Raw genomic sequence first — 130,201 nt, forward strand, 5'->3', positions numbered from 1 at the left:
GCAGACCCTTAGCGCCCCAGCAGCGTCTCCTTTTCCGACCTCAGTTTCAGCACCCGTAAATTGGAGCCGCCGAGTCCTGCCCTGCTCTCCTCCAGGAAAAATAGAACGGAGGGAAGGCGCAGTACTGTTAGTGGAGCGGTGGTTCTGGAGAAGGCAGGACCCAAGAGGGTGTCTGTCCCAATACGCCTGCTGGCCAGAGGCCCGCCCCCTACTCCGGTCCCGAGTCCTCGCTTCTCGGGTCCCGGGTCCCGACCTCCTCGCCCCCTCGCCCCCTGGTCCCCCGGCCCCCACGGCCCTCCAGCTCCCCGCGCGGGGCTGAAGACCGCAGCCTGGAGGGGGGCGCTGTGTCCGCCCGGCGGCGCCTGGCCCCGCCCTGCCCCGCAGCCCCGCCCCCCGCCCGCCCCCCGCCCGTCCCCCGCCCGCCCCCTCCGCGGCCCGCCTCGCCTTTGATGCGCCGCGCCCGGCCAATGGGCGCGCGGGGAGGTGCGGGCCGCGGCGGCGGGCTGGGGGCTCGGCGCGCCCGGGCGTCAGTCGGGCCGCGGCGACGGCGGCAAGAGCGCGTCCCGGCGCCGCCTCGGGCTCCGCTCGGCTCGGGGTTTCTCCAGGAGGAGGAGAGCGAGGCGAGGCGCGGCGAGCCGCCGGCCCCGCGGACCGGGCGCATGGCTTAGGGACGCCCCCGCCCGCCGCGCCCCCAGCATGGGGAAACTTCACTCCAAGCCGGGTCAGTGTCCCCGCCCGCGCGCCGGCCCCCTGGCCCCGGCCGTCCTCGCCCCCGCGATTGCTAACTCTCTGCCTCTCCTTTCTTTCCGGCTCCCGCCGCCGCCGCCGCCGCGCGCGATGTGCCTGCAGCCGCCGTGTGCAAGCGCAGGGAGAGCCCGGAAGGTAGGGGCGCGCGGGGCACCGACCGGGGGGGATGGACGGGGAAGCACCGCGGACCGCGGCGGAATGGCCTAGCTCGCGGGATCTTATTACCAGGGCCACCCCCACCCCTTACTCCGGCCACCAGTTCCACAGACCCGCTCCGGGAGCAGCCTTCTTGCCCCCCCCCCCCCCTTTTCTGTTCCATCCACCCGCTCCTCTCCGTCCTGTGCTCTCTCTTCTGACCCCCAAGCCCTCCTCTCGCCGTCCGCGCCCTCCGCGCTCCCTGCGCCCCCTCTTCAGACTCCTAAGCCCCTTCCCCCAAGATTCTGCCCCCTCTCTTTCCGGCCCTCAGCCCCTTCCCCCGAGATCTGGGCTCTTGCGCGCGCTGCTTCCCTCTCCTCACCCTCCGTTTCCCTCTTCCCCTCATCCCGTGCTTATTGCACCCATCTTCTGATCCTCACCCCTCTCCTCCGCAGTCGCGGCCTCCGGCGCTCGCTCTTCTGATCCTCAGACCCTTCCTCCGGGGTGCTGCTCCCCCTTCGCGCACCCCGTTAGGTCCCTGCTCCTGGGGCTTCGCTGGACCCCTTTCTCCTGATTACCTGCGTCCGTTTCTCGGATTGTGTCCCGCCTCTCAACTCCCTCCTGGCCCCCGCTGCCTCTGCCGCGCCCACTCGCCCTGCTCTCTCGGGTAACTTTTCGCCCAGGGGCCAGACTCAGGGGGCTTCGTGTCTTCCCCGCCCCAGGTGACAGCTTCGCCGTGAGCGCCGCCTGGGCTCGGAAGGGCATCGAGGAGTGGATCGGGAGGCAGCGCTGCCCCGGCGGCAGTTCTGGGCCCAGACAGCTGCGGGCGGCCGGCACCGTTGGCAGAGGAACCCGGGTACGATCCCCTCCTACCCTCCTTTCAACCTCAGAGACGGGCCTCCTTACCCACCCACCCCAACTTTTAGCACCCTCTTGACACAGCTTAAGTCCAGAAGCCCCTTCTCAGCTGCCCCTGCCCCCCTAACATGACCCTGTACCCCCCTGTCTTGGGGAACCTTAGAGGTGGCACAGGTGACGCAGTCTCCTGCCCAGCTGGGGAAAGAGGGCTGTTTGGGGGGAAGGTCCTAGGTGACGAGGTGGTACAGGTCCAGTCTGTGGGGAATCTTGTCTGCGCTGGAGGGACTTGGGGGCCTGCTCTGACTTCTTACCTTGTTTCTGCGCCAGCATTCAAAGGTGGATCTGGAGGGGGGTGGCTAATAAGACAGGGAAGGCATGAAGGAGGGGTGTCTGGGTGGAGGGCAGGACTGTGGTGGCCTCCAAATGTGTTCCAAGTGTCTGTGGCGTTCATCAGTACCATCTGCCCAGGAACCCCAGTAGAAAGGGCTGTGATCTGGGTAGCAGAGTTTGGGGGGCACTGAGACCTGGTAGGTAGGTTTGGGGGGCACTGAGACCCCATCATTTGGCCCACAGGGAGAGAGAGGGTCTCATTCCACTGCAGCCCGGGCCTTGCCCCAGTAGGTCCCCGAGGCTGGAGTTGTTCCTGGGGGAGCAGTAGACGTGACAGGGGAGCGAGTGAGTCAGGCCCCAGCTCCTGGCCTGGGACTGGTGTTCACAGATGTCCTGTGAGCTCTGGAACTCTGCACGGGGCTTTCAGATGGTCTGCGTGGAACTCGAGCAAGCCAAGGATCAAAGGATCAATCAACTTTTTGATGTGACATTTAATTTTTTTTTTTTTTTTTTAACTTAGAGGGGGAACAGACTGAGTCTCAGGTCTGGTTAGTTCTTTGGTCTCGTCCATGGGCTAGGGAGGGGCCTGGGGAGTCTTTGGAGGTGTGTGTGTGTGTGTGTGTTTCCGGGCGGTGGCACCTGGGCTCTTTGCAGCAGCCCCGTCGCAGGGGGCCGGTGTTGGGAGGTGAGCCTGTGGATAAAGTCGACTCTTGTGCATGTATGAAGTAACCTCTGGGTCTGGGAGAAGCCCCCGCCTCCTCCTCTGGTGGCTCGCTTTAGCTGGGGGCTTTCTCTTCACCATTTTTCTTCATCTGTTGGCTGGGCTGGAATTGGAGCTGCTCTCCCCTAGGAAAGGTCAAAACTTGGTGGGTGGGGGGCACTGCGGTTGGGGCCCTTGAGAAACAGAGCCACAAACTTCCCTTTCTTCCCCCAGCGTTTATAGTTTTTGATCTACTTACTTATTTAAAGCCCAGTGAAAATGATCCGATTTAGCCCTATGAACAAATGCATTTGTAGCTCAAGACAGAGGCCAACTGAGTGGATTTCCATTAATCAAGTTTTGGGTTTTTTCAGCCTGTTTATTTTTACAAAGTATTCCTGCAGAATGACATTTATTTGCAGTCCCCCCCCCCCCCCAACCTTTTTTTTTTTCCTTTCCTCAACTGCCAGGCAGCTTGCTCCATGCTTTAGGGGAAACTTGAAATACAGCGAGGGCTTACTTCAATTGACTTTTATCTTCAAAGCCATAACAAATGTTACCCGCATGTTTTTGGTGGGTCTCCTTGGCATCCAGTCCTGGAGGATGGGAGGGAGGAGGAAGGAAGGAGAGGAAAACAAAAGTCTGTCGTTTTTAATTAAATAGTAGTGTTCCCAGCAAGAGGAATGTGAGCCAGTAAAAGTTGCCATTGGGGAAATGAGGGAGGGTGGGGAGGGGGCCCCAGCTTAAGTCTGTGGCTTTGGTGAAGTCACGGAATTTTGTTGCCTGGTTTCTTCCCCCAGCTGAGGACAGCGTGGGGGTGGTGCTTGCCCCCTCCCTTCCTCGCCCCCCTCTCTCGGAGAAACACTGAGGGGTCATTAATGTTTGTTCAAAGCACTTTTGAAGATGTGAGACACAGAGCCATCAGCGTGACATATGTTAGTGGTGGCGGAGGGTGGGCCCCGCCATCCAGGATATTAAGGGGAGGAAGCCTCTGCTTCTTTGGGAGTTATGCTTGGTGACTAGGGTCCAGACACCTGCGTTCCTACCAGTCCCTGGCCCAGCCACCGCATCTGCAGAGCGGGGGCTGGGGAGCCCACCCTGGGAGAGGTCAGGGTAAGCCCAAACGTGTAGGCCTGCATGGTGGGGGCCTGTGCAATGATTTCAGGTGGTGCCTCGAGGAATGTTTGTTATCTTAATAGTGAAGCGCTGCTTTTCCCAGGAAAGGTAGTAACTAGGACATCAAACCCCCGATTTCACGGATATTATCGCTTAGGATGAAGCTAAATTGAAAGAGAGCGGTGAAAGTTGATTCCGGGAAAAATATTAAGTACAAGTGGTCAAAGTCGTGACTGTGGAAACAGGATGCTCAGAGTTTGGGAAACACCGAGAAATGGTAAGTAAGACAGCAGTGAGCAACCTTCTGTCCAGTTTAACTCCCATGATTCCCAGTGGCACAGAAAGGGTTCTTCCATTAGCTCAGCGGGAGGTAGGGTGTGGGCTCCAGAGTCTCCTGGATTCCAGGGGCTGTCAGAGGTCCCCCCACCAGCTCCAGGCCCGGCTTGGTGGTGGCCTCTGTCTTCACTCCTTCACGTGGCCTTTCACCAGAGTGGCTGGAAACATATTAGTGGTTCATCCAAGTAGCATTATTATTATTGCGATGAGAACTATTTATTAAGTGCCACGTGTATGTCAAGTACTTTGCTTACATTATCTTACTCCTCCTTATAACCCTATAAAGTTGCCAGCCAGCTTGTGTGAACTCTTTCTGGAGCACTGTCTAGACCACAGAGGCCACGTGTGGTAAAGCCCTGTGCTGGACCATGTGCCCCGAGGGCGCCACACTTCATGTGCAGAGAGATGGCATGCTGACCCGCTGCTGAGTACTTTGGGAAGAGGCAGGCTGTGGGGCAGGCGGAAGGGGCCCCTGCTTGCCGTCTTCCTCCCTGACCGGGTCTGAGTAGCTTAGTAAATGTTCAGGGTGGGTCCCGGTTGCATGCAAGGTCCTGGGATGTGAGAGGATGACCTTGCTGGCACCAACCTAAGCCTGACCTTCCGAATACAAAAATAAATGAGGTCAGGCTCTGCCACCAGAGCTGGTCACCTTGTATAAGCCATTTTACCTAAGCTCATCTGCAAAATGGGTATAATAACATTCCCATCCCTGGCAGGGTTATGGCAGATGACTCCTCAAAGAGCTCAAAAGGGAGAGAAGGTACCGGGAGGTTTGCTGAGGCACCGGTGGGGGTGGGAACGGGAGCCCAGATTACAAATCCAGAGGTTTCCCACCTCCCCTGCCCGGCCATACCGTATAGAAGCACTTGGAGGGACACAGGCTAGGGCCGGGGCTTCCGCTCTTTCCGGGGGGACATGACAAACTTCAAGGAAACTGGAGCTCAGAGGAGAAAAGCGATGAGAAATGGGAGGTGTCCACGGTACCAGCGAAGAACAACAAAGCGAACAGTTTATATGCCAGACAACAATGTGCTAACCAATTAGAAATTTACATAAGCATAACCTCAAAGAGATAAAGAAGGATAGTGAAACATGAAGCTACAACAGGCAGTTACGAAAGAGAACCAATTGGAACTACTGGGTCTGGAAAATGTAATATAATATCATGAGCGAAGTAAAAAAGCTCGGTAGGTGGATGGAACAGCTTAATGGACCCAGAGAGCCTGATAGGAAAACACCTGGAAAAGCAGAATCTGCTCCCGCGGCGTGTACATGCGAGAGCATACGTGAGCGTGGATGACCAGATTTAAGGCGGTCCCCTCCCCACCTGCCCCCACCTGCCCCCCATTTGGCCCTTTTGTTCTTTTATGGCAAAACTGCCTGAAGAAACCGGCTGAGAGCCGTGGTGCCGGTCGGCCTGCCTCTGGATTGAAGGTGGCTGCCAGGAGGGCTGGTAATTTGAGTAGGGGGCACCTAACGCATTTTGATATTGGGGGACGATTGGGAGGGTGCAGGCCAGGCTGGAGCCCGCGGGGACGTGTGCGGATGGGTGATGGGGTTGGAGGCTGGCTCCTGGCCCAGCTGCTGCCCGAGTTGCCGGATTCCAGGGGAATTACCCTTGAATGATACCAGTTGGCACAATTAAAAGGCCCCATGTCTTCACCATATGGAAAGCGTTAGGCCTCCTTACGTGGTTTCAAAGCTATGTGCCGGGAGGTACACTTGACATTTGAGGTAAAGCATAAATTAAATATTTGGTGTTTCAGAATTAAAAGATGATTTGCTTTGAGGCTGGTGGAGGCCTCTGGGCCTCCACTTGCTGGCATCTTTGGGTTCTCCATGGAGGGTCTCCTCTGTCCGTGGCACCTGGGACTTCAGAGCCCCACCTGGCAGCTTTCTTTACCCCTGGGGAGCAGGGAGGAGAGACTGGGGAAGTCTGAACTGGGCAGGGTGCTGGGGGGGGCTTCTGGTTTCCAGTAGGGCTTGGGTCCCCCAGGGTGGTGCCGGGGGTGGGCGAGGGCATCATACTCTGAAGGCTTAAACGAATCTCTGTGATGTGGTCTCTGGGAGACTTCGAGGAGCGTCTCATCCTGCCTTCAAAACTCTTCTTCTTTGAGAAGAAAGTTCCCCTGGGCCAGGCCGGTGCGTGTTCTGTTTCCTTGAATTCAGGAAGAGCCCCTCCTTCAGGACGTCAGCTATTAATTATGATTAATAATGAATTGTTATTATTAACTCCCTAGCTGTACCAGGCATCGAGGACATAGTGGCACAGAAAAGAGATGTGGCACCTGTCCTCCTGTGGCTTCTAGTCTAAGAGAGGAGACAAAAAGAATCCACACATAAACAGCCAAATTAACAGGCAGCAGGCCTTGGGAGAAGCTGTGTGAGTGACATTCGAGCAGAGACCGGAAAGGCCGTGAGGAAGAGGGTGTGAGAGCGGCAGATTGGTTTTCGCGCAAGGAGTAGCAGACCGAGGCCCCGGGCTTGCTATTGTCCCTGAGAACTGGGTGGTGTTTGGGTTGGGATGGTGGACCCCAAGGGGCTCGCAGCCTGTGGGGACTACAGATCTCTCCCGGTGCTCAGTCTTTCTGAAGAGCCCTGTGTGTGAGTGGCTCTTGGCATGTTTGAGCCACCTGCCCCCCTGGACAGGTATGTGGGGTGGAACCGGGTGGGTAGTCAGTGTGCCCCCTGCCAGCCATTAGCTTGCCCCTTAGATGTGATTAATGTGGATCGTCATGGACGTGGGGACTTGGGGGCTTTACTCCAGCTGTTTGGATGGATTCATTGCCCCTGCTACCCTGAGGGGAGAGGAGGGGCGCCTGTAGGGCCAGAAGCCCAGTTGTGGGGGGATAGAGGGGACCTGAGGGGTGGGATTGGATTGGCTGCTCAAGGCAGAGAGAGGCACCCCACGGGCTAGGGGACAAGAGCCAGGGACAAGCCAATCCCAGAGAATGGTTGTGAGCCTGTGCCTGAGGGTAGAGGCTCCCTTGCCTTGGTTTACCAGATGTGTCTGAGGAAAGGGAGTGCCAAGGAACCCTGTGGTCAAGGGGCCAGTGCCCTGGCTAAGAAGAGATCTGCTACCTCTGGTGAGCCAGGCACCACCCCCCCCCCCCCCCACAAGTACTAGCTTGGGGGGTGCTTATAGTCTCACTTGCTGGCTGTGAGTTCCCAGTGTGCTTCGATTTAGAAACTTTTGGAATTTTTAGGTCGCTTGTTGGATTCCAAAGCAGGCGCTTCCGGCTGCCTCCCTGACTTCCCTTTTCTTTTTCACTCACACATGTTCTTTTTGTGGCTCTTGTCTCTGACAGACATTCTTTCTCTTCCTCTCGCTCTCTCTCTCCCCCTCCCCTCCCCACTCCTCCGCCCTCTCCTCCTCTCCCCCTCTCCCCGAGGTAGGAAAAAATTCAGACTCTCACAAACAAAATATCTGCCATTCCATCTGAGGGAGAACTGAGGCAGGAGCCCAGAATATCCTGGAAGAAACGCCAGAGAGAGCTGAAGGCCTCAGTTGTTTAATCTGGAATCTTTGATGTCACCGGGCTCCGTTTATCCTGGGAGGCTGCCTGCCTCTTTAGGGCTGGCTTCAGACTCTCCGCATGAAGAATGGCCGAGAGCCTTCAGGGGCTGGAGGAAAAGCCTGATCACTCCCCAAAGGGCAGGCCTGATGATGCTGCCCCCTCCTGCCAAGCCCAGGTGGGGTGGAGAACCTTTTCCAAACAAGCACTTCCAGAGACATAAGTAATTCTTTGATAACTTCGCGGGGAAGCAGAGGGGGCCCTTTATCCATGTGGGCAGCAGTCACAGGGCTTTGCGAGGAAAAGCTCAGGTCCCTCCTTGGGTCATCCCTGGCCCCAGAAAGGCGGCTCTGCCTACCCGGGCGTGCCCCGGGTGTGAGTTTGTTTAGAGGGCTCCAAGGAATTGGTCTGGGCTTCACTTTCCATATGTGTGGAGCCACGTGGGTGGCGCCCTGTGTGCGTGGCCTCGTGTGTGGCTGCTGCCTTTCAGGGGACCCAGGGGTCCTGGGGGGTGGTGGGAGGGGGCTTCGCAGTGGTGTGGCCTCCCCTCCCTCCTTCAGGCCTCAGGTTTTCCAGCTGAGAAGTAGGATAAAATTATTTGTTATTATTTAGCAACTATGAATGCATTTTATTCAAGTCGGTCCTGCATCTATGCCTTAGATGTTGAGTACCTATTTTAGGCCAGGTATACATTTGCTCTGCCAGGAGAGCTGGTGCTTGGTTCACGGACTGTATATACTCTAGTAGGAAAAGGAAAATAGTTTTAAAAACAAATGACACAATTGAAGTTGTGATACGTACCTCACAGGAGGAGCACTGGGTGCTTTGAGAACATGGATTCGGGATCAGAGTGAATCTGGGTGGCCGTTCATTCGCTAGGTGTTCGAGTGTGCTTACGATGTCGTGGAAACTAGGAAGCATAAGGCACGGTTCCCGCCTCACCTAACCTCGAGTTTAACGGAACCAAACGTTCATCTTTGCCTCCCGTCCGTTTTTCTTATCTTATTGCATTGGTTAGAATCCCCTTTACTCTTTAATAACTGTTTGCTGCGTATCGAGTTCAGAAAGCTTTCTTTAACTCCTGGCTCGCTAATATTTTTGAAACCGGGAATAATGATTGAACTTTGTCAAGTGCTCTTGGGGCGTTCTCATCCTTTGCTAATGTGATAGATGATTCAGATGCGTGATTTACATCACTAGACTTCCTCGTGTTCAACTTCCTTTGCATTCCTAAACTCCATCTTTCTTCGTCATGAGACATTATTGTTTTAAAATGTTGCTGCATTGCACCTGCTGATATTTTCCTCTGGATTTTGCATCGGTACCCACGTAAGATGGGTTCATAGTTTGGGAAGGTGGATACTGCACAATGGAGACAATGTTAGCGGAGTGTTGGAGGACACTCTGGGGGCTCTGAGAGTCCGGAGCAGGGAGCGCCAACTGGCCTTGGGTAAGAGGTGGCCTTGGAGGAGCTGTGATTTAGGCCCAGAGGTGAATCGAGGAAGGGGTGGTGGAGAGCAAGGCAAGGGGAAGGGCCATGTAATAGTTTAAGAATGTCTGCTAGATGGGCCAGCAGCGAGCGAGAAAGCCTTGGAGTCTAGAGGGCAGTTCATTTGAGATGCTGGTCGCGGTTCATTTGGCTGAGGAGGGATCACCTTCTGGGCCCGGGGGCCTTCTCAACCACGTTATGGACCTCAGTCCTTGTCTAGAGGGGAGGCAAGTGGCGGGCCCTAAGTGAGGGGCCAGCGGGACAGAAGTGGGGGAGTGCTCATGCAGGGGAAGAAGGAATGTGGAGACCGGTTCTCGGTTGTAAAAATACCGTGGAGGATAAAGAGGAGTCAAGTGACTGTATCTTCTGGGCTCAGTGAGAGATTCTGGAATGTCTGCATTGGTTCAGGCATGACACTTGGTTCTCAGAGGATATCCAGGGGGCCCTTGAGGAGGCCACCAGCAGCTGGAGGACCAGGAGTAGGAGAGCAGGACGCTTCAGCAAACTGGTCAAAGGGGGTCGGCTTCCTGGGGGCACAGAGCAGCGTCAAGGAGGGCAGGGAATGGACGGGGGTGGGGATAGCAATAGACCAATCAACTCCAGGCCTCAGTTCCCTCATCTGTAAAGTGGATGGTAAAAGTACCTGCTCCACAGGGTGCTTTTGTGGGGACTCAAACTGCAAAATGGTTCTAACTGCCTGGCACGTAAGTAAGTGCTCAGTACAAGTTATAAGGCCGTCAAGAGGCACCGGGCTTTGGAGATTTGGGGAGGACTTTTTGAAGGAGGTGGCATGTGAGGAGGGCTCTGAAGGATTTCAGAGGGCAGGGGTCAGAGTTCAAAAGGGAAGAGAAGTCATATTAATGAGCGCAGCAGGCTGGGTGGAGACCAGCGGGAGGGGTGGGGGCTGGTGGCCCCTGGGGGCACCCGTCCTGTCTCAAGGGGGCAGCACCCCTCAGCTCCAGCCTGCTGACCAAGGTGTGGGAATGTGGCCCTGGCCCTGCCTTCTGATCATGAAGAGAATCCAGCCATCTGGGCTTTTTTTTTTAAAGTTTATTTATCTATTTTGAGAGAGAGAGAGAGAGAGAGAGAGAGAGAGAGAGAGAGGGAGAGCTAGCGTAAGCAGGGGAGAGGCAGAGAGAGAGGGAGGGAGAGAATCCCAAACAGGCGCTGCGCTGTCAGCACGGAGCCTGATGTGGGGCTCAGACTCAGGAACCGTGAGATCGCGACCTGAGCTGAAGTCAAGAGTCGGGTGCTTAACCGACCGAGCCACCCAGGTGCCTTCCAGCTGTCTGGCTTTTTATGTGAAATCATTCTGATTTAAAGAGATGATCATCAACCGAATACTGTTTTTAGAAAATAGTTTCTTTGGGCGGGCCCGGGCAGCTAGACTTGGCCTGTTGCGCCCTGGCCTGTGAGATGAGACGTCCGTGGGGTACAAGTGTGTTCCTGGTGATAGTGTATACGCACAGGTCTTAGGCTTTTGCATGTGTTGTTCCCCCATATGGTACAGGAGAGAGGTGGGCTCAGCAAGTAGAAGTCTTGGGTCCAGCCATGCAAAGCTGGATTCGGGCTGCGTCTGAGCAGAGAGTGTAGCCCAAGCGAAGGCTGGGTGCTGGGGAGTCGGGGACAGTATGTTTCAGTTTGGCCGAACGCTCTGGGAGGAGCAGGAGGGGGTGAGCACAGAGAGATGTGGTTTGGGCCGCTTGGTGGACAGCTCTAGTCCATATTTCAAGCTTGCTTTGGTTCTCCTGACCTCCGTTAGACCCGCCGTCCGGTTCGGGCCCCTTTGTGCTGAGGCCCGGCATGTGCGCAGAATAGGTGTCGGAGGTGTGACTTTCGGAATCAGACTCTCTGGGTCCGAGTCCTAGCTGCGTGTCTCCCTAGCCGGGTGGCTCGTCTCTGGTCCTCAGTTTTTACATCCGTGGGATGGGGAGAGTCCTGGCTCCTAGCTCATGGAGTTGTTCTAAGAGCGAGATGAGTTAGTTCCTCTTGGCAAATCAGGGAGAGGAAAGCAGGTGTCTCTTCTCTTACAGCTTTCCGGTGTCGCTTGCTGTTGATCGCCCGCATGTGTGCTGCACGTGATGTGGAAAAGAGCAGGCCGTGGTGGGCCAATAAGGAGCGGGGGAGGGGTATAGCGTGAGAGGGAGAGAGAGAGAGACTCCCAAGCAGGCTCTGCACTGTCAGCACGGAGCCCAGTGTGGGGCTCGAACTCACAAACCGTGAGATCGTGACCTGAGCCGAAACCAAGAGTCGGACGCTTAACCGACTGAGCCACCCAGGCGCCCTGATTTTATTTTTTTGTTGATCTCGCCTTTCTGGCTGGATGGGAGGTAGGGGGGAAGCCTCTGGAGCTGATTGGCTGGCCTGCTGTGTGCTGCCCGGGGCCCCTGGCCTTGAGTACTGCTCTGGGGCCCTGGAGAGGCTGGGGTAGAGCATAAAGGGCCCCTGTTACCTTCAGGCCACAGGTAAGGGCTGGGGAAGACCGGAGCCTCCCAAGTGGACTCAGGCCCAAGGATGTTTTTCTAATTCCAGAAGGCCACGCATGCTGGCAGGCCCCTCACACAGAGGCTTTGGCTTCCAGCAGCAACCCTGAGTGGGTCTGGGGGTGCTGCTGAGGGATGCCACGGCCAGTCTACACCTGGCTTCTCGAGGGAGCCCGGTTACAGGGCAGTTTTTGACCTAAACTCTGTTATTTTACCCTTCTCCCCCCCCCCCCCCCCCCCCCCCCCAGTGATCTAGAGCGACTTCAAAAGCAAAAATAGGATGTAAGAAAACTACAGACCAGGAATGACGTTGCCTTTTCAGTGGGCACTGGGGACTCCCTTCTTGTTCCTTTGCCCTGGAAATTCCAAAGAGCCTGGTGCCTCGGTTGGTCTTGGCACGTGCCTTCGTTTTCAGTGTTCTGTGGCTGTAGCCTCAATGGGGCTACTAAGTGCTCAGTATATTCTGCACCCCATGCTGAACCATCTGCTGTAGGTCAGGCCCTGAGCCAGGCGCTGTTCTTACCACTCAGTTCTCACAGCGCCATTGTAAGGCAGGTACTGGGATCGTCCCCATTTTACTGCTGGAAAAACTGAGGCTCGAAAGGAGTCTCCCTCCTTGCCCAAAGTCACTCGATGTGGAAGTGGAATCTTGCTCCAGCAAGATTCAAATTCAGGTTAATCTGGTTTTAGAACTGCCTTAAATCATTATAGAGGAGATTTTTTTTTTCCCCCTTAAGCTATATGTGATAATCCCCTTTGTGGCTCATGAAATCAATTTAGTGACCAGCATTAAAAAAAAAAAAAAAGAATAAAAACAAGAGAGAACAATGACCAAAGTGAGAGGGAATACTGCTTTGTGTAACTTTGTGTTTAGTTTGTAGGCGTGGATATTCATGTCTATTGATAATAGATGGATAGCTAGGTCAGTCTAGGTCTGTGTATATCTACATACACATCTATACTCAAATCCATACATAGGGAGGCCCATTCTAAAATGTAATTCTTACTGTAGGTTGAGGTGTTAGAAGACACTGATGTTTGGTTGCTGGTACAGATTCTGAGCCTGGATACCCTAGGTCAGCTTCTTACTAGCTGTGTGACCTTGGGCAAGTTCCCTAACCTCTCTGCACCAAAGTTTTCTGTCTCAGCTTCAGGGTCTTTCGGTTTGCTGACTTTCTGGTCACAACAGATTCTCCCAGGATTGCCAGGGGTGCTCTCTTGCCCACCTACTCCCTTTGCTTAGGGCATGAAGAGAACGAGGCGTCCTTTGCGGGCCCCCACGTCCTCCTCCTGAGAAACCAACCTCTGAGCAGCAGCTGCATCCTGCAAGAACACGTGGCTGAATCTTTAGGGTCTGGACAGAGTACTATGTTGTACGATTTGCTTAACATTATGCACTTTGGGATGGACCAGGCAGGGGCAGCTTGTCTGTGGCTCCACGTGGCATAGTTGGGGTGGCTCAAGCAGCAAGGGGCCAAGAATTCCACTTGGGTCATATGTCCGGGGCCTTAGCTCCCTTCCACGTGGCCTCACCACGTGGTTAGCTTGGGCTCCCTCAGAGTATGGCGGTCCCAGGGTAATCTGCCTCCCTACATGGTGGCGGCCTTCCCGGGAGTGCAGAAGTGGGGACTGCCAGGCCTTCTGAAGGTTTGGGCCCGGAACTGGTGACCCCACGTTCTCCTTGTTAAAGCAGGTCACGGGTTTAGCCCAGGTTTAGGGGAAGGGGCAAAAATACTGGGAGGTGGGATTTCTTGGGGGCCACGAAGGTAGTCTTGCAGAGAGGATGTGTCTTCTGGAGAGAAACTGCCCAGTGGCTGAGGAGGAAAAAGGACTTCAAGGTGTCCATTGGACTTAGGAACCTGCTGCTCACAGCCGGGTGTGGCGGGAGTTTGTCTTGGCAGAATGACAGCAGAGGCAGGACAGGCCTGGGTCATGAGGGGACTGGGGAAGCCTTGCACGTGAGCCGAGCACATACTCGTGAGAACATCCTGGGCTGCGTTATTTGCAAGAGTGAAAAATGTGTAATGACTCAGATATCCATCACCAGGAGACAGGCTAACAACAGACAATGGGGTAGCTGGGTCACGGATTTCTCTGCAACTGGTAAAACCAGGGTGAGTTAGGGTGGGCAGTGGGCTGACGGGAAGGAGGCCCTGAAAGGCTCCTGAATGAGCAAAGCAAGAGCAAAACGTAAGTATAACGGGGTCCCGTTTTTGCAGGATGCAAAAATCTATTCAGGCCGGTGTCTGTCTGTTTACAGGTGCACAGAGAAGGATCTGGAAGGATACAGTGCCAAAGGCTGCTTCCCTAAGGATTGGGGTGGTGGGGGGTGGTGAGGAGAGAAGGAATTTCACTTTTCACGTTATACGTTTCTACATTGTTTGATTTTTTTTTTTTTTTTTTGGTCCAATGAGCATGGGCTACTTTTGTATTTTTCAAAAAGCCAATACATTTTAGAAGAGAATGAGAGATGAGAAACGGATCACATGTGCGGGAACTCTGTGGAGAAGCTTCGCTGGAGAGGGTGGAGAGGGAAGATGGTGGGGGGAGGGGGGATGTGGGGTTGGGAAGGGCGCAGGGCACAGTCGAGGACCATCTGCATCAGAACCTCCCGCGTGCGGTCTGAGATGCGGAGAACTTGGGTCTCCCTCCCCCTGGAGGCTCTCTGAATCCAAGCCTCTCTGTATTGGCCGACACCTGTCCTGGCTGGACCCTGTAGGAAGGGCAGCTGGGGAAGGGCTGAAGGGGGAGGGCTGAGGCGGGGAGGGCACTGCCCATCTCGAGGGCTGGAGGGGTGGAGAAGGGGGCACAGTCCCTGACTCCTGACGAGCTCAGTCAATGGTTCTGTTTCTCTCTGTGCATTTCCCCACGGCTGTGGCTCTGTAAACCTATATGTGGGCTTAGCGCTTTACTGGCAGTTATGATACCTGGCCTTTCTTTCAAGACCTGCCAGGACCCTCGATTTATAACTGGAAGGAAGGAGATGTTAAAAGGACCTCAAGACTAATGCCGTCCGGTAGAACTTTCTGTGATGATGGTGATACTCTGTGTCTGCAGAGGAATCATTAGCCACCTGTGGCCGTTGAGCACTGGGGATGTGGCTTCTGTGGCTAAGGAACGGAATTTTAACTATATCGTATTGGAATTAATTTAAATGTAAATGTAAATAGCCACATAAGGCTAGCAGCTTCCTCATGGACAGCGCAGCTCTGGACCAATGGAGAAAATCCTGTGCTCCAGCACATCAGGCCGACCCCATCCTAAGGGGGGAGGGTCAAAGGGGTTATTCGCAGCAGGTGGTGGTGGAAAGAGAGCTCTGCCCCCAGAAAGTGCTGCTCTGCTGAAACCCTTCTTGGGGTCTTTCCAGACCCTGCCCCTTGGAGGCATGGCTTCCCTCAGCCTCGGAGGGCCACTGCTTGGCCACTGCTGCGTGGGGGATGGGAGAGATCGTGGGGTCCTTCCAGGTGGGTGGGTTGGAGCATCTTCTCCTGGTGTCACAGATCAGGCCTTCCTGGCCTTCTTAATCCGCAAGGGCCTTCTTTTTTTTTTTTTTTTTTTTTAAATTTTTTTTCAACGTTTTTTATTTATTTTTGGCACAGAGACAGAGCATGAACGGGGGAGGGGCAGAGAGAGAGGGAGACACAGAATCGGAAACAGGCTCCAGGCTCTGAGCCATCAGCCCAGAGCCTGACGCGGGGCTCGAACTCACGGACCGCGAGATCGTGACCTGGCTGAAGTCGGACGCTTAGCCGACTGCGCCACCCAGGCGCCCCCGCAAGGGCCTTCTTGACCTCTTGCTTCCAGGGCTCTTAGGCGAGGACTTGCCTGCTTGGCTCTGGTGTGCAGAGCTGGGAGGAAAAACCCACTCCTGGGGCAGGTGCCAAGAGGGGCCATCTTTTCTCCAGGAGGAAGGGCCAGAGCCTTATGGTCTGCAAAGCCTTCCTTGCAGTCATTTGTCAGGTATTTAATGTTTCCAGAACGGAGGAAACTGAAGCCAGACTGCAGAGTCCACGGGGCAGGTTTTGCGTGGCCCGGCACCGTGTCTCAGGGCCTTTTGCTCCAGAAGCGTCTGCCAGGTGGATGAGGCTCAGACGGGCTCGCGGCTTGGTCAGGGGGTGCACGGCCCCAGAGGGGCAGGAGTTCGGGTCCGGTCCGCACCTCCTCGCACAGAGCCGTGCTGCTCTGAACCCTTGAAGGGAGCCTCTGCTCACGTCTCCCCTGCCCCTCAGAGAGGGTCCTCATCTTTTTCCTTTTCGTAAATGAAGCAGTGTAAAACGAGAAGAAAAGAAAAGAAAGAAAGAAAAAGAAATTCAAAGTAGTAAAGTTATGTAATAAAAAGGAAGCCTCCTTGCCATCTCCACCACTGTCCTACCAGTGCCCTCTTTCCAGGCATCTGGTTCCGGTTCCTCGAGGAGCTTCTCGCCTCATTCTGTGCGGATGCGCCCTTTTCCCTTGCAGATAGCACCAGCCCTCTTGGCCAACAGGACTGGGAAGCACTGGTGTTTGCAGGTTGATTGGAAAATGGAGTTGAGGTGGGAAATCATGAAAAAGTGATAGAGAAGACTTTGTTTTAACTTCAGTTGCCTGTCGGTAATCTTGCTTTGTTAACAGTGTATCTTGGAAATCAGTCCTTATCAGTACATTTAATCTTACTGCTCCTCATGGCTCTCAAGCCTTCCGTTCTAAGGATGGACCATAATTTGTTGCACTGATTCTCTATCGTTGGGCAGCTAGGTTGCTTATGGGCTTTGTGCATTTCTGCGGCTTTGCTTCTGTACACACACCTCTGCCTCGACATACACACCCCTATGTGATTTCCAGGTATGACTCTACCATTTTTCTGGCAAAGCCAGAGTTTCTCCCCTGGGCTAATATTTTCAAAATTCAGGGGGGACAGCAGCTTCAGGGGTGGGGGCGGGGGGTTGTTGTGGTTAAGTCAGTATAACCTTTCTTGGGGTGGCTTAGTCAGGATCCCTTGGGTTTTAAACCCACTCCACTGTTTCACATAGAGGCGTGTTATTGGCCTGTGTTAACTCCAACTCCAACTCCAGAGAGCTCCAACTCTGTCCCAGGTCTGTGGTCTGTGCCTTGCTCTGCTTTTCTTGGGCTCGGCTTTGTTCTCAGGCAGACTGTCCCCAGGTGGTGGCAGTTTGGCACCCAGTGGTCCGGGCTGCTGTTCCAGGCTGGAAGAGAATGTTTCAGCTAAAGCCCAAGCTGGGCTCCCATTGTTTTGACTTGGCTCACAAGCCTACCACAGAACCATGCCTCTGCCTCTGATGGTCCTGGGTCACGTGGTCATCCTGGAGTGGGGGCTGGGATCAGCCCCAAACCTCAAGGGCGGGGAGGGGGGGGGGGTGGTACGGTGGGCGGTTCCCTAAAGAAACGCCTCACTGGTGCACCTGTGAGGAAAAAGCACACCGGATGGGCGAAACCAACAACATCTGTGCACCGCCTGGTCCCGGGAGTAAAACTCACTGATTGCTGCTCCTGTCAGCAGCTGGCGGGCGTGGGTGGGGACAGAGCAGACGACGATTAGCTGCCTATCTGGGGAGAGCTGCTCCTGGGCCCTGGTAGTTTGCCACCTCCTCCATGCAGCCCACACGGGCCTTTCTTTCAAACCCCTAGCTTCTCTTTTGAGAGACCCTTTTGAGAGTCTGCAAAATCTGATGGTGTCATTCGCTTCACAGAAATGCTCTTTTACACCTTTAATTCCAATTTCAGGGCACCCGTAACCTCCCAGTTAAGAATCTCTGCCTAAGTTTGTATGGCTTTTTTGTTTTTAACCTCATTATTTATGTATTTTTTTTCTTACGTGGGTCTTCTCCTAATTCCAGGGACCACAGAGCTTTGGATCTGGGTTTTGGATCTGGGTTCATAGGCAGCTGTGTGACCGTATTGACGTTGGGTCTTAATTTTCTCACCTGTAAAATGAGAGGGGGATAAAAGTACCCACCTCTTGGAGTCGTTTTGAGGATGAAATGAAATAATGCACGTAGCAACTTAAGGCTTGGCTTGCAGTAAGCCCTCCGTAACCATGCTCTCCAACCCAGTAAGGCCGCCAGGGCTGCTGGTAGGTTCTGGAAGATTCCCGGGAAGCCCCACTCCGTCTCTCGGGGGTCCAGCACAAGAGCTGGAAGGGGCTTGGTTGCTGTTTGGCGGATGAAGAGGTTCAGAGAGAACATCTCTGCTGAGGAGTCGCTGGGGGCCGATCACCTCTGTTTCCGTTTGGGAAAACTAAGGCCTAGGAGGCCTCCGTGGCTCATCCAGGTGTCTTGCGGCTGGTTTGGGTTCGCTGTGAGTGCCGTTACATTCTAATCTCAGGACACCCTCGCTTATTTTAAAAACTGTGTCTCCTGCCCGCCAAGGTCAGGCCGCAGGTGACGGCTTAGCTGTGCATTAGGGGACTTGAAGGAGCTCTCTGATCTCAGCAGCGCCCCGGTCCGTGGCTCCACCGCCTGCCTGGCTGAACACCAGGTCTGGGCTGGCGGGTATTGTTCTGCAGAAATGCGAACTGGTGCTTTGCTTTGAGAGTATTAAGACACAAAGTCCCTGTGGTTAACAGCAAATTAATCACAGTATTAAGGAGGGAAGGTCTGGGTAGACATGACTTCACGAGCCTGTCGTAAAGTCTGCCGCTGCCATGTTTCACTCTCCAAGACTTTTGACTTTCAGAAAAGGAACCGCAGATAGAGTTACCAAGTTTTACAGAAATATTTTTACTGGGCAGAAGATTGCTTTATGGTGAGAGCTGGTTATTTCAGGAGACAAGCAAAGAGCCCTTTATTCTCACGTTCCGTGGGAGGAAAATATTATGCTAGGAAGCCCGCTTCTTGGATGGGCCCTTGGAGAGGCTGGGCCGCATTTCTGGAATCGGGAGTGGGTGACACCAGATGGGGGTCCGGGGCGGGGAGGGGTGCTGCTGGGCAAGCACCCACCTTCTCTCACCCCTCCCCGGGCGTTTGGGGGCTTTGTTACGCAGATGGAAGGAAGCCTAAGGTCACAGAGCAGGGAAGGGATGTGGCAGAGGTGGGCTTTGGCCTGGGGGCGCGAGGCAGAGAGGGGAAGAAGGCAGGGTGGCACGCCAGTGTGTGAGACCCCCGGCTGGTGAGAACGCATGCCCGGGTCAGAGCTGTCTGCCATTTACCAGGTGTGTGACTCTGGGTCCACAGCGATCGGAGTGTCCTTTTTCCAGGCGCAACGTGGGGCCTCCCCAGTTATCCGGCACTCGGGCCCGGGAGGATAAAGCGAGAGGACCCACGTCCGGCATTTACTCGTTTACTCAATCCGTAGCATCCGCAGTGATTACTGGAGGCAGGCAGACTGGCCTTCCTTCCGCCCACATTCCAGAACCATCTCATCCTGCCACTTCTTTGGCTGGTGCTGTCCAGTGCAGCGGGCGTGTTTCCTGAGTCTCGAAGACTTCTGGTCTGATAACGCCCGCAGTGAGGCATCTGAAATCTGGGCCACCCCAGCCGGTTGGAGACTTACGGGCCTCATTCCTGGAGCTGGTCAGGATTTCAGTTCACGGAAGGGACTGTTCTCTCCCAGAAATCAGGGGAAAAGATACTGGCTTGGTTGGACCCGAGGAGGATGGGTTCGACCTTCGTGGACTAAGACTTGGTTCTCCCCTTCCCCCCTTGGTATAGAAGAAGAATGCCTGCCAGAAGTTGTGTTTGTGCCTGGAGCTGCCATGTGCCTGATAAGGAGACAGCATCCTTGCCCCCTTCTTGCTTCTGACCAAAATCCCTTTTAAGTTGGGCGGTTGGAGACGGTTGATTTATTTCGTTCTCTTCCTCACCTCCCTTTCAGTATTTAGAATGTGAGGGAGAGTTTATCTTGTTCTCCAGGAGATGTATCGCTTCAGCTTTGGAATGGCATCCAAGTTTACAGAATGGAGTCTGGTGCCCAGTGCCTTCTGGTAAATATTTTGGGAAGCTGGATTCCGCTGGCATTATGGCCCGTGGGTTGGGCAGCGGGTGCTTTTCCACGGCCGGATGATTGGACCCGGACCCTTTTCATACAATGCCCCGCGCACGGGCTACGTGCTGAGGCATCTGTGCGCCCAGAATCCCTGCCTCTCAAGGGAAACAATATTGCTTTAGCAGGGTGATTAGAACTCTGTCCACCATGGTAACCGCAAGCTCCACACAGTTATTGAGAATGTGAGATATGGCTGGGCTGGATCGCGAATGCTTAGCAGATTTCAAAGGCTTAGTATGATAACAAAGGATGTAGAATTTGTCAGCAATTTTTACATTGATTACATATAATGATAATACTTTGAAATGACAGTATTTTAGCTACATTGACGAAATTTCATTATTTAAAAAAAATATTTTTTAATGTGTATTTATTTTTGAGAGAGAGAGAGAGACAGAGCATGAGTGGGGGAAGGGCAGAGAGACAGGGAGACACAGAATCCAAAGCAGGCTCCAGACTCTGAGATGTCAGCACAGAGCCCAATGCAGGACTCGAACCCATGAACCGCGAGATCATGACCTGAGCCGAAGTTGGACACCCAACCAACTGAGCCACCCAGGCGCCCTGATGAAATTTCATCATTAAAATTAATTTCATCGGTTTCTTTTTCTTTAATGTGGCTACTAGAAAAATTTAAAACTATATATATGTGTGTGTGTGTATATATATATATATATATATATATATATATATATATATATATATGGCTTGCGTTTGATTCCTATCAAGCAGCATTGGTCTAGATTCTAGACCATTCTTGATGATACTGCCTCCAAGTAGGCAAAACTTGGTTCTTGGGGCGGGGGCAAAAACTTGATACTCTTTATAGGTATGAAGCACAAATATACATATAGATCTACATAAATAGTTACACAGTGTATTTGTGGTATTAAAATTTCAAGTGATTAGGAAAAAAAGTCTTAAGTAGGCTCTGTATGGGGCAGGGGGCAGATAATGAAGCCTGAGAAACCTTGCTACAGGGACAGCCAGACCTGAGTCACATGCTGGCTCTGCCCCTTATTAGCTGTGTGACCTTGGGTGAGTTCCTTAACCTCTCTGTGCCTCTGTTTCCTCATCTGTAAAATGGGAGGAGAGATGGTACTTACCCCACAGAGCTGTTGTGTAGATTAAATGTGAAGCCCTTTGCTCAGTACCCAATAAATAGGGAAGTTATTGTTAATTCTTACTCATATGTGATAAGCGAGACTTCTGGAGGCAGAACCGAGGGCAGGGGCCTGGGGCGTGGCGGGATTTCTCCTTCTAGAACTTACGGAGTGACCATAATGTCTGTTCTCCTGTTTTCCCATCTGGAAATGTGTTGCTGGGCAGACCTTAACATATGCACAGCACTTTGCACTGAGCGCAGCATGTGGCTTGGGGGGTATTTGAGCGCTGGTCACTCCCACCCCCAGCCATACCAACACCGTGCCGGGCACTGGGGGGTTCACACTGGGGGCTGTTCATCAGTGACCTTTGCCGGGCTTGTGGCAGAGGCTCATGGCCGCCTCTCCTGGGCAGGTGGGTGTCCAGCTGTCAGGGCCGGGCCAGGGCGGTGCTGGACATCTCCTCCCTGGGGCCACCTGCAAAGGGAGAGCCGGGAGGAAGGTGGAGGGGTAAGAGGGGCTGACCACTGACACTGACAATTGGATTAAAATTCCCTTTCAAGGCCTCGCAAGTTGTTAGTGACATGGACCCTGGCCTGGGGACCGCTGCCCTTCCATAGTAAAACCAAATTCCGTCTTCTGAAATCACAGAAGAGAGACACAGATGCCAAGGCTCTGCCTTCTGTGCGAGGAGGTGGTGAGAGGGGCCGGTCAGCAGCACGGTGGGGGTGGGGGAGACCTGTTGGCCGCTCCCCCTGCTAGATGCCCCGGGCTTCCCGCACATGATGGCCTTGGGGGGGCGAGTGGGGGCCTTGGGAGTTTCAGGTGGTCTGGGGATCTTGGGTACCCACTGCTTGACCCCCACCCCCCCCCCCCAGATGCCACTCACACACCGAACATAACCTGTCCAAACTGGCTCCCTTCATCTTCCTGGGAAACCCACCACCGGCCCTCCATTCACCTGCTGCTCCATTTGGAAGCTGGAGGTCATTCCCAACTCTTCCTCTCAGCTCCACACTGCATAGCTGACAGATGGTCACTTTTGTCAATTCTGTGACTTAAATGCATCTCAGATTTGCTGCTCGCCACTATCCCGGTCTGGTCGAGGCCGCCCTCGTATCTTCGTATCTCACCTGGAAAGTTCCAACAGCCCGTGATGTTACCTTCTGTATTTCATCCAGGACACATTGGGATTTTACAGAATCATGCCCCTCCTTAAATCCCCACCACGCCTGCCTGAAGCCTTTAGAAAAATGTCACATCCTTCCCATAGTGGACAAGACTAAGTACCATTTGCCCCTTTCCCCCTTCTTGCCTCCTACTGCCTTCCCCTCGCTCCCTCGGTCTCAGCCACTCTGGTCCTTTTGGAACACACCCATCACACTCTGACCTCAGGGCCTTTGCCCATGCTGGCCCCTCTACTTGAGATGTTCTTCCCGATACAGTTTGCCTGGGTCTTCCTTCCTTACCATTTAGGACTCAACTTTCACATCACTGCCGCAGAGCAGCCTCCCCTGAGGCCCCACTCGAAATGAGTTTCCTTCCTCACTGCCGCTCCTTCTCATGACACCCAGCTCCTTCCACGTCTTCGGGTGCTTATCACCATTGGTCATTAGCGATTTATTCACGTGATGATTGAGTTTCTGCTCACCTCCCGCAGGAACATCAGCTGTGTGGTGTCCAGGGCAGTTACTCTCAACCCCTGTAGCTCTAGGCCCAGCACAGCGCCTGACACATCGTAGGCACCCATTAATACATGCAGAATGGAATTGCTTTGCTGTGTACTTTGGACACAGTCCTTCCCTGCTGGGCTTTAACTACCCCATCTGTAAGTAGTGGAGAGGGGTAGCTGGGCTCAGTCACTTCTAACTTGTTTCCATCTTGGATATTTTTTGGAATTAACTGGTGCTTCTTCTTTGACCCCATGTGTTACTTTGGGCTGGCTGGAAGGCTGGCTGTTACAGGTCATGTGCCCCACCCCCTTCCTTTGTGCTGTAGCCAGGCTGGGGCTCAGGGGACCTACCGCGGCACCCCGGGAAAAAGAGACATCCTCTGTGCCAACTAGTGCATCCATAAAAATGGGCGCTCACTACCACCATCATGCTGCTGCTTCACAGCTTAGAGGCAGCGTGGCGTTGGGGCTTGAGCGAACCCTGAGTCGGGCAGAAGCCGATCCAGAGCCAGTCTCTGGCCCGCCCAGCGAACACTGAGGCTAGAAGGGGTGCCGATGGGCTGTGCGGAAGAGGGTACAAAGAATGGGCTCTGGGGTTCAGAGGAATTTGAATCCTGGGTCTGCTTCCTACCAGTTATGTGGCCTGAGGCAGCTTTCCTGATCCTTCCGGGGCCTCAGTCTCCCTGTCTGTAAAATGGGACTACCAGTTGTGTCTGCTTACCAGGGTGTATGAGTTCAGTGAAGATCTTGCACGTGAAATCACAGTTGAGGGACACAGATGTGTCTGTGCCTGGCATAGGCAAGGTGCTCAGTAAAAGCTCCTTTTGTTATGACTAATAAATATTCCCTTAAAGATCGCTTTTTGCGAGGGAGAAGGAAACAGCAGAAGGAAACGTCTTTCTAGAAATTTCTTTCACCCATGGAAAGGTCTTTGGTATTTTCGTCCTAGCTGGAAAACCCTCACCCCTACACACTCAGCATCACCCTGTCCCCGTCCCTCCACGGTCCCCCTGCACCCGGTCTGGTCACCAGGTGACTCATTAGTTACTCCAGCTGGAGGGTTGCTATGGAGACTTCCTTATGCCGAAATTGCCCTGTGGCTGGGTGGACATCCGGTGATCCTGGCCTAGGGCGGAAGGGTGATGGCCAAGGGGACAAGGGGAGGCCCGGTTTGGAGACTCTGGGCATCATCCTTGCCGTGCAGCTCGAAGGCGGATGCTGTTGGGGGAAGGGCCAGCGGGTGCTTTCTGGGGTCAGATCGGCGTTCTGCCTGCTCTCTGCCCTATGGGAGCTCATCTTGGCTCAGGTCTAGGAGAGGGTCCTGTCCTGACGGCCTTTTGGAATCCGAGACCCCTTGCAGATGTGCAGTTTCCTGGGGGGGTGGGGGGGGATTAACACCCTCTCTGAACGTAGCCTCTGAGCCCTCTGGGGTTTTTCTGGCAGCTGGCCCTGTGTGCATCAGACTAACTTGGGGAAATTCAACAAGTAAATAACTTCTGGGTTCAACCCCTGGCAAGTCTTACTCAGTAGGCGTTTGAGGACCCCTGTGGAAACAGGTCAGGCGCTGATCAGCCACAGGGTCTGAAAGGGGGAGGGGCAGCGGCCCAAGGAATATCAGGGTGTTGTTGGCACAGCTGGGGGTGGGGTGCCTGGCCGCACGAGCGACAGCTGTTGACTATATATGTCTGGGGTGCAGCCCAGGAGTCTCTTTTTAAAACACACACACACGTGTGCGTATGTATGATACGGGCATATCGGTACATAACGGATGTCTAAATTTTGCTTGACGTAGGCACTCTCACTTTCATGTTCTAGATGGTAAAACTGAGGTTCGGAGTGACAGGGGGCCTTCTTCCAGGTCAGTATCGAAAATGAAGCTCGGTATCGGATGCAAACTCTGGGCTGTGTGCCCCATCACTGCCTCTCTTAGGACTCAGTGTTCCTGCCTGTCAAATGGAAACACTCCACTTGCCTTGACCACCTCCTGGTGGTAGACAGCACTTGGAGAGCGGGACCGGCCATGGGGAACCGGGTGTGTATGAGTCACCCCTCCTGACTGAGGGGGAGCTCCTTGGAGTCAGGGCTTGGGGCTGAGGTGGCCTGGGAGGGCCTGTTTGGTTTCGTTGACATTTCCGAGAGATGCTGGGCCTCACTGGTGCCCTGGCTGAGCAGACACAGCCGTCTCCCCCCAGGGACTAAATTTAGGATTCCTCGGCTCTTGGCTGGGCCTCCTCTTGTTTTTGGAAAGTCTCCATTTTGTTCCTCCTGCTGCCTGCGGGCGGCCGAAGCCCAGCCACGGCCAAATGACTGTCCTGCCTGCTCTCCACTCACTCTCTGGCCTCAATTGATCTTGTCGGAGTTAATTAGCGGCTGGCCTTACAGGCCTGGCCTCCAGCGGGCAGGAGGGGCTGTGCTAAGGGTGTGCCAGGAGCCAGGGGGTCCCCTCCCCACACCCCTACTCACCGCCGCCTCAGGCAGAGGCCCTCTGAGGGAGGCTCTGGGCTTTTCTTTGGCACTTGGTGAGCAGATGCCTCCCTCTCCCTTTTCTTCTGAGCCCTGTAAAAATAACAAGTTAAAAGACCCTCAAGTTTGAGCAGTAAAAGCAAATACATGAAACCAAGCTGTTTCCATGTGGGGGCCACGGACTGTGAACACCCAAGTTTGAAACTTCCTCTCTTCGGAATTTATGGAAGCCTTGGAAACTTTTCCTTTTCCCTTTAAACATCAGAATTGGCTCAGGGCATTCTTTAAAAGCATAACCCTGGTGCCGCTCGCAGCTTGATTTAATACAGCTTGAATACAATAGTAACTTCTGAACCCGGCTCTCTTCAGAGAGCAGGAAAGGTGTTTCATGACACCAGTAAGTAGGCTTTTTTTTTTTTTTCTCCTTTAGCCAAGAAGTATATTCTAAGATTTATTAGATTCTCCACTGCCCTCCCCCTAGTAACCCAGATTTTTGCTAGAAGTAAAGGAACCTTGCTCAGAACAAGTTCTTTAACTAGGGGCTAGAAGATGTGCGACCAGTCCTCTGGGGGAAACGTTGGCACTGAAACATTCAGCAGTGCCCAGAGGCCGGCTGTTTTTATAGGCAGGCGGTTCACAGGTATTTGCTTCACAGACCAGAACCGCTCAGGGCCCCAGCTTTAAGAGCATCAGCAGGAGGGTAATTGTATTTCGGGGAGAAGGGGTGAAGTGTGGGGGTGGGTGGGATGTTGGTGAGGAAAGTCAGCTCTCCTGCAAAGGGAATCCGCTCTGGGTTTCTGGGGACGGATGGGTTTGCCGGCCTGCATTTCTGGGAGGGGGCATTTGACAAGCCAGCGGTGTCGTGACAGTGTTCCCCGAGAAAAGAAGTCAGATTCCGGATCTGCCTCTGCCTCAGTGGTATGGGTCTCACGTCTGAGGGCTCCTTCCCGAGGGCTGCGGGGTCCGAGTTTGGCTTTTAGGGAGCCCCGGGGCTCTGGTGTTGGGAAGGGGGTTGTGTCCTTTCTCGTCTTCCATCTGGACTTAGCAGAAGCTCGGCTGGAGCCCCGCACACATGTTTTTTTTGGCTCTCATAGCATAAAACAATTATTTTAATTAGTTGCCAAAATCTAAATATCAGGACATCTCACTTAAAAGTCCAGATATGAGAGGACTGAATTTTGGTGTGGTCACCACGTGTTACACCAGTTAGAGCGGGGCATCTAGTGGGGGCAGAGGCGTTTGGCAAGGTCTGCGGACATTCTCGGTTGTCAGACGGGGGGTGGGGGCGGGGGGCATCTGGTGAGTAGAGGCCAGGGGTGATGGTAAGTATCGAACGGTGCACGGGAGAGCCGCACGACAAAATTATCTGGCCCCCGCAGCACCAAGGCTGACAAACCCTGCTATGGGGCAGCATCTGCAAAGCCCGCCAACTCCACTCCTGGCTTCTAGAAGGTTCTGAGTTCCTGAGATTGGTTGCTGGCTTCACAGCTTATTCCCATCTTTTGATCTTTTGTTCAGAGCTGGGACTGGATGCTGGTGTGCCCTCGCTCCTCCCGGGGCCCTGCCTGGGTCCCCAGACAGATGGGTGCTTGGCGTGTGGAATGACCACTAGGCAAGCCTCAGAACAAAATGTACAGGAGTAGCTACCCCTGAAGGTGTTCGGCCCCTCCTTCCCCCCTTCTTCCCCAGGCAGCAAAGATGCAGACCCCTCAGTGGTAGCGATTCCTGGTTCCAATGCCAGTAACTAGTGATTAATCTGCTCATCGATCCACAGCTAAATTCCTGCCATCAAGCGGTGGTCTGGAGCGGAAGCGGTGCCTGTCCATCCGTCATCATGCTTCTGGGTGTCTTTTGTGGACAGGGCTGGATTGGAGAGCTCAGTTTGAGACGCTGGAAGTCGGCCTGAGAGAGGCTGCTGGTTGGCGTGTGATTCCCTGCAATTCGTGTAAAGGGGTCCCCAGAGGGGCACCCTGAGCTGTGGGAGGGACAGCGTCAGCACCCGCTTCAGGAAGACCCCAGTGTAGTGGGAGGTGCAGAAAGGGATTCGTGGGAAAAGGTGTAAACTATTCCAGAGCAGGAGGAGGTGGTGGAAAAAACAGGAGCTTAAATCAAAACCCAGTCCGCCTCTCCCTGCTGTGTGACCCTGGACCAGTCACTGAATCTCTTCATCCTGTGGCCCTCGCTTGTCAGTGGACATAGGGAATGCCTTTCTGGCAGGTTGTTGACTAGGCAGAATACACTTGGTAGGTAACTTTTTTTTTTTTCAAAATAAGTTCTCATAAGTCATTGAAAAAAATTTTTTAAACGTTTATTTATTTTTGAGAGTGAGAGAGACAGAGCCTGAGTGGGGGAGGGGCAGAGAGAGAGACACACACAGAATCCGAAGCAGGCTCCAGACTCCGAGCTGTCAGCACAAAGCCCGAAGTGGGGCTTGAACTCACAGACCGCGAGATCATGACCTGAGCTGAAGTCGGATGCTCAACTGACTGAGCCACCCAGGCACCCCAAGTCACTCTTGATCAAGGTGGTAGGCATAACTGAGCACCCAACGGTCTCAAAGTTCACCTCTATCTGGGGGCATTCAGGTGGGCTGCATGTAGGAGGTGGTAGCTGATATGACTTAACAAGGCGAATTTTTCCTACTTTGGTCGTCGCCTTGAGGTGCTCACTCTGGTGAGGACCTGTTTTCTTGACCCATGGCATTTTTTTTTTTTCCTTTCCCGTTTTAGATGGGGTGATCCTAGTTGTTGTAGCAAATAGACTCTGATGTTGGGGTGGCTCATTGTGCTAGGATTTTATTTATCGTGCATGTGCCAGGTATCTTGTTTGGAAGGTGACTCTTGCCTGGGCAGTGATTTAGTGGCCCAGGCTCTTTCCATCTCATAGCTCAGGCTCTCCAAATCCTTTGCTTCTAGCTGGCAAAATTCTGGCATGAATTCTTTCATTCATGAAAGAATGAAACAAAAACTACCCACTCCTTAAGATCCCTGACTGTGAGATGGCCCGTGGCATGAAATCACATGGCCCTGCCCCAATACAGTGGGTGCTGGGAAATACAGTTCTGTCCGGCCAGCCACCTCCCAGTGACAAGCGCACACCGTGGAAGGGGAACACGACACTTTGGGGGCAGGTGTCTATCTCTCCAGCCCCGCTCGCACCCTTGTATCCTTTGCAGGGTCTCTCGGTGCCTGGGCCTCCTTTTCTGCGGATTTCCTCAGCTGGCCACGTCTAGCTCCATGTTCTGGGAGCTTCTGCCCCTGTGTCCACGTGGAGTGGCATGTCCCCTGGAGGGCTGCTGGTGCGTTGCTAGGAGGGTCACGCCCAGGTTCCGATTGGATGGCCACCCTGCATGCACTTCTTGCACTGCTGTGGCTGTTGGTCGGATTCTGAGAACCATTCCTCACGGTTCTGAGGATGCCCAGGAGGCCTTCTGCAGGCCTGTGGTCCTGGGCAGCCGGGGATCCAGTTGGGGTACAGGACTAGGCTGTGACTGGGTCATGGCTTTCATGATGCCTCGTCTTATCAAGTGTCTCTGGGGATGCATGTGTTGCTAGGTCACCCTGGAGACGTTAAAGTCTGTCCATGGGCCTCATCTGTGAGAATGAAATCAACACGTACTCAAATAAAACCCTGGCTGCCCATGACACGGGCCACTCCGAGGGTCTACTGAGTCCCTCACTGTGTAGTCTAACCTGCTACACACACGTGCCTTCAATCTGTCCCATGGGCCACTCCTTTGTTGGTTTCTCCAAGTTGGTTTTCTGTTTTTATTTTTGGCTTGAGAACATAGCGTATTTTTAAAAACAGACCTGAGTGTTATGGCACCACGATGGGTCTCTCTTTCCTTCTTTCTTCCTTTCTTTTCTTCCTTTCTTTCTTTCTTTCTTTCTTTCTTTCTTTCTTTCTTTCACAGAGACAGAGAGAGAGCACACACACATGCAGGTGAGGGGAGGAGAGAGAGAGAGAGAGAGAGAGAGAGAGAGAGAGAGAGAGAGAGAGAGAAAGAGAAGGAGTATCTCAAGCAGGCTCCACACTCATGGAGCCTGACATGGGGCTTGATCCCACAACCCTGGGATCATGACCTGAGCTGAAATCAAGGGTCGGACACTCAACTGACTGAGCCACCCAGGCACCCCCAGGTCTCTTGGTGGCCTTGGCCTCTCATTGTGTGCCAGCTCACAGCTCACCCCTTCCTGTGTGTAACCAGGGCGAGCCCACGCAGAGGACGGGGCCTGTTGCCTGGGGTGGAGCCTTCGCAAAGGCAAAGCCTGCAATGTCGGGAGGCCCTCGGTACGTCTGATGTAAGCACAGGTCCACACAGGAAGCATAGTACCCGTGCTGGGTGAATGTAAGACACAGCACCCGAGATAGCAAGAGTGCTCTCATCCCACAGTTCTGCCTGCCGACACCCGTTTGGTTAATGTTTGACTCCCTTCCTTTTGGCAGAGATTGCAACTGGGTGGCCTGAATCTCGTCCCTGGGAATATTTTACTTGACCGGCTCAATTAGAAAAAAAATGGATCAATGGCTTACAAATGGAGGTTTTCATTTACAAGCCCTGATTTCTGACTTCTTGAAAGTTGGAAAAGCCGGTCATACAAGCATCAGCTTCTTAACCTGGCACCGTTGAGCTAGAGCTGAGTGTGCCTGTGCCTTTGGACACGGTGTACGCCTCCCAGAGCCCGGTGGCACCCGCCAACCCTGTTTCTCTCTCTGTGGCCCCTCATCATTGCTCTTGCCCGTGTTTTCTTATACACATAGGTTTCTCTTTAATCAGTTTTTCTAGTGCTTGCAAAGAAAAAAATTTGCTATCAACGATGGAGGGGGGAAGATGAACCAAGATGGTTCTCAGAAAAATGACAACGTATTGCTTCCTGGTGATGAAAGGTTCTGTATGTTTCCCATGTGAGTATTAAACGTGGCCCACTTCATTCATTTAAATAACCTAGCCCCAGGACTGCTTCCAATAGGACAGTGTTTCCTCACTGCAGTATCCCGCTGGGAATTCTGTGGGGGTAAAAGATGCTATGCTCAAATAGGTTTGGGAAACAGTAGATCTAATAACCAATTAATAAGTTTCTTTGCTGCGGGAATTCTCAGTGCCTTTATTGTGCCGACGTACATGACGGACCTCAAAATGGGGTTTTAATATAACCTGGTGTCCTTTCAGGTTGGTGGCCCGCTTCCCCATCTCCTCTGGCCAGGAGCCCTTTGGGAAGCAGAGCGGTCGGGTTTGAGTGCTCTCACACTGTTAAGTGAGGTCTCTTACGTTCACCCAGCCTTGTGTACTGCATATCCCCCGCATGTACCTGCTCTTACGCTGGACGCACGGAGGGCCTCCCAAGGATACAAACTTTGCTTTTGGTCTTCTGCCAACTCCCTACCGAGATTTTGAGTCCTCCTTGCTGTGTGGGGCCCCTGCCACTTGCTTAGAGGCAACTTGGAGTGAAGAGCTGTCTGAATGGCTACTGCCCACTCCCTGTGGTCAGTTTGTAGCTCTGGGTCTTTTGTGGGCTTCCACAGAGCTGGTGGTTGTTTTCTGCTCCAGGATGACGTCGGGCTATTTTGCAACAGCTCTTAGTCACCGTGAGTCCACGAGGGCTCAACGAGTGGGATCTGGGGAGGGTGGAGTCGGGTGTGGGGAGATCACCCGGTTGATCTCGCTGAGCCGCGTGTGCCGTAAGGTGTATTTCTTGCCCGATGACGCATTCGTCTCTTTGCCCGGCCATAGTAAGGCAGCTCCGGGACCAGATGCCAGCCTTGATCTGTGGAGCTCCCTGGGCTGTTTGTGGGAAGGCCAGAGTGTGTTGCCTGCCCAAGGATGTCTCAACTAATTACTCCATTAGAGCCGATGGGCCTCAGATCATGAATTTGGAGCTGTCTGCTAATTATGCCTTGAATGTGATTTTAGTTAAACGGTTAAGGGCTCCCCCCGGGCTGCCCTCCCTACAGCAGTCCCTCAGGCCTCTGCCTAGAGCCCTTGCCAAGATGCAATTCTTTTTTGTCCTGGGAGAGAACCTCCCCACCCAGGGCCCAAGGGAGACTGGCTCTTGCAGGGGCTCAATTCCAGACCGAGGTCTTTGCAAACAGTATGGTGGCCTCACACCTCCCGGACATCCCTGAGTATGTGCAGGAAACAGGAACAGTGGCCCTCACTAGTCATGTCACACGTTCAGTCTGGAAGGGGCCTCTGGGCCTCCTGGTGACCCAGCAGGGATTCTGCGGTCCCAAGGCCGCTGCTTTCACCTTGCTGTTTATCCCAGAGCCACGTCTGGGGCACAACTTTTGGGGTTTCCAGCCCAGACGTGCCCTCAATGACCGCACTGGCAGCTCCGTGGAAGCTCCGGCCTCTGGCAGCCACACGAGACATTCGGGGCCAATGAGCAGAGCTGCCCGGCTGAGCCCAGTCAATCCACAGCATCGTGAGACATTAGACGGCTGTGGTTTTACGCCACCAAGTTAGGGGGTGGTTTGCTCCACGACAGCAGAAAATCAAAACGGACGGGTAGCTTCGTGTCGGCTTGCGTGGAAGAAAGATGATGTGTCTCCTGGTGGGAGAGAGAAGGGCAGGACAGTAAGTGGTTTCGCTTGGGGGACACAGCGCACAGGTATGGCGCAGTGACCAGGGTCACGATGGCAGACGTGGCTCGATCCCTTCACGGGTCTTGTCAAGAGTTGTAGGATTCAAAGCCGCCTCTAAATACAGAAACCCTGTGAGAATCTCTCATTTAAAGGAAACCCCTTGATTTAATGCGTTTCTCACTCAAAATAGTATCACTGTTCACCCTGTGCCTCTCCTGAGGTTTATTTCCTATGTCAAAAGAGAATGGGCAGGGGAGCCTGGGTGGCTCAGTCGGTTAAGCGTCTTGATTTCCGACTCAGGTCGTGAGCTCATGGTTCGTGGGATCGAGCCCTGCATCAGGTTTTGAGCTGGTGGTGCGGAACCTGCTTGGGGTTCTCTTTCTCCTCTCTCTCTCTCTGCCCCTCCCCTGCTCGTGCTCTCTCTCTTTTTCTCTCTCTCTCAAAATAAATAAACATTAAGAAAAAGAGAGAGATCGGGCAGTGAGATAGTGTATATATATATGTCTGTGTGTGTGTGTGTTAATGTATAACTATGTGCTATGTATAAGTATATACGTAAGCATGTATATGAATAACTGTATGTATATGGTTAGCTCTTGCCGTGTAACAAACCACCCTAAGACTTAGTGACTTAACCGTGACTTACTCCTCACGCAAGTATGCTTTGGTTGTAACAGTTTCATTGGTCTGGGCCAGGCTGGGCTGAGCTGGGTCGGGCTTGCTCACGCTTCTGAGGACAGTTGGCAGGTCAGCTGGCAGCTGCCTGGTCTGGAAAAGCACGGACTGGGACAAGGTGACTCTCCTTCCCGAGCATTTCGCATTCCTCCAGCAAGTGAGCCCGGGGACATCGCGTCGTAGGGACAGAGGTCTAAGGCAGGAAGTGGAGTTCCCAAGTGCCTTATCAAGTCTCTGCTTGCGTCACGTTGGCTGCAGTCCCATTGGCCAGAGCAAGTCACACGGCTAAGCCCCGATTCGGGGTGGGAGGACACCACCGAAGGGTTGTGGGTTGAAGGGAAGGGTGGACAAATCGGGACCGTTAGTACATCGGCTCGATGCAACTGGGCTGAGGGACCTTTTTTCCTGCCCACAGGTCCCAGAGCTGCTACTCTCCAAATAGGTGATTTAGTCATTACTCAGCCTGTGTCTTGGTTTTCTCCTCTGTAGAATGGGCATAATAATAGAAGGAATGTTGCGAGGGTTTAAAAAGAAGATACATGTAAAGCGTGTGCCACAATGTCTGGCACAGGGTAAAAGCCAGCAATGATTATAATTATCTGCCAACTTATAAGTGACCCTGTGTCACAGGCACATGGCAATTGGTAGCTACTGGGGCTGATTGGTTTGTCTTCTTTGGCCTCTGAGGATAAACTAGGGGTCGGTTCTATCTAGAATGGCGCCTGCTGAGCCCATCTTTCCCTAACTATGGGCAGGAGGGCCTTGTGACACCCCAGAGCCTCTCCTGTAGCACCTGTGTCCCCGAAGGCTCCAGGCTGTCGTCTGTAGATGGTAGCAAGTCCCAGACATCAGGAACAAGGATGCCCAGGCTGACTGCACAGAGCCTCCTGATGAAGTGATCTGCTGGGGGGGCCCAGGCTGTGGCATTTTCCCCAGCCGCCCCCCCCCCCCCCCCCATAAGAATCGAGGAGGCTCCCAGATTCAGGATATGCTGCTCTCCTTTGTTTCTTTTTCCTCAAAACTTGGCCTGTCCTGGCATTTCGTTCCAGGGGAAACCTGTCATTAGATTCTGATTTTGACCACGCAGTGCCTGCCACCACTCAGGCACCAAGGGGACCAAGAGGGGTGGCCACAGCCCCTCACTGTACCACACATGTGGCTGGCACAGGGCCTGGGGACACTGGCAATTCCAGTTCGGTCCACTCAGGGGCTGGACGGGGCCTTGGTGGGAGTGTAGGAGAAAGTGTCCCAGCAGCTGGGCTCTGTCAGCCTCGTGGAGACGTGGTCCCCGCCGGCCAAGGAATGCTGGGTCTGAGTCGGGGATGAGGCTGCCTTGGAAGCACATCCCAGGCCCTGGAAGAATCCGAGCACCCTGGGCAGCAGGCCCGACTGGGGACTTGGGGCCGGAATGCCAGGAACCGAAAGCTGGCCTGACTTCTGAGGCTTGTGGAGCTGGCTCTCCAGAGGCCTAGCTGCCTCCAAGATCCAGCCACCAAGCTTCTGCCCAGGCGGTGCCTTCCACTCCTCCCCAGCGCTGCCCTCTTCGGCCTTGCTCCGTGCCTCAGCAACCCCCCCCCCCCCCCCCCCCCGCCAGGGCTGCACAGTGTGGCCCGTGCTGATTTTCTTCTCTTCTCTCCAGCTAGAATCTGGTTAAAGTAATAAAAATGATAGCAGCAGGATCACCAGTGATAACAACTACCATTTCTCGAGAGACTTCCGTCTGCCATGGACATGCCAGGGGCGCTACGGTCGTTATTTCATTGAGTCTTTGTGCTACTTAATGAACGTAGCCGGTAAAGCTGGCCCTTCTTTGGAGTTACAAGGACGTTTCTGTCCGCTTCTTGTGTTTATTCATCGGATGTGCTCGCTGTGTGCCTGGTGCAGTTCTAGGTATGTGTCCGGAGTTAGGTGCTGTTCCTCTCTGCATGTTCCAGACAAGGATCCGAGGCACGGAGTGGTCAGTTCATGGGTGGACCTGGGATTTCAGCTCCAGCGGGCAGGCTCTGACCCTCGGCCGTGCTGTGTGCCTCAGAAAAGATTTCCATGGCCTGACATTTTCAGAGACAGGTCCCCATCAGAGTTTTCCATTTTCACTCCGTTCCGTGACAAGCTGGGTACAGATTGCAGTTAGTTGAAGACGCTTGTGAGTAGAGTCTGGTTAGCCAAGGCGTTGGGCCATGGGCGAACAAATAAGGATCTTCTTCAAGGGTTTTTTCCTGTTTGCCAAAGCTCGGGTCACGGAGCCACCGAGGTATCTCCTTGCTTCAGAGGGAGTGAGGGGTGTCTGCCCGCCTCCCCACCCATCCCCAGCCAGGGGTCAGTTAGTTCTGCTTAGTCTCTGAGGACCACCCATGCCACACGTCAGATCCAGGATGGAGATCTTTGGGCCGGAGGGTTGAAAATAGGCCGTATCCTCTGTTCAGACTCTTAAAGCCAGAGACTTCTCAGTCTCCCAGGGGCCACTGTTATCTACACCCAGCCCTTGGTGGGAAAGGGGGACATTCTGGTCTGCCTAGAACCCTGGCATTAAAGAGGAAAGTCCCACCTGTCAAGCCTGACTCCTTCATAAAGTAGGAATCCTCTCCAGTACATCCCGTACAGAAGGCCACCCAGCCTCCGCTTGACTACCTCCTGTGACAGGGAGCTCATTATCCTGAGTCGCCTCTTCCTTTGTTGGAAGGCTTCAGCTCCCGGAAGGATAGAGACTCTCGGCCCTCCCGGCTGTGAGTCCTGCTGTGCCTTCAGGAGACACCCAGAATTGGCTTTCTTCATCTGCTGAAGGGTGGGAAGGCAGGAAGCTGGCCTCTCCCACCATCTCTCACAGGTCGTCTAGAGCCCTCAGCTGCTCCTTGAGTTCTTAACCTCTCCCATTGTGTTAACAGTTTTACTGCTCTGAAGCTGTGTGCCCTGGAGTAAGTTACTTAGCATCTCTGAGTCTGAGTCTACGTCTCACAGTCTGCGAGATTTTATCTTCATATAAAATAGTCAGAGTCCTTACCTTAGACTTCTTGGCTGTGGTAAATGAGTTTATGCATATAAAGTACTTCATACAGGGCTTGCTGAGTAAATAAATATCGGCTCTAATTATGCAGTCATCTTTCTGGTCGTCCCCAGACCAAGCCTTCCCAAACTTGAATGCGTATATGAATTACGTGGGTTTCATGTAAGCGTGCAGATTCTGATTTAGTAGGTCAGGCGAGGCCCGAGACTCTGCCTGACAACTTCCCAGACTGTGTGGAGACTGCTGGCCCTCAGCCCACTCTTTGAATAGCAAGGCTAGTGTAGTCACGTCTTCTTTATGAATGCAACTTCGTTTTCCAGGTAGGAAAACTAGATACCCTGTTCCAGTGATGCCGGAATCATCACCTCCCGTGATATAGATGCAATACTTGTAGTAATGCAACCTAACGTTGTATTACTTAGAGGGGGGGAGAGTACCATGTTGGATAACAAGGTAACCTTTGTCCTCTGGCTTCCAGTCTGAACCAGTGATTTATGGAAAAATTGTCCTGTGGTTTGCATTTATCCTTCATGGATCTGAAGGAACCTGAGGATCTTTGAGGGACGTGCCCCGCCTCTGGAATTCTCTCTGCTCCTGAACCTGGGACGTATCGTCTGACTAGCCAAAGCTAGTCAGTGAAGGGAGTTTCTCAGGGTCCCGTAGAGCAGAGCTCCTCATGACAGGGGTGGCCGGCTCAGGCGGGTCATGAGTGAAGCATCCTGGTGTGGGTGACGGGTCGGTGCCCTGCTGCTAATGGGATTCCAGAACGTCCTGGTAACTTCCGCACACGGAGAGGACCACCTACACCTCTTTGTAGTTTCACTGCTCAGTTCATTCAACTTCCATAATAGAGAAACCGATTTTTCTTAAAGCTTTAAATGCTGATTTCAAGTTGAATTCCCATAAACAAGTGGGACAGAGAATACAACTTTAGAATGGCAGGCCAGATCCCCTAACAGCAGATACATTGGTTATCAACTTATCAGTGCACATACCATTCAACTCCTTCCAAAGCTGTGGTGGTACTGTAACTTTAACCTGTGTTTCTTGGTACCTTATCTGACTCTTCTGGACTGTGATCTGCTCTGGGCCGAAAGGAAGTGGCAGTCCAGCCTGGTGGTTAGATCCCGCACAGCCTGGGGCACCAGGTGGCTTGGGTTTGAATCCCAGCGCTGCCATTTCTTAGCCACTTGGTCACATTTCTTAACTGCTTTGTGCCTCAGTTTCCTCATCTGTAGAACGGGGACAATACCAACGTCTGCCTCGTAGTTGTTGTCACCATGAAAGGAGCTCATAAACGCAAAGTGCTTCGGATGGTGTCTGGCCCATGGTGCCGCACAATGTTTGGTGTTCTCCTGTTACGTTGTGATCTCATTGTGGTGAAATCTAGCATTTCCCAGAACCTGACATCACAGGATCTTGATTGTTGACTAGCTTATTCCTGGTGAGTCTTGGGTCTGGCGGCTTTTGCCAAGATGATTCAAAGTCAAGCTCTTGTTCTTCCAGCTAAGCTGCCTTCCCCCCTCCCCCCACTACTTAGAAAAGTACTTACTGTAGAAAATTTCCATCGTATACAAAAGTATAGAGAATATGGAAATGAATTCCCTTGAAACAATTAGCCAGATAGAACAACTAATCAACTTTCTTGACTTTTTTTTTATTAGAGAAAGAGAGAGAGAGAGAGAGAGAGAGCACAAGTGGGGGAGAGGGGCAGAGACGGAAAGAGGGGGGCGAATCTCTGTTCAGCATGGAGCTCGACGCGGGTCTTGATCCTGCAACCCTGAGGTCATTGCCTGAGCCCAAATCAAGAGTTGGATGCTCAACCAACTGAACCACGCAGGCACCCCTCTTGACATCTTTTTTAAGTGTTAAACTTCACTTGTGGCATCATAGAGCTTTTTAAGCCTATGTCGTCCTCTTAGGTTTTCTTACTTATTTAAACTTAAAATTTTTTTTTTTATTTTTATTTTATTGTGGTAAGAACAGTTAATATAAGGTATACCTTCTTAACAAATTAAAAAAAATTTTTTAAACGTTTATTTAGTTTAGAGAGAGAGAGAGACAGAGCATAAGTGGTAGGGGCAGAGAGAGAGAGAGACACAGGATCCGAAGCAGGCTCCAGCTCTGAGCTGTCAGCACAGAGCCCGACATGGGGCTCGAACCCACGAATCGTGAGATCATGACCTGAGCCGAAGTCAGACGCTTACCTGACTGAGCCACCCAGGCACCGTCCCTCCCCGCCCCCTGCCTTAACAAAATTTCAAGCATACAATACAATATTGTTGACTATCGATCCAATGTTGTACAACAGATCTGTAGGCTAATTCACTGACTTAACTGACACTTTATGCCAGTTGAATGGCAGCTTCCTATAACTTTTTCCCCCAGTCCCTGGCAACCACCATTCTGCTCTTCGAGTCCATGAATTTGCCCATTTTAGATACCTCACTTAAGGGGAATCATGCAGTATTTGTCCTTCTGTAACTGGCTTATTTCATATAGCATCATGTCCTCGAGATTCATCCATGTTGCTGGATATTGCAGAATTTCCTTCCTTTTTAAGGCTGAATAATATTCTATTGTATGTGTATACTATGTTTTCTTTATCCATTCATTTCTTGATGGAAATTTAGGTTGTTTCTATATGTTGGCTATTGTGCATAGTGTTGCAGTGAAAATGGGAGTGCTAATATATCTTCAGTATCCTCATATATTTAAAATGCTCAAAGAAGATGGGGTGCCTGGGTGGCTCGGTTAGTTGAGCGTTGGACTCTTCAGGTCATGATCCCGGGTCATGGGATCTAGCCCCACGTTGGGCTCTGCGCTGAGCATAGAGCCTGCTTAAGATTCTCTCTCTCTCTTCTTCTGCCCCTTTCCCCTACTCACACATGCTCTCTCTCTCTAAAAAAAGAAGAAAAAAAATAAAATAAAGTGCTCAGAAAAGAAAACTGCCAACCAAGATTACTATACCCAGCAAAATTGTCCTTTAGAAATGAAAGAGAGATAAAGTCTTTCCCAAACAAACAATAGCTGGGATCGGGGGGACACCAGACCGCCTTATAGGAACGCGAAGAGGAGTTCTTCAAGTTGCATTCAATAGCAATGCAATAGCATAAGAAAGTATAAAACTCCTTAGTAAAAATGTACAAATACAGAATACTGTAATGGCAGTGGGTAAATCATTTTGAATTCTATGAAAGTTATAACACAAAAATATGAAAAATAGCTATAAAAATGTGTTAATAGATAGACAATGGATGTAAATAGGTGTAATTTGTGTAAATAGATGTAAATTGTGACAACAGTCACCTAAAGTTTGGCTGGGAGGGAGAAGTAGGTGTTGAATTTCTTCATGAAATTGAACTCAAGCTGTTAGCAGCTCAAACTACACTGTTAGGACTATGAGATACTTTATGTAAGCCCCATGGCAATCACAGAGAAAATTTTAAAATGGCACAAAAGAGAAACAGAAAGAAATCAAAGCACGTCAGTCCAAAAAAAATCACAAAACACAGAGGAAGACAGCAAGAGGGGGAAAGATGGACAGAAGAACTATAAGAATTAACAGACGACAATGAAAAAAATGGCACTAGCGAATCCTTCCCTGTCAAGAATTAAAGGCAAATGGATTAAATTCCCCAATCAAAAGACCCAGAGTGGCTAAATGGATTTAAGAAAATAACCGGATTATGTGCTGCCTACAAGAAACTCAGGGGGTTTTGTTTTTGTTTGGGTTTGTGTTTCTGAGGTCCAGCATGCTCCGTATGGAAGTCCCGTGTGGCCAGCACTCCCAGCTCATTCCACTGGCCCAGTGGAATATCCGCCTTTGGCATGAGAGGTCCGGTGTGGCCTCGGAAGAGGCCCAGTCCTTTCCAGGACTCTTGGGCTCAACTTCGTCTCCCATATCAATCCTTCTGTGCTTATTTTTATTTATTAAGCAAACATTTATGTGGGGCTTCTGATAAGCCAGGCACTAAGTGCTTTGCAAATATTGCTTTAATCATCACAGCAACTCCAGGAGGTTGATAATATCATTTCCCTGCAATACAAAGGAGGAAACTGAGGCACAGAGGAGTTAACAGCTGGAAGGTGACAGAACCAGGTGGTCTGGGGCAGAAGCTGGGCCCCACCCCACTCAGCGATGCTTCAGGCTCCTTGTGGTACAGTTATGAGCTCACGGCCATTAGGACTCAACCTGTTGTAAAATTAGCCTGCTATTCATTATTTTTGGAGATGCACGTTGTCAAGCTGAGGCTGCTGGGGTCCTTCCTGGGGTGTTTCATGCAGGTATGTGTCTGCTGTTTCTCAGTCTTCGAGCCACGCCTCACTTTTTGTCTGGGGTCACCGCAGCACTCCTGGAGCAGGGTGTTGGGGCTGAGAGACTGACCTGTGAGACTGATCCAGAATCTGATTGAGGGACATGTTCAAATCTCATAAATCTTTCCTTTGCTCCTGAGACAGACAGTCCTGAGAGACTGACCTGACTGGTGGCTTTGCGAGTGGTGACAGTCCTATGAAGTGGCCTAAAAAGAGCAGAGGAAGGATGGAGGTCCGGGCCTCGCTGAATTGACCCTACCATGAGGCCATGGAATCATGTCCTGCTGTAGCAGGAAAGCCCTTGGAGACATCCTCTTGACTCCTCTCTTTATACAAATGAGGAAACTGAGGCAGAATATGACGTTCCCAGGCCAGCGGTTTTTTTTCCTGCCATAACCGTTTGTGTCCCGGTGAGCAGGACTGGGAAAGTAGGGCAAAACAACAGGGATCTGAGTTGGTTGGAAAGAGGGAGCCATTGAAGGCTGCAGAGCAGGGGAGGGATCCCGTGGAAATAAAGAAGTAGTGTGCCATCCGGATTAGGGTGTGAGCCAAGGAGCTAGTCGGCAAAACATTTTCCAGGTAGCTGACCTCAGCCTAGGAGCCTGGCCGAACCAAGAAATGAGGCGGGCGAGGCCGCCCTGGGGTAGGCCGGGAGAGCTGTGTGGGCGGGGGCCCGGCAACCCAAGGGGACGCTGTCTGCTCATGAGTAGAACAACCCGGGCTGTGTGTGGGATGTCATGGCCTCAGTTTCGGGTTGGAGAGGCCCTTTGCACCTGCCCAATTTGCATTCTGGGCAGCGACTTGGCCGCCGCCGAGGACAGCTGGCTGAGGCTGCAGGGAGACGCCGGGCCTGTGTTTTGAGCAGGAGCCAGGGCTGGATTCTGGAACAGGCAGCCGGCCCAGGTCCAGTCCACACTGGCCCCTGATCAATGAAAACTGTCGTAGGGCCAGCACATTGCCGCCGTCACCGCCTGCGGGCCGCTGGGCTGGGCGGGGCCTCCCAGGGCTGCGGTCCCCAGAGCGTTCGGCTCTGAGAACATTATCAGTGTGTCCTGGCCTGCCAGGGGGCGGGTCCCACCCCTGCCCCATGCCCTCCCCGCTCCGTGATTCATAGCCCCGTTCATCCCTGCTTGCCATCTCACCCACGACGGTCCCGTCGACACACGGAAGAAACATGAGACCTGCAGACAGGAGGCAAAAGGAGAGTTAGCTGTTTACTTTTTTGGCTTATGTTTTACGCCTTCCAGGCACTGTGCCAGGTCAGTAGGGCCTTCAGTAGTGAAGAAATGTGGGGTCCCTGTCCTCCATGCGCTTGTCTAGCCATGTGGGGAGACTGGCGATCCACAAGTAGTCGTACAGAGCGCCGAGGGCTGCAATGAGGGCATCCCAGGTGGTGGGGGGGGACACAGAGTGGGGGGCCATGCCGAGTCTGGGGGGTCCTGGGCTGGCTTCTCCAGGAGGGAACCTTAAAGCTGAGCTGGAAGAGAAGGACCGAGGTGGCAGCTAGGAGGAGAGAATAGTGGGAGTGGCCTGGGCAGAGGGCAGTGATGGGGAGACAGGGTGGAAGGCATTGACCACGGGGGTGGGTGCTGGTGGGCAAGGTCAGTTGTAGGTAGGGCTACTGCCGGCCCATTTACCCATGACACACCTAGTCACTCCTGTTGTCCTGGCCTGGTTATTAATAGCTCCCCCATTCACTCTCAAAAGTGACCTGGTTTGGGCAGAAAATTGTGTGGCTATGGACACAGATACAGTTACTAGTATCCTCGTTTTACAGATGAGGAAACTGAGGGTCCCAGAGGCTCGAGGAAGTAGGGCAAGGCCCTGGAATGGGACAGAGCTGGGATGGGATCAGGGCCTGTCTGACTTGAAAGCCCAGGCTTTCCCATAATCCCATGCCACCTGCCACAGTGAAGTGTAAAGTTAGAGACACAAGCAACTGAAATATTTGCTGAGCGTGACTCCACACAGCATCGTGCCAGGGTTGGTGGATGGCGTCAGAGGAGGCCGGATTGAGCAGCACTCATTCAGGGGCCTGTGACGGAAAACAAGCTCAAACTGGTCTAAGTAAAAAGGGGTGATTTAGTGGTTCATGCAATTGAAAAGTCGAGGGAGAGGACTAGCTTCAGGCATAGTTTGATCCAGGCACTCAGTGTTGTCAGGACCCATTTTCCATTATTTCACCTCCTGGTTCTGTTTTCTTTTGTGTTGGCTTTTTTCTTAGACAGAAGCTCTCTGTAAAGAGGTAAAATGTTTTCTTCAGGGTCAGATTCCCACCCTCACATCTCATTAATGTCAGCAGAAAAAGAGAAGCTGTCAAAGAGAAGCATCTCTTTGACCCAAGCTCAGGTCATGTGTCTGGCCTTGACCAATCGCTGTGACCAGGGATGTGCAGAGTTCTCACTGATCGGGCCTGGAACATGTGCCCACCCTTCTGGTTAGGGGGACAAATCAACCCTGTCCATACCTCATGAGCGAAAGTGGTGGAGGGCTAGGATTTCTAGGTAACATATAGAACAGCTAGTTTTATGAATTTCAGATAAACACCATTTTTTTCCATAAGTATATCCCAAATGCTGCATGAGTGCATCTGAGATTCAGATTTGAGTGTCCCGTGTTTTTATTTGTGAAGTCTGGCAAGTCTGTGGAGGGGTGGCTCTCCAGGGAAAATCAAGGTGTTACCAGAAGAAGGAGAAATGGATGTTGGGGGGATGGGGCGGGGAGTTGTTTGTCCAAATCACAGGTGCTCACTACGGAGACAAAGAGAGGGATAAAAAGCTTTCCTTCAGCCTTGGATTTCTCCTGAAGGTACATCTGTGAATCCAGCCCCAAGAGCTATGGACGTTCAGTGAGAGAAGTCCCTGGAGGATGAAGTGCTCAGGAAGGGCTCCCTGTACTTGAGTTAGGCCCCAGAGATGGAGAGAGGCGTATATTGAAATGGGGGTGGGGTGAGTGGTGGGTGGGAGAAAATGTCTGTTTCTGTCTGCCAGTGAGACCTGAGTCCCAGCATGGGATGCCTGGCTCCTCATGTTGCTGGACTGGCTGTGGGGTGATCCCTTTGTCTGAGACTAACCAACCTGCTGGTCGGCCTGTCTGCTCCCTGTGAATTCACCAAACGTGTCCAGATTCCTGCAATCAACTGGTAGTTCAGTGAAGAGCCATCAGGTACCACAGAAGCAGAGCCTGAGACAAGGATCATGTGCAAGTGATTCATGAAGGATGTTCTCCCAGGGCAGATCAGGAAGGAAGGGGAGAAAGCACGGCAAAGGGAAGGCAAGCTATGTGCAATTTCAGGAAAAATCTTGGTCTGAGCCTTAACCTGCAAGGAGCTCTGGAAGGTAACTTCTGGCTCAGAGTTGGCCTGCACTGGAGGTGAGGAAGCAGGGCTCAGGGCCACCTGGCGGCAGGCGGGATTGCGGCGGGGGGAGGGGGTCAGTTCTCTGAAGTCCTCTGAAGACGCCTCTCAGGTGTGGGCCGCTGGTGGGGAAAGCTTCCTGAAGGTGGGTGTGGGTAGCATGCGGAAATGGCAAGGGATCGAAATAGGGGCCATAGTCAAAGTGTCTCGAGAAGTTGGAGAAACCTGTGCACTGCGAGCACTTCAAGGGGCTCCCGATGCGAATCGGCTGCGATGTTTGAGAAATCCCGCAGTGAGGAACCTGGGATCCTCCCTAAACTGCACGAGCCATAGAACCCTGCCTGTGGAGACACTGGTCTGAGTCTGCACTTGCTGACCCGGGGCACCCGCTCCCTGCCTTCTGGCGGAGTGGAGGGGCTCTGCTTTTTATTTCTGGCCCCTGTGGGGGCGACTGACTTTTGTTGGCTCTTGCGGCCCACTTTGAGTGTTCTGGATCCTGATTGTGGCTGTGCCACGCTTTGCGACTGGGGGCAAGCGCTATCTCCTTTTGAGGCCTGAGTTTCCCCATGTGTCCTCCGAGAGGTTCTTAACCTGAAACATTCGCAGAAAGGTTCAGCGTGCAGTTTTGTTTGTGTGGCATTTTCCTGGGGGGCCAGTCTTCAGGGGGTCTGGACCTTCCCTCAGGTCAGAACCCCTGCACGAGGGCTCGGGTGTGGCCCGGATGCCTGCGGTCTGAGGGGCTGCCTGTACACGTCTTCAGGCCACTCTTCCTCTGCGTCCAGGAACACGCCAGATGTCGTGTGTCAGGAGCCCTGGCCTTCCTCTCTGGGGTCTAGGTTCCTCCCGACTGTACTGCGTGTTCCTGCCTCCCCTTTCACAGCCTAAAAGCCTTCTCGTCTATAAGGGGGTGAGCGCTCCTTCTTTGACCTCTTAGGGTACAGGGTGAGTCAGACGACCCGGGGACTGCAGTGGGACAAGGTGCGATGGACACAGTCACTGCTGTGAATGCCCTCTTGTCCCCAGGTCGAAGTGCGTCCTTAGAACTTGGATGCCAGCCAAGGCTTAGCACCTCCTAGGCTTCCCTGGGCTTCCGGCGGGACCACTGTGGCGGCAGGGGTCCCTGGTATGACCCGTAGGAGCAGACAGCCACCTTTCGGATTCCTACAACCCCTCCCCACCTTAAAAAAAAAAAAAAGATTTGGCTTGCCTGAGAATGGAAATAGTAGAATTTGATGTGCAGCCATCGGGGTCGGGAGAGAGAGAGCTGCCCTCCCCCGCTCCCAGCGACAGCCCAGTTTTATATGCTCAGCTGGCCTCTTGCCATTTCTGGAATCAAAGCCTGTCTGCATTACATGACCACAAAGAAGGGTCTGGCCAGCGCCCCCGGCTTCCTACGCACCCACAGCCAAGAGCATTGGGAAACAGTCGGGTTCCCGGAGGGTTCTCTTCGTGGGCTGTGCACGTGGTGGGGCCGTGGGAGGGGGCCGTGGGATCTGGGGTGCAGAGAAGCCTGGTACTCCTCCTTCCCTCCCAGATGGGATCTGGAAACCACCCATTTCACTGGAAAGTTTCAGACCACACCACCTGGCGGCAGACTTCTGTTTGCGAATCCTTCTTGAACCGCCGTGGGCCCCCAGTTCCGTTTGCTTGCGTGTGTCTTCTTCAAAACGCTTCCCGTCATTTCTGATTGTAGAAGTAGTCGTGCACGTTCACAGCAAGCAATTGGACAATGTTGCATCCGGCGCCCAGGCCCAACCTCTGGGACCATTTGCTGCCGCTCTTTCCAAATGCGCCTGTGTGACCGCTGTGCGTGGAAAACGCATGCGGATAATGTTCGTGGATGCGATCGTATTCTCTCCGCTCTGTGGCGACTGTTTGCCTCTCTCAGGAAAATGTGGGGAATGTTTTTCTGGGTCCCTAAACTTAGAACCGCATTTAGTTGTTTGACACGTATTCGTGGAGCGCCTCCTCTGTCGGGCAGTACTTGGTATGCCAGATGGTGATAAGTGCCCCAGAGGAAACTAAGGCAGAGAAGGGGTGAGGGAAGGCGGCAGGGGGTGGGGTGGGGGCTGCCATCTAAATAGAGGGGTTTGGGAGACCTCACCCAGGTGATGAGGTGAGCCAAAACCTGAAGGAGGGGAGGAGGAGAGGATATGTGGGAATAGAGTTTCAGGCGGTGGGAACGGCATGTACAAAGGTCCTGAGGTGGGAGTGTGCCCGACAGGTCTACAGCAAGGAGGTAAGGGTGGCTGGGGCAGAATGCATGAAAGGGAGTAACAGCAGGTCAGGTAGATGATGGGGTAGACAGGCTGGGTGAGGCTTTGTAGGGCATTAGGAGGACTTTGGAGAATGGAGGGGGAAGGGCAGAGACTAAGAAATGGTGGCCATCGTCCCAGTGAGAGAGGATGACCTCTCTCCCTGGCTTGGCGTGCACCTTAGGTGTGGAGGAGGTGAGGGCGCGTTGGGTTCGAGGTACGTTTTGCAGGCAGAGCCGGCAGGATGTTGTAGGGACTTGGCGGAAGGGTTGAAAGGGCAGCGGCAGGCTGACCCCTGCGCTGCTGGCCTGAGGAACAGGAAGGAGGGTGATGCCCTGGTTGGGTGCAGGGAGGAAATCAGGGAGGCCGGCGGGAGTCAGTTTGGATGCGTGAAGTCGGAGATGCCTGTGGAACAGCTTGGTGAGTGTGGCGTGGGCGGTGAAGCCACATCGTTCCCTTTAGCGCAACAGCTTTAGAAAGCTCAGTGTCTTTTGAGTATAAGACTATTGCGCGTTCTTGGTTAAAAAAGAGAGAAAGAGGAGGGGAGGGGACGGGAGCGGGGGAGAGACAGGACAAACCCAGAGAGTCCAGAAAGCTGGGCAACTGAAGGGGACGGCTCCCCGGCTGCCCATGCCTGCTCCCCAAGGGTAGCCACTGTTTACCTATGCAAAGCATAGCATGTCCTTCCAGAAGTGTTCTGGAGAATATGCCTCTTTCGTTTCGGAGCACAACAGGATTGGCCCCTCGGCGGTCCTCACCTGCTCTCCCACCGGCCGGCGCCTGGGACCCTGGGAGCCTGGGTTCCCGAGCAGTGCCGCTAACCCTTCCTTTCTTCCATGACCACCTTCTTATGGGACATTCAAGGCACGTCTGTGTCATAGGCCCATTTTATAGGTACGGACTTGGAGACTGACAGGCACAGATCTGGTGGCACATGAACAGTTAAGATTCCAAATGAACTGAGTCCTCGGGGAGACCAGACGTGCGACCCTTGATTCTGCCCAAGAGCGACATGGGGGGGCGGTTGGGGGTCAGCAGTCATGCTGGTTGGGGCCCCGGGGACAGGACTTCACGAGCGGGCAGTCAGCAGTTGAGGGTAGAGGGCTCCCCAGGCTGCAGAAACAGCCCAGACAGGGGTCGGGAGACCCCAAGGTGGGGTCCAGCCTGTGAGGGGCCTGGGGAGAGGCCCTGGGAGCAGGGCTGTGGCAGGAGAGGGAGGCCTGGCAGGGGCAGACATCGGAGGGGCAGAACGACAGCTTCTGCAAGAGCTTTAGGGCAGACGGGGTGGCCTGAGTGTGTCCATGCGTGTGCACGTGTCCAAGAGAGGAGAAACGAGAAGCCAAAGCCCCTCACTCCTGAGGCTGAGAGAAACACGCTTCCCCAGGTCCCCAGGCCACACAGGGCTCCTGGCCGGGCCAACCTCTGCCCCGGGCGGGGTGCACATCCTTTCCCGCAACAAGGTGACCCCCCGTCTATGGGGGCGCCGCTCTCCGGGCGACAGATGACAGTGCTGTCAGTCACCAGCAGCCTGGCTCGCGGCCACCCTGCTCAGCAGGGTGCACCCGCTGGCCCCTGGCAGCAGACCCGGGCCCTGTCCCAGGGCCAGGAGCCGCTGGCAGAGAGTGCCCCAGCTGCTCAGCGATCCGAGGCGCCCCACAGCCCCCTCGGCCTCTCCTGTTATCAGCGCTCGGCTGCGTGGTGTGGCAGGCCGGCCGTGTGGCAGGCCAGTGGCGGGCAGCTCCGTGGCGTAGCAGGGTCAGCAGCGTGGCTGGCCGTGGGCCGGGCGGGGGGCGGAGGGAGGCAGAGACTGAGAAGCGCTGAGTGTCAGCCGCCAGCTGGAGCTGGAGGCCCGTGGGTGGCTGAGGTGCTCCCGGGTCCGGCTTTGATCAGCTGTGGGGCCTCCCTGAAGGCGGCGGGGGGTAGACAAGAGGATGGGAGGGTGGGGAGTGAAGGACAGGGGCCCCTGAGAGCAGAGAGGGAACAGCTGCGTGATGGCACGCTGGCCACCCGGTGGGTGTGCCGGGCCCTTCACACACGCAGTCTCCTCTCCCCTTCTAAGTGGTCCTGCTGGGCGGCTGCTGTCACTTCCCTGTTGAGATGGAGAAACCGAGGCACTGACGGGGAAATCGTTTGTATGAGGTCACACGGTATAAAGCAGAGGGGCCAGGGCTCAAGTCGGACCCTCCTGTGAGTCACTTGACTTCTCCAACCTCCTGGCCGCAGGGGGTAACAATGGCACCCGGCTCTCAGGGCTGTTGGGAGCGGTTAGCGAGGCCCCTGATGTGCTGGCAGAGCAGACCTCTTGGCACACGTCAGGCGCTTGCGAAAGAAATGCTGGTAATTATTATCATTGAGTCCTTTATGTTCCTGACCTCAGTTACTCCCACGCCCTGACAAGCCCATCGGATCCTGGTTTCCACTGTAGAAACTCCTTTGAACTGCCATCTAGTAGGAAAATTCCCGTCACACCAACAGCAGACCCTTGAGGCCCCACGTCCCGCCCAGCCCCGGACAGTCTGCCTCGCGTTGGGTCACCTCCTCCTGAGAGCTCTGAAGTCCCAAAGACTGGAGAGCAAGGCAGGTCCTGGGTAATGCCAAGCTCTGCTGTCTTCTCTTGGCATCAGTTATTTTAATCTGTGCCTAGGATTCATGGTCCCCGGACACCCGCTCTAGAGGAGGGCCTGTCCCGGGCGGGAGGAGCGGCCGCTGGGCCGTGAGAGCATTCCTGCTTCTGTCCTCGTCTGGTGCTTGTCTTATGTGGTGTCTCTTCCCCCCCTCCCCCACCCCCTCCCACCTGTCCAGGGAACCAGCCTGATCACTGGGGGTGGGGGAGGGGGCAGAGGACTTCAGCTCTGGGCTCTTGAAACCTTGTAGTTCCCCAGGTGTGATCTGCGTTCTGCTGGGGGGATGGGGCTTGAGACAGGTCGGCAGACGGCTTGTATTTTCATGGTTCTGCATTTGTTTCACGTGGATTCTATTTTTGACGACCCCTACCATAACTCGGAGATCACACCCACGATTTCACGGATCTTATTGGTAAGACTAGGTTTTAAAGAGAGAGAGAGAGAGAGAGGGCCAATTTAAAGGAAAACATGAAGTACTCTTGGTCGCCCAGGTGGGACCCAGTTCCGGGGGCATTTGGGATGACGGCAGGTGGAGGCTGGCAGCTTGCTGGGGTGACAGCCCAGGAAGTGGACCTTGCTGGCCCGTTGCCGCCTATGGCCAGCTGTGTCTCCAGGACACGGGACTGGGCAAAGCCATCTTCGGAGGTTATTTGCACCCTGTAGCGTCTAGGGCCTGAGGCTCGGAGGAAGTAGGGATGTGGTGGCCCCAGGGCCAGGCCCCGGGTTGGAAGTCCTTCCTGCTCGGCTCTGCCATCCCAGCCCCTGCCCACCACCGTCCACCTTCCTGATAAGTGTTCCCTCAAGTCCAGAAAGCCGGCTCAGGCTGGAGTCCCTGGGATGTGGGGGGCAGAGGCTGGGATGTGCCAATGGGAACAGAGGGATTATATCTTGAGCAGATAAAAACAGTCGGGGAGAAATCCAAGGAATTTTAATTACCGCTGCACATCTTCGGAGTCTTGAAGGCCTGGTCCTTGTAGGCCAGACATGCAGGCCAGCTCTGGGAATTGAGGCAGGCCACTTCTGCTCAGCCTCCCCGCCCTTCTCCAGCTGGGGGTACGCGTGGAGGTGCCCCCCTGCTTAGCAGGTGGCGGCAGCTTCCTCCCTCTGGCCTCCGAGCTTGGCCGGGATCTTGGGCTCTGATTTTAGGGGGGCTGTAATGTGGTTCTGAAGGCTCCGGGGGTCAGAGCTTTCAATGGCAAAGCAGCAGAAGCCCACCGTGAATTGCCGTAAGCGACAAGGGCAGCTCAGTGGCTTCTGTAACTGTCCCCTCCCCCAGGAAGCACAGGCGAGGGTGTATCTGGCCCCAAGGTTCATCCCACAGATACTTGCTGTTTACTATATATCAGGCACTGTTCTAGACCCAGTTGCCTGCGCTTGGGGAGCTGACTTCTAGAAACGACTTGGCCTAGGGCCTTGGACCAAGTGCCCTCCCCTGGGCACTGGTCTCTCTCTCTGTCCCTTTGTGAGTTCGCTTCTGGGGTACGCTGTCGCAAGCAGCTGGAGATGAGATTATACACAGCCTTGGCACCAGAGAAGACTTCTTTCCTGCCAGCCGCTGTGAGAAGCATCCCCAGGGGGAGGGCTCTGAGTTCGCTTAGCTGGGGGACAGGTGCTGGGCAGGCGGAGCCTGGAGCCCCCAGTGGGGGCTACATGGCCATGGGAGGCTGCATTGTCCTCAGGGGAATGTCGGAGGGCTCTGCCCCACATGTCATTTGTTTGAGAAGAGGTGCTGTGTCTTTCTGGAAGGAGGAATAAGTCTGTTTCCCTCCCATCCTCGGGGAGGAGGGAACCCCCAGTCCCTCCTGGCCTGTCACTGGAGCCGGGCCCCAGGAACCTTCCCACCCCCGGCCCTTCACCAGTGGTTACCTTTCAGCCCTGGGTTGCACGTTGCGTAGGTTGGGGTGGAGTGGGGAATTCCCCCAAGTTTTGACCTGCCATTCTGGTGGGTAGAGTGACTCTCAGGGACAGAAGTAACAAAGGTCCACAGGTTAAAGTGCACGTTGGAGATGGGGACATTGAGGCCCCGAAAGTGGATGGCCATGACTTTCCTTCCACTCCTGATTCCTGCTGGGTAGGGGGACTGGAGCCCCAGAAGATCTCTTCTCAAGGGGACCATGAGCATCATCCGGCACCCCCCACCCCTACCCCATTCTAGAGACAAGGGGCCCGGGGCCGGGAGGGTTCTAACCCCAGCTCTGCCACTTTCTCTCCTTAAGTGACCTTGGACCAGTCCCTTAATTTCCTGGCTGAGCCCCAAGTCCTTCTTGTAAAGTGGGTTATTGTGTGGGGTTTTATTAAATTAGATTTTAGTGGTGCAAGTGATACCTGAATATACTCATCTCAAAAATTAGACTGCTTCTGAGAAAGTTGAAGTTTCTCACTCTCCATCTCTCTTGTCCCTCCCTCCTGGGGGTAACCATGGGGATACGTGGACGTTTGGTCTGGTATTTTCTTAGATGTACAGGTGCGTTATACCCTTAACACTACTGAACTTAAACGTGCCTCCTTGCTGCTCTCATGAGAATGTCATCCGGGGGTGGACCCTGGGGCGTTGAACCACTGGACGTTAGGTTTTTGCAGGAATAAAATGTAAGGATGTTCCAAGCACGTGGCAAAAGAAGGGCACTACAGAAGGAGAAGAAAAGCTCATGTGTAGCGTATCCCGCTATGTGTATTTTGTCTCCCTTTTCTCGTTGACTTTCTTTACATCTAAATCCCCATTTTACAGAAGAGCAAAGTGGGAGCCGGAGTGGTTAAGCAAGGCGTCTGCGGCCACTCAGCTGCTGAGGGTGGGCCGGCAGGGGCCCGGGCTCCCAGGTTCGGCCGGGTTCCGGGGACAGAGCATCCCTGCCCTGGACGGCCTGCCTGCCCGCGGCGGCGCCGGTTCCCCAGGCACGCCTGGCCGGCCTGCGTCTGTACGGTGTGCTGGGAAGAGGCAGCTTGCCAGAAATTTCCTGGGGCAGCTCCAGGGCGGACTTTGGATCTAAGGGTTACTGGGTGGCTGGGTCGTGCCCCCCACCCTTCTCTTCCCCTGGCACGTCCCAACCCTGTGCATTCTTGGAATCTATAAGTTGTGCCGTGTTCTGTGGGCACCAGGAGTTTTCTTTGAAACCCGTGGCACCAACATCTGTTAGCTCTTAGAGAACAGAAAGATTGGCAAAGGACTGCCGGGGCAGGCGGTGGGGGAAGATATTAAGCTCAGGAGTATGAGTCTCAAAGACAAAGAGGAAAAACCCTAACCGAACTCCAGCCCGCTCCCAAGCCCTGCTTTGATGTGGTTTCCCGTCCCCGGAGGCCTTATAAGGCCTCATGCCTGCGATTCTGGACTCTGGGTTGGTGTTGGCTGCACTTAGCGCCCGGAGGAGCTGGCCTCTCTTCCTGGGGCCCGGCGTGGGGCAGAGGAACAGCGGTGCTGGGACGTGGGAGGGGGAGGGGGCTCTGGGTCCTGTGGCCTGAAAGGCCACCAAGCCTGACCGCTGAGCAGGGGGCAGCCTGGCATCAGGCTAGGTGCGACAGGAGGCCTGGGGGTCCAGAGAGGCCTTTGATCAGAACTTAGAGCCTCGTCTGAGGCCGACTGTCCTGAGGGTCAGAGGAGAAAGGGCCTGGGACCAGGGGCCAGAATGATGGCTGAGTAGACAAAGCAGCAGTGAAGGGAAATCACTGCATCCCAAGCCCCATACTGGGGCTTCTTACGGGGGGGCAGTGAAGGGTGTGGGCTCTGGAGCCAGGCAGCCTGCCTTCCATCCCGGCTCTGACACTGACTAGCTGTGTGACCTTAGGCAAGTCACTTAACCTCTCTGTGCCTCAGTTTTCTCACCTGCGAAGTGGGGACAATAATGGTATTAGCTCAAAGGATTGCCCTGAGGATTAAATGCGAAGCGTTAAAAACATTATGCAGGGTAGGAGGGTGTTTCCCAGTGTCTTTGAGGGCACGTTGGGTCTGGTGAGACTTTGAGCTTCTCTGAGCAAAGTTCTGGTAGCCATTTGACATCAGAGTAGAAGAAGAAGTAGGAAACAGTAACTACCTGTCTCATGAGCCTCAATCGTATCCGGTGTAACGTGAAACACTTTACCTGCACGTGAAACACTTTACCTGCCGTGGCTTACTTAACCCTCACAACCCGCCCTGAGGCATCATGAGGCTATCATCCCTGTGTACACGTGGGGAGGCCGAGAAAGTTCCCTCACCCAAATGATGCATCTTGTGTGAAGCAGAGCTGGGATTTGAACCAGGGTCTGACCCATTCCAGTACTGTGCCTTGCACCTGCTGCACTGGGGCTCCCAGCGGGGCTCGCGGCCGTCGAGGGGTCTGAGCGCCTTCCTGAAGGGTGGTCCTGAGGGCCTGGCCCCAAACCTCGCAGGCGGGCCTCCCGACCAGGGCCCTGCCAAGTCCCAGACCTGGCGGGGAGGAGCCGTGGGCCCTTCTAGTCGCGCAGGACAAACAGGAGTACTTGTTCACCACCCACGGAGCCACTAGCCAGCCTGTTTTTCTTACACTTCTTTAAGTGTGATCCGTGGTCCCTGGCAAGTGCCCAGACTCTTGGCTGCCTCCGTCCCCGTGCCCACAGGAGCCCTGATTCCACTGCATAAGCCCAAGCCAGGCATGGCTCCAATCTTAGCTGATGATCCAGAGCCACTCGCCTGGCCCCTTGGGGCCTCCTCACTTAAATCCAGGGCTGTTGGGAACCCCATTCTCTGGAGGTTCTTGTGAGGAGTCTGTCAGTCAGTGCCTCATACACCAGGAGCACTTGGTAAATGATGCAAGTGGCTGTCGTTACCATTATGTCCTGTCTCCTATGTCCCTGGAGGGTTGAGGGTGCTTTCTTCGTAGAAAAAATAATAATAACAGTTTTAACTCTGAGTTTACAAATTGCAGATCATTTTTATGAGTGTTTATTCCTTGAGAGATAGAAAGCGCGGAGCCGTGGCAAAGATCGAGGGAGATGATACACTCATAAGGTGCCTCGCACGGTGCCTGGCACTTAGGAGACGTGCGAGAAGGTCAGCTGTCCTATCGTTGCTGTGGTTCGTCACTGTGCCCATTTTACAGAGAAACAGACTGAGGTCCCAAGAAGGCAGTGGCTGGCCAACGCCAGCCCGGTCCAAGGGCGAGGGAGGCAAGGGAGCCAGGACGTGATCCTGTGTCTGGCTCCACACTGCATTGCCTCTAGCTTAGCGATTCAAAGCTTGAAGACCACAGACACTGCACGGCACTGGCCCCGGGCCGCCTGGCTCAGCGGATGAAATGAACGTTTGCCAGTGTCGAGCTTCTGTAACTGCACAGTATGTCAGTGGACCGTGGCGCAGAGGAGCTCTCACAGGGTTATACAGAGCAGGGTAAGGTTTAGCAGGAAGAGGCCGACCCCGGAGCTTGCCAGAAGCCTGCTTTAATATGCAGAGATGTGTCTTTACTGTGTCAGAGAGCTTCGTCCTCACAGCAGACAGTTCTCAGAGTGCGTGATACACACTGTGAGGCATCGTTATCGGGGTTCCAGACGGCTGCTTTGTTGGGAGTGACGTTGGGAGTCCTTAAACTCCTCCAAGTCTGCCAATAAGAAGACACGTGCGCTCAAAAGTATGGGTCTGGCAGGCCCTGTCTGCCTTGCCTGCAGCGGTCAGGGTGGCGGGGCAAGGTCAGCACTGAGCCCCCCGCTTTCCAGAAGAGCCGAGCGTGACGCGGGCTGTTGACTCCCTTGAAGACCGTCAGCTGCTCCTGTGAGGAAGTGCTCCTTTATGGGGAGATGGCATCCGTCTTCCTCTGGCATGAAAGATGGGCTCTAATTGGCTGCCGGAGCGTCCCAGCCGTCTAATGATGCCACCTGAGTGCGTCCCTTCCCTGTCACCAGCTCCCTGCTTCCCTGTCAACTCCAGCGCCGTTAACACAAACAGCCAGTTTACAAGCCCGGGAAGTGTTCGGTGATTATGATAATTGGCGGAGGAGGAGGGAGAAGCCATCCTCTCTCCAGGAATCAAGCAGCCTGGTTTTGAAGTCAGTGGGACCCCGGGAGTCTGAGTGGCCACATTTTCACAACCCGTAGGAAAGAGTGTGTGACGCCCCCGAACGATCTGAAGGGAGAGAGAGAGGAGAACACCGGCCCTGATCCATAAAATGTCAGCTGTTGATCCTTTAAAAAAAAAAAAAAAGAAAAGAAAAGAGAAGAAGAGGCTTAGCTCCAGCTGTGTCCAGTTGATAAGATCAGATATACAAAGCATTATTTTTGTTTGGCTAATCAAAGCAAGCCCTGGTTTTTCTGTTAAGGATCTGAGGTGCAGGATTTTTTTTTTCCTTCTAATTTTTCAACGAGAAGGGTACGTTCTCTTTTTCTTTCTCTTTGCCCGCCCCCCATTTTTTTTTTTTTCAAAAAGAGAAGTTGGTGACAGCTGCTGAGTTTGGGCTTTTTTATTGCTTGTCATTTTGTGGTTCGAGAAATGCTGCCGTAGCATTGTTGTGGCATCTAAAGAGATAAGGCGGTATAACTTCTCAAACCTTGTCTCTCCCCCAGAAGAGGAGCATTTCCCAAAGTGGGTTCCTCGGAACACGAATCCCATGTGATGCTTGTGTAAAACAAAACTCCACGGTCTAAATAGGAGGAAAATTGGGGAACGTAGCCTCAGTTACTACTTGGATACTCACAGTGTCCATTACCGTCGTAAATTCTTCAGTACGGGATCTTGCATAACTTTAGAACAATCTTTTTAGATCACAGAACTCTTACGGGCAGAATACCAAAAAATGCAGAAGACAGTCTGGCAAATGCCGGCCCTGCTTCTTCCGTATCTAGAGTCGTCCTGCAGGGGTGGGGTGAGATAGGTCGTACCTTTGTCGACATCCCAGAAATTTCCCAGCCTGTGGACCAACCAAAGTCCCCTGGCCAACTTGACCACATCTGAATGACAGCCTGAGCAGGCTGGTTGGGACCAACTCTGCCATATGGGATAAGCCGCCAGGCATCCTCAAGGATGCCACCAGGCAAGGCATGTGCCAGGATCAGGCTGGTTTCTGGCAGGTGTGTGCACGGGGGAGATGTGGCAGGCCTGTCTGAAGATCAGCCCGAGCCAAAGCATGAAGGTTTCTGAATGTGATGCTGAAGAGTTGGGGTTTATGTTAAGGGTAGTAGAGACCTCCCCTTGGGCACTCCAGGCCCTCTTTGTAAACCCATGGAGACGGCCTGCCCGGGACCCTCTGCTGGAGAAGGGTTCAAACTGAGATCCCTTCTCGGGGCCCACAGGGTCTGCTTGCTGGAGTCGAGTTGACTCCAAGGTGTAGATGAGAGACATTTTCTCATCTTGTCTCTGTCTTTTTCCGGGGTGGAGGGTGGAACTTCCTTTCTGAGGGAGAAGTGTGGTCGGGTATAGTATTTTATAGTGAGCTGAGAAAAAGTTACTTCCTGAAAAGCATGGTGATAATTCACTTTTCAAGTGTGATAGGATCCACCTCAGTTGACCTAAATTCCCATTGGAAGAATTAGAGCAGGATCCCCGCTTCCTTGTGACCAGCTGGGCACACCTTCATGACGTCCCAACACCAGGCTCCTACCTGACTCTGTCCAATTCTTGCTTAATGTCCCTGCTTTGTCTTCCTCTAGGAGCTCGTGGGTGAAATTTTCAGAGAAACGCTCAGTGAGGAGGAAGAGGAAGGCTTTCGGCTAGAAGGTACTGGAATCCATTGCTCTCTTCTTCCCAGGGTGCAGTGAGATGGGGAAGGGGCCGTCTAGTCTGCCGTGTGCCCTGTGTGCCCTCTGGAAAATCTGCAGACCAGGCGGAGGACTGGACCCTGTCAGTGGGTGAGAGGCAAGAAGGGAATATCGCCCTTCACAGGTCCAAGCCCAGAGTGGAGCCAGGCTCCCGAGGCTCACATCCTGGCTCTGCTCTGTATTGGCTGTGGAGCCTTGGACAGGTTGTTGGAGCTCAGCTTTCCCATTGGGGGGTGATCACAGTAGCGGCTCATTGGCCCCTCAAACTGTGTTCGGCACGTAGCTGATCTATTTCCCCATTTGTCATTCACGTCGCTCAGCTGGAGCACATACCAATGGCGCCCCACTGGCCGCTCTCCGCTCACTCCTATCTTTGTTCAAGGGGAAGCACCTGTGGGGGAAAGGAGGCGGACACTGGAGCACCGACTTGACTTTGGGCAAGGCACGCCACCTTTCTGAGCCTTAGTTTCCACACTCACAGAACAGGAATGAGAGCCTTCTCCCTGCTGGACTCCCTGAGTTGATGCAAAGCATAGGTGGCATTGATTGGAAAGCATTTGCGAAGCGGGATAGCATTTCCGTTTTACGCTCAGAATCCGAGAAGAGAATCACTGCACTGGGGAAGCCTTAGGATGGTAGGGGCCTCGCTGTTGAGGTGAGGACAGGCAACTTGTAGGAGAGCTGAGGGTCTTAGGGGGATCTAGACCTTGGGCCCCTGTAGAGCCTTGAGAGGAGAGCAGACAGTGCCAAGGGTTTCTCAAGGGGAGCCTGGGCCAGGCCTGAGGACTGTGGCCACATCCAGCTTGACAGCTGTCATAAGCATAGGGTCCCCCTGCTCAGCCCCAGGCCTGCTGCATCCAATCTGCACTGTAAGAGACTCCCCAGGTGACTTGTGCACTTTGAGAAGCACTGTTTTAAGAGATCCACCCAGTTGCCCAGGAGCCGGAGGCAGGCTGGGACCCAGGTATCTATCAGACTCAAATATGAGCAGGTCCTGAACCAAGGGTGGGGAGTCCCATGGATGGAAGGCTTTGTGAAGGCTTGGAGGTGTTTCCCTTGAGCGTGCTTGCTTGCAGATCTGGTGGCTGCACGCAGGGGCTCTACAGCTCTCATCCTGTCATGCCCTGGCTCCCCTCAAGCCTCAGCTGTCATCTTTGGTTCCATGGAGAGAGATGTCAGGAGTTGGTGCCGAGAGATCTGGGGAGTCAGATAAGGGTGTGCAGGGTGTAAGCCCTTAGGGATTGAGCTGATCCCGGACATTGATTACAGGGGCATCAGCCCTCATTCCTGTTAGGTATTCATTTGCTCATTCGCACCATAACTCATTAGCAAGTTCATTCTCTTGTTCATCTATCCCTCCACCTGTTCCATCCATCGCCCATTCACTACCCATCCAACCACCACTCATCTGTCTGTCCCTTCGTTCCCCTGTCACTCACCCACCCACTGGTCACGCCCCATCCATCCATCCATCCATCCATCCATCCATCCATCCATTGCCTTTTCATTCTCCTCTCTACTCTCCTGTCACCCGCCCACCAGCCAGCCAGCTCAGCCACCCATAATCCATCCTCCACCCGTGGATGGATTCAATCATCCCTTCATCCACGGAACCATCATCCTCCAATCATCATCTATCTGTCTTTCTATCCATCATTTGTTGAGCCTCTAGTTACTGCTCAAAACAAGGCAGTTCTCTGTCCATTGAGGCTCAGTTTGAAACCATGTAACTGATTTCAAGTGAAGTGTCTTTGCCTTCAATCAGACATGAAATGGCCCGCCCATGGAATCCACTTCCCCCTGATGTCTGCATTCAGAGCATGCGTGCTGTTATAATGAAGTAGAAGGAACGTTGGCCCTGGCTCCCCTCCCAGCTCTGGTAGTGACCTGCTGTGGATCGTGGCCAGGTCCCTCCGCTCTGGGCCCCCCTTGCCCTGTGTAACATGATGAGTGGGGCTGTGGAACCGGACTCTGTGGGTGCACGGAGGCTGTGGGCTCCTTGCAGGGAGAACGAACCCCTGAGACACGGGGAGGGCGACACTTACAAACACTGGTTGATGGATGGGGGATGAATATGAGGTGCCTGGGGGTCCCAGCTCCCGTTGGGGGAAAGGGTGTGAGGTTGGCATCATTCAGTCTGACCCCATGCCCCCCCCCCCCCCCCCCGCCCCCTGCCCCAGCTGCATTCCTGGCCTTGAAGGGCAGCCTGGGCACCTTGCTCATTACTGATGATGTCTAGGCACATTGGTGCCACCACTGATGAGGGAGGGGGCTCAGGCCACTCTCCTGCCTCAGTTTCCCAACTAAGGGTCGGACTAAGTTGTCGGCGGTCAAGCTTTTCGGCCTCTTTCTTCAAACCAAAGCTGACGCGGAAGCAGAAAATACAAAACACATCAGGTTGCAGAAGGATGCAGCATGTCACAGTATGTTTTGTGTGAAAAAGGGCACGACACAGCACTCCGTATTTCCTTGCACATATGCGTGTGTACCGCGTGCATATTACGGGGTGGCTGGAGGCCTCGACACACAAAGACAGTAGCTCCTCTTGGGCGTGGGAGGAGGATACTAAAATCAGAAAGTGGGCACAAAGAGGACGATAGTGATGAATGTTCAAACTTTCACAAGGAGGATGGATTGAGAGACGAGCCACAGCATTAAAAAGCGAGAGCACTGTGTAGATGAAGCAGTTAAGAGCGAGACTGCTCTGGTGTGCGCCTGGGCTGCCCGCGTGGCCCTGGGACTCCTTGGGAGGATGCTGGGCCCGTGACTGCCTGTGGTGCCACGGTCGCCCTCGGCGCAGAGGCCTGAGGCCGCACCCCCCAGAATGGGGGGACGTGGCCACAGTAAGAGCAGGTGCTGCTGAGTCCCCGAGAAGCATCCACCTGGCCTGGGGACATCCCTCTGTGCTACCCGGCCAAGGGAGAGCATGCCGAATCCTGACTCTCTCCTTTGTCTTCCTGTTGGCCAAGTTCATTGCCTCTTGGCGGGCTGGAGGGCTGTTTAAGGGAGAAAAAAGGCCATCTGAGGCGTGAAGATAAAAAGAAGTCTTTTAGCCATCCCAGGAGAGGACGGCTTTAGCTCCTGCGTTGTTATGTAAAGCCGGCCCTAATCCAGCATCTTAACCGCCTTAACTGGCCAGCTGGGAGCTCACGGGATGGCAGATTAAGTCTGGGCTTGGTGCGAGGCTTCCGAGCTCCTTTTGAACTGTGGAGAGAACAGAGTAAACATCAAAAGTCCCAAGCCAGGAGAGCTGGCTGGGCGTGGCAGGGGCGGACACGAGGCTGGCTTTCCAGGGGAGAAGGGGAGAGGGACCCTCCCTCTGCTGGCCCGGCTGGGGTCTGAGCATGGGCGGCCAGCCCCACTTGTCACTCCAGTACCCACCTGGCTTCCCCACCTCCCCAGCTGGGCCGTAGGACAGGCGGTGGCGGCCTGTGGCTTGTGGCCTGAGGTGCAAATGGGTGCCACCCTTGTTTGGCTGACCTGTGTCACCCTGAATGGCCCCCAGAAGAGCTGTGTTTGGGGGTGTCCTCTCCACTCGGCATAGGATGCAGCTTCCTCTCTAGGTCCCCTCTCTCCCTTCCACCTGGGGCTGTCCCCCTCCCTCCCCGTGCCTTGACTCACTTCTGCCCCTCGCCCTCTAGTATCTGCCCATTGAGTCTAACACCGAGTCTGTTTCCTGTCTTCTGACCTCCACTTGGGGATGAAAGCAGGCAAAGAGTAACCTGCCTGGCATCTATGGAGAGCTGACTTCACAGAACGCCCATCAAGGAACCCTCAGGATGAGTGAAGTCAGGAGGCCCCTCCCCTTGGGGCCCAGGTCCTCCCTCCAGGACCCAGGGCTGCTGGGCGGGGGGGAGTGGGGGGGTGGGGGGGGTGGGTGGGTGGTGAGGCCTCCCTCCGTGCAGCCTGGGTCTGGCCTGATGGGGCCTATGGGATCCCCACTTCCCCAGCCTGAGGCTGTGGTAGAGTAGCTAGTCCTGCCCAGCAGGGCTGTGGTGTTGGGATTGAGGCCCTGGGGTCTGAGTGGCCCCACTGTGAGCTTAGGACCTGCCTGACTCTGGATGGGCCCCGAAGTTTGTCTCACCCCCACCCCCTCGGAACCCAGGGGAAGTACCTTCCTATCTTTATTTGGACCTTTTGGGAATTTGCAAGTCAGGCCCCAGAGCAGCTGGGCTTTAAACCACAACTCACTGGGTGACCTGGGGTGAATCCCTTCACTTCTCTGTTCTGCATTTTCCTTGTCGGGGGGGGTAATCATTAGCACTTCTTCCTCAGGGCTCCCGTGAAGACCGTGAGGTCATTTATGTAAGCCCAGAGAACGGCCCTGGTGCAGAGTAAGTGCCCGGTGTCTGTGAGCTGTCATGAGTCTTATTGTTTTATGGGTCTTTTCTTGAAAGGGAGCCAACTGGTGTTTATAATTATTTACCAGTCCAGATCAAAGAAGACCTATTTTCAAAGTTTCTTTAATCCTATTAGCATCTCTGAATGTCTCCTTCTTCTCCCAGCGCCTGACATAGAGTCTGGCATGCTGTAAGTGCTCAATAAATACTCACTGGAAGAATGAAGTCAACAGCATGAAGTCAGACAGTCCCCTCCCTCGGGCCACCCAGGCAGGTCCTGTGTACTCCCCCTTGCGGCCCAGGTCCGTCTGTCTCGGCCCCCAGGTGTGATGTGTCAACCACTCACAGACCCGAGGAGCCCTGGGAAGGCCTCTAGCCCCCTTCATTTGTAGTTGGCGAGCTGAGGCCCAGAGAGGGGACGTGAGCCGTCTAAGGTAACACAGCAGACTGAGAATGGAGCTCAGGCCTCTGACTCTTGCTCATTCAGGGAGTATTTAGCTGAGCATCTCCTGCAGGCGTGGGGCCCTGCTGAGTCCTGGGTGCTCGACCATGAACCAGGTAGGTGGGCCTTACTGGCAGGGTGCTCGCCTGAGGGAGGCAGGTAGTGACTGAATAATCCAGAGAACGGCCGTGCAAATTTCTGGTAGTGGTAAAACGCCGTGAGGGGTAGATTGTGGCAAGGCCTCTCGGAGGAGGTGACATCTCAGCTGAGGAAAGACCAGCCTTGGGAGGATGTGAAGGGAGAGCAGCCAGGAGGAGCAAGCGGAACCCCAAGGTGGAAGGAACTTGGGGTTTAGGGAAGAACAAAAGGGAGGCCTATGTGGTAGGAGGAGCCACTGAGGCCAAGGGTGGGCCAGTGGGCAGGGGTGGGATCACACGCTTGGGTTTTACGCTGCTTTTGAAGAGAAGGCGTAGGCGAGTGCCAGCTTCTGACTTCCGTTTTAACAAGATCCTCCTGGAAAGCGTGATGGGCCGCGTGTGGGGAGGAAGGAGGCCACGGAGACGGGGCACGGTCACAGTAGTGCAGGTGAGAGGTGATGACGTCGCCCAGCGTCGGGGCTGGGGGGCTGGAGGGCAGTGGGTGGCCCTGGGGGTAGAGGTGAGAGAGGGGAGGTCGGTGAAGGAAAGAAGGGATCCCGGTTCACCTTCGACGTCCGGCTTAAGGACGGAAGGCAGTGGTGGTGCCGCTTCTGACGTGGAGGCTTAGGCGGGTGACATTGGAGGCTTTTTGTTGGGGGCACATTGGGTTCAAGATGGCTGTTGGACATCCAGGTAGAGAGGCCAAGTAGACCGTGGGACACTGAGTCTGGAGGTCAGGGAGCAGCTGGGGGGAGAAAGAGAGGGAGGGAGGGAGGGGACTTCTAAGGACGTCACCACAGGCGGCCCCGCACCACTCCCTGGCAGGGCCGGTCAATCGGCGGGGCTGGCCGGTGGTTCCCTGGAAGCCCAAGACGAAGAAGACACGACTGGTGAGCAGCGGGGCCCCCCCGACGGAGGGCAGGCGGGCCACACCCCGCTGGCTGCCGTGTCTCAGTTCAGAGCCTGTGCTCCTGCGAGTGTCAGCGAGGCCCGACTCCACTCCGCGGCAGTCCCCCCAGAAGCCCGGGTGTCGGCGGTGACAGCAGCTTCTCTCAAGTCTGTTCTTCATAAAAGCTCAGCTGGAACAGTGGAAATTCTGACTTGTGTCAGATACCGAAGAGGCTTTGGTAGTTTCAAGTAGCTCGGGGTTAGATTCTAAAAGTTGGATTTCATCACATGTTTTAACTTGGGCGGGGACCGAGGGAGAGTGGAAGGGACATGGTATTTTTAGCCCCAAAAGGCTTTTTTCTCTTTCCTGCTCCCTCTCCCGGCTTCCCCCCCTCCCTCCCTGAACAGATGTTTCGTCTCAAGCCTATACAAACCTCAAAGCAGAGTGGCCATCAACCTTACGCTCTGATGAGGGAAAAGGCCAGAATGCTATTTGTTGGGAAGGGTTGTTTCCTTTGTTTTCTTTTTTCCTCTCCTCTTTCCCCTTAGTCACAACCGGTCCTTAAAGAAATTCTCCCTACGGTAAAGTGCACCCTGGGGAGGCAGGATTGTGAAGAGAAACACCCTGGCTGGCATTTCAGGTCTCAGGAAGGGGTAGACACCTGCTGGTGGAAAGTGCCAGAAGCCACCTTGGAGAATACTCATCATGTCAATTCCTGTTTTGGTGGTGTTTTTTCCTGACAAGCGGGGGCTCAGAGTGATGGATAGTTAAGTCAGGATTCTTTGGCTTCTTTTGACATTCAGCCCAAATTTGCTGAAGCTTTGGCTCATGATATTGAAAAATTCTAGGGTGGATTTTGCCCAAAAAGGGCCAGCTGGATCTGGGAGCTCAAACCGTGTCATCCAACACGCACATACTCTCCCTGCCTTCCTCCCGTCCTCTCTCCTCCCTCTCCATCACCGGTGCCCTCCGCCCCTTTGTTGGTCTGTCCTGCTAAGGTGGGAGGGATGGCTACCCAGCTCTAGGTGCTCACATTCTATGAACTCAGCCATCACAGGTGAAAGAGAGCCCCCAAGTCTCACTACGTCTTGCAAAAGTGTGATTCTCACTTTGCTGGCACAGGTGGATCTAGGTTTTGTGGGACCCGAACTTAATCCGGCTTGGGGGCCTTCTTTAAGAAAAGAAACACATGATTCTTTTATGGATTTATTTTTTTGTATGATCCTTTTGTAACTTTGAACCAGATTATATATGTGTCCTGTTAAACCTAAATACCTGTATCTCCACCTCAGCCCTCCCTTAGCTCGATTCCAGAAATGCCTGTGTTCACCCCAACTGTGTGACACAAGAGGATGTACAGAAGTCAGAATGGGAAGAGACGGGGGTCGTAGCTGACTGAGGTTAAAATACCTAATTGGAAAGTGTCAGAAAGCCAAGTGAGCATGTGAACACATTGCTTAGGGCCTGCCCCACGCAAGTGAGGGGCCCGCAAGCTTTCACTCCATTGGCTTCAGGATGAACTCTCCCTTTATACTGACCAAGGAGCGGCCACAGTGGCCATCGGGATGAAATATACCATGTCGGGTCTGGGCGCTGGGTGCACCCCCGAAGCTGGAGTCGAATCAGCCCTCTGTAAACCGTGTGGATTGGGATGGGAGGGGGGCGGCCACCGGAAGAAACCCAGATGCTCAGAAGGAGGAGCATGGTTGCGAGACAGGCAGGAACAGGTGTCAACGATTGTGTGACAGAGTGGAGAGACCAGTGGCTGGGGAGTCAGGAAACCAGGCTTTTAGTTCTTCTGTTTCTATCCCTTCTGGGTTCAAATCCTGGTGCTGCCACTTACTGTCGTTTCGATGATGATGATGGTGTTGGCGGACCTGATGTGGCGCGACAGGCACTGTACCTTATTCTGGGGCCACAGCGAGAAGCTAGGATGAACTAAGTAATGATAACAGCGGTGTAAGACAGTGTCACTGAGCAGGGAACCCTAACCTAGCCCCCGGGGGTATGCAGGCACCATCTCCCAGGTTGGAAGGCCTAAGCTGAGGACCTGAAGGGTGAGCAGGAGCTGGAGAGCCAGGACAGGCGTTCTTGGCGGGGATAACAGTGTGAGAGCACGGCCGGGTCAAAAACTGGAAAGCGATTCCGTGGGGAGACAGGGCTGAGAGACAGTGGCGGGCAGATCGATCTCGGCAGGGAAGTGGCTTGATCCACTTTGCTTTTTGAGTTTAGTTTCCTCTTTGGTAAGATGCAAACAGTAACCTATCCTGCCTGGTGTTACTTAGAGGCCCTGATGGAGTAACGCACACACCCACTAACTCCACCAGCCCGCGGCTGCGCTCGTTGACAGACAGATTTGTGTGTCTCTGGGATCCTTGCTCCCTAAGGAGAGCCTCGTGCAGATAACACAAGAAACCATTTGGCCTGGAATGTACATATGATACCTTTCTCTTTTTACTGGCAACGGATTTACGCGCCTAATTATATTTGGCATAGGCTAATATTAAAATTCCTCTGCATTCCCTCTCGCAGCTGCTGGCGGAGGGCTGGGGAGTCAGAAACATCCTGGCGAGCCACCCTGAGACTAAAATATTTGCGGCAGATAATCTGTACATGGACAATTGGGAAAGGCCTGTGGGGACATCAGGGCGGGGGTCCAACCTCCGGCAAGGAAGCGCTGGCTTGCGTTAAATCTTTACGTCGTATCAACTGGGAAGAACGTGGCAGGTAACCGGGCTAAGAGAGCCATGCCTTTGAGTGTTAGTAATTTCTGGTCTTTGGTGGGGTTGATGTAGTCATAACTGTGTTTCAGACTTGTCCCCTACTTCCAAAGTTTATTATCAACCAGGCCTTTCCGGATTGTGTTAAAGCAAGCTGGCATTTGCTGATATCGTCCAGGGTTGGGATTTTAGCCTAAGTATGGGATTCAGGATCAGACCTACCTCTTTCAACCACCCCCTTCCTCCCTCCAGTTCCTAGTCTCAATCAGGCCAGAATTTATGGCGTGTTTGTTATGCAGCCTTCCTTGTGTCTGCCTATGGGATTTGGTGCAGTTTAGCACACTGGGGTGGGATGGTTGCCCTGTGCATGGGTGGTACGTGTTGTGTGCTCTGGGCATCCCAGGGGCACTAGCCAGCAGGACCCTGGCTCCCATGAGACCTGCAGTCTGCCTGCCGGCATGTGGCAGGCTCCTGTGAAGCTGTCAAGAGACCCCAGATCAGATTGTGCAGAATGAAGGGCTAGTCCAGGTGGGGACAGACCGTGCTCTGCGCGTAACAAATGCATTTGTGCAAATTGGAGAAAGGAGCCCCCCTCAAGACACCTTTCTGCCGTCTGTCTGAAAACTGTCACCAGCAGTACACAGGCATCTGGGGTCCAGCCTGTGAACGGAATCCCCTAGAGTTGTGCAGTGCACAACCTGCTTCTCGGATGAGCCCAGGCCCCTTGGGGAAGAACGCTGAGGTGCTGGTCCTACCTGGGTGCCAGGGAGGGTGGGGCTGCGGGAGGGCGGGTCTGTTTTATTTCACAGCCTGAGTCTCACACTGTTTGGGTGGCGCCGGCTGTCAGCAGCTCTGGCTGGGTGGGCTGTGCCATCCGGCTCCCTGGGTCACTGCTATTTGCCAGGCTAAACAGTCTTGAGAAAGTGACCGTGGCTCTCCCAGCATGCAGTCCCAAATGAGCTGTTGATGCCTCCCATTGGGACTGGGGGTGCAGGGTGAGGGCTGGGAGTCTAGACCCCACGGCCACCCCCAAAGATCGCCCCCACTTGGGTCTTTCCTTGCTTACTGACGCTCCCCTGCACTCTCTTCTTTCCCTCTCTTCCTCCCCAGCCCCCTCTTCTTTTTAAACTGGGGGAGGGACAGGGAAGAGACTGTCTTTGATCTCAGTGGAGGAAAAAAGTCTGTTCTGTTCAGGCTTTTGGCTAACACAACAAACAGTGTTTAAAATTTAACTTTGCTTAATTAATTAGTAATTCTGTTTAATGCTGTCTGATCTCCCTCCAAAAGGTATTTTGAAGCTTGAGAAGGGAACATCAAAGGGAGCCGGGTGAAGATGGTCAAGTAATGCATTTAATCTGGCAGTTGCTGGGGGTGGAGAGATGCCAGGTTGGGAGCTAATGTGGGAGAGAGCCATCATCTGGTAAACACAGCCAGCAGGCTCCTCGCAGCCATGGTGTGAGGAAGGACAGGGAGTAGTTTCCGAGGAGAAGGAGCTTACACACTGCCCCTGAGACTCATCTGAGCTGAGAATTGGTTTTAAGAAAGCAGAGTTGACATTTTCTCTCTTCCATGCCTGCTGTGTATGGTTGGGCAGGTTGTGTACTGCACAAGAGTTTCCAGTTAAGCAGGTGACCAGCAGGTGAAATCCAGCCTGCACCCTGCTTATCAGGGTACCCTAGCGGGGAGGGAGGGCTGCATTTACCTAAGTACAGTTCACCATCTTTTCTTTTTTTAAAAAAAGATTATTGATTGATTGTTGAGGGGGAGGCAGAGAGAGAGAGGGAGAGAGAGAATCTCAAGCAGGCTTCTCGTTGTCAGCACAGAGCCTGACACAGGGCTTGATCTCACGAACTGTGGGATTGTGACCTGAGCTGAAGTCAAGAGTCAGACACTTAACCGATTGAGCCACCCAGGCGCCCCCGCAATCTTTTCTATAAAGGGCCGGGAGAGTACATCTTTTAGGCTTTATGGGCCATACGGTCTCTGTCGTGACTCCTGAACTTTGCGTTGTAGAGTGAAGCACCCACACACGGTGCACATGAGCGTGTCTGTGTGCCACTCAAACTTTATTTACAAAAATAGGCGTTGGGTGGGTTTGGCTCCCAGGGCGTCCTGCTCTCTCATCCAAAGTACTTCACAGACACTGTGAGCCCAGAATATGAACCCAGAATACGAGTCTTTGAACTGGAAGGCTTTGCTTTCCTCCTTAGTCTATCCCTTTCCTTCCTTCTTCTCCTACCTCTCCTCCAGCCCTCCTTTCTTCTTTGAAATTAGCCGGATGGCCTGCTGTTACTGTGAATGATTAAAGAGTGATCAGAGTGCCTCTGAAAGTATGCCCCCCAAAAGATCATCTCTGGGGGGAAAAATCCGCTGGGCTGAACAGGAGTAAGAGACAGAGAAAGGGCTCAAAATCTGGAGCCAAAGTCCATCTTGACAAAAATGCCATTCTCTTTGCTGGTTGGTGGGACCTGGGCAGCCTGAGGTGGGCACCTTTTACCCTTGCTGTGCCTGCCCATGAGCCTCGGGGTTGATGGATAGAGGGCGGTTTGTTCTGCACACGGCAGGTGGGGCCGGGGGCTAGTTGATGCTGTTTGGTTTGAGAGGGTTCACTTGCGGGTGTAGAACTCACAGGAGTTCCAGTCCCTCCCTCTGACACTGGGGTCTGCCAGGCTTTCTGACCAGCTCTCTGGTACCTCCTCTGGCCATTGGGCAGGGGACAGTGACCAGGTGAAGGGCCTTTGGTGGGGACAAAGGGTGCTGACTGTCCTTGTTCCCGGCCCCTAGGGCTCTGGGGCAGGGTGGCTCCCAATCTCCCCCCGCCCGTTGGTGGCCAAGCCCCATGGGTGTCCGGGTGGTTTTCTGAGCTGGGATGGGATAAGGGACCCCCTGGTGAAGAGAAGGCAATCCAGACCACGCTCGTCCTTGGAGAAGACACATAAAGAGGGTGAGCGGTGGAGGGGACGTTTTTCCCACATCCCCCCCTCCCCCGCCCCGGGTGAGGAGAGAGGAGGGGAGGGGAAGGGAGGAGGGCCTGTATCTGGGGAGGGGTGCTCCAGAAAAGGAGAGAGCAGGGACAGAGGTTTCTTTTCTTTGGGTTTTATCAAGTGGAACTTGAAAGGCAATGTTGAACCTGAAGGTGGTTTTCTGATAACTTCTCTTTGAACTTGAAGTTTGGCTTCGATAAGCTTGGCTGGCTTACATCTCCAGCCGGGACCTCTGTGGAGGGAGCTGCAGCTTTGAAGATGGGGCTGGCCTTTGTTTTTCTTTCTTCTCCCCGCCCTGCAGGGGGGCTGAAAAGAAGATGTTGCAGGTCAGGAGAGCACCGTGGTTTCTCCAGTGGGGCGGTTTTGGGCTGAGGGGGGGCACTGGGATCTGGGCTATCCGCAGGGCTCATGGGTCATCTCCATCATTTGCAAAAGCCAGCGTTTACTGAGCAACTATCGCCCGTAAGCTGCTGTGCTAAGCAGGCACTTTTCTCACCGTGCCCCCCTCCTCCCCATAACTCTGTGGGGAAGAAACCGTCTCATGCCCATTTTACACACGAGGAGACTGAGATCCGGAGAAGTCCAGCGCCTTACCCCAAAGTTGCCCAGGCCAGTCAGCTGCAGGGTCAGGACATGGGCCCAGGACATCGGTCCTCACAACCAGGACACTCCCGCCGAGCTCACTGGCACCCCCTGGAGGTGCTGGGGGGCTCCTAGAGCAGACGGCTGGGCATGGAGAGAGACCCAGCTCCCCGACTTGCTCAGACAAGCCTCTCGACCTCTTTGCCTTCTTTTAAATAGAGGTGACAGCAGTGCCTACTTATTTGTCGCCTCGTAGAAGCGCTTCTGCCTTGTACCCTGTCTGGTTCCATGGTGGCGGCTGCTCTGGCCCAGCGGGACGCCAGTACGGGGGAGTCAGGGTGGCCTAGGCCGTGTGCTCGGCTGTCCTCGGGTCACTGGCTGGTTGCCCACTTGACTGTCCCGGGGCTGGGGTCACACTGGAGTGGCACACCTCCTGGCCATTGCGGTCTCTGCTTTTGGAGGAGCAGGGAGGGCAGGGCCTGGTCTTACCCACTATATCAGAAGCAGCCAGCGTCGGTCGCCTTCCCCCCATCAAGTGCTCCCTATGTCCTCCTTGGCTGCATTCTGTGAAAGCACCAGAAGGGAGCTGGGGTCTGCGACTGCAACTGGGGAATGGTTGCCCCGACAGCCCTAGAGAATGGTTGCCTTGCTGTGGGGGCGTCGCGGGCCGGGGGGCTCCCCGCGTCTCTCTGGGTGTGCCCGGAGTGAACAGAAAGAAGGGGGCGCTCAGGCCCAGGCAGGAGGGGAGCTATGGATGGGGCCAGGTCAGTCGGTTGCCGCCACGGCCTTCCTGTCCCCGCCTGTCTGGACGGGTGACCCGAGCGTCCTTATCGTCAGCTCCTCCCTCCCTGTCCTGCTCCCCATCCCAGGCTGCCTGTGTTTGATAGGATGCTTCTGTGTCCTTTTGTATTCCAGAAGCCTCAGTTTTGAGAAAACTTCGCTAACAGCTGTGCTGATTCCCAAGAGATTGAGTCGGGGCGGGGGGTAGGGGGGGACATCATTCCTCCATCACTACTAATCACTAGGACCCTGTGTGCTGGCCCTAGGCCCTTGGCCTTTCACAGTCATAGCTCATTCAGTCCACACAGGGATCCTCTGGGGAGGGGACTGTTACGATCCCCGTGTCACAGCGGGGGAGACTAGTTGAGACGTCTGGACAAGTTCTGTGACCTGCCCTGGGTCACACATAGTGTCAGAAGGATCCGGGCCCAAGCAGAGACTAACCTCCCCGGACTGGCTGAGAGAGGCACCGCGCTCCCCGTTTCCCTCACTCCTCCTGACCACGCACCGGTGTGCTGGGCGCAGGCAGGCGGCGTCTTTGAGGAGGCCGGGATGTCAGCAGGGAAGGCAGCGGGACTGTGTGGAAAGCGGCCCTGGTCTGCGACCCCCCTCTGTGGTCTGGCACTGCCCTGGCCGGCTGCAGGTTGCTTCTCTGGGCTGTAAAGTTGGGGCAGGGGATGGAGGTCTGAGAGGCCCACTGGGTGATCTGAGAGGCTGGCACAGATGCATCCTGGGAGCGGTCTGCCCTCGGGCAGCCCTGGATGTTATCAGAGCCCAGAGAGCACAAAGTCATTTGGCCTCCACACAGGCGGGACAGGAGGGGCCCGGCACCCTGGCGGTCCTGCACATGGTCCCCGGAACAAAGCCGCGGTGGGTACGTGGGCCCCACGGCCCTGCTGGGGACTGTCCTCATGCTTTTTCCCCTGCCGTCCCCGCAGTGGCCCTGCCTCCCGAGAAGACAGACGGGCTGGCCAGTGGAGACGAGAAGAGGAGGGAGAAGGCGAGTGAATCTTGCCCGGGTCCCAAGAAGCAGCTGAAATTTGAAGTAAGTTTCCTTTCCTGGCGCGGACTCTGGAGAGAAGGGTTTTCTCCTCTCAGTGGTACTTTTCGAGGAGGGAGGCTGCGGCCCTTCCAGATGTGAAGGCCCTTCACCTCCTGTGTGAACAGCGGTCCTCTGTGGGAGGTTTGTCCTGCCACGTCTGGGGCTGCCCCAGCTCAGCACAGGCCCTGAGGACTCCCCGCTGCCACCCCACTCGGCCCTGAGCCCTAGCCGTGCAGCGTGGGGTGGTGGCCAGAGGGCCCCGCTGGGCTGTGGCCCGGTGGCCTGGGGGAAGGACGCGAGTATGGACGGGGGTGCAGCCATTACTATACAAGGTGACCACCTCCCTCTCTGGGCCTCAGATTTCCTCACCAGTGAGAGAAACAATTCCTGTCCAACTCCTGGGGCCTGTTCTCATCATGGGCTGGTGCCCAGGGGGCAGGAGGCCTTAGGCAGGTCCCTGACCCTATCTGGGACTCAGTTTCCCTGTGTGGTGAACAGCACAAGGAACATGCCCTCCCAGAACTTGCAGTCTGTCTGTCCTGCCCCATCCCAAACAGGGTATTAAGCTCCTTCTTTGCACCGAGGAGGGCCAGGTGCTTGGAGAGCAAAACCCAGGCCTATCGGCACGGCGCTTTCCAGAAGCTTCTCTCTGCCCTCCTTTCCCCCTCCCTTCTTCCTTCTCTACTTTCCTCCACGAGACCACAAATAGCTCTGGAACCAGGAGGCTAGGGTTCCCATCCTAGCTCTGCCACTGCCCCACTGGCCTCACCTCTGAAATGGGGGGTAGGAGCAGTATCCATCTTATCGGGGTGTTGTAAGTATGGTGAGCTAATGCATCTAACGTGCTTAAAAGGGTGTCCAGTCTCACAGAAGCACTTTCCTTCTTCCTTCCGACCAAGCTTGATTGACAGCTGCTGGTTACCAGGGGACCCAGCAGTGAACTGGGCAGGGCTCCTGCCCTCACAGGGGACAGACCCAGTAACTGCACAGCCGGCGATGTGATGGGGACCTAGGAGCACGCGGAGGGGGTGGTCACCTGAGTCAGGCTGGAGGGATGCGGTGTGACAGACTTTTTGTGCAGCGGTGGCTGCAAGCACGGGTTGGAGAGGACGGGCGTCTGAGTGGAGCCTCTGAGTGCAGGAGTAGGAGTCGCGAGAGGTCATGACACGGAGCCTTTGGGGTAAGGAGAGCACTTGAGGCCGAGGGAATAGCAGGAGCAAAGGCCCAGAGGCCTGCCGGTGCCACACGTTGTGTGGGAATAACAAGCTGCGTTGTACTGAGCGGTGACAGTGGGGACTCGGGGGGATGACACAGGAGAGGGTGAAAGACAGGTCACAGCGGGCGCCGAACGCAGGAGCTGAGGCGGGTGAGCACAACCTGGTCGGGGAGCTGAGGTTGTCAGCTTCCGCCCCGGGGCCCACCGGCGTCCCTAGTGTCTTCCGGGCGTGGTCGACAGCTCAGAGGGCAGGCTCAGACCTAGATGTCTCGCTTCCCTGGAGGCCTGTTTCTGGAAAGGGCCGGGTCGACTGCCTGGGACTCAGCCAGGGCCCATGAGGAGGATTCACCTGAGAAGTCCCAGTAATGGGGGCACGGGGACAAAAAAATGCACATGACAGAGCTTGAGGGAGGTGGGGGTAGGGATAGTTACTCAGCCCTGAGCTGTCTTTGGAGCTGAGCACAAGGGCCAGGGAGAAGGAATCGGGTAACCGCCGTGTGTGTGTGCGTGTGTGTGCGTGTGTGTGTGTGTGTGTGTGTGTGCAGGGCAAGTGCTGTGCTACATGAAACGGTGCCTCGCAGAGCAGAGTGGCCACTTGGCAGGTATCAGACGGGCATGTCACAACTGAGGGAAGGCCGACTTTGAACTCAGCGTGGGCCGCCCGAGGACTGCTGGAGGGAACTGGCTTCGAGCTGCAGAGGCTGGGGGCAGGGACGCCGTGCTCGGGCACATTCCTGCCTGCGTTCAGAGGCCAGGTACCACCCCTCTCTGGGGGCGCCGAGCCTGTCTTCCTGCAAAAGGAGAGGGGAGCGGAGGCAGGACGTGGCACAGAGTGGTCTGGGAGCATCGTCGCTTGTTTTTATGGAACGTTGTGGCTCTCTTTTCCAAAATAGCCCGCCTTTCTAGAACTTTCTATGTGGTGTTCCACTGGCCCCTGTATACGCGCTGCCAGTGACCAAGCTCACCACCTCCCAGCTCAGGTCCCTGTGGTTAGACACGCTGGGCTGTGTGAGCGATGATAACGAAGTCATTGTTAACATTACGTACATCCTATGTTAGCACTACCGCAAAGACCACAGCGGCTACTACCATTAATTGGACTTCTCTATGTGCCAAGCAGTTCCACGCTTTTCCAGTTCCATCACGGTGGACCCTGAGGCAAGGACTTGGGAGGTGATCCCAGGGAGCAGGAATGGAGGGAAGCCAATACCAGTGGGTTGATGGGTGGATCCCCGCCAGGGCAGCCGGGACTCAGACACAGAAGCTGGATGCTTGGGGTGGGAGGTCAGGGAACTGTCCACCATGGCTGCAGGGGAAAGCCGAGGGGATGTGGGGCGGGGCACTTCATGCTCCCAACAGCCTTAGGAGAACAGTACTGTCCTTTTCCATGATTTATATGAGGGGAAACTGAGGCACAGAGAAGCTATGCCCAGGGTCACACCGTTGTGGAGGGCTAAGCACTGGCTGGCATCTGGGGCTGACCTGGAGCTTTACCTTTTAATGCTCACCCTCTCCTGCCTTCCAGGTCAGGTGTCCACCCTGGGAGTCCTGCCATAGCCTCTCATTACTGGGCCCTGTGTCTTCCAATAACTTCTGTCCCTTGGTCCAGGTTTAGTTTCCCTGAGGCCACAAAGAAGCCTCGTCTCACACCCCTGACTCACACCCCTGGTGTTTCCTTTGCCTCCAAAGACCCAGATGCTGTCTGGCACCCCTGTGGGCATGCCTCCCTGGGCCAGACCTCCGGTGCCCAGCCTGGCCTCCCCTCTGACCCCTCATGTCTCGGTCATTTTGCTCTTCCTTCACACAAGGTCTGGGGAGAGCAGCAGGGAGGTGGCAGCCCCAGAACCTGGCCCCTGGGCGCTCCAGCCACGCCCGTGTGTTGTCTGTTCGTGCCCAGGAGCTACAATGTGACGTGTCTGTGGAAGAGGACAGCCGGCAGGAGTGGACCTTCACCCTGTACGACTTTGACAATAATGGCAAGGTCACGCGTGAGGTGAGTGCACGTGGCAGGCACGGGGCCATTGGCCATGCCTCAAACACTCCTGTCCCTTCTCCTTCTCCTAAGGCCGGTCCTGCTCCCACGGGCAGCCTGACGGGCAGTGGTGGGGCGTGGGGAGGGGAGCAAGGCTGCTGGAGCTTCAGGGAGACCTGGAGGAATGTCCCAGAGCTGCCTGGTGAGTGGGCAGAGGTGACAGGAAGGGGTGGCCGGCTCCCTGGGACTCAGGCCAGGCGCTGCTCCCACTAGAGAAGGGGAAGGTCAGGAAGCAGGTGCCTGAGGTCCTGCCTCCTCCCGTCTGTAGTCCCAGAGCTGGGACCACCCCAGGCCACCTCCCACCTCAGCCGGTCTGCCCGGGAGCTGGGGCCAGGGGGGCACACAGAGGCCAGGTGGGGCCTCCCTGTGCCCATACAGGAACGAGCACCCCCAGCCCCGAGGGCTGTGTCAGCGGCTCTGTGCACGGCCGTGTCCCAGGCCTGTTCTTCAACACCCGTCTCCCTCCGAACACCTGTGTCTCTCCCCTCGGCCCTCCTGCCACACCTCTCTCTTCCCTGTGTGCCTCTCACCCTTCTCCCGCGCCTCTGTCTGAATATTGAGCACCCACTGTGTGCATCCACTGTGCCCTAGGTGTGAGGACAAGGTCAGGGGGGACAGTACAGACAGAGTTCCCAGCCTGTGGCTCTGGCAGCTGCTCCGGGAGGCAGATCCCAAGCAATCACAGGGCAACCGTAGGCTGTGACGTGTTCAGTGAAGGAAGTAAACAGTGCGACAGAGAGGGACCAGTGTGTCTAGGGAGGCCTGCCTGTGGGGACAGAGTCCCGGGCTTGGACCCAGCAGGAGTGCTCCGGGTGTTTAAGGAACCGGAGGAGACCGGTGGGCTCACCAGGAGACATGGCTGCGGCCGGAGCTGGCAGGGCAGGCCCTGGCTTTGAGCCCTGGTGCTGAGGGAGGCCACTGGTGGGTTAGTTTAAGCAAGAGCATGACCTGGTCTGAATTCTTGCAGTCCCTGCCTCCCTTTTACCCTGGACCTTGGCATCACCCCTTTGGCCTCCTTATTTCTTTTCCTACTGTTCCTCTGTGACATCGTCTCCCTCCTCATGAAGCTCTGGTTTCCAGACGTGTGACCCCGTTACAGGTCTGCAGAGGGGTCCGAGATTAGCATGGCTGGCCGCCTCTGGCTCGCCAGGGCATCAGGGGTGTGCCCAGAGAAGCTTTGCTGTCTTGTCTCCCTACCTGGTGCAGGGCTGCAGGTTTTCTTTTCTGTGGGTGGTGCAGGAGAAGCTGCCAGAGGGGAGACCTGGCTGGAAAAAAGGGTGTCTCTTCCTCAGCCGGGGCTTAAGGAATGTTAGAACAGGGTGAAGGAACCATGAGTGACTTTTAATAATTCAGGACTCCTTGGGACATACGTGACAGAATCCCAGCAAACTGCTATAGGTTAAAAAAATATAATAATATAATAATAAAGGAATATATTGGTTCATGTAACTGCAGTGTGGTCCAGGGCAGTGACTTCAGGCACGGCTGGATCCAGAGGCTCAGTGTCGTCAGGACTAGCTGTCTTCGTGGCTCTGTTTCCTCTGTATTCCTTCATTGTCTGGCAGCCTCTCCCCTGGCCAGTAGCAAGGTGGTGGCTGACATTTTACCCTCTATCTGAGACTCTCAGCGACCCCCCCACCCCACCATGCGGAAGTTCCAGAACTGAATTTCACTGGCTCCGATCGCCTCGCACGAGTGGCCCTGACCCGGTCGTTTTTGCCATGGGTTTGTGATATTTCAGATGGCCTATTCTGGGTCAGGTGCTCCTTCTGGAGCCCAGGGGAAGTTATGTGATACATGAGCCACACAGACTGAACGTGAACATGCGTTTGGCTCATGAAATAAAATCAAGGGGCTGTTATTAGGGGATCGTGGGCAGGCAAAGCCCCCGAGAGGGGCCTGGGTACTTGGGAAGCAGCGAAAACCCTTCCTGGCTGGACACCTTGCTCGTGGAGGCTGGGGATGGTCCAGGTGAACCCCCGTCCCCTCCAGCTGTGGTTCTTTGTGTGAGGGGTTATGGTTTTTCCAGAGTCAGAGCCACCGTTCTTCCCCATCCTGTTTGGGAATGTATGGCAGTCGTGATGTAATTATCTTCGCAGGGGGACACACTGCAATCTGGAAACCTGGTCAAGCGAGCTGAGTTGCGGAGGCCCCGACCTGTTTGTTAAGGCCACGCAGACAGCCAGGCCGGGCTTCTCAGGGGTGTGGCGGCATTGCCCTCTCTTCTGACATGTGCAGTGGTGAAGGCCATGCCGCCTCTGGTCGCTGCCTTCTTCATTCCTTTCCGGTTCGGAAATGCCGAGGGGCCTCACGTGCTGACCGTAAAAGGGTCGCCTCCCCCCGCCCCGGCCCCCCAACCTTGGAGGCCTCACAGGAACCTGCTGGCAGACACTGCTGTCTGATTGTGTGTCTTGCCTTCCTTTACCCTTGGCAACCAGAGGAAGAGCAGGGAAGCGAGGGTTTCCAAGGAAGGTGCTCCCGCCCGGCCTGGAGAAGGCATCGCTGGATCGTGTCTTCCTTCTGCTGAGGAGCGAGGAGGTTGGCTTCCGGTCCAGGGAGAAACCAGCCTAGTGTTTCCCTTGGTCTATTTTTAGCCCCAAGGCCACTCCTCAAACCTGGCTATAAATACCAGTCCCCTCCATACTCTCCGGCTGTCTGCATGCGTGCTTCTGTGTGCGAGGGCAGAGGGGCTCCTTTCTCACCGCGGCTGCAGCCCGGAGCTGGCGTCTGGGCCAGCTTCCCAACTCGGAAGAAAGCGCCTGTTCGTTTGTGCAATAAATATTCGCAGGCACCTACTTCTGTGCGCTGGGCCCCGTGCAGGCAAGAGTTGATTTTTCAGCTGGGATTGCCAGAGCGTGCCGGTTCCTAGAGTCCGAATCCCTGGGCCCCCTGGCTTGGGATGACTCTCGGGGGATGATGTTGGAGGGCGTCACTTTCCTCCTCTGTAAAATGGGGATTCTGATGCCTCCTTCTTGGGCTTCCTAAGATGGTAAGAGGGAGGGGGCATACGTGGCTGTGCAGAGCAGCCCTAGGGAAGAAAGGAGGAGTCCCCTGTGGGCCTCGCCAGAGGACGTGGGATTGCTGAGCAGGCCAGCAAGCCTGGGTCTCAAATTGGCCGCTTCCACAGATGTTCCAGCCCAGCCCCCCAGAAGGTTTTGTGAAAAATCAAGTTATCAGCCCCGGGCGGCTCGGTCGGTTGAGCGTCCGACTTCGGCTCAGGTCATGGTCTCACGGTTCATTTGTTCGAGCTCCGTGTTGGGCTCGCTGCTGTCAACGGAGAGCTGGCTTCCGATCCTCTGTCCCACACTTGTCTCTGCCCCTCCCCTGCTCACATACACACTCTCTCTCTCTCAAAAAGAAACATAAAAAAAAATTAAGTTATTGCAGGCAACGAAAGTAAAAATAGATACGTTGACTACATCAAAAACGGGGCGCCTGGGTGGCTCAGTCGGCTGAGCGTCCGACTTCGGCTCAGGTCGTGATCTCACGGTTCGTGGGTCGGAGCCCCGCGTCGGGCTCTCTGCTGTCAGCACGGAGCCTGCTTCGGCTCCTCTGCCTCTCTCTCTTCTCTCTCTCCCTCTCTCTCAAAAATAAATAAACATTAAAAAAAAAAACCATTTAAAAAGTTTGAAAACAAACCCCAAACCGAAAAGAGCAAGTGCCAGTGAGGAAGGGGCACGATCAACCCCGCGTGCTGTCGGTGGGGGCGTGAGACGATGTAACTGCTTCGAGTTGGGAAACAGCACGGCGGCTCCTCGAACAGCGACGCGCAGAATCGCCACGTGACCCGGCCATTCTAGTGAGTACACACCCAAAAGCAGGGTCTCGAGGAGATCCTTGCGCACCGTGTTCACAGCAGCGTTCTTCACAACAGCCAAAAGGCAGAAGCCACCCAAGGGTCCGTCCACAGATGAACGGATAGACGCATCCACACAATGCAGCATTATTCAGCCTTAAGAAGGAAGGACGTTCTAACACGTGCTGCAACGTGGGCGCACCTCCAGGACTTTCCGCTAAAATGACAAGGCCAGTCACAAAAAGGCAAATACCGTGCGATCACCCGGAATGGATTGTCATAGAGACGGAGGGTAGAATGGTGGTCGCCAGGGGCTGGGGAGGTGGGGAGGTGGGGAGCTGAGAAAAACTAAATGAGAATTATCCAGTATCAAAGAGTCCGAAGATTTAGCAGGAGATTCTGGACCTCTGGGGTGACCCTCACTCAGCTCGCATGGCCACAGGGCAAGTCAGCTGTGGTGAGTGGGAGGCACCGTTGATGGGTACGGAATGAAGCGACGGCTGAGCCCGTCTATGTTTACGAAGAGCCGCAGGGCAGATAACTGGCCTTCTGTGGGCCTGACCTATAGAGAGCAGACATCTCTTCCAGAGGTTTCCTACATCATGTAAAGCCGGAAGCCCCGCCTCAGACAAACGACCTTAGCGGATGCCCAGAACAAAGGGAGACCCCGTTTATCCCTGCATTCGCCGGTCGGAAGCGTCTGAGATGTTTCTCGGAGCATGGGTTGGACACCAGTGTTCTGGCTGAGGGGACAGCTTGAGGCCCAGAGACGAGATGAGATTTGCTCAAGTTCTCCCAGGGTATTTCATCTTTAGGGACACATCTGCTTTTCCATTTGCATTCAGAAGGAGCTCACCAGACCTGAAGCAGGTGCTGTGGGTGCCTTTCTTCCCTGCAAGATCGCTGACCTGCTTCTAGGTTGACCTGCTGCTGTGGTGGACAGTGCCCGCCATTAGACCTTTCTCTGGTGCCCGGGAGCTGGCTCAGCCTTTGCAAGACAGACCGGAAGCCCAGAGGCTAGAGCATCCCTGGGGTGGGGGTGCGGGGGGGCAACTCTCAACCACCGAGGGACGGGAGTTTGCCGAGGTGGGTTCCACATAGTCTTTCCGAGGGCCCAAGTGGACTGAGCCTGGTTGGCCACGGCCATACCTGCTCGTTCGGGGCATCCACTGTTTGCTGCCCCCTTGCTTCTGTGTCCTGGGACCCCTTCTCAAATGAACCTCTCACGTGCAAGTTTGTGCCTTCGTCTTGACTTTGGGGGAGCCGGGGGGCTTCACTGGCCCTCTGATTCCTGGGTTGTCAAGACACTGAGACTGAAGCCCCGGGTGCCTTTCTGCTTCGCTCCCCTGCAGGACATCACCAGCCTGCTGCACACCATCTACGAGGTGGTTGATTCCTCCGTCAACCACTCCCCGACGTCGAGCAAGACCCTGCGGGTGAAACTCACCGTGGCCCCCGATGGAAGCCAGGGCAAGAAGGGCATCCTTCTCAATCACCCTGGTGAGGGGTTGGAGGGCCGCCCGGGCCACAGGGGCCAGTCCGCTGCAAGCTCTCGGAAGGATCACACCCCTGCCTGGGAGGAGCGGGAGCGAGTCCTGGGGGTTTCCGCTGGGAGCGACCCTGTGGACAGGCGGGATTTGAGCAGGTCCTTGAAAGAGCAGGATCTGGATAGGGAAGGGATTACAGGTGGGGGGCCCTGTGGAGGCAAAGCCCTGGAGGGGCGCGTGGGCATAGCTGCAGCTACAGTGAAGGCTTGTGTTGTGATGAGCCTGGGCAGGGCATGGCCTTGAGTGTCAGCTGAGGAGCCTGGGGAGGAGGGGAGTCTAGCCGGGGAGACGCTAAGGGGACAAGTAGCCGTGAGACCCCCCTGTCTGGTCCTGGCTTGGCGAACCCCTTCCACAGAGCCACGGTGAGCTGCCCTGGGCCACTTGTCAAGGGCTGCATGCCAGGGAGCTTAGAAAACCCCAGCAGAGCCAGGAAGCTGGCGGGCGCAAGAGCAAACCGTTCACCCGGCTCTTTCTCGGGCGGGACTCAGACCTGCAGAGCACGAGGCCCAGAGCGGAGACCAAGCCCGCTGAGGAGCTGCGCAGCTGGGAGAAGAAGCAGCGAGCCCTGCTCAGGTACACTGGTTGCGGGAGGGTGGACGGCAGCCCAGTGCACCTGAGCACATATGGAGCGCCAGCTGTGTGCCGCCTGAGCGGCGGTGGCGGGGAGGGCTCCCGACTGTGTTCTCTTTGGGGGGGGCAGTGACTTCAGAGGACAGGCTCACAAATCAAGCTGAGGTTTTAAAAATAACTAAATATAGGTCCGCATTCCTTTGTCCCAAACGCTTTGGGCTCGAGATGTTTTGGCATTCAGCATTCGCCGGGTTTGAGACAAGGTGTTCTCGGCGTAGTTACGTATTCTGTGTGGTGTCTGGGCAGCACCTTGGGATTTAGCGCACTGACATTTCCGCACGGAGCCGCGGGACTGTCCACGTGAAGTGATGGAAAGGCTACAGCTACCTTCACATCCGTTTAGGGCAGCGTGGCTGCCTGACAGGTCATGAGCAGTCTTGGTCTTCGGGCTTTTTGGGTTTCAGAATCGTGGCTAAGAAATTGTAAGGCCGCAGTTCTCTTCTGCCTGTTGTTATTTTGTTAACTGCAGGGAGGGAAGGGAAGAGAAGAGAGGAAAGGCAGGCAGTATAGGAGGCGAGAGGAGGCCTCAGTGGCCCAGAAAGGCAGGGGCGGGGTGTCTGTACCTGTTGTGAAATGGAAAGGAAGTGGCCGGAATGTGAGAAGCACGAGCCCAGAGGGAAGAGAGAGAAGGCAGTCCAAGCAGGGGCCGAGGCTTGTTGTGGGGAGGGGGCTGGGAATCCAGGCATCCGGGCATGCAGGCTAGCTGTGCTGGGGAGTGGGGAGGGTGAGGGAGGTGGGGCTGGCAGATCAGAGAGCCTTGGAGGGGACAGGCAGGGAACCCAGACTCCTGCAGTGGGAGAAATGTGGCCTCTGGGGGCACCTCTGTCCCCACCCCCTTTCTTACACACGCACACACTGGTAAGGCCCATTCTGGGCTTTGGGGCCGGGTACAGAGCCTGCCACCCTCTGTGGCAATGGCTTGGGAGCTTCCGTCCACACCCTCTGGGGCTCCAGCCCTAAGAAGAGTTAGGCCTCTTGTCTGCAATGGGCACACATGGTTTGCAGCCTGACTTTGGGGCATCCTGAAGCTTTGACCAGTAACCTCTCACCTTTACTTTGGATCTGTTCAAAGCAGATACCTATCTGGTCCTCCCAGAAGGCCCAGGGAGGCCGGAAGAGGTCTTATCTCCGCTGTCAGGGAAGGAAATAGAGACACAGATTGCCGAGATGACCACTCCCTTCCCCTCACCCCCTTCCCAAGACCCAGAAGGAAATGAATGGAAAGTTCAGAAGGATTCCTCCTGGTGGCTCCCCAGGTGGGGGGGGCGGGGCTGCTGCCCACCCACTCACTTGCTTCCTTGTCATAGGTTCCAGGGGGACAGCCGTCTGGAGCAGTCTGGTTGCGACCACCATTGCGTGGACGAGAACATTGAGAGGAGAAACCACTACTTAGATCTCGCCGGGATAGAGAACTACACGTCCCAGTTTGGGCCTGGTAAGGGAGCTCCTACACCTGCAGGGTGGGGTGGGGTGGGGGGCATTCATCATGCCCCTGGGCTGGGGGCAGGTACAGCTTTGATTGGACGGGTTACAGAGTCCTCTGGGAGGAGATGACATTAAAAACACTTAAAAGACTAACACGTGCACAAAGCTGAACAAAATCAAAGAGCATCTTGGGGCCTACAGTGCAATGAACACAGTAGTTCTGTGCCCCTACCCCAGGCCCTTTGCCCTGTCCGATTAGCAACATACTGCTCTGTCTTCCTCAGCCGTTGACATGTGTTGACGCCTTGCTGAAATAAATGAAGAGGCGGCCCGCTTCATTTCACGCCCCCACCCCTTCTCCCCTTCCTCCCACGTGTAATTCCTGTGTCGGTCACCTCTGTAAGTGAAGGAAGATGCCTGAATTTCCTTCGTGTTCCCATGACCTCGGACACGTAGCAGGGTCTCTGTCTTTCTCCTCCGTCTCCTGGAAGGGGAATGAATTCTTTTTAAGGACCCGACGAAGAAGCAGTTCTTCCCGTTTAGCAGATGGCAAAGTTCTGTTCCAGAGAGGTTCCTCCAAGGCAGCGAGGAGCAGTCGGGGCTGGGGGGGGGCGGGGCGGGGCGGGGCGGGAGGAGCCGTCAGAAGTTAGCGTTCCGGGAGCACTGGGCGTGGGCGTGGTTTCAGGGGCACAGTGCGGCTCCCGCACACAGTAGGTGCTCATGAAATATCTGTTAAATTGGTTCCTAGGCTCCCCGTCAGTGGCCCAGAAGTCAGAGCTGCCCCCCCGCACCTCCAACCCCACTCGGTCTCGCTCCCATGAGCCAGAAGCCATCCACGTCCCACACCGAAAGCCCCAAGGCGCGGAGCTGGGCTCCTTCCACTTCCTTGACGCCCCGTTCGCCAAGGTCTCGGAGGTCCAGCAGCGGCTCCGGGGCACCCAGGATGGGAGCAAGCACTTTGTGAGGTCCCCCAAGGCCCAGGGCAAGAGCGTGGGTGCGGGCCACGTGGCCAGAGGGGCAAGAAGCAAGCCCCCTCTGGGCCCCACCGCCCCCGCGGTGTCCCCGGCCGCCCAGCTGGCCGCCAGCCCGGCCCTCCTCCCCACTCTGGCACCCCTCGGGCACAAGAAGCACAAGCACCGAGCCAAGGAGAGCCAGCAGGGGTGCCGGGGGCCGCAGGTGCCGCTGGCCGTGGGCGGCAGTGTCGTGGGGCGGGACCGCGTGAGGGACCTGCCCGCCGTGGTGGTGTACGAGAGCCCGGCCGGCCAGGCGGTGCAGAGACACGAACATCACCACCACCACGAACACCACCACCATTACCACCACTTTTACCAGACATAGACCCCTCCCCAGGAAGCCCCGCCCTGCCATATGAAGGACCCCCTCCCCCGCCCCCCCAGGCATTATTATTCTATTAATTATTGTTATGATGATGATTATTGTTATTAATAATTATTGTTACTCCACTAATATGCAGCTAGCCTCCATGTAGAAGATCTATGGAAACACAGAACTAAACTTTTATTTATATGTTGTGAGGACTGCATAACTTTACCCGAGAAATGACTCTGGGTTTGGAATTGGCCTGGCCACCGGCGGAGGCTCGCGCGGGCTCCCGAGCTGCGGTTTCCACGCAGGCTGGCCCACGCCCGTCCCAGCTCTGGGGGAGCCCCCGGCCAGAACGGTGCCCTACCCCAGTCTCTTCCAGGAGAACGCCCTTACCTGGCCCGCTTCCAGAGACCCTCGAAATCTCCGAGAAGATAAACAGCTGCTACCTCTTAGTATCATTCTGATTTTATTTTGCCCTTAACTGATTGTAACGTGCTACAAGGGATTTCAGCGGACTGCAGACGCCTGACCTTCCTGGCTGTCGTGGTTTTTTACGTCCCAACCTAGGAACCCTAGCTGTCCTTTCTGGCGTTCTCTTTCACGCCTTTCCAGTGGGATCACGTCCTTGCCCAGAACCGGTCCCCTCTTCTCTGCCATGCACAACAGGAAAATACGCTTCTGGTCCTCCCTTCCGCTTTTCTCTCTTCTTTAGAAAGATACACACACATATTTAAAGACTGCCCCCAAAACCAGCCTTCTCATTTTGGAAACCTCTGGAGAGGGAACCCAACCACAGAAACAACTGTGGTTTTCCAAGATCAGGCGCTTGTGTGTTGTTGGTTGTGGCCGAAGATGTAGAGACCTCGTGTTCTGCCGCTGGCAAATACACACGTTCCTACACGGTTCTCTATCGGAGCTCCTGTATCTACAGCCAGGTGCCATCTGTCCATTTCTATGTATCTTTCGATAAATATACACTCTCAGGTACCTGTTCTGGTGTGCAGAGATCAGTGGCTTGCTTCTCTAGACATTTCCTGAGCCCAGATGTGACCCTGTGTGCCTCCTGTTCGGACCACTCTCCATCAGATGTGAATGGTCACTTGCTTCTCATTGGCGGGTCCTTTTTGGGGGTTTGGGGTCTGGCAGATTGGGACAGGCTTGCTGGAGTCCAGAAGCTTGGAGGGAAATGAGGACAGTGGCCAGAGCTGGGACCCTGGAGTAGTGCCCTCCACAGAGCAGGATTTTATCTGATGAGGGCCCGGAGAGACTAGGAAAAGGACCACTGGCAACTAGTCAGGGTCCCATGAAAAACAGATGACACACACTCACGCTGGGTAATTTGAGGGAATATTTATGAAGTGTGGGCAGAGCCTCCGGAAAGAGTGCAGGATCAGGGGCTAGCAATGTGTGGGGCGGCTCCTGCCCCTGCAGTGGAGCGGGGGGGGGGGGGGGGCATCATCCTCAGCAGCAGAGGGGTGGGGCTAGGGGGGGCCCCCTGAAGGAGCCGTGAGGGACCCTCACTCTGGGATGCAGCCAGCCTGTGGGGACCCTACAGAGAAATATGATGGATATCCTGGCTTCACTCCTTCCTGCCCTGCATCCTATCGAGATCCCATTGACTGAAGCCACTGGGAGCCGTGGGGCCAGAGAGCTGTTACTGAGGGTCACATGGACATTCTTTCAAGGCAGACAGTGAGTGAAGGGACACAAAAAAGGAGTGGCCAGCTGTCTGCCTTTCTGCTGCTTGGTTGCCAGCTGGCACCCCCTCTTCCAGAGCCTCTGGTTTTGGTTTAATGTGGCTGGTAAGGAGTTGGTTTTGATAGTGAGCTCGGGGAGCACATCAGGCTCAGAGAGGTTAACTAACTTGCTTGAGATCACACAGCAGGTGGCAGAGCTGGGATTCTAGTCTCCCCGTCCCCCCCCCCCCCCCCCCCGCCATGATCCCTTTAACCACTGGAGCGCTTAACCACTGGGTCAGGGCTTCCCTTGTTTTGAGTTGTGGGTTTCTATTAGCATCCAACTCAGTGGGAATGTAACCAAAGCAGGGAAAGCAGGGAAGCAGCTGGCTTGGAGAGGAGAGGAGCCAGGGTTTGAATGAAGCCCTCCCTCTCTGGGTTCATACTTCTACCACTCGGTCACCGGGAGGGGGCTGCTGGCCCTCTGAGCCCCATTACCACGTGGAAAAGCATCTTCTGCCTTGGGAAGCCCAGGGCAGGCTGCTGATTGGCCGGGCTTAGAGCCGGAACCGATTCCTGGGCCGATCCCCGTGGCCCACCTGGGGTCACATGTCCAACCTGCAGCAAGGGTGCGGGGTCTGTGCCAGAAGGAAGGAGAGGAAGGGTGCTAAGCAGGCAGACGCTGACGGGGCCCCAGGACCAGAACTGCTGCAACATGGAAAAGAAGCAGGAATTGTGTCCACACAGGGACTATCTCTGCAGTGGCTTTAGAGCATTTCCTCAGCCTCTGAGAAGACGTCCCATTCCATCTCTCTGAGCCCCATGCCTGTCAGGATTCTGTTATTTCTTAGTGACTGGGATTTATTTAAAATACCATTTTGAAAAATCGTGACAGGTGCACATGTTAAAGATTCGAATAGTTCAAAATGCTGTTAGGTAAAAAGTACACTTCCCTCCAGCATCCCTGACTCTACCTTCCCGGGCTGTTGAGTGAAGCCTGGTGGTTGAGAGCATAGACGTTGGGGCCAGGCTGCCTGGGTTCAAGTTCTGACTTCCTTAGCGTTGTGTTCTAAGTCGTACACCGTACTTCTCAAGCCTCAGTTTCCTCTTTATACAGGGGGATTATAAGAGACCTACCCCACAGGGTTGTTGGGAGAATTCAGTGAGTTAACATATGCCCGGCCCATGGGAGCACTATGAAAATGTTAGCTGCCATTATTTACAAGAATAAATGCATTTATAGAAGATATCTCTCCACTTAAGTTTTGTTATTTTTTTATTTTTTTTATTTTTGAAAAGACTTTACTTGTTTCGGAGGACTTTGAGGCTTACAACAAAATTGATGGGAAGGTTCAGAGATTTCCCATATACTGCTTACCTCATGCATGCACGGCCTCCCCCATAATCTACATCTGTCACCAGAAGGGTAACATTTTTTTTTTTTTTTACCAAGGATGGACCTACGGGGACACACTGTAATGACCCCAAAGTCCATAGTTTGCCTTGCGGGGCGGGGGGGGGGGGGGTCACTCTTTGGTGTTGGACATTCTGTGCATTCGGACAAATGTGTAATCACATATCCATCATTCTAATGTCATACAGAGTATTTTCACGGCCCTAAAAATCCTCTGTGTTCCTCCCATTCCTCTCTCCCCTGCCCCGTTTTGTTATTTTATTCAATATTTCAAACAAGATTTGAAACAGAAAGCTGTGTAACAGTAACTGCAAACTTACCACCCAGATCTTACAAATGCTGACAGATTACAATATTTATTTCAGATCTATTTTTAAGAAAGAAAACACTGCCATTGCTGCTTAATCCCCTTCCCGCCCCCACTCTTTTATTTTTACCCAAGGAGTAACATAGTATTCATACTCAGGCACTTTTCTCTGTGACCTAATGTATTTGGAGAGCTTCCCCCCAGCGTTTATAGAGCTCGGACCCCTTCGCTCTGACAGCTGCTCAGCCTTCTGTTCTCAGAGGCCCTGACACGGACTTGTCCCATCCCCCCTACCATGCCTGTGGATCTCTCATCCCGGCACTCAGGGTCCTTGTGCCCAGCTCGACCCGGTGCCCGCCAGCAGAAGCAAGAGCCACAGGACCAACACAGAAGTGCCGAGTTCGGGAGCATGTGTGATTTCGATGTGGGTGGATTATAAATGACCTCTGAGAGAAGGTGTACCAAACAATTACAAGTGGAGGAAGAAGATAGAGAAAGAGGAGGGAGGGAGGAAGGGAGAAAGGAGGGAGGGAAAAACGACTAGGAAACTACAAGGGGTCAACCGCACTTCTTGGTGAGGCTCTGAGCACGTGTTCCTGCAGGCTGGTGTGGGTGAGTTTTGTCTTGTTTGCAAATCTCCTGACATCCTTTGCAGAGGAGCTGTTGCTGCTTCCCCAGGACCCTGAGCTCTGAGCTCCCCTGGCGCCTGGAGAAGTTGGAGGGGCGGGGGGGAACAGGCTTCGGCTTTGCGGGGGGACTCTTTGCACAGGACTCTTGCGCTCGTGCACACAAGCACTGGCCAGTGGCTAGGATGCCGCGTTTCTGCTCATCTGTCCCTGGGCCCTGAGGACAGTCTGGTGTGTCGGGCAGACAGCCGGGGTGAGGCTCGCAGCTGCCGGGGCCCCCCTCTCATCTCCTGGGGAGCACGGGGCGGGGGGGTCGGGGAGCCTGGGGGGGCTTGTGCATTTCCCGCCCAGCCGTGCCAATTACACTTTTTGGCAAAGGAAACAGCCGGGAGCGGTTTCTTTTGCTTCCCCCTCGTTGTTCTCAGCGTTTAGATGTCAAATCATTACAGAGCCGGAGGGAAGGCAGCCTTGGAGGCGGCAGGAGGAGGGCCAGGCTGCCTGCACCTCAAGTACGGTTCCTGTCAGCCGCCGCCACTAATGACCCCAGCTTCTGTGAGGCCCGTCAACACTCGCGGGAATGAAAGGGGACCCCTGAGATGTGCTCCGCGTAAGCAGACTGTGACCCCCCCCCCCACCAGCCCCCCTCGCCTTCACCTCCTCATTGAAGGCGGGGCTTCAACCAGCAGAAGTACCTGGGGGAGGCACACTCCAAAAGACCCCCACAGCAGCCTTGCCCTTGTCCCGTCCAGCCCCAGCCTCAGCCTCCACCTTCCCAGCCCCGCCTTTGCCCCCCAAGTCCCATGGGCACAGCCCGGCTCCACCCCTTCTCCTCCGCACATGGCTGTGTTTTGCGGAGTCGGTACCGGTGGCACCCACAGTCAAGTGCTCCGGAAAGCCGCGGGGAGGGCACCCTTCCCCTATCATTAAAGTGTCATTACACCCTTGTGGGGGGCTCTGATCTGGTTTTTGGTCTTGTCTTCTTCTCCCAAACCAGCAGACCTCTGAACCCGACCCCTCTTCTCAGGGGCTTGTGGCCTGGAAAGATTTTACTGATTATTGTATGTCTCTGCAAAAGGCTTTCTATGCTCAGCATCTTTCTTCCTTTAGCATGAGAAGGCGGATGAGTGTGAGACCCATTTTCTGGCGACTGTGGGGGGCGGGTTGCGCTCAGGTCCTGGTCTCATGGTCCATGGGTTCGAGCCTTGCATTGGGCTCTGGGCTGACAGTGCAGAGCCTGCTTGGGATTCTTTGCTCTCTCGGCCCTTCCCCTACACGTGCACAAGCTCTCTCTCAAAAACAGATGGATAAACTTAAAAAAAAAAAAAAAAGAAGAAGAAGAAGAGGGTGACCCTGCGGAGGAAATGACACACAGAGCCTGGCCTAGATTTTCCATCTCCCACTGACTGTCCCGCGGGCTTCCTTTCCCTCCACCTTCTCCCCACAAAGGGGAGGAATCCTGGCGCATTCAGCCCGTGAGCCTGGTGGAAACAAGAGGATCTCTATCTTGACCTGAGATGCTCCAGACGTGACTCTGGCATAGCCCAGCTTGCTGGGGTGGGGGTGGGGAAGGCAGGGTCGAATGTTCGCAACCTGTAAGTCTCACCCCGAGTGCTTCAGAATCACCCGGGGAGATTTTTTAAAAATGCCACTTCCTGGGCCCACCTCTGATGGTGCTGATTCGCCCGGACGGGGGTGTGGCCAGGCATCAAGGTGTTTGGAGCTCTCAGGTGACTTCCGGCGCAGCCAGGGCGAGGGCTCTGAGCCTTGCATTTTCCCCAGATGACCTCAGAAGGCCCCTTCGAAGGAAATACCTAACGTCAGGGGTCATAAGAATCTCCCAGGGAGCACGTTAAACGCAGATACCCCTGGAGAGTGAGATTATGTGGGTCGGGGGTGGCAGACATCATCGGTGCTGTTGACAAGCTCCTACCCCGGGGAGTGGTGTTACAGGTGGGCCCACAGGCCACAGTGTGAGAAGCCCAGCGGCCTGTGCCTTGGCACAAGCGGGGTGGAACCGTGGTGGGCCTACCTTAAGGACTTTGTGCGCTAAGGTGTAAATGAGGCAGAGACAGCTCCCCAGACGCCTTTACCATGAAGGGCCTCCAGAAAGCCTCATGATGTTGGAGCAGGTGGCCATGACCGCACCAGAGGACAAAACCGGATGATTCAGTCACGGCCCTCTGGATGCAGACCGAGTTCTTTTCCCAGCTGCCCAGCCGCCTGGGCCCTCGATAACCCACCGCCCCTCCCTCGGTTAAACCACAGGCACCCAAAGCAGCCAGATGTAGTGAGATTCCCAGGTGTATCTTTCAACCAGGATGGGTCCACAGAACCCCCTGGCGTGTGGACCACACGTTCTCCTTCCTCTCTTGGCTCTTTATACAGAGACGCAAGTGGCCTTTTCTCAATCCTCCCACTTTGTTTGGGGGCCCTTGCTCCCTGGGGGAGGCACTCGTGTCCTTGGTCAAAGCCAGCCTTGGGGAATAGAGGCGTGGTGCAACCGCCGGCTGACGGTCTTTGCAGTACTATAGACCCAGGCTTGGTTACCGGCAAGCTTATGGTGCCCCGCCCCACCCCTACTCGGGTCTACACTGGGGGCCACGTGCACGCTGGCCCTTTGGACCCTTCCTGATCCCCCATGTCTGGACGGGAGAGGTATGCACAGAGGGGCATCAGAGATCTAGAAGAAGGACCAGGGAGGCTTATCCAGCCACGAAGTAACTGCCAATGTCTGAGGATGCACTGGAGGAGGAGAGCAGTCCCAGACCCCCTGGGCTACCGCCTGTCCAGCGGTCAGCCATCAGCTGTGCCTCCGGGTGTATGTTGGAGGGGTGGTGAGGGCCTCTCCCACCCTTCCCATACCCTGCCTCCTCGGAGCCTCCTGGGTCCTCCTCCTCTACTGTCTGATCCTTCAGGCTATACCCACTGTGGCCCACCAGGATGTCATGTTTGACCCATCTGGGGTTTCACAGATTTTGAATTAATTTCCCAAATCTGAAGGTTTCACCTGAATATCTGGATTTTTAGCTTTTCTCGTAAAGATCAAAAAATGGGATTCCACCAGGCCCACATCCCCAACGGGGCAGCAATCCCCAGGAACTATAGGGATGTCCCTTCAGATAGCACGTGTGCTCTCCGGTCATCCTGGTCAACCTGGGGCACGTGCGCCTTCCTCGGCTTGCCGCCGTGGAATCCCAGTCCATGACCCCGAAGATGCTCAAGCTCCTTTGGGGAGTCAGCTATGCCAGTAAAACCTGGGTCTGCTCAAGGCAGCGTTTCAGATGCTAATGGGGGTATTTCAGGCATGGGAGGATTTTCATGGGGGAGATCTTTGGGGCCAGTTCTAGAAGTCCTCCCTCAGCACATGGCCCCATTCCTTCTTTAAGTGAGTCAGGGTTGGCTGGGGGCCCTTAGCAGAGGTTGCCAGCCCATGTGAGACACTGCCCGTCACTGCTTAAAGAGGCAAAGTGGGTGGAAAGAGCCCCAACTCAAAAGACTCTGGTTGATTCCATCTAGCTGGGCTCCTTTGAGCTGACCATGGGTCAGTGACTTCACCTCTCAGAGGCTCAGTTTGCCTTTCTGCAGAGTGGGCCTGATGAGATCTGCTTTATTTTAGCTCCAAGGTCTTCGGAGATGTAAGCAAGCTGAGAAATACAAGAGGAGATTCTTACACCTTAAATTCCATGAACAAATCCCCACACGCCCCAGCTTTCTTGGAAGGACAGCAGAAAGGCTGCTGAGGAGGAAGCGTTCTCAGGGTGGACACATAGGGAAGCCCAGCCCGGCCCTGTCCAGGCCTGGCATTGGCCGTGACTCCCGCCTCCCTGGGCTGCTTCTCACTGTTCAGGTTGGGAGTCTGGCGCTCTCCCATCTGCAGATCTGGGAGGATGTGGCTCCAGAGCCTCTGCGTATGACATCTGGTTTGGTGGGTGAAGTTTGAGGTGGTGAGGAGGTCCAGTAGCCAGGCCCCCAAATGAGGGCGTGGGGGCTCAGCTCAGCTGGTAGGGACTTTGAGGTCAGGCAAACCCTAACTGAGACCTGGGTCTGCTACTTCTGAGCTGTGTGACCAGCGAGACCATTGTGGGACCAGAGGTCCAACTTATCCGGGCCTCAGTTTCCTTCTCTGTAACATGGGGCCAATCAGAGGACCTGTTTCACTGGGGGCATTGTAAGGATCAGAGTAAATGATCCAGTGGATGCGAAGGGCTCAGCTCAGAGCCTGGCACAGAGTAGGCCTTTAAGAAATGACAGCTGCTGTTACGAGATCTGGTCCTGCAGGGCTTATGGGAAAGGGGGTGCAGTCCTGAGGGACATCTCGTTCAGCCCCTGGACTCAGGCCCTGAGCTGCAGGATCACTGGGGAGTCTAAATCACCATATCGGTCATTTATGGAGCACCTGCTGTATGCTCAGTCTGCATTTGTTGGCATCCTTAGGCCAGCCTTGTGAGGAAACTAACAAGGCAACTGTGTGTTCAGCGAAATGACTTACCAAGGTCACAGTTAATGTGTGGCAGGGTTAAACACAGAGTGACACCTGAGCGGGGTGGGGGGGGGGCAGCTGTTAGTCACTTGACTCTCCCTTTCCAGGAGCCTTCGGACACTGGCAAGGATGAGCAAAGACCAGTCCTACCCTCTCCTTTACCATCGCCCTCAGCCAAATCTGGGCGGATGTGAGTGAAGGCAAGCTCTAGCAGGTGGGACAAGCCTGAGGCCCCAGCTGCGGCAAGATGGCGCCCTGCCCGTCCCCTTGAGTCTTGTTATGTTCTGGAAAGTCATCGCTGACCCCGAATCAGCAGATACCGAACCATTGCTCCTAGGTGAAATACAGGGTTAGGTTCCTGTGAGCCTGGGCTTGCAATACGTTTGTCCACCAATCAATACATAACCTTGTTTTGTGTGTGTGTCTGCTGAAAGACACCTGATTCACTATATAATGTTGGTTCATTGACATTTGAACTCAAGGCCGATGGCAGTGTAACTCATGCCTGAACGGAGGTAATCTAACGTGCATTTTCTCTATAAGGCACATAAGAGCCTTCTGGTTCCCCGGGGACACAGGACAGCACGTCAGTACCACATGTGGTACTTTATTTAGTTTTTTAAATTATTTTTTAAAACTTTATTTGTTATTTATTCTGAGAGAGAGGGAGAGAGAGGGAATCCCAAGCAGGCTCTGCACTGTCAGCCTGGAGCCTGATGCAGGGCTCGAACTCACGAACCATTGAGATCACGATTGAGGATCATTTTAAACGGCTAAGTCACCAACACAAGGCGCAAGAGGACAAAAGTGTGACACTAAACAGACTACAAAAAGGACACTTGTTGGTGGTATAAGAGCGGGAAACGCGAAGGCAGAGCATTGCCTTGTTTGACGTCAGCTGGAAACATGCACATCTAAGCGGCTGAAATTTTTTACTGCTTGGCACATGACTCTGATTGACTGTGAAAGCACCGTGAGTATTGATTTGGAGGTTACAAGTAAGTTTAGAGGGTAGGCAAATTCATAAATAAAGACTCGGAATCAGCAGAATGGGCTGTATGATGCTCGTTTGTGCCTCCGATTATTCAGCTAACATCTGTTTCCACCACAGCGCTCTCTCGCTCCCCGAAGATTGTTTTGTAAGCCCAAAGGCCCCGCAAAGATAGGTGCTTGTTAAATCTCTGCCGAGCAACTGGAAGACAGTGCCTTCCTGGCCTCCCCACCCGGCCTGGGCGATAGCACAGGGCCTGCTCTGGTGTCCCACGGGTCTCTGCGGATCCATTCATTCATAAAGACTGGTAGGCAGGGAGCCTCCCCTCCCACAAAGTTGTGCTCGGGTTCTTTAACTTGTTGGTCCTGCCCTCAGGGAGGGGTAGCCGCGTTTGGACAGACTGAAAACCTGGAATGTCCTGCGGATGCTCTGGGTGGCTGGGAAGAGAGAGGTAACACCCCTGGGCTTGGCCTGTGGGCTCCCAGTATAGTCCAGGCATGCGGCCCCCGGGTGACTTTGAGTGGCTCTGTCCCCTGGCCAGATCCTCCCCAGGTGGCCACCGTCACCTGATTTCATTTCCTCTGACTGTATCCTCTAAAAGCAGCATCTGATTGTTATTTGTTCAGAAATTCCTAGCTGATGGGGCGCCTGGGTGGCGCAGTCGGTTAAGCGTCCGACTTCAGCCAGGTCAGGATCTCGCGGTCCGTGAGTTCGAGCCCCGCGTCAGGCTCTGGGCTGATGGCTCGGAGCCTGGAGCCTGTTTCCGATTCTGTGTCTCCCTCTCTCTCTGCCCCTCCCCCGTTCATGCTCTGTCTCTCTCTGTCCCCCCCCCCCAAAAAAAAAAAAAAAAAAAAAAAACGTTGAAAGAAATTCCTAGCTGAAACATTCCAGTGTGGTCCCTGTGACCTTTTTTTTCCCTCCCTCCGTCCTTCTTGAATCCTTCCTTCCTTCATTGTGGAGAATTTGGCATTCAAGTACCTCCCTCGGTCGGTCGGTCGTGCTGTGTGGTTTACTTGCTGCCAGTCTGTCTCTGAGGGCTGACTACTCCCTGACGACAGGGAGCTGCCCGAATCGAGCCTGGTCAGAGGAAAGGGTGAGCCACACTGGGTACTCACTGTTCCGAGAGGTTTCTCTCAGGCCCACCTGGCCTGGACCACACCTGTCCCAAATCCCTCTCCATCCGCACTCTCAAATATTTACTGATCAACTACTATGTGCCAGGAGCTTTGCTCAGCACCAAATAAAATAGACATCCCCTCTCCCTACCTTCACAGAGCTTTCAATTTAGAAAGGGAACAACAGTCATAAAAATGACACTGTTATCAACCGTGATAATTTCTGGGGGGACGTGTGAAGAAATAACAGAGGGGACACGATTGAGACCAGGGTTGGAGAGGGCCTCTCCAGGAAGCCACATTCAGGTGGAGACCTCAAAGATAGGAAGGATATAGCCAGGTGAAAAGTTCGAGGAAAGCTTGTGCAAAGGCCCTGGGGCGGGAGAGAGGGTGGGCCATTGGATGAACTGATGGCAGCCAGGGAGGCTGAACACAGATTGTAAAGAGGAGGCCCAGGATGGGCATGACCTGGGAGTCCTGGTGGAGAGTTTCCTCATTACTGTGAGGACACATTAAGAAGTTAGAAGGTCGGGGGTGGGAAAGGCGGTTAGGGCGTGTGACCCTCTGGCCACTTGGTGGAGACGTGAACAGTAGGCAGGAGAGGAGGCTCTCCTCATAGGACACAACGGCAGCCTGCCAGATAGACGTCGCTTGTGTCGCTCTTACCCACAAAAGTGCTAAGGCTCCACTTGTTTGCCCACGCCGGGGATCAGCGGTACCTTCTCTGCTGTTGAACAGCTTCTTAAGTCGGGGAAGGAACAGAAAGTGAAGTTGGCAAGAACAAGAGGGCAAAGACAGGGGCTGAGAGAGAAAGAGGCCTCCGTTTCCTCTCTCTGGTAATTGCTGAATTGGCGCTCCTGAAGGCAGAAGAGGAACGACTGACTCATGTCCCTCCGCCAGAAGAGGGGGAAGAACGGAGGCATGATATTGACTTAAACGCGGGGGATTTAAAAGGCCTCCATGTTCCCACTTTGTGCTTTGCTTCTAACAGACAGCCTGGGACCTTTGAAGTCAGTCTGGCCCAGTGGGGAGCGGGCTTCTGTGGAGACAAGATGCTAACGGGGGCGGGGGAAGGGGGCCAGGGGGCGGCCGAAACTCTATTAGGCATGCTCTAGCAAAAAGAAAGGCAAATCCAATGATAATGTACATCTGTTTCAGGGAATTTATAAGCTTTGAACATTTTTTATGGGCAGATAAGTGGGTCCTTTTCTTACCATAACTTAGAACTTCAAAGCTGAGTGTGTGGATAATGCAAATTGCTGAAATATGAGATTTTCCCTACAAAGAGGTTTCCAAAAAAGACGGGGAAGAAAACGAGAGGGGGAAAGAGAGAGAGAACGAAGGCTAATTGATGCCACAGTCTTTTATGTACATGGCAAAAACGGGACAGAAATTGATTTTTATGAAATAAGAAATTGATGGGAGAGACAGGGAGAGGCGGAGCCCAGAGGCAGGTGTGGGGGCTAGGCCTGGGCAGGGCGAGTTACCCTAGGCTGTGGGTCAGCTCTGGCGGCTCGGCCCCCTCCCTCTTGGAGCCCTCACCCTTAATGGGGAGGACAGGACAAACGGACATAAGGACCCTTCAGAGACGGCCAAGGCAGTGTCAGCCCAGCGCCTGGTCCACCCAAGGTCCAAGGGGGCTCAGGGACAGGGTAGATCCTGGAGGCCTGGGACAATCCGGAAAGGCTTCCTGGAGGAGAGTGGCTGTGTAGGGCAGGCATGATCCTGGGCGGCTGGGATGGGAGCAGATGCACACTAGGTGAGGAAACAGCTGAATCAGGGGATCCCAGGTTATGCCTCTGCCACCCAGTCCTTGACACAGTCAGTCCTCTGTGCTTCTCCTGTCTTCCCACCTCCACGCCCAGCAAGTAGCCCGTGAGCTCCGTGAGGGCAGGGGCATAGTAAACACTCAATATATGCTTGTTGTAGGAGTGAATGATTGAATGAATCAATGAATGAATGGCAGGCAGGATCAACCAAAAGAAGAATCCACTCTGTCTTTTCACTATTCCATATTTTAATATTTATAACATAACCAAATACGAAGATCTGAGCTTATAAAATTGTTCTTTGGGCATTACAAATTTTGCTTCTTTTTGTTCTTTTCTTCTTTTCTTCTCCCTCTTGCTGCCTCTTCTTCTTTCTCCTTCTTTTTCTGCATTTTCATAGCAGCGGCGGGGCTTTCTGTGTTAATTTTATCATTTGTCTCCGCCATCTTGGCAAAGCCGTCCCCTGTGCCAGGGATTGGTCAGGAAACGTCATGTGACCCTGTGCTGGCCAATGGGACCTGAAGAGAAGTCTGTGGACGGGCTTGGGAGACGTCATGGCGGCAGCCATCTTGTTTGGCACGGGAGGACCGCAGAGCACCCGGAGAGGCAGGCCTGGGTCCCGGAGGATGTCACCGCGTACCACCCGTACAGTACCTGGCAGCTGCTCAGCATGGGCACTCCAGTTGCTTGGCTTTTCGCAGAAGAAAATCCTGAGATCAAGTCGTTTATTCTGAGGGAATCCTGGGAAATGCCAGTAGGGCAGCGCGGAAGTGGGACTGGGGAAGTCACGCAGCGTGGCGGGTCGGGGCTTACTCCTGCCTGGAAGCCCAGGAGCCCACGTAGAACACCCTCAGGGTGACTCACCCGCACGGCCAGGGAGCCGGGGCATTTATGCCCCCGTTGCTGTCAGCCGTTAGCCAGCTGCTCCCGCCCACAGTTCCCAGCAAGCTCTGGCGTCCAGACAGACCCTCCTCAGAGACTCCCTGGTGCCTGCGGTTGGGAAATGGACTGGCAGCCACAGAAATGCTTCCCACGGGGGACTCAGGGCCAGCGCTGGCATCGTCTGTTCCTTGGGGTTTCCTAATCCACGCCAGGTGATCGCAGAGGGTCTCCAAGGAAGAAAGAAGGGGGTGGGACACTCTCCTGGGGACCCATGGGCAGACGTTGGAAGTTTGGGACAGGTGTCATAATGGCCGCGAGAATGTGCAAGAGTTGGGGTGGTGTCGGAGGCACCTGGGTTTGCTCCAAGGGAGCTGGGTGTCTGCCTCTACCAGCATCCTGGGGGGCGGGGGGGCGTTCGGCACTCTCCCGGACCCCTCCCAACATTTTGTAACTCCCCACCGTCTTCCCAAAGACCTCATTTTTCTCTCTGCTTTCCCCGGGCCTCGTTGTGGACCCAGAAGGATTGGGCCTCAGAAGCCACAAAAACTGCCACCTCCTTCTGTCCTACGCCTGTCCTTCTCACAGCCCCGTTTGGTTGTTCCCGACACACCAGTGTTGTGTCTCCACTTCCTGCTTGCTCTACAGTAGCCCCTGGTCTGGATTTCCACCACTCTCTGTACAATACCTTCAACGCCATCACCTCTGTCTTTCTGCCCCACCCACCCGACAAAAACCAACTCTGGGAAAAATAGGGAACAGGATCAAAAGCTCTGGAGTCAGACGGACAATGGTCATTGTCCTCACCAGGTTGCCATTGACTTTGTTGTTCCTCAATCCCATGGGTATTTTAACAGCTACCTTTCTTGACCTCTTGGCTGTATTTCATGACGGTGGTCATATTCTCTCCCCTTCGTATTCTCCCGCTCCTCTGGGATTCCGTGCACAGGCTGTTTGTTGCTCCCCTGTGTGCATTTGGTAGTAGAACCTCTGGTTTTGAGTTCAAGAATAAAGACTACAGTTCTCAGACTTTTTTGCAACTAAATTTTGTAACTGAATTCTAGTCACAGGGAGGTGTCATGTGGCAGCTCTGGGAATCTTTTTTAAGAGCTAGCTTGTTTATTCCCATCGTCCATTTTTCTTCTCCATCTCCTCTTCCATTCTGCTTCCTGGAAAGCAGATGTGATGGCTGGAATTCCAGCCACCACCTTGGACCATGAGGACAAGCACAATAGCCTAGAGATGGTGGGGTGGCTGGAAGAAGCCTGTGTCCCTGAGGAACAGGACTTCCATTACAGACCTGGATACCTACATTTAGACTATTAAATGAGGAAGAAACCAACTTTTCACTTTTTTAAACCACTGTCTCTTGCAACCAAACTAATTCCCAAGTGAAATCAGTTTCTTGGTATCAAGCCCTGTTGGATATTCTCTAGCCCCTCTGGACCACATTTAGCAGTAGCCTCTTCCGAATCCTCCTTTAAAAATTGCTGCATTAAACCTGGGTACGCGGGACCTGTCTGTACTATCGCTACAGAATCTGTAAGTGTTTCAAAATAAAAAGTTTTTTTAAAAGACGGCATCGAGCTGGGCTTGGTCCTCGTCCCATTTCTTCTGCATGGCCTCACTTCCTGGGATCTCATCCACTGCCATGGCCTTGATTGACCATCTGTAGACTGTTAAGAAGGGCCTCCGACTACACGCCCCCAAACGAACTCACCATCCTACCCCAAAACTTGAGTTTCAAGCTTAGTAAAGGGCAATGCAATCCATCAAGTGACCCAAGCCAGAAGCCTGGGCCTGCTCAACCCCTTCTCCCTCACCCCTAACCCAATCCCTGAGACTTGCCGGTTCTGCATCCTAAAGAGAGGTCACCTCTACCCAAGTCCCTCCATCCCGGAGCCACTGAGCCGGACGGAGAGCCCTGTCCGCTGTCCCCTGGCCTGGTCAGCTCCTCTTACAGCCTTCTCCTGTCGGTCCCCAAAATGCGGACGGAAAGTGCGTCTTCTGGTGGAGTCTGACCAGGCCACTTGCAGCTTCACCCACCCAGGTGAAGGTTGGACAAGGGTCCAACTAACTCCCGGCCCAGCAGACCAGGCCTCAGCGAGGTGCCCCTGCCCACTTCCTGCCTCACTTTCCCTCACACCCTGACTCCCCTCTCCACCATGCCCCACTGCATGGTGGTCCTTGAACGACCGACGCCTCTGCTCCCCTCCGTCCCCGAAGCGGCTGCTACTTACCCTGTTGAGCCTGTAACTCGCCCTGGTTCTTAGCCTGCGTTCCCCGAGGATCCCGAGACACAGGCTTGAGGGCAAATTGCTGTTTGGGCAGAATGATGGCAGCAAGAGGCGTGAGGGGGCAGGAGAGCGAGCTGGGAGGTGACAAGCCGACACGAGGATGCGTCGAGAGCACTCCCAGAGCGTCCACCCGCAGGATGAAAGGTCGGAGCACGCGTTCACCGCTCCCAGCCCCCGGGCCCGCGTCTCGGGGGTGCTTCTCAGGGGGGTGCTGATGCCCCCCCCCCCCCCCCCCGGCAGGCTGTGTGCTCACAGGCAGGCCCCTGTGGGCCTGGAGAAGGCCCCGGGGAACTTGCAGGATGACAAAGCACAGCATGGGATGCAACTGTGCTGGGGCCAGGTGGGTCCGTGCTGGCAGCCAGGCTGAAATAGCAGGTGGCCGTGGCTCTGTGCTGCCTCTGCCCTTCAAGAAGACCAGCTCCTCCAGGAAGACCTCCCCAAGGCTGGAACAGATGCCCCTCCTAGGCTCCCCGCACATCATCTCACAGCTACTTGTCCTCCCTGCTTGGCTGCAAACTACTTTAAGGCACAAATGAGAGGAGGCGCCAGAGCTCAAAATAATGCTGTGGAAATCTGAGCAGAGAGGGACAAGTATAAAGACGCTTCAAATTTATAGAAAGCTGGGATAGGGTTTCAGCAGAGTCTAGATGAGCTTGGGAGGCCATGGAGCTAGGGTGAGAAAGCAGCCTGCTCCTTGCTCTGGGCCTTCTGAGATGCCGCGGTGCCAAAATCCCCCTGGAGGCAAAGCGCTGCTCATTTAATCCTCATGGCAACTTTGGGGGGCAGGTGTTCTATCATGTCCGTTTTACAGATGAGGAAGCCGAGGCTCTCTCTCCCCCGCCTCCGCCCCCTCCCCCCGGCCCCCACTGATTTAAACCCAGTCCGATACGACCTTGGGTCCAGCTTGAGGGTCCAGCTTGACCAGTCGTCCCAGGCTCACTTCCACCACCATTCTTGGTGTCCTCAGACAACCCAGTGGAATTCTCTGGAAGCCCGCAGTGGCTTCCCATATCATGGCGGAAGGTAGGGTGGGCGGTGGGGAGGGGGTGGGGGCTGTCGAGACGGCCAGAGGACAGGCAGGCCTTCCCATAAACGGCCAAGTATCCTGTGCCAACCCGCCAACGTTGGGGGGGGGGGGGCGCGCTTCAGATGCAAGGATTATGGAAAGCGAGAATACAATTTCCTGATAAAATAGAAGAGGCGATTAAGTTAATGAAGGATCATTTTGCTGGTTTGAAAACTATAATTAATAGGCATTAATTGTATATTTAGAAGTTTAGCGTGGCGTGGGCTTGGGGAGCCATCGTCAAACACAATGACGCCGTAGGTGCTGCATAATAAAGACAGGGCCCAGATGGTCCTCAAAGCCCCTAACGAGAGCTTTGCGAGGGGCTGCTATAATGATAAAAGATGCCACTCGCTGTTCTGCTCTTCCTTTAACGACATCCTTTCCGAGATGATGCTTATCATTGGTACTTTCATCTTCAGTTAAATAGCATATGGCCCCGGCTGATTAAAACCCCCTCCTGGTTTTAATCAGCGACTCGGGATCAGGTTTCTAATGGTGGCCGTGGTGGCCTTGCTGGTCCCGTGGTACGCTTTTCAACTACATCTACGTCTGGAGAAAGGGTGGTGGAGGGGTGGGGGGTGGGGGCGTGGATCTGGCCCTGTTTGCGTCCTGGGTGGCGGGACAGTCGCTAGGGCCCTCCTGGAATGACCTGAGCCGGGAGCCAGTTCCAAGGATGCCTCAGAGATCAGGCTGGGCTGGCTCAAGCTGTCTTCAGGGGACCGGGTTGGCTGGAGGCCAGGCCCGGTTACCCTTGGCTGTGGCAGGGAGGTGGGCTGTCAGATCCCCTCATTCTTACAGAAAGCTTAAAAGGTTGAGAGAAACTGTAGGGGCTGCTGACCCCGGGAGGAAGAGGAAGAACCACTTAGGGGACTCGAAGATGAGAATCAGACGGATGGCATCCGAATCCCAGCCCCACTGCCCAGAGCTGTGAGCACCCACCAATCTCAGACTCACTCTTCTCACTGCTGTTGGATGATTTCTGTTAGTCTCTTATTATCCCCATTGCATAGATGGCAAAACTGAGCCTCAGTCAAGGGTTGAAAGCTGACGAAACTCAGTTGGTGAGTCAGGAAGGAGGGGGGTCTGGAGAACATTCAGGAGGATCTGCCTGTTCTTCCACCATGCCACCCTCCGTCCGTGAGCCCCCGAAGGACTGGACCATGTCTGTCCTGCTCATGTCTGCCCACTCCAGGCACAGTGTCTACCTCTGTCAATCCTTAGTCGGTGTTTGGAGGAAACGAGGGATCCCACTGGAGGGGGCAGAGTGGACATCTGCCAGGGGTATCCAGCAGGTAGGCAGGAGAGACTTCCGTCGATCACCAACACTCTACGTGCTTCCCATGGGTCCCAGCCCCCTTGAAGTTTCTTGGGGCCACAAGATTAGTTTTGGCCAATGGACTACACGTGGGAGCGACTTGGTGGAAGTGTAAGAGCTTTTGCTTGTCTTTCCAGTTCTTTCTGCCCCTGAAGGCTTGTACTGAGACAGCAGAGCCGCAAGAGCAAAGCGGCCTGGTCTGCTGAGACATCGCGTTGTCCTGGAAAGTCACCCGGCTTGCTCTGGACTTCATGACAGCCGGGAAGCCACTGAGATGTCAGATAAGTTTGTTACTGCCGCATAACACAGCCTTATACTGACTACCTTGGGGCAGAGTTACTGAACTTGAGTCCAGGGCAGGGCTGCAGTCAGGGATCTGGGGATCTGGCCGGCATGGGATCCTCGCTTGTCAGGGTAAAGGTCACCTGGTCAACCTCTGCCCGCCTCTTGCCTGGCTCTCTTGCTTGGTGTGGGCCCATGGAAGAGGCATGGAGATCACTGTACCAGCCTCTGTAGCTCCTGAAGTCCCTGAGACACTTGTGAACAGGAAATATCAATAGATACTGATTGATATCTATCCAGGCTCTGGGCTCCCCACATCGCTTAAGAGTAAATACTCTACTCTCCTCACCGAGTATACTTAACTTACTTAAATGTCTAAACCAGTGGTGTTCAAATTTTATTCAGCATCAGAATCACCTGGAAGGCTTGTGAAATCACAGATCGCTGGCCCTCCATCCAGGTTCTGATGCAGTAAGTCTGAGGCAGAGCCCGAGAATATGCATTTCTGACAAGTTCCCAGGTGCCCCTGAAGCTGGTGGTCCAGAGACCACACTTTGAGAACCATTGGTCTGGGGCATCTATGGCCCTGTTCCTGGAAGACCAGGCCCTCTCCCAGGGGCATTTTGCCCTGGCATTTGTGTCCGTCCTATGCATGCTGGTTTCTACCCTGTTTCCACATTGGCAACCTTCACTCCCATGGCTTCCAGGAGCTCTCACCCACCTAGATAACTGAGGAGGTCCATGGAATGCCTGAGCTTTCTATGACGGATCTTCCTGACCTCTGGGGGATGACTGGGTATGGTTGTTTGCTTTGTCCCATGACACGTGGCCCCTCAGAAACTCAAATGCAGCTATATAATCAGGATTCCTTTGGTTGCAAGTGAAAAATCCTGAAAGAAATCTTGAAGGAAGATATTGGCTCTCGAAAGATCCAAGAGCTAGGTCTAGGGCCAGGCATGGCTGGATCCAGGAGCACAATCAATGTTGTCAGTGCTCAGTCTCCCTCTCTCCTGGCTGCAAGGTGAAGTGTGTCAAAATAAGGAGATGAGAGTAGGAATATCACGTGTTCCTTGTCCCTTCTGCCTCAGTCCCTGAGCCTATAAAATGGGACTGTTAAGTTCAGGGAGAGTGATATCGGTTGCAGGAGTCACAGGGCTATGAGGACTTTTGATCCATCCTTCTAGGCTGTCTCTTGGGTGGGAAGATACCCAGGCAGAGACAACCCCAGAGGTGTGACTTATCCTAGGAACTCTCTGTGTGGTATCCCACTGGAGCGAGCCTCCATGTCCCCATCTGAACCTGTGCCCTCCGACAGGGACTCTCCCATTGCCGGCGTGCAATGAGCCCGGATTAGTCAGAAGTGCTGTCCTCTCTTCTAGCACTGGGTCCATTTGGAGGCCCCCAAGATTCCTTCTCTGTGGTTCTGATTGGCTCACGTACCCGTCTCAAAACCAATCACCATGGCCAAAAGAATATGAGATTCCGCCGGGCCAGGTCTGAGTCACATGCACAGCCCATAGCTGGGCCCAGAGCTACACCTGGTAAACCAGATGATGGTGGAGGAAAAGGTGATGATTCTAAAGCAAGATTGGGATGTTCTGCCCAGCAGAAGGGGAAATGCGTGCTGGGAGGCCCACTCAACTGATGTCAACCACTGGCGCCAAATTATCAGCCTGCCTGAGACCCCCTCCTTCACCCCTGCCCCAGCCGCTACCCTTATCTCTCCCCTGCTTAAATCCTAAAGCCACCCAGCCCAAGACGCTCTGCCCTGTGATCCTCCTTCTTCCCGGAGAAAGGAAGGGGGCGGCAACCACATTCTCTCATTAGTCTTTCTGACATCTTTTGTCACCTATCAGGGGAACAAGCAAGTCCTTTGATCACAGCAAAAGGAGAAAGAGTATTTAAAACACGGCCTGTGAAGATTTGCTGAGCAGAAGGTGGGAAAGGCAGTCAGTGGCAGTTTTCAAAGCAGAAACATGATTTCCAGCCTCCAGACTTGCTTGTCTGAGGATTGCTAAGGAGGATTCGCCCGCAGCCTGGGTCTTTAAATGGGCCAAGGAGCCCTGATGTCGGGGGCGGGGGTCCCCGAGGGACTTGGTGAAGGGGGTTTCTGGGAGGAAAGTGGGAGGCCAGACTTTGATTCATCATGAATCACAGACGTTAAGGCTGAATGGTCAGCTGGGGGAGAGCACTGGCCTGGGGACCTGGAGAACTGGCGTCACCACTGGCCCTGTGTGGGACTCCGGACACGTCCCCTCCCTGCTCGGAGCCTCAGTGCCCTTTCTGTATGAGGGCCGGGACCTAGTTCAGAATTCCCCCCTTTCTCTCAGGATCCCCTACCCTTGCCGTCCTATCTACCACCGCCTTGCCATAATTTACAAAGATTCACTTTTCCCAACTTAATTTAATCAGGAACATTTATGTCAGCAGCATAAATGGGGAACCAAGGAAGCAACATCAGGTCCGTAATAAGAAAGATAACCATGAAAATAAACACCATGGAGAGCAGCATGGCATTAAATTCCAGCTAGATCATGTTTTGACGATTCTGGGAGCAACAAGAGAAGAGCTCCCTCTGTAAAAATCAGAGATCGGCAAGAAGGAGGTGGCTTTCCGGGGAGGCTTTCTCCTGACCACGCTTAGGAGGAGAGAAAGGGGATGACATCTCACTCTGGGGTTCAGGTGGTCTAAGGAATGAAGTTACTGGGTGGGCTGCACCCCACTCTGGGCTAAACTGGACCCGATGAGCTGGAGGCCCCTCCCAGCACTGGTTGTGCAGGTGGGCGCCTGGCCATCCAGGCGTGCCCTGCAGAATGAGTGAGCTCGTCCTGACGGTTCCTCAGGGGCCAGGGGGAACATCAGGGAGGTTCCCGCAGCCTGTCGCCTCCTCCCCTGGCCCCGCAGCCCCCTCCTGCTTGCAGGGCTCTGCTACTGCTGTTTCTCAGGTGTCTTCGGGGACCAGGGACAGAGGCAGTGATTCAAAGGGTTGGTTTGTCTCCTTCTCTGTTCCCTACTCCATCCTTCCCAGAAATCTCTCCCTTTCTGTTTCTCTGCTTAAGCTCGGGTGGGGTCTAGGCCCAGCCTCTCAGAAGGAGATGGGGGGTGGGCAGGGCACAAAGTCTACCCACCCCCCCTTCACCAAGGGATGCCTGTGACACCATTCAATAATTATCTATTGAGCACCTTCTATCTACCATACACCGGGAGAGGCTATGTAATTTATAAGGCCTGGTGCAAAATGAAAATATGGGACCCTTGTTCAAAAAGTACTGAGAATTCTGGGGTGCCTGCATGGCTCAGTTAAGCCTCTAAGTCCTGATTTCCACTCAGGTCATGACCTCAAGGTCGTAAGGTCAGGCCCTACGTGGGGCTCTGTGTTGAGCATGAAGCCTGCCTGGGATTCTCTCCCTCTCTCTCTCTCTCGCTCTCTCTCTCAAAAAAAAAAAAAAAAAAAAAAAAAAAAAAAATATATATATATATATATATATATATATATATATATATAGGTTCAAAGCTCTGTTGCCACTGTGAGAATTCTCACTGTATATACATATATATATATATATATATAATATTTTTTTTGAGACAGACAGTGAGAATTTAGTGAGAATTCTGACAGTGGGAACAGAGCCTTGAACCAAGGCTGGGGCCCTTCTAGGTAGGGGGCATGTGGGATTGCAGAGGTCAACCACCTATGACACAGGTCCTCTAGGTACCAAGGGCAAATGCCCGGTGAGCTGTGTGCCAGAGGGTCTCACAACGGAGAGAGACAGTGAGCAGACTCCAAGATGATTTCCCAAGGGGATACGGGCCACTAAAGAAGTAAGTGGTAGATCAGTGGGGTCTCAAGACAAAGAGGTAGACTTTGAGCCGGGAGGTGAGATGATCCGTTTCCGTTTGGAAAGTTCTCTCCGATGGCTGTGTGCAGAGAGCGCAGGGGCAGGGGTGGGTGGGGGGAGGCAAGTCAGAAATCCAGAAGGTGCCAGAGTTGTCGGGGGGCTGCTGGGGCCAGGCAGGAATTGTGGGGGCGGAGCAGGGGTGGGGTCCAGGGCATGTTTGGAGGGCCAACCAAAAGGATTCCCAGATAGATTCAAGGCCCGCCGTCTGCTCACTCACCCCCCAGGAGTGGCCGCGGGTGCCCAGGGTGAGACAAGGAGGAGACAGACCAAGGAGGAGACAAGGAGGAGACAGACCCACCACCAAATAGAACAGTGTGAAGGACTAGAAACCTGCTTTTAGGGGGGCCCATGCAGGGTGCTGTGGGGTTCCGCGATAGGACCAGAGGGGATGACGGTGATAAACTATCATTTGGTTCAGTCCTGGACACATTCTTTCACAACATCCCTGCTGCCACCACCCAGTATGCACACAACCCACTCATGCTGGGGGTTGAACTGTGTCCCCTGTAAAGATCTGTTCAAGTCCTAAGCCCCAGTACCTGGGAACACGCCCTTGTTCAGAAACTGGGTCTTTGCAGATGTGACCAAGTTGAGATGAGTATATCCTGGATGGGATGCACCAGAACCTGATGACTGGTGTCCTTCTAAGAAGAGGGGGCATTGGGACACAGACACACACGGAAGGGACAGGACCACGGAAGGATGGAGACACAGATTGGAGTGGCGTATCTATAAACCAAGGAACCCCAAAGATTGCCACGGGAAGCCAGGAGACAGGCATTGTGCGGGTCCCTCCCTACAGCCTCAGAGGGAGTGTGGCCCCGCTGACATGTCGATTTCAGACTTCTGGCCTCCAGAACTACAAGAGAATCAATTTCTGTTGTTTTTACCCTCTAGTTTGTGGTGATTTGTTATAGCATCCTTAGGAAGTGAATACAACTTACAAAAGGAGAAACTGAACCCCAGTAAATGGAGGAGGGGGCTCAGGGCAGCCGGTGCTCCAGCCCATCCCAACGACATGGGCTGGAATCCGGGAGGGGCCGCTCCCCAGAGGAGAAGAACCAGCTGCTGTTTCCAGGAGCCAGGAGGCGAAACCCAGAAACACCCAATGCCTGACTCCCACGCCTGGACCTCTCTGGCTCCCTCTGGAGCATGGTGTCACATCTGCAGACACCTGCATCCCATCTGTCACCCTAGGAGGTAGAGGAGGCTGTGAAGACGCCAGGGAAAACTGCTGGGGGGGGGGCGGGGAGGGGGTAGCAGCTCTGCAGGAAGCTAGCTACACGAGGACTGTGCAGTGAGGTGAGAGGGCAAGAGTCAAGGGAGATGATCCCAGGGAAAAGAGTCCAGGGTCCCAGTGGACCCCCAGCTAAACACAGCAAATTGATAAACACGGTCTGGAAATCTAATGACTGAACAATCCTATCCTAGTGGCTAGGTGAGAAGCCAAGAGCACCATTTTGAAAAATGGATGTTAAAAAACATCAGGTTTATGCCTTCTTTTTTAAAAAATTTTTTTTTAGTGTTTATTTATTTTTGAGAGAGAACAGAGACAGAACATGGGCGGGGGGAGGGACAGAGAGAGAGGGAGACACAGAATCCAAAGCAGGCTTCAGGCTCTGAGCTGTCAGCACAGAGCCCCATGTGGGGCCCGAACCCACAAACTGGGAGATCATGAGCTGAGGCAAAGTCAGATGGTTAACTAACTGGCTGAGCCACCCGGGCGCCCCAGGTTTCTGCCTTCTTTTTGGAATGAGTGTTTTTTTACTCATCTGAGTTTTTTACTCATTTTTTCACTCCCTGAGCAAGCCCAGGGATGGGAGGCAGGAGATCTGGGTTCAAGGCTTGGCTCTTCTACGTGACGGCTCTGTGACCTTGAGATTATATCCCATCAGCAAAATGACCTGACTGGCTCAGCAAAGCAGTTCTCAAATAGTGCTCCTTGGAGCCCCAGGGGTACCTTAGCGGAAGAGGTACCTGAGGCAGAGCCCCCTGGCCTCCCGGCCTGAAAAGCTTGGCTCTGGTCTTTCCTGTGCATTGGGTTTCTGTATGAAATTTCATCTGAAAAAGACTCAGTGGCTTTAAAAGACTCTGAAACCTGAACTGGATTCGCTCTGGAGTCCCTTCCAACCCAAATATTCCAAGAGTCTCTGTCAAAATGACAAACTCTATTCCAATGCATTTCATTCTGTTTAGCAGTTATTGCAAAGCATCCCTTCTGCTGACTGCTTCCTGTCGTCTGGCATCTTGTTCATCCATAGGAACCATGTGCTTCTGGGACGTGCTTGCTACTGAGCGTGGTCTTCAGGCTGGGGAACTGGGTGGCCCTGAGGGAGAGGAGGAGGCAAGCAGAGGGCTAAAGCGGGGGTGATAATAGCACCTACCTCATAAGGCTGTTGTAAGGGGTAGGTGTGTAAGGGGATAGGTGTGTAAGGTGCCACACCGAGGGCCTGGCATGAGCGCTGTCTGCAAACTATGCATCAGTAGCCTCAGCGGCAACGGTGACGTGGAGACTGCTTGGAACCTGAAAAGGAATCCAGCAAAGGCCGGGGTGTGGGGCAGACTGGCGTTGCTCACTTCCCAGCCCGGGCCTCTCCTTTCAGGAAATTCTTCCAGCAAGTCCCCAGAACCCTCCACTCCCCAGCCCCCCGCCAGCTATCTACAGGCAGTGTATCAGCTAGCTACTTCTACGTAACAAACGGCACCCAAATTCAGTGGTTTAAAACAACGATTTGTTATTCAAGTTCACAAATCACATGTCTGAGGGTTGGCTGATCTCGACTGTGTTTGCCCACCATTTGGTCTCGGCTGCCCTTGGCTCTGCATCTTGAATCTCTCAGCCTCCAGTAAGATACCCTAAGCATATTCTTCTAATGACAATGGCAGAAGCTCAAAAGCACAAGTGAAACACCCAAGGTCTCTCGAGGCCAAGGCTTGGAACTGGCACACTGTCCCTTGTGCCACATCATATTGGCCAGAGCAAGTGTCTGAGACAGCCCAGGCTCAAGGGCTGGGGAAATAGACCCTGCGTCTTCAGTGGGGACAGCTGCAATGTCACATGGTAATGGCATGGAGACAGGGAGAGGGGAAGAACTGGCACCATCTCAATGTATCAAGCACGATTATTTTAACGAGGCACCGTAGGGACCTCTCTGCCCCCCTGGCTGATTGTTATTCCTGAGTATCCACCTTTCACGACTCCTTCCTGTGGTTTCGGGCAAGTGTGGACCTAAGGTCAGAGTGCCACGCTAGCTGGGTGGGTGTAAAGTGTCTTAGTCTGCACTGTTCACTAGTCGGAGCCCTGAAGTTCAAGTAATCACCCCACCCCCTACTCCGTGCCCAGTGGTTTAGCACAGGCTGGGGGCCGGAGCCTTGCGTTCAAATTCCAGCCCTGAGTGCCACCACACGTGGTGCATAATAAACCCTGAATTCCTATTTGCTGCATCTAACCATTCTTTTATTGAAATACTTTTATTGTGAAATATAACGCAAAGTCCATACATATAAGTGCACAGCTTAACCAATTATTACAAAGCAAATACCCTTGTAACCATTGCACGAGACTAAGAACCGAGCACTACCCACAGACTGAGATCCTCGCCACCACCTCCTCCCAAGTAATCGCCAGTATCTCGACTTTCGTATTAACTCCTTCTGCTTTTTATTTTCTTTCATTTTAGGGTTTTTGCCATGTAAGTAAGCATCCTTAACCACTATCCTTCAGTTTTCTCCTCTTCTTGAGCTTCCTTCACTGGAGTCACACAGGCTGTGTTCTTTTGTGTCTGACTGCTCACACTCGGCCCTGCTTGTGAGATTCAGCCGCTTTATTGTGTGTCAATGTAGTCTTTTTCATGGCTGTATAGTATTCCAATTTACGAATATATATATATATATATATATATATATATATATAATATACACATATATATGAATATAATGTTTTATAGATATAACTATTATATATATAAATATTATATGTATATAATATATAATGTATAATGTATAAATATTGTATGTATATAATATATAATATATATAATATATTATATATATATACATAAGTTTTAATATATACCTATATGTTTTCCTTAGTGGTTGTACAAACTGACACTCTAACAAGCCAGGTCGAGTTCTCTTTTCTTTTTCCTACCACTCTGTCTCCCTCTTCCTTCCTTCCATTGTCCTTATTCATCTGACCTATGCTTTATCAACAGCCCCCTCACCAGGCCCTGGGTAGGCAGTTAATGGCGAAAAGAAGTCAAAGTGCGTGGCGCATCCCCTCCCCCAATTCTGTAGGCAGATGGATGAGAAGCCCACAGCACCACCTGGGGCCTCAGAAGGTTAGGGTTAGACTCGCTCCTGGAAAGTCATGTGGCCCGGCCCCTGGGGGTACCTGTGCCCCCTCCCTCGATACTTGTGAAAGGGCCCTGCCCCCATACCGAGGGAGACTGACTCCAGCCCCCTCTCCCTCAGAAGCCAGCAGGTTAAAGGTCCGACCACAGGAGGCAGGACCCTGGGCCCGCCAGCTCCTGGAGCTTCTTCATGCCCGCCCTTTATTTCGTGCGCCTTATTTTGTTTGCAGTTACTGTGTTTGCCTGCTTCCTTCTGATAGCCCTGGAGGTGGGGGGTGGGGGGTGGGGGGATGTGGCTACAAGTAGACCTCCTTCCGCCCCTATGCGTCTCGGTGCTGCGGGAAGAGGATGCGGGAACAGAAACGAGAAGTGAGGTCCTGAACTCCAAGTGGCTACAAGTAGACCTCCTTCCGCCCCTATGCGTCTCGGTGCTGCGGGAAGAGGATGCGGGAACAGAAACGAGAAGTGAGGTCCTGAACTCCAACCCCTCCGGGGACCCCCCCAACAAACATCGGCAGAGCGGGGCAGGGGGGGCAGTAAAGGAGGCAGCGAAACGTCGGCGCCTTCCCAGCACACCACTTGCTTAGCATTATTTCAAGCCCCTTTGAACAGTTTTTCAAAGTTTTTTTTTTTTTTTTTTTTTCTTTTTGGAGAAATGCTCAATTTCTCTTTGGTTTCATTCCTCTTCTCCAGCACCGCGCGGAAGCTCTCGGAGCCGTCAGGGTGGCAGCGCCATCTGCCGGCCGCTTTGTAAATTGCGGGATTCGGTCCCGCCTCCCTCCGGAAGGGTGTGATGCAAAGCGGGGGCAAGAACATTTCAATAACCTCCAGTACAATACGAGTGACCAATAAGCCCATGAAAAGTGTTCATACTTACTAAGAACAATTAAGCCACGGATACCACTTCTCATCTTTCACACCGGAAATAGTTTAAAACTGCTAACGTCCCAACGCTGTGCGGAGTGCGTTAGCACAGACTCCCTGGAGGGAATGTACTATTATCAAAACCATTAAAAGTGCTTATGATTCAGAAACGCCAGAGTCAGAAATTGCCTTAGGAGCGTACAAATACGAAAAGACATTGGACCCGGGCACTTGCTGCAGTATTGCCTTTAGTGAGGAAAATTTGGAACATTACAAGATGGTTAAAATAAATTAAAAATAACATGGAAGAATATGATATATTACAGGAAAATGCTCATGATAGATCGACAAAATTTAATCATACTGCAACCATGCTTTAATTTTATTACACTCGGTATGATACTCTAATGGTAGATACATGTCCATGGTGGTTACATTTGTCTCACCCCCTAGAAAGCACAACACCAAGAGTGAGCCCTGACGAAAACTGTGGGCTCTGGGTGATCATGATGTGTTCATGCAGGTTCATCAGTTGTCACACATGTACCACCCTGGTGAAGGATGTGACCACGGGGGAGGCTCTGCGTGTGTGGGGACAGGGGCTCTATGGAAAATCTCTGTATCTGCCACTCAGTTTTGCTGTGAAAAGAAAACTGATCTAAAAAAAAAACAAAGTCTATTTTAAAATTTGGAAAACAGATTACAAAACAATATGTTAAGACTTATTTCTGTTGAAGGCTGGGCAAGCTAATTGTGGTCGCGGCACTTGGGGACAGGATCTGCCCTGCCTGGCTCCTCAGGAAAGGACATGTGGGTGTTTCGTCCATATCCTACCAGCCAGGGACTTCACAAGGCCCTGGAGGGGGATCCACTGGGATTGCCCAGAGGGAAGCATATGAGCCTGGTGTCGCTCCAGCCATCCTGTCACCAGGAGGAGAGCCCGAGGGAGAGGCAAAGCAGGGGAAGCAGAAGGAAGAGAGACAGAAAGTGAAAGTTAGAGAGAGACCAGATGACGAGGTTTGATTGTTGGGATCCAACTTGGCTTGAAGCTAGTCTATTCCTGGATTTTTTGGATAATAAATTCCTCCCCTGCTAAATTACCCAGGGTTTCTGTTGCTTGTAACCAAAAGGGTCTGTGCGTCCTAAACACAAGCTCCCAGCTTGTCCACTTTGCAATGAGCCAGTCACTGGAGGTGGATAATGGCACAGATGTGGCTTGCCAGGCATATTTGTCAGCACTTGGAGCCCTTCCTCGAAGTGGGTACCACCAGGGTGGTGCATCGGGGAAAGGGCATCTCGGGCCCTTTCTGGGCCCAGGCCTCAACCAAGGGTCCCCAGGGATGGAGTTTCCTGCCTCGAGGGTGCTTCTGCTTTTCTTCTGCCTAAAATTCTCCCCTCCCTACCCTGTAGTGCCTCCTTAGCTTCTCCTGTGGCTCCCTTAAATACCTCTTCCTCTGAGAAGCCTTCCCTGACTAGCTGGCTGAGGGAGACTATTTGGTCTCAGGCTCCATTTGCTCTGTGAGTGACTCCCTTCTAACCTCAGTGTGCTCAGAGACTGGGGCTGTGCCCTTCCCTGCTGTGTCCCCAGGTCTTGGCAGGGTCTGGCAAATAGTGGGAGCATTGTCAATCGCTGTTTACTGAGAAAATGAGAATGTGCACAGATAGATGGATAAGGCTGGTAGGAACCTATTCTGGGAGCAGACGATGAGGCCAGGGCTCTGTGCAGGGCCTCTTTGGGGGAGCAGCATTTTCTTGCTCATACTGGGGGGCAGGGCACAGCCAGAGGACGTGTTGCAGATCTGAGTTTTGACCGAGCTAGAATTTTCCTTCCAATTGAGGGTCTTACCTGAAATCAGGTATGAAGCCAGGACCTGGAGCCTAGCTACCACCTCCCAAGTGGGGTGTTGAAAGCCAAGGATGTCAACCAAAGTCAAAACCAGGCCCACGACTGAGTTGCTGGGGAGCCAGCAGGGCTGAATACAGGGCTGAGGGTGGGGGACCAAGGCCATGGGCCAGGCAGCGGGGAGTAGGACCCCAGATGGTAGGGGACCATGCACAGACAACGTCGAACGATCCAGCCTACGTGGTCGGAAACTTATTTCCGTTGGCAGGATTTTCCAGTCCTTCTGAGTAAATCGAAGAGAAGTCTCAACTTGGTGTCTCTGTCTCTTTTCACAAAGAGCCTCTGGCGGCCTCACATTCAAGGCCTGTCTCAGACAAAGGCCTGTGAAGTGTATTAACAGCAATAGGTTTCACTGTGTTTATTTTTACGCTACCTTTCTAATTATAGCAAGCGATTCTGATTTTCCATTTATAGCGGTAATAAGAAGTTTCTTTTTCAGGCAAATTTACATAAGTAAAAGGAGACTGCTAAAAGGAAAATGGTAAGTGAATGTTAGAACAGGTGGTGGCATTGTGGGGCCCCAAAGAGGGGGGTGTGTGGGGCCGAGCAGGAGGATTCTGGGAAGGCAGCTCTTTGCAGTTGCTGCAGGAAGGACAGGAAGCATCTGGAGAGCCCCTGAGCAGGTGCCCCTCCCCCACCAGCAGGTGGCATGGGAACTGGCCTTGCAGCTCCAGGACAGAGTCGCAGCCAAGGGGACATCCAGAGCCAAGGCCACGTGGACCAGAGCCTACTCTGACCTGAGCCTCCCGGCCGGCCGGCCCCCGGCCCAAGCCTCAAGACTGGCCCTGCGCCCCCAGGTTCAGCTGGGTGGCCCCCAAGGGCCTCTTCGAAGGGATCATTCTCTCTGCCCTGCCTGCCAGACCATAGGACTTTGATGTGGACACCCCAGGTCTGGTCCCGGAGCTATCCCTGTCTCACTGTGTGACCTTGAGTGAGTTTCTTCTCCAGGTTGTGTCCCACCTAGAAACAGAGGTGAGTGACATGACCTTTAAGGGTCCTTAAGGATAAGAGGACCAGGGACATATCCCTACAGTCTCTTCTCACTGCTCCCCTCTGAAGTAGGGCTCGGTGGGGAACAGGTCTGAGTTTCATTTCCTGCTGTGCCTGTCATTAGTGGTGGGACCTTGGGCAAGTCACTTAAGCTATGTGTCTGTGTGCTTATGTGTAAAATGGGATAAGAATATCTCCGGGGCAGAGCTGGACCGGCAGTGCTGAGGAAAGCCCTGGACACACAGTCGGGCTCCAAAAATGCTCTGGTTTTTAGCCCACAGGCAGCCATTAGAGATGCCATCTTCCCAGCCTGGCTTGGGGCAGGGTAAGACACCTGCTGCCTTCCTAAGCAGCCTGACCCCTGCGGATGGGAGGGAGGGGCTGCTGGAGCAGGCTTCCGTGGGAATGAGCCCCCAGCCCACTCAGGCTTAGGGGCCGAGTGCCCAGAATGGGTTCCTGGGTGTGGGTGAGGCTGGCATGATGCTCCCACCGGGAGCTCCTTGAGTCTTGGGACTGTGTCCAGGGGGAAGACAGGTGGGGTTCATGGTCTTGTAAGTTCCTTCCACCCCATATAGGCTTTAGAAAAATTTGCGGGGCACCTGGGTGGCTCAGTCGGTGAAGGGTCCGACTTCAGCTCCGGTCACGATCTCACGGTTCGTGGGTTCGAGCCCCACGTCGGGCTCTGTGCTGACAGCTCGGAGCCTGGAGCCTGCTTCGGATTCTGCGTCTCCCTCTCTCTCTGCCCCTCCCCCATTGCTCTCTGTCTCTGTCTCTCAAATATAAATAAAACGTTAAAAAAATTTTTTTAATTTCTCCGTCTATACTACACACATATATATGTGATTTTGAGACACATTCTGCCCCCCATCCCACATTTCAGCACCTCTGGTCAATGGCGCCTTACACTCTCTGTTGGCCTGACTCGATGTTGACTTCCCTCAGAGAGAACCTGCTTTCTGAGGTGTCAGGGACCCAGAGCACCTGCCTCTGAGGCCACTTCACGGTGACCTCTCTGCATGAAGTATTTTGGACCACACTGTATGCGTTCAGACCCTAACGCTCACAGTTCAAGTTCTAGGAGGAAGACTGCCACCCCCCACCTGGTGCCAAATTTGATTCTCGCATTTCCTGATCGTCCTTTCTCCCTAGCAGGTTTCTTACCTTGGGAGCTAAGTCTTTGCTCTCCCAGCTTCTTGCTGGAAACTCCTATCACACTCCCCGTGTTGGCCATATTTTCCTTCTGAGTGAATACCTGGTGCACCTTATAGTTGATGGCATTTCCCATTGGACGAAGTGACTCACGACCTCGGTACGGTCTTCTTCACCATGACAAGCAGAGTCACGGCCCTTTGTATTTCCACTTAACACTGTAATTTCCCACACGCCCAGGTTTTCAAGAAGCCCGGCATCTCCCATTCAAAGTGTCCTCCCTGCGTAAATTGAGGGACTTGAAGCTTTCTCTGTCCCAAGGTATCATCAGATGTTTCTAGCCTCGAGGCCAGAGCCTGAGCGGGCCGCTACAGCTGCCGCCACACGGTGTCGCGGTTGAACACATTCCGGTGCAGCTTGGCGGATGCCCGTCCACGGCCACTGTGATCCCCGTGCTGAGCCAGATCCTCGCACAGGCCAGGCTGGTGCCCCACATTACGGGTCCAGGTTACGGCCTCTTTATTTTGCTCTGATAAGTTCAAGCAGATGGTTTAGGTCTCCAGGGACTTCTAGCCTCAAACACACATTGGCCCAAACCAGCCTGTACTATCAGCTTCAGGACCAGTGTCGAGCCTGGGTTATGGGTCCAGACTCCCCTCCACTCTGGGCTCTCGGTGTCCTTTCCTGAAAGCAGACTTCAGCCAAGGGCATCCCCATCCGGCACAGAGGTTCCAAGAACATTGTTCCTCAATGGGGAGGTGTTAAGCATTCAATCAGTGTCCTACTCAGAGGTCCCACTGTGTATCACCCCACCTCCCTTCAGGGCTGTGTCTACGTAACTCAGGGAGCCTATTTGGGGGCCAGTTGCCCATAAATGAAAACCCGACCTGGCAATGAGTTGCGTAATCCTAACCAGAGAATCGTGGGCAACTTCCCTTCCTAAAAATGCCTCGTTTCACAGAATCTTATGACATGATTATGTTCTAGCCCAGTGTCCCTCCGCCCTTCAAAGGGTCCCATACACCCCATCCTAGGGACAAAGTTGGCCTTGAGGAGCAGTGGATGAGCTTTTGTTTTGCCGAGTCAGGTTTACACGCTAAGAGGGAAGAGCTGGAATATTTAGGATAACGGTGGGGATATTTGCAGGCAAGGTCAAGGGAGAAGGAGCAGAGAGGAAAGAGGACAGCTGGAGAGAGCTGTCTGTACGAGATGGGTTAAGCTTTGTCCGTGGCGTGCAATGTCAACCTCCCCTCCAGCTACCTGCAAAAGCACCAGAAAGATGGATCTCACTCTCTGGCATTTTGGCAGTTGGGTTCATGGTTTTGAGATGAGGTGAACCTGGCATCGAAGGGACACAGGACTCGAGCGGAGGCTCCCAAGGATGCCCCGAGGGACCTCTGTTCAACAGAGATGGGGAAACGGAGGGCCAGAGGAAGGACTTGTCCAAGGTCACCCAGCAACCTAGGGTCCAACGTGGCTCTGCCCACTAAACGTGAACCCCAAACCACCCACCGAGCAGCGGTGACCCCAAGTCTCCAGCCCGCCTGCCAGAGGGGCTCAGTACAGATATTCCCGCACGGTGAGTTCCTTCAGGGTAAGGCCCCAGGGGGTGGGCTTCCGGAGCTGGCTCTCCTGCAGCCTTTTCTGCAGCGAAATGAAGTCTCTGCCCAGCGTGTAGGCCAGGCGGATCATGGCGTCCAGCAGGGGGGCGTAGTAGCGATGGCCCTCCCGGGCTTGCAGGCACTGGAGGGCCCTCTCACCCACCGCAAAGGCTTCAGCAGGGCGTTCAAGGTCACGGTGGCACACCAGCATGGCACAGAGGGTGGGGACCACCATTACGGGGCAGTGGGCCGTCAGTTTCTCCTGCAGGGGCACCACGCGCACCAGGATGTCCAGGGCCCTGGTGTACTGGCCGCCTCGCAGGCAGCCAAAGGCCTCCCTGAGCTCCGGCCGGGTTAGGAAATCGATGAACTCGCGGGACCGCCGCACACAGCGGATGGCGTAGAGCAGGCTCAGGTACTCCTTGAAGGCCAACTTGCGCTCGGAGATCATCTCCTCCGTGAAGTTGCCCATCAGGTGCTTCTTGGGGAAGACGACATCCTCGATCTCTTCCCTGAACGTCTTGAGGAGGTTTTTCTGGAGCGTCTCAAAGTCTGAATAGCGCCGCTCCAGCACGGCTTTGTTGCTGTCAAAACTCCCTGTCTGGATGACGACGATTTGGTACATCTACGGCGCAAAGAGAGAGAGCGTTTGACTACCTCCGAACAGGAGGTTTTAACTGACAGAGTGAGCCCCGGCAAATAAAAAATAATGATGATCACAATTTCAAGCATACCCTGAAAATGGGTTATCGTTGTACGCAATTCTGTTTTAAATTGCCATCAGCATCTGCTGAGCTATAAAAGCGAATCATGACAAGAGTCAACCCGAGAATAACAAACACGGCAGCATGGAGGCGTCTCGTGGGACAAAGAGCACAGGAAACGGGGGGGGGTGGGGGGACAGGGAGCCTGGGGGTGCTCCCCACCCATATCGTCAAAACCCGGCCCCGGGTTCCTAAACTGGGGAGCCTGGATTCGATCCACTGGAGCGGTGGTTCCAGGCGGTACGCTGGCGGTGACGTTATATGGTAAGAAAATTACTGCTTCTCGATTCTTGTTCAGCTAGAGCATACTGATTAAGGGCACAGGCTGCCTGGGTTGCAAATCCAGCTCCAGCGCGCTCTAGCTGTGTGGTCTTAGGTAGGTACTTGACCTTCTCTCTCCAAGCCTCAGTTTTCCCGTGCATGAAACGAGGATGGTGGTAGCGCCTCCCTCGCTGGGTGAGGATGAAATGAGTTAATGCACTGCAGGGACGGGGGACTGTGTTCAACACGCGGTCAGCGCTCAGTGTCCCCGTTGTTATTATCCCAGTCCCAATTAAGGGGGCAAGGCAGGGAGAAGGGTTGACTATGGCTCCTACTTGGACACTAACGTAGCCCCCAACACAGGCTAAAACTCCATTTTATTTATTTATTTATTTATTTATTTATTTATTTATTTATCTATTAAAACATTTTTTTCTTAATGTTTATTCATCTTTTGCCAGACAGAGAGAGACAGAGCGAGAGTGGGGGAGGGGCAGAGAGAGAGGGAGACACAGAATCCGAAGCAGGCTCCAGGCTCTGAGCCGTCGGCACAGAGCCTGATGCGGGTCTCAAACTCGTGAACCGTGAGATCATGACCTGAGCCAAAGTCGGACGCTTAACCAACTGAGCCACCCAGGCGCCCCTTATTTATCTAGTTTAATGTTTTATTTTATTTTTGAGAGAGAGAGACAGAGTGTGTGTGTGTGTGTGTGTGTGTGTAGGTGCAAATGGGGGAGGGGCAGAAAGAGGGGGGCAGAGGATCCCAAGCAGGCTCTGTACTGACAGCAGTGAACCTGATGTGGGAGTCGAACTCAGCAACCTCGAGATCGTGACCCGAGCTAAAGTCGGACACTTAACCGACTGAGCCACCCAGGCGCCCCTAAAATTCCATTTTAACAAAAAGAGCAACAACCCCTAACCCCAGAGCCTCCCGCCAGCCATGGCATGACCAGCTAGAATCTAATAATAGCACTTAGCTCTCCTTGTAATTACTTTTATAATTATCTTTTCTTTATGCTATGTGATATTGGTTCCCCTTTGAAAGCTATTTAGTGGTTTTTTAAAAAAAATTAAATTTATTTTAGAGAGAGAGAGAGAGAGAGAGAGCAAGCGCAAGCAGAGAAGGGCAGAGAGAGAAGGAGGGAGAGAATCCCAAGCAGGTTCCACACTCAGTGCAGAGCCCTACGGGGGGGGGGGGGGGGGGGGGGGGGCTTGATCCCAGAACTCTGGATCATGATCTGAGCTGCAATCAAGAGCCGGGCCACCCAGGCGCCCCTTGTTTAGTGTTTTTAAAAAGTAGTCTAATTTAAAGAAAATAGAGTAATTATGATGATGATATATCATTATTTTATAGGATATATAATTATTAAGAATACGCCTAGTTATTAATAATAACATAAGTGACGGGGGTGGGGAGCAAAAACTGTGGCCAAGAGACACAGGTGGTTAGTTGTGGGCGACACGGCCTTTATCTGGGCCAGTTCCTCCTCAGGATCAGGAACCGTGACTCACACAGCTACAGTTCTCACAGTTCTGAGCACCATGCTGAGCGCAAGATCTGGCTTTTTGCCCCCCCTTAGAACCCTGTGAGGCAAAGTGCGCGGGCCCATCTCATCCTTGGGAGAGTTGAGGCCCCACCGACTTGCGCGGGGGCCGGGAAGGAGGTGGTGAAAGGCGGGCCGTCGCTGCCGGATCTCGGAGGCCCACTTACCACGAACTTGGAGACTTTTCTCTCCTCGATGCGGGCCGACGCGACCTCAAAGAGCAGCTTGACGCGCCGCCAGCCGCGCTTCTCCTTCCGCCAGTACTCCTGCAGCTCCCCGGTGGTCATGCTGGAGTTGGGGCTGGGGCCGCCGGGGGTGCCTGGAGGGACGGCACCCTTAAGCACTTGCACCGGCTCGGTGCACTGTGGGGAGATGGCTGGGTCTGTCTGGGGTGGGATGTCCGAATCCGGAAGAGCCCTGCGCATCCCCCTCCCCGCCCCCACCCTGTCCAGACTCCGGGCCCACCCGGGCCGCGTCCAGCCCGCCCCCCCCCCCCCCCCACCACGACAGCCTGACATGGCACCCCTCCTCCTCCCCCCACCCGCACCGCCAGCTGGTGTCTCCGTTGTGAAACGCTTCCGTTGCACCATCCACTTCCAGCCTGCAGGTTGGCCACGGGCGCCCGAGGCCCATGCTCCTGACAAGCAGGGACGGTGGCTTGTTGGCTTCTGCACTCCCTACAGCGCTGACGCCCGTGCGGTTGCCCCGGCCCCTGAGCTCACACTGGGCGACCAGCGGAGGGAGCGATTGAGGATGCCGGGCTCCAGGCTCAGCCCGGTGGGCCGCTCCAGACTCTTCCCTCTCTGGCTTCCCACATTCCCCGCCTTTGCTTGCACCGGCCACTCCTTCCGCCTGACATGCAACCCTCCTGTTTGCCTACCTGCAAACCGAACGGTGTGTCTTCGACCTCCCTTGGGCGGTGAGCCCTTCTGAGGATCTCGGGAACGATGAGAATCCTTCCCCGCGGAGATGCACAGATCGCTGTGCATTTTATTTCAAGGGATATGGGGCTCCAGTGCCCTTCAAGACCCAGCCCAGGTGTCACTTCAACTGTCCCCTTGCGTCAGAGTAAGAGCCTCCCACCTCGTCCCTACAGCCTATTTTGGTGACATCTCAAATTATTTTTCACAGATCTGTTTCCCTACCACACTGGAGGGCCTGCGGTGCTTGATTTGCTCTTGTTTTCCCCAGGGCCCGGCACAAGGCCAAGGACAGAGCAGACGGTCCATAGGCGCATACTGAAGGAATGCACGAATGAGTAAATAAATTCGCTCCAGGACATGACACTATAGCAGACACTGTCAGTGCTGGGCACTCACTGTTCTGGAATGTCCCACTGGCTTCTACTGGAAGCACCTAGGACTCTCACACTGAGGGCTTCCTTGAGCTAAAGCGGTATGTTCTGGAACTTTCCTTGGCTGATGAAGGATGGGACTGGTCCCCTCACCTCTTGGATGGGATGACTCTGAGATGTGTTCCTTATGTCTTGCAGAGGACCTCCTCTGGGACTGAGCCCAGTTGCCTCCAGCAGTAATCTCTCCATCAACATCCTGTCCTGGCTTCCTGCCCTTCCTTTCCTCAATTTACCGCTCCCCTGCTATGACTCCTGGAACCTTCTCCCAGAAAGATGACTGGCACCAAATTCTTGTGTCAACCTAGGACAGCTGCCCCCTCTCCCGCGGCATCTGTTGAAGGGCCCACATTTGTATTTCAGATGTCTTCAGACCTCTATCTCTGATCAAACCCCAAGCCTCAAGCTCACCTAAGTGTTCATCGGGTCCTGGACATGGGAGGTCTTGGCCGGTGGCTGCTGCTTCCTGCTTGGTCCCTGTCGCGCACTGGGCAATGGGTCCCATCCATCCAGGGCTTCCAGGGTGCTCAGGACTGGCCATGACTCCGAGGCTGCTAGGGGGACAAAGAGGGCAGTGAGTTCCCACTTGTGTTGGGGTTCCTAGTGGGCCCCAGGGTGCTACGGGGTGCCCCTAGTGGGCCCCGGGGTTCCTAGCGCACCCCCGGGGTGCAGTGGCATAGTCCCCACTGCCCACCCAGCTGTCCCCCCAGCTGCCACATGCGAGGCCTGGGTCTGCCCCTTTGCTGAACTGATCGGTCCAAGCCCTCTCTTGTTGTCACGATGCTTCCATTATCGAGTTGCTCTGAATCTGATTTCAAGCAAAGTCAGGATTACTTGGGAGCAAGATGCTGTCTTGTCCGGAAGCACATCCCCATACTCCATTTTCTGTTCATTTGTAAATAGAATTGCAGCGTCCAAAGCAGGGATACTGGTATGTATCCCTCCCATCTCTCTCTCCCTCCGTCTCTAGACAGACACTTAGGACTTACGGAACACGCTTCGTATGCTCCTGACTTCTTCACATCCACTTATTTAACGCCCACAAAAATCTGTCGTGACTCCCAGTAACAGAAGAGGAAACTGAGGTTTAGCCCAAGGTTCTGCGGCTGGTGAGCGTACCCAACGAGCAAAGCTGAATGTTTTGTGACGTGCCAGGTCGAGTGCTCTGTGCTCAACACCCACTCTCTCACTTAACTGATTCTGTGTGCAGAAGGAGTTTAAGCTGCATTTTCTCATAAAGGAACTGAGAGAGTTGCCTACGATCAAGGCTAGTGTGTGGTGGGCAGGACCCAGATGCCTCTCCACCTTCCTCAGGGCGTGGGGGCGGGCAGACAGTGGGAGTGCTGGGGGCTAGTTTACGCAGTAAGATCTGTGACTCAGATCAGTGAACAAGATGACCTCGTGCCTGGACTTCTCTGTGCCTCAGTTTCCTATAAATCGGGTATAAGAACGGAGCTTGGCTTCACGATGCTGGTGTGAGGGTTAAGTCAACAGCTCAGGGCTCCCCACATACCTGGCCCTGTATAATAGTCCCTGTTATTTATTATTATTATCATTTTAGAGTTTATTTATTTGAGAGAGAGAGAGAGAGCACACGTGAGCAGGGGAGGGGCAGAGAGAGGGAGAGAGGGAATCCTAAGCAGGCTCCGCACGGTCCGTGCAGATGCGGGGCTCCAGCTCACAAACCGTGAGATCATGACCTGAGCCAAAACCAAGAGTCAGCCGCTCAACCACCTGAGCCATCGAGGTGCCCCTATTTTTTTAAACATTAAAAAAAAAATTTTTTTTAACATTTATTTATTTTTGAGAGACAGAGACAGAGCATGAGTGGAGGAGGGGCAGAGAGAGAGGGAACCACAATCCGAAGCAGGCTCCAGGCTCTGAGCTGTCAGCACAGACGGGGGGCCTGAACTCACGAACTGTGAGCCGAAGTCAGATGCTTAACTGAGCCCCCCAGGTGCCCCTGAAGATTTTATTTTTAAGTAATCTCTACATCCAACATGGGGCTCGAACTCATGACCCTGAGATCAAGAGACATACGCTGTACCAACTGAGCCAGCCAGGCACCCAAGTCCCTGTTATTAATATCTGACACATGATAATACTTTGAAAAATGTTTGGAAAGTCAATGACTCTAAATTGAAGTATAAGTTGGAATAGAATTTAACATGTCTGAGACAAATTAGAAAAAAGATGACTGAAACATTAGCTCAGATGGAGCGAGGAGCTGGGCCGCCACTTTGGCACAGAGATCCAAAATCAGAAGGGTGCAAGTAACCTTACCTCCTTCTTCCCAAGATCTGAGGGAGCTGTAAGGGGCACATGGGGACGAGACTCTAGTCTGCGTTCCGGGCCCTGTGTCTGAATCCTCACACAGATTATGGCCTAGAGAGGGGTGGGGTTACAGCTTTTTCCCCCGCAAGTGGCCAGAGCCCATCCTGACTCCAGGGCTGAAGGCCTTCTGGAAAGGCCTGGCCTGGGGAGACCTGAGGTCATCTCGGGCCGGGGTGGGGGGCCCTCCTTCGGGGGGCAGCTCTTCTCCAGTTAGATGGAAGGAATTCTGGTCCATTCTCCAGGTGGCTCTGTGCAGTTGCCCAGTGAATGTCTCCCCAAGACCCTCTGTCCAACCTTACCTTATATGGTGGGAAACTGAGGCACAGAGCAAGGGCATGGCTTGAGTCTGCCAGAGCCTACACACCTCATTTTCCTCTTCTCCCCTTAAGGAGACAGGCCTTCTATCCTGACCAATTGTGGGTCTGAATGCAAATTGTTTAGTATCTCTAGGCCTCAGTTTCCCCACCTCAGAAGTGTGGCCACAAGGCCTGTCCTGCTGACAAGAACACCAATGGTGAAGGACAGACTCTCTATATTCTGGCAGGTGCCCGGGCAAGGTGGTGAGTGGTCTCCATGTTTTCTTAGTGGACTCTGGGTCCACCCTGGGAAGCCCAGTGGTTCCTGTGGGCGCTCCTACGTACCTGCCTCAGCTCCTCTGTAAAGCGGGTGATGGCAAGCCTCAATGGCTCCAGCCCTTCCAGCCCTGCTGTCCTGATCAGGCAGCTGGCACCAGGTCAAAAGCAGGACACGATTTGCCCAGAGACCCTGTGAGAGCCCAGAAATAATGGCCTTGGCTGAACACGTCAATGAAGACCCGGGAAAGCTGAGCATGAACCCAGGGCTTTGAATAAAAATCAAATTCAGCAGGCAAAGCCAGTTCCCTTATGTTTTCTCTTATAGGGTTGGCTGGGAGTCACTATGAGAGGAGTGAGAAGGAGAAAGTCAGGCATTGGTGCATGTGCAAGGAGTCTTGGACAGCTTCCCGGTTCCTCTCCAGGCCTCAGTTTCCTCATCTGTGAAATGGGGAAAGCAGCCTGTCACTCCCAAAGCTCTGTGGGGACAACCACGCATGGGGTTCTCTGGGGGCTTCTCTCCCGTCCCCATCCCCTGTCTAGCAAAGATTTCTCGATTTTATAAGAAACCCCTGCAAATGCTGATGCCGGTGGCTTGGGGTCCTGTGCTTGGCTGAGGGGGGCAGAACAGCTTCCAAGCCCCCGCCCCGTCCAGCTGTGTGTGCAGCCATTCTCCTGCATCCCTCCCAGGCGCTGAGTACCACTCCTCCCTCCGAGGGCTGCCCCGTCCTATCCAGGCCTTCTTCTGCTGGCTACAGTGGGCCACCTTCAGAGCCCGTGCTGCCTCCCTGAGGAGCTGCAGAGGACTTTCCATCGGACTGAGGCTCCAATACAGCAGGGTAAAGCCCGACCCAGGGGACAGAAGGTCCTGGACGTTGGGTGGGCACACTCACATTTGGCAATCTCCCAGGGGGACGGGTGGGGGTCCGGGGAGCCTGTAACAGCAGGTTTCCTGGTTCTTCCCATCAGAGAGTCCCTTCCGGCAGGCTTGGCGGTAGGCCCTGGCTTCTGCATTTTGCCCCAGTCCCCAAGGTCGCCTGGCACCACTTTCTGTGTGGTGACTTATTCTCCAGGCTCAAGACGGGCTGTAGAGGTACCTCAAAAGAATGGGGGTGATGGAGGGCTGGGGATCTGCTTCCTGTTCTACCCCAATGAGCTAAGGGGAGCCCCACACGTAGAGGCTCTGCCCCACACTGCCCCCAGCAGGTACTGGGGGAGGCCCATAGGAGGAGGGGGCTCAGGCCACAGGAGGGCAGAGCCCCACCGAGGTGGGGATCAAGCACTCACCTGAGGCCTCTGGTTCCTGTGTGGCTCCGGGGGGGGGGGGGGGGCCAGGAGGAGTGTCACATGGTCCCCTTCAGCTCTCCTCTGTTCTGGGCTCTAGCGAGGCTGCCGCATCTGAGTTCCCCCTTAGAAAACAGGAAATAGGCTGTGTGACCTACTCCTGGTCGCCCCAGCCCATTGGCTGATGACAGATAGTGTATTGAACCCCGCTGACAGGCAGCCCGGCGGGGAAGGGGCGAGCAGGACAAGGCGAGGCAGGGCCAGCCCTGAGGGCTCTACTTCTGAGGGATCTCGCTGGGCCTCACACAGCCTGCAGCGGGCTGGGCTGTCCCTCAGAGCCCCAGATAATCTCTGGCATTCAAGCAGCACTTCCCAATTAACATTCCTTGTTCTAGCCTATGAGCCAGGCCTGGTGGGGGCCACTGTGCCCCATTAACAGGTGGGGAAAGTGAGGCTTGGAGCACAGAGCTGGTGGGATGCAGGGCCAATGCCTGACATGGAAGGGAAATGGGGTAAACTCACAGTTCCGTCTGGGGCCTTCCTCTGGGCAAAGCTGCATCCGACACTCCCGACAGAAAGTACGGGGGAAGGCAGACCTGTGGCTGTGATGTGATTCATGGCCACTAGCACTTGTGGCCTCGAGGGCAAGAGACAGGGACAAAACCAAGAGAATAGAGCCTCACCAGTCCCCAAGGAGGCCACCACGTGTCTCTTCCCAGCTACGATCCCCTCCTTCCCCATTAGAAATCGTCACACTCCTAATTCTGAGGAGGGTCACTTCTTTGCTTTTCTTTGCAAATTTAGCACCTATGAATAGACCCCAAGACAATAGAGCTTCATTTTACCTACTTTGGAATTTTATGTAAATTGAGCCATGCGCCGCGCAGTTTGTCTGCTTTGGTGTTTTGCTTCCTTTATTCAACATGTCTGTGTATCGCAGTCATCCATTTGTGTGTGTGTAGCTGCAGCCTTTTCATTTTTTGTTGTTGTGTCGCTACATTATTTGAATAGCTCATTGTTTCTCTCTCTCTCTCTCTCTTTTTTATCTGTCAACACACATTGAGGGTTGTTTCTAGTTTGGGCCACTGTGGCCCGTGCGGCTGGGCATATTCTTGCACATTCACCCAAGTGCACACGCGCACGTGAGATGAAATCCCCGGGTTTTAGAGAACGAACAGCCGAAGAGCTTCATCTGGGCTGGATTATAGCAAACATGCCCCCAGTGGCTGTGTCTCTTTGTGCCCCCACCCGCCACCCGCAGGGCGCGCGAGTCCTAGGTCCATTGTCGCTCACTTCATGCGGTTGGTATATTTTTATTGCCATCATTCCAGCGGGTGGGGAGCGGGCTCTCATGGTTTTACACTGCATTTCCTAAGGAGAAGTGATGTGGAGCATCTTTTCATGGGATGATTTTCTACCCGTATAGCCTCCGTTCAAGTCCATTGCTTGTTTTTTTGTTTGTTTGTTTTTTTGTTTATTTTTTTGATTGGCTTATTTTCTGAGTGGTTTGTAGGTGTTCTTCATGAGTTCGTTTGGGTCTTTGTGCTTTCCAATATTCTTTCCCACCCTGCGGTTTGCATTGTACTCCCTAAAAATAGGGTGTTCGGGGGGGCGCTGGGGTCTCTCAGTCGGTTAAGTGCCCGACTTCAGCTTAGGACATGATCTTGCAGTCCGTGAGTTCAAGCCCCGCATCGGGCTCTGTGCTGATGGCTCAGAACCTGGAGCCTGCTTGAGATTCTATGTCTCCCTCTGTCTCTCTGCCCCTCCTCTGCTCATGCTCCGTCTCTCTGAAAAGTAAATAAACTTTAAAAAAATTAAAAAAAATAAAAATAGGGTGCTTGGATGAATAGAAGTTGCCAAACTTAAAGTAGTCAACCCTATCAATCTTGGCTTTCACAGCCCATGTCATACCTTAAGACCACAGAGATTTCTCTGTTACTGTTCTTTCTCGCTGCTTCTGCAACAACTTTGCGGGCCACTGTGAGGCTGAAACTGAGTTAACATGTGCAAAACACGTAGAACAGCGCTGGTCCCTCATAAGCACTGCACAAGTGCTGGCAGTTCCCACTGTTCTCAACACCTTTCCAGTTTGCCATTCTTCTCTGGGATTCTCTAATGCCCTTACAGTCGATTTTCACATATGGTGTGAGGTAGGGGACCCGGTGTTTTCTCCCTAAGTGTCTGCCTACTGGCCTTGTTTATTGAAGTGGTCATCCAATGCCACGGCACAGTCATGCTGTCATCGTTAAAAGAGAATGTCAGGGTCTTGGGACCTTGAGGGGAACACCCCAAACGGTGTGCTTCTGGCCTGCCGGCCGGTGAGAACCCATAACCCATTCACCTCCACCCCACACTGCCCTGCAGAGGGCCTGGCATGGCTGGAGATGCTGGCTCTATGTTGAGCGAGGCTGGAAGTCCCCCTCCCATCCTTTCCCTAGGTCCCTTCTGCAGCTTTCCAGTTTTCTCCCTGTCTCTATCTAGGCCTGGAGTCTTTGAGACACCGGTGTAGACTCTATGCCTCTCACCCAGCAGCCAGCGCATGGGGGGGATGGGTACGTGGAAGCTACTGCTTCCTCTTCTGGGCGTAGGAGGTGATCTTTGGAAACCCCCGATCATGCAGGGGTGTCTAGCTGGTGTGGGAAGGACCTAGATGGACCAGAGTGGCTATGGATGGCCACCTGCCAGGGCTTGGCTTTTCTTCGCAGCACAGAGCTGTGTATGGTAGGAGAGAACAGGCGAGGACAGGCAAGGCCCCGCTGACACGGGAGGCACAGGCTGGGTGTCCCTATGTTGCCAGGCTGAAACCACAGGGTGAGCGGTGGGCACCAAGAGGCCTCGGAGAGTCAGAAAGGGAAATGTTGGCATCTTTGAGTCTGGGTGTCTGTTCTAGAATTCAAATGGCTGGGACCTTTCAGTGACTTCCTCCTTCTCCTCCTGCCCCCAGCACAGTCAGAGTAAGTCCAGACTCCCTCGGGAGGCCTCCTGTCCAGCCGCCAGCTGCCTCCCTCACCTCACTCTTGGACTCGCCCGCCAGCCTGGGCTGCTTTCTATGCCTCCGCCTGCCTCACGGCCTGTGCTCACAGTCTCTTCAACCAGCAACGCCCTTCCCTTGGTTCTTTCCACAACTGGCTCTCTCTCATCCTGCAGCTTGGCTATCTGTGCTCGGTGTGGCCCTCCCCGGCCCCTCTGTTGACACCTATCATGGTTTTGCTTACTTGTTTACTTGTTCGCTGCCAGTCTCAAATGCCGCCACGACAGGGACCTTGCCTGGGTCAGCATTCTGTCCCCGTTGCCTACCACCGTACCTGCCCCAGAGCGGGTACTCGGCAATCGTGTGGTGCGCTAGTGAGGGGATGAACGCAGAAGAAGTGCCGATTGGGCCCACGACTCACTGTGTGACCTGGGCAGGCCGCCGCCCCTCTCTGAATCTTGGTTTCCCCAATTGCAACATGAGACTAAGTCAAGGATCCTCCGAGCACCCCCAGGCAAATAGCTGAACGCTGCAAACGACCGCTCACCGCCACTCTGGGTGTCTTTCAAGCCTGAGACTCCAACGCTGCCACACTTCCTGTGTTACATTCAAGAATTGATCACTCACAGGTATGTCGCCACAAGGGTGGCAAAGAAAACCCAAACTGGCGAGGTGTGTTTGATCGTAGGTGATGCAAAACCTGGTCGTTGTCGATCTTGTTTTTCCACAGCTGGGGGTACACACATAAACCTTTTAAAACTCTCAAAGGTCCTGCTATGGTATGATCCAGCAAGCCCACTCCTGGGTATTTATCTGAAGACAGTGCAAACACGGGCTTGAAAAAATATTTGAACCCCTGTGTTCACCGCAGCATTAACTACAATGCCCGAGACATGGAAACAGCCTAGGTACCCACGATGGATGAATGTAAAGGAAATGTGATGTCTAGGTAGGATGGACTACTACTCAGCCACAAAAAAAGAATGACATCTTGCCATTTGCGACAATACGGGTGGACCTTTCACATGCCGCGTGAAATAAGCCAGACAACACTGCGCGAGCTCGCTTATATGTGGAATTAACAAGGGAAAAAAAAAAAAAGCTCCTGGATACAGACAATGGATTGGTGGTTACCAGAGCCGGGGGTTGGGAGGGTGGGTGAAATGAGTGAAGGGGGCCAGAAGGTACAAACTTCCAGTTATAACACAAATAAATCATGAGGTTGTAACGTACAGCCTGGCGACTGCAGGTAATAATACTGTAGTGTATATTTGAAAGTGGCTAAGAGAGTAGATCTTAAAAGTTTCTCATCACAAGAAAAACAAGTCTTTGTGTTCTGTGACTATTGTGTTCTGTGACTGGTCTTATTGGGGTATATATTATATATATGTATATATTATATATATATTATATATATATAAATATTATATTATTTCATAATATATACAAGCATTGAATCATTATGTTGCACACATGAAACTAATCTTGATATAAAAAATTAAAAAAAAAAACTCCCGAAGTTTCTTAATGGGATTTTAAAGTTTATTTATTTTTTTAGTAATCTCTACATCCACTGTGGGGCTCGAACTCATGACTAGGAGATCAGGAGTCACATGCTCCTCTGACTGAGCCCGCCAGGTACCCCAATACTGTGGGATTTAAAAAAAATTTTTTTTTTAATGTTTATTTTTTTTTTTTTTGAGACAGAGAGAGACAGAGCACGAACAGGGGAGGAGCAGAGAGCGAGGGAGACACAGAATTGGAAGCAGGCTCCAGACTCTGAGCCATCAGCCCAGAGCCCGACGCGGGGCTCGAACTCACAGGCCGCGAGATCGTGACCTGAGCTGAAGTCGGACGCTTAACCGACTGAGCCACCCAGGCGCCACTGTGGGATTTTAAAACTGGGGCCACAGACAGAATACGCTGAGGGCACTGCTGTGGTTGTACAGAGATATAACAGATCATGAAGATTCACGCCTATACTTGCAAGAGATTTATATTTTAGGTCTTATTTTTAGGTCTTTGATCCATTTTGAATTAATTTTTGTATTTATGAGGGAGGGTACCAAATTTATTCTTTTGCACGTGGCTATCCAAGTTTCCCAGCGCCATTTGGTGAAAAGACATTTCCCCCTTAACGTGTCTTGGCATTCTTGTTGAAAGGCAACCTACTTTTGAAATTTAGCCATATATTACGGGGTCTTACAAGGCTAAAAAGCATACCTCTGGAGCATCTTTTAAAAATAAATTTCTAGGGACGCCTGGGTGGCTCAGTCGGTTAAGCGGCTGACTTCGGCTCAGGTCATGATCTCACGGTCCGTGAGTTCGAGCCCCGCATCGGGCTCTGTGCTGACAGCTCAGAGCCTGGAGCCTGTTTCAGATTCTGTGTCTCCCTCTCTCTCTGCCCCTCCCCTGTTCATGCTCTGTCTCTGTCTGTCTCAAAAATAAATAAACGTTAAAAAAAAATTTCTATTGATAATATAACAAGCGTAAAGGAAAATGCAAATATCATAGGTGTTTAGTTTGATCAGTTTTCACAGAGTATTCACACCCATATAACCACCACTCAGATAAAAAATTAGAACATTACTAGCACCCTAGAAATCCCCTTTGTCCCCTGTCCAGGTCACAACCTCCAACCTCTTTCCCAGTTGTAACCTCTATCCTGGCTCCTATCACTGGCACTTAGTTTTTCCTGCTTTTGAACTTTATACAAATGACATCAGACAGTATTAAGCTTTTGTATCCGGATTCTTTCACCCAACACGATGTTTATGAGACTGTGATTCTTGTGGACTATGGTAGTTCATTCATTTTCCTTGCTTATTAGAATTATGGTGTCATTTTTGGTACACTCACTTGACAAATATTTATTGCATTTCGGGTCCCGTTCTAGGCCCTGGGATAAGACAGGAGCCAAGACAGGTTTCTGTTGCCTTGGAGCTTGTGTTCTTTGGGGTGAGAGACTGACATCAAAGACAATAAATAAGGAAATATATACAGTACGTGGTATACAGGTAAGTGCACTCTAGAAAAATACAAAATAAAACAGGGAAAAGGATGCCGGGGGAGGGGCACAGTTGTACATAGGATGGTCAGGGAAGGCCTCACTGAGAAAGTCCCATTTAAATTAAAAAATTTTTCTTTAAATGTTTTATTTATTTCTGAGAGACAGAGACTGAACGTGAGCGAGGGAGGGGCAGAGAGAGAGGGAGACCCAGAATCCGAAGCAGGCTCCAGGCTCTGAGCTGTCAGCACAGAGCCTGACAAGGGGCTCGAACTCACAAGCAGTTGAGATCATGACCCGTGTCGAAGTCAGTCGCTTAACTGACGGAACCACCCAGGTGCCCCCTCTGAACATTTTTTTTAATGTTTATTTACTGTTCAGAGAGACAGGGTGCGAATGGGGGAGGGGAAGACAGAGACAGAGACATAGAATCCGAAGCAGGCTCCACGCTCTGAGCTGTCAGCATAGAGCCCGACCCAGGGCCCCAACTCACGGACCGTGAGATCATGACCTGAGCCGAAGTCGGACGCTCAACTGACTGAACCACCCAGGTGCCCCGGTAAGTCTCATTTAAGCAAAGGCCAATGGATAAAGAAATTGTGGTTTATATACACAATGGAGTACTACATGGCAATGAGGAAGAATGAAATATGGCCTTTTGTAGCAACATGGATGGAACTGGAGAGGGTTATGCTAAGTGAAATAAGCCATACAGAGAAAGACAGATACCATATGTTTTCACTCTTATGTGGATCCTGAGAAACTTAACAGAAGACCATGGGGGAGGGGAAGGGAGAGAAAAAAAAAAAAAAGAGGTTGGAGAGGGAGGGAGCCAAAACATAAGAGACTCCTAAAAACTGAGAACAAACTGAGGGTTGATGGGGGGTGTGGGGGGGGTGATGGGTACTGAGGAGGGCACCTGTTGGGATGAGCACTGGGTGTTGTATGGAAACCAGTTTGACAATAAATTTCATATTTAAAAAAAATAATAAAAAATAAAAATAAAAAAATAAGCAAAGGCCTGAAAGAGGTGAAGGAGGGAGCCATGTAGATTTCTAGAGGAAAAGCATTCCAGGTGGAAGGAATAGCAAATGCAAAGGCTGCAGGCCTTGCATATTCCAGGAACAGCCAGGAGACCAGTGTGGTCAGTGCAGAATGAATGAGGGGATAGCTTGGAGAGGGCACTGGGTGCAAACAGCATTTGTAAGGGCCTCCTGGCTCTTACTCTGAAAAGGGCCTCATTGCGGGGGTTTTAGCAGAGAAGTGATATAATTGGACTCTAAAAATTTTTTTATTTTATTTTTTATTTTTTTTTAACAGACTCGCTGCTGTTGCCGTGTTGAAGACTGTAGCTGGAAAATCATGGAGAAAGGCTGGGAGCTGTTGCCATAACCCAGGTGAGACACGATGGTGATTTGGACCTGGGTGGTCATGGTGGATATGCTAAGAAGTGGCTGCATTCTGAATATATTTTGAAGGTCAAGCTGGAAAGTTTGCTCCCAGGTTGGATATGGGGTATGAGAGAAGATGAGTCCGTTCAGTTTTTCAAGTTCAGTTGCTCTGTCAGTTTTCTCAAGTAATCTGCTATTACGGGGCATTAGGAAGCTTCCAGCTTTTCACTCTTACAGAGAAAATGGTGGCCAACCTTCCTCTAGATAGATCTGTGCCCCATCTGGAATGATTTCCCTGGGGTAGAGGCAGTCTGTCTAATAACTCAGCATCGCAGGTATTTACCTGGAGGCAGTGTGGTCCAGTGGGTAGAGCCACAACTTTGGTGCCAGACGCCTGGGGGGCAAATCTTGGTTCTTCTGTCACT

The 130,201-nt window shown here is 53.8% G+C and overlaps 2 protein-coding genes across 6 annotated transcripts; one reads left to right on the forward strand and one right to left on the reverse strand.

Annotated features, from left to right (window-relative positions):
* Positions 1-545: 545 nt before the first annotated feature.
* NKD1 (NKD inhibitor of WNT signaling pathway 1) lies at positions 546-82,711 on the forward strand. The gene is made up of 10 exons (XM_042919336.1): positions 546-721; positions 850-882; positions 1,605-1,738; positions 55,324-55,390; positions 69,244-69,350; positions 72,461-72,556; positions 77,744-77,891; positions 78,427-78,511; positions 79,876-80,003; positions 80,742-82,711. Exons 1-10 carry the CDS (start codon positions 697-699, stop codon positions 81,329-81,331), a joined length of 1,413 nt encoding a protein of 470 aa, XP_042775270.1. The 5' UTR covers positions 546-696; the 3' UTR covers positions 81,332-82,711.
* Positions 82,712-112,319: 29,608 nt separating this feature from the next.
* Positions 112,320-122,479, reverse strand: SNX20 (sorting nexin 20). Of its 5 annotated transcripts, XM_042919687.1 has the most exons (5): positions 122,017-122,385; positions 121,193-121,564; positions 118,629-118,771; positions 117,034-117,185; positions 112,320-114,922 (listed from the first exon to the last, which is right to left on the reverse strand). In XM_042919687.1, exons 3-5 carry the CDS (start codon positions 118,756-118,758, stop codon positions 114,254-114,256), a joined length of 951 nt encoding a protein of 316 aa, XP_042775621.1. In that variant the 5' UTR covers positions 118,759-118,771; positions 121,193-121,564; positions 122,017-122,385; the 3' UTR covers positions 112,320-114,253. The 5 variants fall into 5 exon arrangements, with proteins under 5 accessions (XP_042775621.1, XP_042775619.1, XP_042775622.1 ...); XM_042919685.1 differs by lacking the exons at positions 121,193-121,564; positions 122,017-122,385 and adding an exon at positions 122,411-122,479 and having other exon boundaries at positions 118,629-118,768; XM_042919688.1 differs by lacking the exons at positions 121,193-121,564; positions 122,017-122,385 and adding an exon at positions 122,411-122,441.
* Between the last annotated feature and the right edge of the window lie 7,722 nt (positions 122,480-130,201).

This window comes from Panthera leo, chromosome E2, assembly GCF_018350215.1.
Source record: "Panthera leo isolate Ple1 chromosome E2, P.leo_Ple1_pat1.1, whole genome shotgun sequence".
Lineage (NCBI taxonomy): Eukaryota > Metazoa > Chordata > Mammalia > Carnivora > Felidae > Panthera > Panthera leo.

Excerpts from the sequence above, each read along its gene's own strand:
- SNX20 (XM_042919685.1), bottom strand. The coding sequence starts at position 118,758 with ATGGCCAGTCCTGAGCACCCTGGAAGCCCTGGATGGATGGGACCCATT. Across the intron at positions 117,186-118,628 it reads AGGACCCGATGAACACTTAG|GCACCCCCGGCGGCCCCAGC; the intron begins GTGAGCTTGAGG and ends CCGTCCCTCCAG. Across the intron at positions 114,923-117,033 it reads GAAAAGTCTCCAAGTTCGTG|ATGTACCAAATCGTCGTCAT; the intron begins GTAAGTGGGCCT and ends TTTGCGCCGTAG.
- NKD1 (XM_042919336.1), top strand. The coding sequence starts at position 697 with ATGGGGAAACTTCACTCCAAGCCGG. Across the intron at positions 69,351-72,460 it reads AGAAGCAGCTGAAATTTGAA|GAGCTACAATGTGACGTGTC; the intron begins GTAAGTTTCCTT and ends GTTCGTGCCCAG. Across the intron at positions 72,557-77,743 it reads ATGGCAAGGTCACGCGTGAG|GACATCACCAGCCTGCTGCA; the intron begins GTGAGTGCACGT and ends GCTCCCCTGCAG.